The sequence below is a fragment of the Gymnodraco acuticeps genome, unplaced genomic scaffold (genome assembly GCF_902827175.1).
Source record: "Gymnodraco acuticeps unplaced genomic scaffold, fGymAcu1.1, whole genome shotgun sequence".
Lineage (NCBI taxonomy): Eukaryota > Metazoa > Chordata > Actinopteri > Perciformes > Bathydraconidae > Gymnodraco > Gymnodraco acuticeps.
In genome coordinates this window covers 1-121,855 of record NW_022991216.1, presented here as the reverse complement: position 1 = coordinate 121,855, position 121,855 = coordinate 1, and the positions used below count along the sequence as shown (strand labels likewise).

The following is a 121,855-nucleotide window of genomic DNA, read 5'->3' as shown; positions in this document are numbered from 1 at the left end:
CATTGCCTGACCACTGTTATAAGTGTCGCTATACTGCAGACCTAAGAGTCCCTGGAGAGTTTCCATTGTGCCTTAAAACACACGTTTTACTACATCTACAGCACCCACTATCAATTACCAGCCTTTGTGATAACAAAACCAGTGTCTTCTTCTCTATCTGAAGTTTTACTCCCTGTTCCAATCTATTGGTTGTGGCTGTGCCTGTTGCTGTGGTCCTGGATCATAAGTCCTGGATGGATATCCTCGTGGATTCATCTTCCTATTATACACACATGCATTTCCAAACATTTGGTCTACCTATGTTGTAAATGTATTATCTTTTCAATTTACACACGGCATCTATTGCACGTCTGTCCGTCCTGGGAGAGGGATCCCTCCTCTGTTGCTCTCCCTGAGGTTTCTCCCATTTTTCCCTTTAAACTGTGGGTTTTCTCTGGAAGTTTTTCCTTGTACGATGTGAGGGTCTAAGGACAGAGGGTGTCGTATTGTCATACTGATATTCTGTACACACTGTGAAGTCCACTGAGACAAATGTAACATTTGTGATGTTGAGCTATATAAATAAACATTGATTGATTGATTGATTGATTGATTCTACAGTCCCCTCTGCTTTTTTGCAGAACCCTAAAGTGAAACAGCCAGAACATTCAACTTTTTGTAACATTATCCAGCTTTACTCCCTGTCTTGATGCTATTCTTTTCTGTGATACAAGCCAGAGGAATCTGAAATCCTTGCTGATTGGAAACCAATACAACAAAACAAAAACGTTCCGAGTACTCTTGCCTTCTTTACAGCCACAATGACCGATGTTTGAGTGTGTGGATCTGTTCTCTTCTGTGAGTTCAAAGTCAAAACAAATTCCTGCTATGGTGTGTGGCTTCCCCCAGAGAGATGCTCTCTCAGATGTGGTACCATCCTGAAAGATCTCGGCTGAGATAACAGTATGGGTTGTCTTAGAGTCTGGAAAGACAACATACGGACCACATAGAGAGGATATTATGTTGGCCTGCCAAGAGTATAGAACTGATAGCAGAAAGACAATTACCAAAGTCATTTGGAAGTATCTTCTGGGAACAAAGAATGTCTGTATGCCATTTAAAATAATTAATGTTGTAGATATTATGCTATTTGGTGGTATTAGATGAAAAGTAGGGGATTTCTAAAGTCAGCTTCATCCTACCATCTATATCAAATGTCATGATGATTCATTTAATAGTAGTTGACACATTTCCCACAAAGAAAACAAATGTGAATATCAATGTGGCACTACAGCAAACTTCAAAGCATCACCGTAGTCATTATGATCCATCCTCAGGAGATAATGAATGTCTGTACACAATGTTGCAATCAATCCACTAGTTTGATCGACAGGTTGACATAATGATGCTATGTGGCTAAATGATCTTTGATCCATGTGATCCAATCCCTCTCGCCTGATCTTTAAGGAGAAAACCAAACTACTGCATTGTCTTGTTTTTGACTTGATTCAAGATGACACTTATACTGCTCTTCATGACTATGCATGCAAGTTATGTTCTTGTTTTCACCAAAAGCACATGAAGCGGTCTGAGCGGTTTTCTAGAACCACAGAAAAATGAATAAATGCAGGCAGAAAAACAGTCAGCAGGTTCTTAGTATTGATTCCTTTTCCTGCCTCCCCTCTCTCTGCCTCTCTCTGAGCTTGGAAGCACTTGAATACAAAGTTCAGTGAATTGTTCTGGCATAGCAGCTTGTGTGTAATGACTTCTGACAGCAGTGGAGACAAACTGAATGTCTGTCTCTGCATGAGTATTTACAAATCCACTCTCGGGAACCGCATTCCAATTCTGGAAACACTATTATATGCAAGTCGCCATGAACAACCGCATGTACAGGATGCATATCCGGAGGTACTCGTTTGAAATAAATAGAGGACAAGACTGCAAAGGACACTGGCCTCATATTTCCCTGAGAACAATCTTTGGTGTACGAGTACAGAATCAAAGTGATGTATTCAAGTCATTTAAGAGGTACAGATTGGGGGAGAGCAGCTGCCTCCTCCATCATACAGAGCCACTGGCTCCACTGAATCTGGCCGTTGTTCTCGTCTGGATGCCCTCCAATACTGATGGGATTTTGGTCCTGCTAGCATTATGAGCTCCTTCTTGAAAGCACAATGCGATTGAGGCCAGGGTGTGTTCTTTGGTTTGTTGTTGAAAGAAAGCTTTGTACAAGTGTGTGGCTCAACAGAGGGCAAAGTTAGAGATACTAAAATGTAAGTTTCCCCTTTGTGGGAGGAATAAAGTAGTTCTGATTCTGATTCTAAACGTTGCACAAAAGTGGAAAACATGTTTAATCGTCACGTCTACAGCAGTAACAGAGCAGCCATATCTGTCTGTTAGGATCCAGTTTTGGCCTTCACAGTCTGTTCGGATGTCAGGCCCTTTGTAGTTAATGCAGACCCTTGTGCAGTTCACCATTTGGGCATTCTCCAACCTCCACTTTGATGTTGCCGTAAATTGAGTCTGCAGTCGGTTGCTGTGGTATGCCAGCTGGAGGAGGTGGAGGGGGGTGTTCTGGGTTGTTTGGTTAAGAAACTCTTCTGCACTTGTCTTGACTCCTCTCTAATCTCTCTAATTGGAATCAGGGGGTCTGAGGGTCCCCTGAGAGCTGCCAGATCTCTGTGGTCATAGTGTGGTGATGTGACGGGGTCAGAAGAACAGTTATCCCAACGACTGAGGGCTTTTCTTTTCTACTCTTTGTTCTGCTGGCCTCAAGGCCGCAGATCCATTCTGTTTTCACTCCCTGCGGCTTCATGTTTGTTTACAGTGTGTGGTTGTAGTTGTTATTCCTCTTCACACCCTTAAGTGTTATTGTTAGGAAATAGGAAATACCCTTTACCAAAAGGTAAAGTACTAGGTCATTAGGATTTCACACCGCTGCTTGCATTTGCCCTGAGGAGCAGTAAAAAACGGCCAAATGTGTTTTTATTCTTTTTACATAGCTCATGTGAAGGCTTCTGGTTCTTTCCCAGCTCCATATCAGGAAACCATTGGTCTTAAAATTCCAAGCTGTCACGTCTTTATTGGTGTTTGCAAATGTGTATGTGCAGTGCTGTATACTAGCTACACAATAAGGGCTTGCTATGTTTCATGGTGGAAAGAGTAAGACAGGAGCTGCATGTGTTATAACAGCTGTCGTCTCTCCCTGCGGGGAGGCAACACCATGCTAGTGTTTTCCAGAGAATCTGTGCTTTATTATATACAGCTCTCAGTGCGGGATGAGCAATTATTCAAGAATGAGACTACAGCAGTTGAACTATGTATAATGAGAATTATAAACTTTGTAGAAGCATAATTAAAAAGCAAGAGATTAATGGATCATCTATCTACTTTTAACCCAGTACAGTTAGCGGTTTTTGTGGACTTTATACTTCTACCCTTTGCTTTGAATAATAATATTAACATTACAGATTATAGAATAAGATAAGATGTAATACTTTATTAACCCAAGATGCAACATTGACAGGCTACCAAGTTGTATATAAAGTAGTTAAAGTTAGCTCCACCTTTACCAGCTGCAACATGTAAATGATGCACACATTGCAGCAATTATTATAATTCAATACAGACTAAATCAATTTTGCATAATAAATAAATAAATACTCTTCATTGAAAGCATGACTTTTACTTGGGAAGCATTTCTTCACTTTGGTATTTCAACTTTTACTTACATCAAAATCTGAGTAGACTTCCTCCTCTATCACTGTGAAAAATAGCTATAACCCTATAAATATATATTAATCATTTAAATTGTGGGCCTTCAAAAAGTATTTTTCTATGATGATGAGATGATACAAACTAATGTTGCTGAAAGTTTACTCCAGTTCAGCTTCTGCACCGCGCCCGTGTGTGACGACAGAATCACAACAGTAGTTTGGACCAATCAGAGGCGAGGGTTGCAGTACCCTTATCAGCCCATCAGCAGCACAGCCTCATCACAAAGGTCTGCTGCTCAGAGGCTGGATGCGGGTTGGAGAAAAAAAGCGGTGACTTTGGGATAAATTGCGGTACTTTGGAGGAGTTTGGGAAAAAGGTCTGAAAGTGAATCCTAACTTTTCCTCGTCTTTGTCGGTCCTGAACGACATAGTTGTTCCTATGAGTGTGAAACCCGTACGGGACTGGCGAGCACCGGAAACTTTTTCTGAACTCTGAAACTTTTCGATCTTATCATGTTGTGGCCGTCCTTGTTGTTGCTGACTTTGTGGCGTCTCGCTGACTTCAAGTCCCCAACTGTGACATGATATGAAACCATCTGGGTCCTTGTTTTGACGCAGCGTGATGGAACTACAGAAGCCCACATGAAGTCTAACCTTTTTAAGAATCAATCTTCCTGGAAATGGCAAGTCGTGCCATATTGATGGAGCGGACAGCAGTGTTGATATGCAGCGTATTATTCCTAATAATCGGCCTCTGTGTAGGATCTCCTAACCACAGTCGTCGGCTGGTTTGCTGGAAAGCCATCCTGAAGTGCCACGGAGAGACGGAGTGCCATTACGCTTACGACCAGTACCTTTATGCTTGTTCCTCTGTCCTCAGTGGGGACCGCAAGAAGTGTCCAAGCCACTGCATATCCTCTCTGATCCAGCTCAATATGACCCAAGGTGGCCCGGCTCTGGAGGACTGCGACTGCGCCACGGACCCGGTGTGCAGGAGCACCAAACAGGCCATCGAGCCGTGCCTGCCGCGGACCAGCACCGTGGGCTGCACCGAGGCCCGGCGGCAGTGCGAGGGGGACCACTACTGCAGCTCCGCCATGAGGGACTATTTATTCCACTGCAGGAAACTTTTCGGAGGGGAAAGGTGCTCGGAAGACTGCCGCAGAGTGATCTCCAACATGCGCACAATGCCGAAGGCGCAGCAGCTCGACACTTGTGTGTGTGATGGCACGGACAGGAACATTTGCGAGTACATAAAAGTCAGCATGAAAACGTTCTGCTCCGATTCCAGTGATAGGTTCGCGGGAAGCGGATTTTCAGACACTGAGGAAGACTCTGAGGACGATTATATCGACCAGGAGGAATATCTATATGAGGAAAACTCCAGTGCCTCCCCACCTTGTCGGACTGTTCTAAATATCCTGACCACCATTTTGGTTTTGACCAAATTTATCTGAAAAGCAGAAAGTCAGTGGTCTTGCTCAAAATCAGCTCCCTAGAAACTGTCTTTCTCCCCTAAACTAACATTTGGGTATTTTACATTCAACGGTTGAAAGCTGATTTGTAGCATACGTTTATAAAATTCAGGACAGTGTTTATCACTTAGTAGCATTTGGTATGTTTAAGTGACTAAAATGACCATGCTGAAGGAGCCTATTCTGTGTTTATCAGCTATGTAAAGATAAATTGTACAGTATATTGTATAAAACATATTTTTGTCAAGATATTTCTATATGAGTGACAAGAAATTTGCACTGTATGCATAAGTGAGTCCCACTCTTTAACTGCATTATGACCACAGAGGAAGGAAAATAACTGTGCCTGAACGTTTTACTACTGGGTTTATTCATCCTGACCAATTCAGAGGTGTGCTGGGAAAGCAGAGCAATTTTCTTTTACCTGCCTTACAGAGACTTTCTCCACAACCCCTTCATTCGTTTCTGTAAGCCCCTGCAATGTGTTTAAATCCCAGGAAGGGTAATGCTGAAACAAGAAGCTTTTGAGAGTGATACACTTGACCTCGTAAACATGGATGTTTGCTTAAGGTATCAAGTGTTAATTCTTAAAAACTGTTCAAACAGACGAGAGAAAAGGTAGACCCCTCCTCCTGGGGGATTGCAGCCCAAATGGAGCCAAGAAGCTGTTGGCTCAGTTTGTTTGTTTGAAGTCTTCACAAAGACACACTGAGGGAAATAAAATGTCTGTGTTTGGGTGAGTGGAGATGTTAAGTGCCCATTATGAACACACTCCGCTGAATGTACATGCACATTAAATAAAAGAGAGTTTTTAAATAATTCATTTGGATTCTTTGTGGCTCTGTCTTTAACTTTTAATCGTAAGTTTATTTCTCAGTTCATTTGAAAGTGTCAGGTTTAACACATTGATTGTAGGACTGTAAAGGGTAATTTACACTAATCTGTTGTTTTTCTCAGAAAGTTAAGTAACTAAGGTGAATTTAAAGATCACAGTAATAGTTTTACAAAGTTAACATCAGATTTGTTTTACTTTTGTTTTCATTTGACAATTTGTTAGGGTTGGAAAATGTAACTGGGACCAGCCTTTAACACAATTATTCACTAGGTCAGAAACTTTACTTGCTTTTAGCGGCCTTAGCCAAAAACATTCCTCACAAGTCAAAGTCCTTCAGATGTTCTTGATATTTACCCAAGCTTTACTGTCATGCACTATTTAGGTATCAAGTGTTTACCTGCTTTAAAATCTTAAAAATAACCCTAAAGTAGCATGATACATCAACAACAGTTCCAAAGCTAACCATGATCATTTTAAAAAACATTTCTAGACGGTGGTTCCAAAGAAAGATTACTTTTACAAAACAGTGCTGACAGTATAATGGATTTTTTTTAATGATTTCAAGCTACATAGTTTGATGTTCTTTTAAATAAGTGAGAGCAGTGATGGAGTAACCGCCTGTTTACATGCTTGTGACTCCTGTTATGAGTCTGTCAGCTCTCTATACTCACAGCAAAGCCAGCGTCCCCTCCTTCACTTGTGATAATGGGTCTTGAAACTATTGATGGCAGCCATGTTGCTTTTCAAGGAAAAGAGATGGGCCCTCCAGCCCATTTATTGGAAGAGAAGTCGAGTGGCACCTCTATTATGGAGATGAAAAATACACAATGGTGCAGCAGCACAATGCTGGGGCACTTCATTCACTCTGTCACCCTTTTCAGGGAGTGGGGGAGCACGGGGAGACAGCTATCCCAGAGGAGTTATGTGAGAAAGTTCAGCTTTATTGCTCAGTCCAACTCCTGCTGATACATTTGTTTACCAGTTAGTTATCTTACAATTAGATGAAGTCTTCTCCCACTTCTAACATATGCTGCACTCTTTATTATACTATATGACTCAACTGAAAAACACAAGCTATCATCAGGCTTTAAACTGTCTTCATAAAAAACAGACCCAAATAATAAATCCTACTATGGCAGCAATTGTAAGAAAAATACCAACAAAGTGAAGTAGTGCAGGCATTTCGGGGCCTTTTGTTATGAGAAGCAAAAGCTTGACACTGTCACTTTAAGAGAGAAGGCTTCTGCTCCAACCATTAATAATTGTAATGCCTTTTTATCATTGTTGAGGATAATGAACGGATGAGAATCATATGGGGGCCCCAGACCATACTTTGCCCTGAAATGTTTTCAATTAACTTTTGGCACCAAAGGAAATAGGAATGTTGTTTTTTTTTTTCCAATAGCGAAACAGAAAAGAGTCAAATGGGGCCTTTGGTGCAGGGACCAGAACATCATTAAAATTGCCTCATCATAACTCACAGTGATACTTGGCCCGCACCTCCCCTCTACCCCGCCCCAAACCGTCCTCCTCTAGGTTACACCAAGGAAAAACAGGCAGCCCTACTTTGGATAGTTTTTGCAGACAATATGTTCTCTCTGTTGGCCACTGGTGCAATGGGAGTGTTACTCAGTATTTCCCCCTACTACGTCATTTTATTATCACAGTGAATGTACATTAAAATGACTCCAAAAGCTTTTGGGAAGAGAAATTATTTGGGACTACCTTGCAAAACAGAACTTTTTGGGACGTTTTGTCAGTTTCTCTCAACTTGTTATATCACAGACCTTCGTGGAAATAATGGAGTAGTACTGTCATGACCATTGTTGTTGATCTATGATGTTAGTGTTGGATTACTTCATTGTTAGATTTTACTATCATTTTTTGGAAAGGAAAATAATTTAAAACATGTTTGCTTATCCCAGCAAATCAAATGTTTAAATCTTTCTGTTTGTATCTTTTTCAAATCATCATAAAAGTAATATTTAGGTTTCTGTTGGTCGGACAAAACAAAAAATCGTCTCCTTAGTCTTATCGAACTTGTATAAAGCATTTTTTCTTCTATGTTCTTATATAATAAATAATACATTCAATTTATTTAGCGCTTCTCATCTGCCAAGACAAATCCCAAAGCGCTTATTATTATTCTATATCTTATAGAATAAAAGATAAGTCTATTAAAAAAAACCTAACCATTTATTGAAGCTCTATAAGATCTTAACTTAAAAGAAAATACACCCATTTGGCTACTGTCTTGAAACAAGACTAAATTACTTTTTCTGAACAGTGACTACTTTCCCCAAAATATACTGATAGATAAATATCCTGTGGTTTTCTAAATGAACCATTGAAATGTCTATGTGTAAGATGTGATAAACATAGTGTATCAGTGACTTAGTTAGTCACTGACACTGACTCATCAGTATCTAACGTTAGCTCCAAATTAGCCACCATTAGGTCATACTCATACCGTACAAAATCAGACTGTAGCAGTCAAAACTTCGGAGTATATTGGATTTAGCAAGCGTGAGTTGTATTGCTAGTAATCCTTGAAATAAGTGTGTGATTACCAGACTCTTATTTCACACTTTTAAACATGGTGTCATAGGTTACTTGGAGTTCTGTATTGACCGAAAATAAACAAACTTAGCCAAAGTGAAGTGAAAAACCCCAGTGACCCACAATAATTGAAGGCTGGGGGGTGGACTTGAGGCAGGCCGTACCCTGAGTTTAGAAGTGGGAAAGGTGGAGGAGGGGTTGATTTATGATTGAGGTTTAATGGGGGAAGGGAACGGTATGGGAGAGGGGCTGCGCTGGGTTGAATGTCAGGGATTTCGAGCCTCTAAATAATGATGCAAAGAGGGAATATTTAATCAGCCAATCAGATTCTCTATCTGCCATGGCTGCATAGGAGTTGTCAGTTAGTTTCCTCCCCTGATTCCCTCCTGCATCCAAAGGTGGCCTCCTGGTGTAAGGTTTTAGGGAGTGAGCGAAGAAGAGGAGGAGGGGGGAACACAAAACATAGCTGACAAGGAGGCATAACTTCATTTCCACGGTGCTGGGGCAGCTGTGTGGAGTAATCTGCCGTAGCAGCCCTCTAAAACTTCAATGCCTTTAGTGACCCAGGGAAGTGGGGAGGGGGCACCTCCAACTGTGTCCAGGCGTTTAGGAGTGCGAAGGGGCTCCTTTCACACCCTTCTAAGGGCTTTTGTTGAAAAAAGATCCCTTACCACTTCTTCATAGAAAGCAGGGACTATATGTTTATGAGATGAGACAACAATGATTCTCCTTTTGAGAGCTAACCGTGAATTCCTTTTCTGACCAGTTGCAAAGCAAGGAATTTTAGGATTTTTAAAGTTAAAACAATTTCATGTTTTCCCTACATATTTTACCCATTTTAAGATGTTTATAGTTTTCGGGACATTATTTAGAAAATAAGTTGTTCAGATGTTCAAATTCAGATGTGTTTCACCCACTTAATAGAGCAGGTCTATATTTGAATAATAAACTCAAGTATCACAAGTTTCTGACTTTTGAGATCATGTTATCTTTACATTTTCACTTGTTACTCAGTTTCTAGTATGAGGTAATATTAGTAAAAAAGAGAATTGGGCAGTCTATCGATGAAGAGGGGTTCATTATTTTGTGCTAACTGTTCTGTTGAAGGCTGAAGAAAGAACAAAACATTTTAGGCTAAGATAATGGCCCGAGGCTGAGGTGCTGTCCGGAGTGAATGGGGTCTCCCTGGAGCTCAATAAGGTCCCAAAGTTTTACTCCATTATGCTGACATCCTAAAGGCCAGGGGGTGCCACCCCCAATGGTTACCTCTCAAGTATGCATTCATCACCCCCCACCACACACACACACACACACACACACACACACACACACACACACACACACACACACACACACACACACACACACACACACACCACACACACACACACACACACACACACACACACACACACACACACACACTCACAGGCATACCAATTCAGATTTTGCGAGCATATTTCCCTTTTACAGATCTGTGTCCATTCCTATATATTGTGTGAGACAGTCAGCAGTTGCTCAGCAAAGAGTGCTCTGGCAGGAGGATCTCCAGTCATGCCTGCAGTGTTGGAGCTAAAGGACTAAACCCATGAGCAAACATGGATATCAAAGGCTGTTAAGCTAAGCAAATATGACATTCATCCTTTTTGTCCATCATGAGAGCAACTTTACAAGCATGAAAGCCATATCACAATGGTAATGATTTTAATAAACCCTTTTATCAATAGACACTTTATTATCTACACCTGTCCTTTTCTAATATTAAAGATATAGACTCTAGTTCCATCTCCCATTGCTCCCCGGGCGCTGTACAATAGCTGCCCACTGCTCCTGGTACTAGGATGGGTTAAAAGTAGAGAACACAATGTCACTGTGTGTGCTGTGTGCTCTGCATGTGTGACCATTAAAGAGGGTTTCATCCCTCCCAATTCTTCTTCTTCTTCTATCTTAAGTTCTTGCTGTTTTTTTTAGAACTTTAACGATTTGTCCCAGCATAAGTTGACCATATAAATTCCGTTAATTCTAAGCAGATAAGATTCATGTGTTCATAGGCATATGTGAAAGTGCTTTTAGGAACGGTAAATACATAAAAATGCACATATGTTTTGTCATGTTTATGTCCAACACCTTAATCTCTCGTTGTCCTCCGTACGTTTTCTGTCCTCCGTACGTTTTCTGTCCTCCCTGTTTCTACTCATCTGGTTCTCATTTGCAGAGCCTGGAATGTGTTCATGCTTTTAAAGATGAGTTATTAGCCTATTAGTATGTACCTCAGACAAAACTATTATAACTCAACTTATGTGGCGAGACACTGTTGTTTGTAGTCAAATATCCACAACTTTGTTTGGATCTAAATGGACTATAAGACTGACTGATTAATGATTAAATAGGACATGCGCTTTTTGATATGTAGTGTTGGTGAAAATATGTTCCTGGGCTCACAACTTTGACCCAGTTTATCAGTTTGTCCTGCCCTCACTGAGCACAGGCTTGCAACCATCCGCTGCTGTGCTCTGTCTTCTGTCTCCCTGTTCCTGCCTGTTGGCGTCAGCTGAGAGAGGTGTTATAGAGCTTCATCTTGTTATGCACAATGTTGATTATTCTCTCAAAACTAGCTAAATACATGGGTCTAGGGTAAAGATCTTCAGAATTGGTTTGGCAACCGCTATGTCAACTCGTGGCTCAGCACATGTCTTGTGAATTCTCCGGCCGGAGCTCCAAATAAACCATCAGTGTGGACCCAAATGCAGAATCAACAGAAAAAATACCTTTATTTCAAGGTTTTAGGAACAAACAGAACACTAACCCGTGAACACAGTCACAGACAAAACAAGGAACCAACAATGACAGACAGAAAAAACAGAACTTAAATACACACAAGACTAATCAAACGAAACAAGAGACAGGTGAGGAGGGAGGAGAAAACACAGGGGCACAAGCAGGGCACAAGGTGAACACAATCGGGTAATCAGACAGGAGGGAACACAGACAGAAAGAAACAGGCAAGACAGGGGGTGAACACTTATCAAAATAAAACAAGAAACCAAAGACAGAAAAAGACAAGACAAAACAAAACACAGACAGATCGTGACACAGTGTTTGCCATCAAAGTTCCTGCTCTCCCTGGTTGCGTTCCGATAATCCAAAAATCTGCTCCTAAATTCTAACCCTATCGTCTATTCCTTGACCTCTGGGTGAAACGTCACAGGGTTAAGGGATAGTGGATAGGAGAATTCAAAAGGACTTAGGAGAAGAGACCGCGGTACTTTAGAGAATCCGACTGCACTTTCACTATCCGACGTGTTTATGATGCGCCAGCGGACGTCATTTCTGTGGGGAAACTATGGAAACTATGGAAACTACAGTTTTCTATAGCGGACTACAACATGGATGTAGTCAATAAGTCATAAGGGACTACTGTAAACTCATCTAGAGACTCTGCACCGTGCTCTGATGCTGTTGCTTTATGCTTTATGAACGTGGACAACAGAGAAACATATTCTTCATGACCAAAGTTGGAATTGAAATTAAAAAGGAAAGTGAAATGTATGCTCGTCGTCACCCTCTCCCTCCGGTCCACATTAATACAAATGATCCCAATACGTATGATTGTATGAACTATGAAAATATCTTAAAATAAATACAAATGTATTTATTATAAACGTTAGTCCTTAACATCTATCACTGTGTATATCCAGTGGCGGTTCTAGAACATTTTACATGGGGGGGCAAAGGGGGGGCAAGAGGTCATGCCAGGGTGGCATGGGAGGGCGGACAGTACGTGGTATTTTATACTGTATATAACCTATTTATTGTTAATTCATGCCCTAACACAAGTGTTCTTAATGCACAAGAGAAACAAGGTGTTCAGACAAACAATCGGGTGCCCTTTGAGTCCCCCAAGCTTATTCAATAATTTTAAATGAAAGGAAACTACAAAATGTATTTTAAAGCAATTAATTAATATAACAGGTTTTTTTGCATTACAATGTAAAACTAAATATATATTTTGTTTTAAAAAAATTGGTTTTCTTAGTATTAGACAGACATATTTGCATGTCCTCACTAAGCATTATTACATATTAATTGAATATCAAACCAATCAAAATGGCCAATTATCCCAAAATGTTGCTGCTAATATAATCATATGCTTGTCAACTTTAACTGATCAAAAATAAATTCTGAAAAAATACTTTAATTATCTATGAAATTGCAATATTGTCCCTCAGTTTGTTTCAACCTCGTCACGCCATACCATTTACCCTCCTATTAATATAATGGATCAGTCCATGTGTGATCTGCATTGAGGGAATTACATCACAAAAGTGTCAGTTTCTTCTCTTACCTATATTTCAGTTTTTGTATTTTCAGATTAAGATTGACAAACTCAATATTTCAATTTATAATGAAGTACACAAATGACATCACCCATCTCTTCAGAGAGCTACAGGTGACCTTTGCAGCAACATATTTCAATCAATATTTGTCAATACTAAGAGCTGCTAGATTGTGCTGCTGTAATGGAACATGTAAGGAGAATAAGAACATACCATGTGGTCCAGCTGGAGTTTCATCTGCCTCCTGATCCCTGCCTCTGTCCCTCTTTCTGATACTTCATCTTTATTCCTCACATACATTTCTTCTTCTTCACTAATGTCTTCATCTCCTCCTCTTCCTCCTGCTCTGAGCCTCCTGGTCTCTTCATCTCCTCCTCTTCCTCCTGCTCTGACCCTCCTGGTCTCTTCGTCTCTCTTTTCCTTTTCCTCTTTCTGTTCGTCCTGATCACTTCTCATATGTCTTTTTGTTGTTGTTGAATCACTCCTATACTCTGGCCTGCAAGAGTCTACTTGTGAAAAGCACTGGTACAAATGCTTGTATAACTTTACGCGTTAGGGCCATGTAGCCTAGCTAATATGTAGCATATCATATAACATCAGAAAGTATTGATCAAGCGCACACAGGCAGCTGTGTTTGGATCCAGTTTTTACAGTAAAGGATGTATCCTGGTTTCATTGATCTGGCCTCATTGCTGTGATGTGTAGTTTACGTGGATTTAATAGTAGGCTACCGCGCAGTTTAGCAAAGTGATCGATCTCCCAGCTAACGCTGTCTGCGTAGTATTTTGTAACGTAACGCCCCAAACAGCGCCCGTCTGTTAAACGCTATTGATTCAAACGGCAGCGTTTTATTAATATTTAGTTTCAAGCTCTCGTCCTTAGTAAAAACAAAACTAGTGGAAAGGGAAATGCTCCCAGGGGAAGCTGATCCATAGGTGCTGGGACAGCTCGCTCCCTCTCTGCAGCGGTGTGAGCCGCGGTCTGTGTGAACGCCGCTCCGCAGTTTAATGCAGGGCCGTAGCTGTGTTTTTAACGGGCCTAAAATGATATTTAAAATGATTCACTTTTAACTAATGTAATGCTTGTTTTGTTGCTTGAGAAGCTTGTGGAAATAGTGTAGGTTTGTTTTAGTACAGTTTTAGGGAAACAAAAGTTAGGGGGTCAGCTGGGGGGGCAAGGCTCTACAGTGGGGGGGGGCAGCTTCCCCCCCTTGCCCCCCCCGTAGATCCGCCCCTGTGTATATCACCATTCAAACATCTTTTAAAAGTTGAACAAACTCCACACAGCTCAGTAAAGACTGTGAAATGTTGACTTTATTTGATAATTTCAGTAAAAACTAACGTTCATATTTCTCTTTTTGATTATAATACTGATGAACGTTCAAAACAAAGCACTTTGGCAACTTATCACATACGTTTTAAAAATGCTTAATAAGCACCGTAACTTTCATGATATAATTTCTCGGTCATAATCGGTTGTTTCCGTGAACGGCCGACTGTTGTGTGACGCAAATGCTGCGGCTGCAATGCATTGTGGGGCAGCATTTTCTCCTCTCCTTTCGGTAAGGGAGGTCCAGTGGTTCCTAAGCTAAAGGAGGTTATAAAGGAAGTTTGAAACCTCCTTTCCTTTCATTTAGAGAATTGGAACGGCACTTATCATGGCTGCCAGTGAGGGACTTCCGGGTCATTTCACTTGGTTAGGAAGGTTCCTAAGCTAAATGGACTATTGGAACGCAACCCCTGTGTCTCTCTGAGTTTCGTCTCCATTTGTTCAGAAGTTTCCATCACATGTAGCTCTGTAAAAGATCAGAGACTTTTGAATGTAATTATTTGGGGAAAGAATTTAAAATAGTTTACTGTTCGACAATAGAGCAGGTGTGATTCAAATGTACAGTATAGAGCAGAGGACTGTAGTAGCATCTTTAATAGATTATATACGTCACACTTGATATTTGTGTTGTAGCTGTTAACTTTCAGCTTTCAGTCGTACTAAAACATCTGTAGAAGACCTGTGTTAGGTTAATGTAGGTTTCATGGATCTTATTTTCTTCTATTATGTATATATAGTAGGCCTAGTATATATTCACAATTAAATGGTACTCAAAAAACATATAAATCCCAAAACTAAACAGAAAAATCTATCCACATATAAAAAAAAAACATATTATCCATTACTACTGTCAAGATGGCTCTTATCTCCTAACTAAGCATGTTAAGACCAAAATGTATGTTCTCAGCAGTGTTCTTCACTCTTGGTGTCTCCTCTGCACACGGCCACAGGAAGTCCGTCGGTGTTACAGCTGCGTGTCCTGGCCCGCTTCGCCCCGCTACAACTGGACCAGCCGGACCAGCAGGACCAGTTACCTTCCTGATTCACAGCAGGAGCTGCAAAACATTTCCCGGAGGTTTAATGTAATGACCTAAAGGGACATTAAGGCCTTGTTGGTAAGTGTAAGTGTGGTACTGGTTCTGTTTACCCTTACCTGGGGGTTTAGACTTGAAATTCTGGCAGGCCATGCCTTCATACAGGGGGGGGCACAGACAGATACACTTCCCATCCAGCAGAGCAAGAGTGCCTCCATTATGACAAGGCTTACACTTGCACACGTTGTACTCTGCCACGTATTCTGTGGTGGCCTGCTTCAGGTTGGATATCCTGGAGTTAGCATCTGGCATGTCCAATGGAACTAACATATAGATGTTTTCAGGCTGTCAGAAACAACACAAAATGAGCATCACTGAACTTGCCGTGATATACAGAACAGAACATTTTCAAAAGGCATGAAGTCAAGTCAGCGTTATTAAAAGTTATCCTAAGGGCGACACGGATGTCCGCAGAGAATATCCATCCAGTAGCTGTTGAGGATTTTTACTAAAAGCATCAGATGTTGGGCCAATTCATCGAGTAGATGTTGAGATATTTGATAGGATAATTGATACATTTGACGCCATATTGGTGGTGCAAGATTCAAATTCAGAGGAAAGCTAAAATCATCCTCTGGAAAACCAAGAAGTCTGTTAAAAAGTAATCCAATAGCTGCAATAGTATCAGAGTGATGGCCTTACCATCCCTACATTCAGTGGCGACTGGTCATTAGGGGCAGGTGGGGCACAGCCCCACCTAGTGTCAGCAGGAAGTATTACAAATAATGATTACAACTAAATGCAAAAAATAAATAAAAAATTTATAAAATATATTTTAAGATCATGTTTAATCATCTGATTTGTCTGTACATTGCTGTTTTAGTTTGGGCGACAGGGCACGCTTCGTCGTCCGACTAACGAAAACGGACAATTTCGGCCTGGTGTGTCTGGGCCTTTACTCTAGCTGCTAGCTGCTAACTGCCGTGGCCGCCTCGTTATTCGTTAATATCAAATCCATCATAACAATCCAGAACGCGCGGTGCTGTTAAGGCCCTGACACACCAGGCCGAAATCGGTCGTTTTCGTTAGTCGGACGACGAAGCGTGCCCTGTCGCCCAAACTCAATTTGGTGTGTCCCGCACCGCCGGCCGTGACACGCCTTATTTGGCCTTTCATGGCCGACGCACGGCCGATTCAACTTGAATCGGCCGTGCGTTGGCCACAGGTAGTCGGACAAAGAAATCACTCTGATTGGCTGTTCAGCTAGCGAATCAGTGCATGAGAAGCGAAACGGTTGCTTGAGAATGTCTTCCACAAGCAACACTCCAATGGCTGATAGCTCCAGTACTGCACAAAACATGTTTTCGATGGACGAGAGTGAAAATGGAACGCACACGGTATTTGTTGTTTGTTTATATCACGATGTCTGTTCTTCTTCTCTGTCTTCCGATTGTTGCCTCTTTTGAATGACGAATACACACTACCGCCGCCTGCTGGTAAGGAGAGTTATTGCCACTGACGCATGCGCAGTTCGTACGTGCTCGGCTGAAGTCTTTGCGGTGTATTCCAGTGCGACACATCACCAAGACGCAGGAGAACACGCCGACGCAACAGTCGGCTTCGGCGAGTTCTCTGTTGACTGCTTGGTGTGTCGGGGCCTTTACGTGTACGCAAATTGACGTGCTTGTGATGTGAAAGAGCCTTTTGGGGGGCGTGGTTAAATGTGCGCATGCTCTATGAGCGCACATACGGGTACTTCTCAGGCATGCTGGGTAATCTGTGACGTTTCACTCTCTCAAAAGTTGGGCCATTTTGTCATCCATGCGCTAATGAGCAACTCCATGAGCAACTCTCATAGGAATGAATGAGGCCCCGCCTTCCACGCTGTATCCAGTTCTTATTATACATCCATGGGTTCCCTCCACAAAAAAGCAATGAGATTTCTCCATAGGATTTTAGAAAAAAGCTCGAAGTAAGATCTGTGGAAAACGTACCTGTTAGATAAATGCACGTTTTGTTCAGCCGGATAATATCCACATGTCTACCCTACTTTTATAATTTTCGAATCATAAATCTATCGATTAGATTTATGATAGACTTTTGAAACTACAAGAAGATAAGGAGGACTTTTACAAAAAAGTAATAGAGATTTTTGTCCAGAAGGATAGCATGGACTTCATCTTCAAGTCAAGGTAAGACCACAATTTTATTGAATATGGGATCTTACTAAGAGAGAACAATTCAATATTTAAATGATAAAATTACATTTTTTGGGTGTCCTTTTCTTGAACTGTCTGTTTAAAATTAATCGAAGCATCAGACAAAAAAAGCTTTTGAAAATAATATTATATTTTGATTTAGGTCAAAATATAATATTTGTAAACCTGAAGAGTCAGTGCCAGTGCCTCACCAGCCATGAACCTCACTGCAGAAGCTTATATATAGACAGTGTTTCCCCTAGGATGGAGTCATAGCAGCGGTGCTAAGGCACGTGGGCCCAGCATAAGGTGAGTGTGGAGCGCGTGGAATTTTTTAGTGTGTGCACGTGCGAAGTGCGCCCCGTCAATTTGTTTCTGTGTGTCTGCCAGCACAAGAAAGGCTCTTGAGGTCTAGTACCAGGGCCGGTTCTAGCCAATTTGCTGCCCTAGGCGAGATTTTATATATAAAGAATAAATTAAAAATCTCTACAAAAGACAAATACACTACAGAAACGTATTGACATGGAGTAATATACGTCAAAATGGCTTCAAATGTATTCAGTATTGTATGAACATGTTTGAATTGGGGGGTGAACGTCACATCCTCTAGGGGGGTCCAGGGGTATGCGCCCCCGGGAAGATTTTTTTTTAACATTTTAAAGCAAAAAGTAATGTCACTTTAAGCACACATTACTAGAGACCTGATCTAGGTCTAGGTCAACTCTATGTTGAAAAAAAAACACCCATATGAAAAAGATCGGTTTACATTTTAATAATCAAATAAGTATATGAACATAACCAATAACAAATAAATGCAACTTATTTTACTTGTGTTGTTCATTCATATCTTATTTTACCTAGTTAACATTTATTTATGCATATTTTGTATCTCTCCAACTTTAAACGATATTTTTGGTTTACTGTCCTATAGTATATATTGGAATGGTTTCAAACCTGTTTTTATTAATCCTAATAATTATAAAGGAGTGCCTTGGAAATATGTGTTTACATAATTTGTGGTCAAAACGTTTGAGACCCACTGAGATAACTTAAAAACTAAAATTAATCTAAACACTCAGAGAGTCCTTTACCTCACTGAGCCTCTCAGTCCAACACACTCTCACTCCCTAAGCGTCCAGGAGCGACGTTTGGTCAGTGTCCGTGGCGTCCAGTTGTGACGCTCCTAGGCTCCTTCAGCGTCATAAAGGGACGCAAATAGCTTTCAACTGATTGCAATGTATTCCCATCTGCGGCGGGATTTGACGCTCATGGAAGCACGGCATTCGTTTGTGTCGGCTGCCCTTAAAGGCAATGTGAGCGTCCATTGGATAACGGAGAATTGTACACCCGGAAGTAAGTATTCCTCTTACTGTCGATTGATTTTACAGGGATATCTGCACTACTCATCGACTAAAAAACACCAGATTATCCTTGTTAATTACACAACATTGATTGGTTTAAATTGTGTGCAATGCTTTTGTATTTTTCTCCTTCGATTCGGAGAAACAAATATTTTTTCTGAGTAAAGGATGGCAGAAGACACTACACTACCCAGAATCCCCAGCTATCGTTTGGACTACACCATGTGCTCTGTTTGACAAACCCCGTGATAGTCCTCAAGCTCTGTGATTGGAGAGTGTGCTCCGAGGGTTACGCCGATTCTCGAACAGCACTTGAAATGGGATGGAACCACGGCAGACTGTCCAAAACTGGATTTGAACGGGTCCACCGCGTCCCCCCCTCCCCCACCCCGTCCCCAGAACTACACATGCTGGCTATTCTGTTTCGCTACATGTTCTCTATCTATGGCACGTCTCTAATGGGAGTTGTAGTATTAAAATACGTTTTCGTATTTCCCATAATAAGAAGTTGCCAGTATTAAACTGTGTACATCCCTGGAGGTTTAGGGGATAGGAAACACTCAAATTTAAAACATATAATTAATAAATGGGTGAAAATTGCTTGTGCCCATAATGGGCAGCATTAATATATATACACACATGCCAGCTAAGGTCAGAAGAGCTTTATTTAACAGCTGGTCTTATGTTTGTGACCCCTGTTGTTAATTGATAACATTACATTACATTAATTGATAAGCCTGAAACATGCACTTGTCAAGGTTCAGATGCAAATTTTGCAAATATGGCAGTAGCCATCGATCAGCTTAAGATAAGATATACTTTATTGATCCCAAGTTGGAACATTTGCGTTACATCAGCATGTGTAACAGTTGTAAATATGCAGTGGTGTTTATTTGTAAATCATTTAGTATAATCACACAAATTCTGTGTTTTATATTTAACAATTCTGTGTTCTTTATTTATTGATTGTTCAATACCTGACAAGGCCGGAGATGAAATATCTACATACATCTTATAAGAGTATAATACATTATGTATAATATCAGTTAAAATAAGTGCTTCAACATAGTTAACATTGCTGGAGGTATGCACAAATATTGATAGATGTCTTGTAATGCACTATTGAGGAACCTGCGACCCAAGTTTTTCATTCAATGCAGAACTACACCATAGTTGTGTAGGCCTATATGATATGTCAATAAACCTTAGAAAATCTTGAAAGGGATGTGCAAAATAGTCATTATATACAGTCTTTAATTAACTATTAGTAGAGAATAACGAGTAATGAATATACTTTATAGGGATCCTATTAATATCTAATAATAAAAATAATGAAATTCAATAACATGCTTTAACCACTAGGTGTCCCTTTATATCAGCTGTGCACCTTTATGGTGTAAATACAGCCTATCTACCAATTGGATCAAATATAAAAGTCAGCCGAATTAGTGTTGATACTGCAAGGAGACGTATTGTGTGAAAAGAAATGTAAGATGTTGTTTAATGGCTGATATATTTATGATCCACGTCACGTTTTCAGTTCCTCATGTTTGTCTAGAAGTCTTCTCATCAGGGCTCTATAAATACAGAACTACGGCAGATATGTAATATTTAATGCAGCCGAACCGTGTATTACAATGCCGTTATGTGATGACTTTCAAAGAGAAAAGCAAGCACACTCGGAATAAAGTATTTTATTTTTTTTTTTAAATGTTTTCGGTCTGTTTCCGGTATTTGTTAATGACGATGTGCTGTAAGATGTGAGACTGGAATTGCACAGGGGAAAATAACGTAGGCTATCTTTAGATTCCGGATTTTGTTAAACTAATATGTTTGCGCTGTGGACCAACACTATACATTGACGGGGAAGGGGGTATCAATAAAGATAACACCATTAAACAGTTACACAACATAACAGAAATAATATCGATAGCAGCGTCCCTAGCAACCGCGGGGTTATAGCATGCGGTTTAAGTGATCATTATATGATATTCTGTACCCGCAAAAAGCTAAAACAAAGGGCCGGCTGTCACAAAACAGTCATATCTAGAGACCTCAAAAACTACTCTAGCGAGGCCTTTAACCTAGAACTGGAGAGCCTGGACTGGTCAGATGAGCTCAGTGGTACACAAGTTGAAGAAACATGGCTTGGTTTCAAAAACAAATTCTCTGCAATACTCAATGATTTGGCCCCCCTAAGAACAACCAGGGTAAAAAATCGCGCTGAGCCGTGGATGCACTCCGGCATACTGACCGCCATGAAAACCAGAGACAAAAAATGCTCTGAGTTTCATAAAAGTCAGTCAATAGCACGAGCAGTGAATTATAGGCCCACATGACTGAACTAAAAATTGAAAGAAACAGACTAAGAAATGACGTAAACTCCATGATCAAAACTGCCAAAAAGAATTTCATCAATGTCAAAACTAAGGAAAACAAAAATAAACCCCGTGAACTTTGGAAATTACTCAATAACCAGCTTGGCTGCAGTAAAAAACTCAAAACGAGATTTTCTAACTTAAACATAAAGACAGATAACAGGCTCATCACAGACAAACTGGATGTGGCCAAGTACTTGAAATTTTTTTTCACAAACATAGCCACAACTCTTGTAAATAAATTACCCTCCCACTCAGGGCTTTTTGGAGTAGATCACATCATGACCTACTACAAAAACCTAGGGGTACGCAAAGATGATTTCAGTCTAGCAAGGGTAACAACAGCAGAGGTACTCATTAAACTGAGCACCCTCCAACCTAACAAGGCCACTGGCCACCACAATATCCCCTCCAAATTCACACAGCAACCGCCATCTCACCAGTCATAGCTCACATAATTAACCTCTCCATAAAACAGGGAAAAGTATCCAAAGACTTCAAAATTGCAAGAGTAACCCCCCTGCACAAAAAGGGCAGCAAATTGGACCCAGGCAACTACCGCCCTGTTTCTATACTTACCTCCATCTCGAAAGTCATGGAAAAAATAGTATATGAACAGGTCGAAAAGTACCTCGCGGAAAAGAAACTAATCTATGAATTTCAATCTGGCTTTAGAACATCCCACTCCACTGACACATGCCTTCTTTATTTGAGCGACCACATCAAACAAGAGGTGGACGAGGGCAAATACTGCGGCATGGTGATGCTGGACCTACAAAAGGCTTTCGACACTGTCAATCACCCCATTCTGATTGACAAGCTAAAAGCAATTGGTTTTGATAGACTATCGGTGAGCTGGATCCAATCCTACCTGGAGGGGAGAGAACAGATGGTGGAGGTAAACGGTACTCTGTCCCCCCCCCCTCCCAGTGAGCTGTGGTGTTCCACAAGGAAGCATATTAGGTCCGTTACTGTTCCTAATTTATGTAAATGACATGTCATCAGCATGTGACTGCAACTTGTTCCTGTTCGCGGACGACTCAGCCCTGCTGGTCTCTGACAGGAGCAGATTGCAGGTTGAAAAAACCCTCAGCTCCGAGCTCGGCAGAATCTGCACCTGGCTCGCCGATAATAAATTATCATTACACCTGGGTAAAACAGAGTCCATTCTCTTCGGTTCGAAACATAATCTCAGCAAATCCGACGACTTCTCAGTTGCAGTGGGCGACATTATTGTCACAAGTAAGAAGGAAATTACATACCTAGGATCTATTCTTGAGGCAAACCTCTCCTGTGACAAAATGGCATCCAATGTAATAAAAAAAGTCAATCAAAGAACTAGATTCCTATACCGGATCTCCTCTCTGGTAAACAAAAACACCCTGAAAACTCTGGCAGGAGCATTCATTCAAGGGTACTATGACTATGCTTGCACGTCATGGTACCATAGCACCTCCAAGGCGCTAAAAATAAAACTTCAAACATCGCAAAATAAACTGGTCAGACTACTGCTTGACCTTTCATCTAGAACCCACCTCACCTCTGCCCACTTTGACAACCTAGGATGGCTTAGAGTAGACGACAGAGTACAGCTACTTGCAATGGGCCTGGTCTACAAGATCCACTACACCTCTATGGTACCCATGTACATGTCAAAATTCTTCCCAAAGGTCAAGGAATACCATGATCATAACACCAGAGGGAGCTCCACAAATCATGTGAAACCCAGATTTGGCACAAAAAAGGGGGAATACACGTTTCGCAATTATGCCACATCAAGGTGGAACGCTCTTCCCACAACTGTAAAGGAAAGTAAAACTATACTTACCTTCAAAACCTCTCTTAAAGAGCACCTTCGGGGGAGAGCATTGCAAAACTGGCCCCGGTAATGGTACAAATCTCAACCTGTCGTTCAATGGACAGCTTCCCCCCCCCCCATCTATGTATATACTCGCATTTTAGACTCTGTTACTAACTGTATATCTGTAGACTTGGTATGTCTTACATGTCCGGTTAGGATGTATTAGAACGAAATCTAAAATGAAAATTGTAAATAAGCAATCTGTATGTAAAAAACCACCTGTATGTACATTTTAAATAAGCCATCTGTATGTCATATGTCTTAAATGATATGATGAATTGGAAATGGGGGACCCTGATGTAAACAAGACGAAAGTCTTTCTCTGGTCTGCATCCCCTTAACAATTGTATGTTTTGAGCTGTACTGTACTGTACCCAATATACAAGCTGTTAATAAACTTTTCAATCAATCAATCAAAATCACCTTGGTAACAATGAAAACGTCGCGATTTCCTGAAGTAATCTTCGAAATAACTAGCAAACTAAAGATCATGTACATCCACTGCACACATAATCTGAAATAACAACTCATATTTCTCGCATCAAATGACATCAAAACGCATTTTAATGGCCAAACTAACTTTAAAATAGGCATTTTCCACCGAGAATAAAACGAAGTTTGGCCATGTTTTCTTTTTCTGCAGGGAGAAATTTGAAGATCACGTGACATAGACACCAGCCATTGGAATGAATGGTGAAAAAAAATGGGGTTTGTCAAACAGAGCACATGGTGTAGTCCAAACGATAGCTGGGGATTCTGGGTAGTGTAGTGTCTTCTGCCATCCTTTACTCCGAAAAAATATTTGTTTCTCCGAATCGAAGGGGAAAAATACAAAAGCATTGCACACAATTTAAACCAATCAATGTTGTGTAATTAACAAGGATAATCTGGTGTTTATTAGTCGATGAGTAGTGCAGATATCACTGTAAAATCAATCGACAGTAAGAGGAATACTTAGAGGGTGTACAATTCTCCGTTATCCAATGGGAATGGACGCTCACATTGCCTTTAAGGGCAGCCGACACAAACGAATGCCGTGCTTCCATGAGCGTCAAATCCCGCCGCAGATGGGAATACATTGCAATCAGTTGAAAGCTATTTGCGTCCCTTTATGACGCTGAAGGAGCCTAGGAGCGTCACAACTGGACGCCACGGACACTGACCAAACGTCGCTCCTGGACGCTTAGGGAGTGAGAGTGTGTTGCTCAGTCTGACAGGAGAGCTCTCCTCCACCCTGGTTCTAGAAACATCTTGTTCTTATATCCGTTAGCGCAGCTAGCACCAGATTCTAATAACAACAGCGCCGGTACCGGTGCGCCCTCTCTCTCTCCTTCGCTCGCTCCCTCGCACTTTGGCTGTGAGCTGCGGGCGCCTGATAAGTCAACATCCCCCACTTTCATCACTTACAGCGCCCATCGTACAGGGCAAATGAAAAGTGTAACCGGGGTGAAAAGGGTGTTACATTTACTTAATTATGAATGTTGTTACATCAAGGCCGAAAATTAGGATGAGTGCCAACGGTCAAAAATGTTTTTTCCCCTCCCAGAGCTACCAGCGCAGCGCCCCCCAGATATATGCCAACAATTGGCCTTGCCTAGTACACACAGTGGCAATGTCTGAAGATTTTGCAAAAATACACCTTTATTGAACATACAGTTACACAAATACTACAAATCCACATAACAAACAATCAAAAATGAAAAAGGGTCGCCACTTATTATTATTTTAATAAAAAAATAAAAAGTAAAACATTTTTTTAAATTTGTTTTGGGTACCTGGCTGGCGCCCCTTAGCAGTGGCGCTACACCGCTGCTATTTGTAGGGAAACACTGATAGACATATACGTTTTTTGTGCCCCACCACTTTTGTACATAATACAAACGCCACTGCCTACATTGTTATCATAGCATGACATCTTTAATGTTACTGTTACAGCTACACTATGCCAATCAATCTTTCTTAGCGTTTTATGAAATATTCCATTATTTTAGCTGATGCTTTTCTCCCAAGCGTCTTATGATCACATTCAACCATTGTGCGTACTAGCAGAAGAAGTGCAAGAAAGCACACCATGCTCACCTCACTGGTCAGCAGTGCGGGGGCCTCAGCGATGGTTCGGGCCCACTCCTGATACGTAGCAAGATCCATCACTCCCTCCTTATTCAATTTAGCCCTCATACTCACAGCACTTTGTAGAGTGCCACCTTTGACCGATGTCAGTACTCTGTCCACCACTGCTTTTCCGTGAGTTTCAACTGTGTGGCAACAGGGGAACACTTTTAGTGACTTTCACACTCATATATTACCATAAACCCTACTCATACACATCACAATTACTGTGCTCAGTCTACTCACAAGGCTTGGTTTTAGAGGTTAGGTTCAGGCCACGTTTACACAGAGACGAAAACGAACCTTAGTCGATATCCAAAAAGTATTCCGTCCACACGGAATCGGCTCAAGAAACGTGTCCGTCCACACGAGACCGCTGGAGACGCTGTAGTACATATGCCGGGCCTGTAGGTGGTGCTGTACTTCCGCCACAAAATACACCAAAAGCAGCGAAGAAGACCCCCGAGCATGGTTGCCCTTCTGTTTATTCTCCGCGGTGGATTTAGCAACATGTAGTTCATGTAGTTCTCCATGTCCACTTGTTGCTGATGGTTGTGGTAGAGGAGCTGTAGATTTTGCACTAACATCTGTAGCATGGTCAGTAGCGTCTGGAGCACGAAAGCAACCCTGTGATCCGCCATTGTTGTTGGCGAAACACATCAGCAATAACGCGGGTGATGCGGGGGTGAGCAGCAGAGGTGGGGAGAGGCGGGGCTATGGTGCCATCGTTATCAGGAAATGATCGTATAGGCAGGGGTGCACATAACTTGTTCCCCTGGTTCTCAAAGGAGCACCTGGAGATGTTGCTTGGTGCTCATCCTTAAAATGAAATAAACCGTAACTTTTGAGGGGGTCTTGACTTTATTTGCCAGACACACGGCACTGAACACACAGAGGTGAACACAGAACACACATGCAAAGGTGAACACAAGACAACATTAGCACGACCAGTAATCCTACAAGCTGTCATCACTACCCTCCTGACTAGTGCTGCGTACCGGTACGCCGAACCGGTACTGGACTTGTAAAAAGTTTCGGTTCAAGTCCGGTTAAAACCGGAAAGTCGGGAACCGGTACTTAGACTCGCAAAAAAACTAGCATTTACGTATATTCTGGTGTCTGTGGTTATTTAAACATTCCCTGATAAACGTTATTCAGCGTCAATAAATGAGTGCTAAACCCAGTGTGCTCAGTGTACAACGTCACATGTCATTTCACCTTCGATTCACGGTTTGAAAACGTAGCATTTCGCCACATGCTAATGCTAACCGGAAGTGAATAATTTTCAGAATAAAAGTATTAAGTTAATAGTGTGAACTTCCGTTTTTTTCAGAATGAAACTGATTTAAATTAAATAGTGTATTAATTCAAAATTACGCCATATCAACATTGATTTTAATTTCTAACAGTATGTATGTACATCACTATGTATGTAGTATGTACTGTATAATGTACACATGTAGAGTTGTAGAAAATACATGGTGTACAGACAGTACAGTACACTCTGACTGTACAGTCAGTCACTACAGTGTAGCCTATACTGTATAGTAGGTGTGTAACAGTGTAATGCGTATAGTCTACTCTACACCAGAGTCCTGCATCGGGTCGGGTACCCGCGGGTACCTTTTTTGCGGGTCACCCGTCGGGTACCCGCGGGTACCCGACGGGTGACCCGCAAAAAAGGTGATTCGCGGGTGGTATTTTTTCAAACGCTTTTTTCCGGGTTCGGTTCTGGGTAAAACAAAGATGATGCGGGTCGGGTCTCGGGTATTGCATAATAAATATATTAAAATAATAATAAATTAGTTTAATGTTTAAAATCCTCAGACCTCTCCCCCGCGGGACCGCGCATAATCATAACCTCTGCAGCGCATCAATCTGCTGCTGTGCGCGCCACATTCGAAATGGCTGAGGTGAAGCTCTCTAGCGGAGAATACAGCATTTTCAATAACACTTCCTCAAGAGCAAAATCCAACGTCTGGGAGGCTTTTTGTGTCATCCTAGATGGAGAAAATAACCAACATCCCACGCTTTTTGAGACAAATATGCAACTGCGTGTGTTAATAATTGCACGTTTTCACTGCTCATAGGCTATGCGGGTTCGGGTCGGGTTGCGGATCTTGTGCCGACGGGTCGGGTCGGGTTGCGGAACTAATTGGCAATATGTGCGGGTAGCGGGGCGGGTTCGGTATTGCACGTCGCGGGTGCGGGGCGGGAGCGGGTCTTGAAAATCAGACCCGTGCAGGACTCTGCTCTACACTCTACCTTTCAGCAACATTTTAGGGATTTAGGACTGTTTGGTTACTTTAGTTTGGTAAATGAAATAAATGTTTGAACTTTGTAGTAGTTCACTGTAGTTGCTGTCATAAGTCATTTGTAGACTAAGTGGCAAAAAGTGTTTTTTTTACATTTGTACTTTGTAGAGAAATGTAGACACAAGTTGGAAGGGAGCACAATAAACCTGACGAGTTTGAATTTGAGTCGATTATGAGTTAATTTTCAATTGATAATTAGCTCACAATAAGTTCACTTTAGTTACTCACACAACTTGACACAAGCCATGGGTTCAGATCCGGACTTATAAGTCCGGACCTGAACCTGAATGTGAGTCCAGGTACGCAGCACTACTCCTGACTGTTCTCCTCACTGTCTTCCTCTCTGTCAGACATGGTAGCTGATGATGTAGCTACCTACTACTTTCTCTCTGGTTGAGTCTGCGATTAGATGCTTGCATCCACAAGTCAACAGCTGGTTTTGGGTCGAAAGTCTCTGTTGTCATCTTAGAAAAGTGGATGTAATCAAATAAGTATGTGAACATAACCAATAACCTACCATAGCCAATAACAAATGAATGTAACTTATTTTATTTGTGTTGTTCATTCATATCTTATTTTACCTTAATATTTATTTATGCTTTTTTTTTTTTATCTCTCCAGTTTTAAAGGATGTTTTGGGTTACTGTCCTATAGTATACATTGGAATGATTTCAAACGTGTTTATCCCAATAATTATAAAGGAGTGCCTTGGAAATATGTGTTTACATAAATTGTGACCAAACAGTTTGAACTTAGACTAAAGTGAACTATCTAAACACTCAGGAGTCCTTTATCTCACTGAGCTGTAGTTATCAGTTATCTGACTGGAGAGGACTCTCCCTCCACATTATTGTAGAAACATCTTCTTCTAACATCCGTTATAGCAGCTAGCACCAGATTCTAATAACAACAGCGCCGGTACCGGGCGGTGCGCCCTCCCTCTCTCCCACGCTCACTCGCACTTTGGCTGTGAGCTGCGGGCGCCAGATAAGCCAACATCCCCCATTTTCATCACTTACAGCGCCCATCGTACAGGGCAAATTAAACGTGTAACCGGGGTGAAAAGGGTGTTACATTTACTTAATTATGAATATTGTTACATCAAGGCCGAAAATTAGGATGAGCCCCAACGGTCAAAAATGTTTTTTTCCCTTCCAGAACTGCCAGCGCAGCGCCTCCACAGATCTGGCGCCCTAGGCGAACATCTATAACGCCAGTGCTACGGGCCGACCCTGAGTAAATATGCAACTCGCAAATATCTTTCTCTCTCTCCTCTCTCCTCTCTCCTTTCTCCTCTCTCCTCTCTCCTCTCTCCTCCCTTCTCTCTCTTCTCTCTCTCCCTCTCTCAATTTTGGTACGCAAATGCGCCTTTTTTCAAATGACCCGGTGCGCTTTTTTTGGCGGAGGTGCGCATGCGCACCTGCGCACCAGTTATGTGCAGCCCTGCGTAAAGGACTTACACACGGAGCCGTTTGGCCCCCCAGAGCGTTTCGTCCACAGATCTACCCACCTTGAGAGCCGTTATCATTTGAGGGCTCTGTTTCCGCGGTTCCGTTATGGCCTCGTGTGGATGAACCGTCCATACGATAGAGAACTGTGGCGGATACAACCCGTTTCGTCTCCGTGTAAACGTGGCCTCAGATTCTTGCAGGTGTGTTTTAAATACAATTAAGTTATGGCCTTTTTTGCACAAAATTCTCCCAGCTTTTCCTTGCTGAGATTTGTCAGAGGAATACTTCTTAAAGCAGCTAACAAAACAACGATACCCACTCAATTTGCCTATATACACTATTGAAGCTGCATTTAAGCATGGCTGTGTATTTTGTCCTCAGTGCAGTGTAGTCCCACTACCAAGGAATTATTTTATGGTCAGTATTGACAGGAGGAATGATTGAAGATACAAATCTCAATGTACAGGACAGGTGAGTATCGTCTTGTATTAAGATATTTTTTCACAAATCCTTTAAATAATAGATTTCTTATCAGTATGATCAGGTAAAACGGGGAAAGCTGACCTTGGTCTTTGTTCGTTACGTCATCACACTCGTTGTCTTTCACGTGTCCCTCAACCTCTCCCCCAAAGTCTGCGGTGATGCCCAATTTGATGCATTCCTGAATCTTTCTCTCTGTCAGATCTGCAAGAATTATGAAGTATTTAGGATGAATGCTTATTACTTTTTAACATTGTGCAAGAATACATTTGGTTTGAGTAGAGACACATACTTCTGGCCTGTATGGTGTCCTGGTTGAGAACATAGATCAACTCATATTCACCGCCTGTCTTCCCATTTTTGGTGTAGTGAGTACCATAGTCCTCCAGGAAGGCAAAATAAATACCCTTCTCATACAGCAAAGGCAAATATTTGATATGCTCCAGGAATTCATTGGCCGTTTTCAGTTCACGGGAGCGCATCCTGTAGGTGCTCAGCTGGACTGTGCCCTTCACCCGCATGAAGCTCTGGTTCTGTGTGTGCAGGAGAAACGCATTAATTAATACACATGGGATCTATTTGAGATGGGTTACACAATAGTGTCTTTTTTTTTACCTTGATGATGGAGATCTCTGAGACATCCTTTATCATTTTTTTCTTCTCGTACTCATACTCTAAACCCACTTTTGATGATGTGCTCTTTGACATGGAGGCCTCAGATGGGCTGAATTTGAAAGAAAGTCCGGCATCAACTTTAGAACTCATCTCTTTCAGCATTTCCTTCAGGAGGCTGTGTGTGTTTTCATAAATCTCTCTCGAAGATGTTTCTTCCACTAAAGTCTGGAAAACAGGGAGACAACATTTTATGAGTGCAGAATTATCAAATTGTCTCTGTCAGCACGTACATGTTGGACAAAATCAGGGTAAAGTAGGTGAACCGGTTTGGGCTAACCTGATAGTTGAGCACACCGACATTCCAGGGAACTCTATCCTGCTTCCCAGAGTTGGGATTCCTCACTCGATCACACCTCCCGTTGAAGTAATCGTTGTTGAACGGGTTCATGCGAGGATCTGCACCCAGGATGTTAATTCTGGTGCATGGACACAGTTCATGCTTACAAAAGTTTGAGGTGTAGAGTTGAGTGTACTAGGACACATGATCTATTACTTGCATTCAACTGAATAGTTTTAAGTTTGTCACACTATTGTGACAAACTGTCACACTATTGTTTATCTATTATTTACTTGCAAAGCACTTTTTTGTTGAAAACAACTAGAAAAAATAAGAAAGCATCTCCACTGAATAATACTTTGTAATAGGAGTCCCGTATTGTCACAATAAATGGGCCGATATAATGTAATATCAGTGTTCTTCCCTGCAGTAACAATGCCTTAATTTAGCTTTCATATTACTGTATATTCACTCTGATTGCAACTGAAATGTCTTTTTAATAACTCTTACCCATATCCTGCTGTCCTGCCTTGCTCATTACTGTCCAGAACGGATGATCCACACGGTCTGTGCACAGGATCACAGTCCTCATCTGATCCATCCTCACAGTCATAGTCCCCGTTGCACATTAATCTCTTCTTGATGCAAGTTCCTGTGTTGATAGGCATGTTATAGGCATTTAAAATAAATAGAGGTATTGTTTAGAGGTGAGTAAAAAGCAGCTGCAGTACCTGACTCGCAGCGGAACTCAGAGTCGGAGCAGTTGGAGGGTGGGGGCAGCTCACAGGCAGCGTCTGTTACACAGGCCTCTCTGTCCCCCAGGGACCCCTGGCAGGACTCTCCCCCAAACTGACCGAACACTTCCACACCTCGAGCCCTCCTCTGAGGGGCACACATTGTGTGAATGAAGTTGTGAAAAACGTTTTTAAAAAATGTTCAGGCACTTTGCCAAAACAGGGCACAGAAAACACACACAATTCAGGATGTCTTACCAATGCAACTATTTAGTTAATAGGAAAAAGTCAGTACATTATTTAATTATGTTAGTTAAAGTTGTACATTTTACAGCCACTGCTTTTTATGAAATATGTTTTTTGGGTAAAACTGATGTCAGGAAATGAAATACTGATTTTAACTCAACTTTGACCATGTAGTTACTGGAATTTGGCTATTATGCAATACAGGCACTCACATGCCAGCTAGAACAATATTGTCATTAGACTCAGTTGAATGTGGAGTTTTGTGGTCTCTGACACTTTTAACGGACTCACTCTGGTTTTCATGCAGGTATCACAAGGACTCCACTCTGACCAGCGGCTCCAAACACAATTCACTGCTGGTGGATCAGGAAGATCCGCTCCCCTGAAATACACATATTCAGTGGTGCAACATTTAGCCTTGTACCCAATCTTAAGGTGATACAAATTAAATCCTTCAAATGAAAATCATGAAATAAGAATATACATACATTCCTTCTCCCAGAAGTGTTAGAGTCAGACAGAGGCTACAGAAGCCCAGCTGCAGAGCAGTCCTCATGATGAACCTATGAAGAGACAAATGGTGTCGTGAGTCTGTCCCTGATGAGTCTTTAAAGCTATCGCTCTGTCAATGATTATTCAACTGCAAAAGGGCCAAGTTGAAGTCAATAGTTTGGATTTCATGTTGACTCATTGCTCGGAAACTCCAAAAAGCAGAGTTGAAATGTTTGTTTAGGTTGAATCATCATCCAGTCTTAGTTCTTCACACTGTATGCAAAGCCCCAAAAAACATGATAATCAGAAGAAACTATGATTAATTTCTTCTAATTTCTGCAAAACTGTTATTTAACTGTTGACTGTTCCTTTAGTTATGTGCTGATCAATTAAACCATACCATAATTTACCAACAAAACATAAGAATACACACTCTACAAAACTGACTATAACTCATAAGTATTGCGAAATTGTATGTTGAAGTTTATGTTTCTTGTTTACTATGATTTTAAAATACCATTCCCCTATTAGCAAGAGTAGCTGAAAAACAATATGACTGAAAATATTAAGCTTTCTCATAGCATTACATATTTTTTGAGATAATTATTGAAACATTTCACAAGGTATAAATGAAAAAAAATGGCTCATGCTTTTACTATTTCAATGAGTGATTCAGCGGCAAATAACTATGCTTCATATTCCTTTCTTAGTCTTAAATGTACACTGCAAATAGTGAAGCATAGTCAATGCAATACATGGCAGTACACATGTGTAAAGATGTGTTTATAGAATGTAAATACATATAATGATGTCCCTTTTCGTGCAGGCACACGGTTTATACAAAAGGCCAAAGGTCATTTCAATTTTTGCAGTCATTGGAGACAATCTGTTATTTTCTGTGTTTTCAGGATTATGCAATCATTCGGGCAGATTCGTAGCAAAGCAGAGCAAATATTTGAAGGAGCCGTTTTGGCTGGACTTTCAGTGCACATTTAGGTCAACATGTGATATTGGGAAACTATCAAAACCAACCGCCTACACACTCCCTGTAACTGCACTGATCCAAGTTGTTATGAAAACTGACACAGATTCTGAAGTGCAGCCCTTTGTCCACAAGGTGGCAACATCGAACAGAGAACAGCAGTTTGTAGTACTGTGTGTTCATGACAAGTGACAACCACACACTGTTTGTGTACAGGGCTATGTAACACACTAATATAAGGACTTTAAGAATTTACATAAATAAATAGTCGCGCTGATACCTTTCTCTGGCAAGTCAACACTGTTTTCTTAAATACATATACTAAAACCGAACCTTGCACAATGCACAGGAAGTTTTAAACTGTTGCACATAATGATCTGTCATGTGATCTGCTGGCTTCTGCTGAGTCTGCAGTACTTTGTTCTTCAAAAGGAGGGAGTGCAGTGTGTTTAAATTACAAAAAAGGGAAAACCAAACACTTCTAAGTGTACACAAATGAAAACAATAGTGAATATACAGATTGACTCATTAGGAATAGGATCAAATTAGCTAATGTATCATAATCATGTGAATCATTACTCATGAACACAGAAGTTTAACAGTGAAAAATCCTTTGTTTTTATCCATTAGAGAGAATAAAACAGATTTGTAAGTCCTTAGTATTCAGCATGGTGATTTTGTATTTTCTGCTGACTTAAATAAACACTGGGACTCTTCCCTGATCTCTCCAAAGTCAACCTGGGGGCTGCCCTGTGCCGGTTCTTTCCGTGTATCTGCAGGCAGAGCTGGGGTAGTCGAGGGGCTATGTGGTCACGGCCCGCTGGAGAGGCACAAATATGTGCTGAGGTCACCACTTTTACGATGTTCGGCAGTTTCCTCCCAGCTCTCTCAGGAAACCAGAGGGTAGGTAAGGTGCTTGGCCAATATTTCTCCTGACTAGAAAGACTTCCTGTTATTTAGGGGGGAGGAAGGTTGGAACTGTGTGGATTGGAAACACTGTGGAACAGCCTCGCTTTACTGTAATTCACACATTTTGTGGACTTTGTCATCTTGTGAGACAGAATATAATGACGCATTGCCACTTGTCTTACTGCTTTATGTTGTTATTTTTAGACTGAAATGGTCAAGAGTAGTGAAGGCAGTTGGGAGTTCAAAGAACAGAGTTGGACAGAGAGGATACAATCTAAGACTACCTCAATTATGGACTGGAGATAAGTGGCTATCTTAGGTTCTGGTTGTGGTGGCAGCCGGTTCCAGCATTCACGCCCTAAATGCTGGATGTTTGGATTGTGGCCTTCCTGTAATAAACTGAGGAAAAGGACACTTCCCATTTGATAGTCTCTGTCAGCATTCTATCATAAAAATAACTAATGTGCATGTGCTGACTTGTGCCCTCCGTAGTATGTTTCTAGAAAAAGGGTCTCATTCTGTTTCCTTACCTATCAAGTTTTACATCCAACATGTCGTCCTGTATGCAGCTGTGTGGCTGCGTTGGGTGTGCCACTGATCAAAACAAACATGAATCATTTTCAGCAGAACAGGGAATTCATCATTTTAACCCAACGTCATCAGACAGTGATGCTGGATCAAAGAGGCACGTCATTGACGAGAAAAAGGATGACCACCTCACAATCTTGAGAAGTCACGTGAATATGAAGCTTTCCCTGGTTTATTATGTTTTTATTATGGACACAATATATATATATATATATGTATATATATATATATATATATTTATTTAAAGGCATAAAGCACAATATAACATTTTAAATGTCAGCTATTATGTCTGGGGTTCGGCAATTCTAAACAAAACTCAGATGATATTAAATGTTTAATAAGAGGTTATGAAAAAAGTTCATTCCAGTGGTCTGACTGAGGGGAAAAGAGACTGCTCAGTTATCTGCCTTCTGAGGAGCTCATCTCCTGAAAACCGCCTGTCAGCAGAACACAGGATACAAGGCAGGAAGGACGTCCTTCCTCTGTCCCTTTCTCTGTCATTTCTCAGCATCCATCGTACAACATACATTTTACTGTAAATATTTTTAACATAAGACAATATAATTTGAATTTTTTTGCTTAATAAATTGCATTTTCTGCAGTTTTTGTGGTGCCAGAACTTCATATAAAACCTACTTTAGTGTGATAGATTTAAGTACATTCAGATGTAATGTATACATCTGTCTGTTCTCATGTTGTGACTGATATCATGTTTCAGTCTTTAACGCATAATCAAGTTTATAAAATAATTGCTAATTTTAACAAGTTATTTATTTGCTTTCCTTGAAAAAAATGAAATCTCCAATAGTGAGCCCCCTAACACCCAAAAGGGGATGCAGTGAAGTCAGGTTGGTAATATTCAATTGAAGACGTTAAACTGTAAGCAGCAAGATAACTTCCAGATGTTTCTACCACTTTCACTAATCAGACTAATTAGGACACTTTTTATTTGGCTCCTCACTCACCTTGGGAAATTACGGGAAAAATACCAAACCAACCAAATCTTTGTATTATAAAGGATTCTGCTGCTATTTATGATTTATATTATACAATGTTGTAAATGTAACACTATAAAAAGGTCAATTTTATTTTATTTTGTATTAAATGTACTCATCCTTTTAGTGTCTGACCCTACTGCTGATGTGTTATAGTGTGTGAAGAAATGTCTTAAATAATGTAAGAATGAATACTGGTTCTCTGACGCTGCTCCAATGGATTAGAATAGGAAAAACGTTTTCTCAGTTTTTAATCAATATTCTCCAGCATGCTGTCAACAGTAACATTATCACAAACCAATAATGCCAATAGCTCAGCTTTTATTGAGCTGCAGTGAAACCGACACCAGCTGTGGGATGTTTAAGTGGTGTTCAATTACCATAAGTCATGTTAAAGTTGCCTGATAATTGCATTATAAGTTCTTGTTAGGTGACGGTTCACCATAAACATGTATTTACAGAAGTGAAACCTACTACCAGTACACAGGAAAAAGCCACATTGACATCCCTACACATATTAATGCTGATCGCAGTGCTTATATATGTTGGTGAATCCTTTTCCAATAATTTGTTTCCATCTTTTAGGATTTTCTTTTGAAGAAGCTAGAGCGCTTTGTCTTTTTAATTGAGGCTATCCCTGTTTGTACTAACAACCCAGTACTTCTCTTATTTATGCTAAACAAACATACATTAATGCCTCTGCAAACAGTGCACAAAGCACTTCCTGTGTGACTTTCCTGGGAATGTCATAACTGGCACTCAGTGCTTAGAACAGCAAACATAAAAACTGTCATTATACAGCCTAATCACTGCATGGTATCGAAAAGCAAAATAGGCATTTATACTGAGGAAGTTGATGACCCATTTTCAACCATATAACTACAGTTATGCACTAACACTGCATGGCAGAGGAAATATAGTGCCTGCTCGTTTAGAAAATGTGCTGTGTTAGCAAAAGAAGAGTATCCCCTCTGGTTTGGACTTCCCCTCACTCCTTAAACGTTTAATAATATGATGTTTAGTGCACGAATGGCTTAAAATTAGTGAGAATTTTACATTTTAAACTGATGCAACGCTTAAGTCAACTTCCAAAACAGCTGTTGGGTATCAAGAACAGCCTTGATTACCATATTTCACATTTCATACAACACCGAAAGATTTAAAACAATAACTCTGCCTAATTTACAGATCTATAAGACTACATTAGCATAAATATGGATTAATGTTTCTCACCAACTTAAATGTTCAAAGTTAAAAGTGTTGTATGTACCCTCCTTTAACATTAAACTCATAGCTGTTTTTGGTCTCCACCAGCTCCTCAGGAAAATATCTGGCTCTTTAGCGTCTGAATTATCCACTATGTTCACCAGCAGTCATTAAATGTTCTGACTGATGTTTGGTGCCAAGCATGATACCATACAGAGTGTTTTTAGGGCTTACTGCTTAAATGAGAACAGTAACAGTGACAAAACAGGAACATTAGAGTCGCAGGCCCTAAAACCAAAACAATAAGCTAAAGGAAGCTTACAGCTAATGTTCTGTATCAAGCAATTCCTTGTCAAAAAATGTCATGGGCTCAGTATTGTCATACAAATGTGTTTCAAAATGCCCACCAGTATTGCAGTGCCCAAAAAAAACAGACAAGCCTGCCTGAATGTTCCCTCCCACCATCACTCACCTCTGATGTGTTGGAGTGAACAGCTCTAATTGTGCTTTGAACAGCTGGTCAACACGACATCTATTCTCATAGCCAGCACACTGGACCCAATCCACAGAAGACACCACAGCACACATCCAGCACACCACCATGCTGTTTATTGACGACAGCAAGTTCAACACCAGATCTCCCAAAGCTTGACACAAATCTCAATGACAACTGTGTGTGCATCTGGGTCCTGACTTTCTGACTGGAACACTTTTGGAAGAAACAAAGGGGTTACATCCCCCTTAATGTCAATGTGTGTAAAGCTTTGAGTACCTTGGTGTCATCACAGAGAGCCATAATAAAACGTGTATCCCCTTAAATAATAAGGAATTTCTACTATTGCAGGGAGCATCAGTAAAGACATTCACAAATGATTGTCAGGTTCCACCTACTTATCATGGTGCTTTGAGTTCTTTTAACTAAACATATAGTGTAAAAATGTAATTTAAGGACCTACTGTCTGTAAATGTTATAATGCACGTAGGGTTCGGGCTCGGTAATACTCTCTCTGACTTGGGTCAGGTTTGGACAGAAATGTGCAGCCCACTATGCAGGCTCTGCAAGAATAAGGCTAGGATAATCATAAAGGACTCCAGGATCATGTTGAAAAGAAGGTTCCTGACCAGCAGAGGCTCAGGAAGAACCAGGCCCCGAGGATCCTAAATGAGACATCTGCCCCTCCCCCCTGAGGAATTACAGTTTACTGGAATTATAAAATAAAATTTGACAAAAAAGTATGATTGATGTATCTGTAATAATTGTTGTTGCTTCAACATTGTCAAATATTTTCAACATATTTATATTTTTCTAAGAAGGAACCTAATGTGTTTAAAGCTGCAGGCACTAGACTTTTAAATACGCGATGCAAGCACGACAGCATTGTTTAAAAGTGTGTTTTACAAAAAAAGCAAAGGAAATCAGATTTATTTTCTTATGACACAACATCTTTCACGACCCGCTCGCTGTGAGGCCATATGACCGGTGGAGAAATCCTCCTCCACGTGAAGAGCCCGCCCCCCCCGGCCAGTTGAAATGTGCAGACAGTTAGGTCTGTCAGTCAGTGAAGGGTTAAACTGGGAGTTTGCAGCAGTCTCTCCTTTCTGTCCACGGCATTTAGCGGAAAACATCTGACTCTTTTCCGAAAGCTGTGTTTGGCTTTTACTCATTTTGGAGCCGGAGCCGCGGAGGCATTACGGGACAAAAGTCAGTGTTTCGACAGCAGGATTGTAACATCTCATTGCGCGCTTTCAAACAGGTAGGTCTCTGTGCTGGTAACATTTTCCATCCATGCATTAATTAAGGAATCCAGCAAAGAACTAGAGGTAGTCATTTTGAAGTAGCTACATAAATGTTTCCATTTGATTTCGCCTTTAAAAGCCACACGTATAACGGGTTGCAGCTTTGTGCGGATTGCTCTGTCTCAAACAAACATTACATCAATTAACTGTAGCCTACTTTCCTACACATCTCTGCGGGAGGTAAAACTTAATTCCATGTTTTCATTTGGACTCGTTTCATTTCCTGTCCCAACTGCTGGGATAACAAACCATTTCAAATCTCTTTTCTGCAAGTTTTCTTTCCAGGAGAGTCTTGTAGCAGCATCCTGTTAACAAACATTTCCTTGTTTAAACTTGAGCCATTAGGAAACCATGATGTTCAAAACCTTTTTAATTGCATCTCTTGTCTACATAAATATAGTCCAAGCTATATCGTAGTTTAAGTGCAAAACAACTTAAATTTAGTATGAAAGTGTTTGCATGGCCTTTGTGTCCAAAGTGGGCCTGTGGTATTTCACCATCTCATTCACTTGCAGACTGAGTCATTCCCTGATTTCCTCCAGATGTGCAGTAGTTTACGTTTCCTGACGGCTAAGGATTGTGACATGTCTGCCCTTACACTGCAGTTATTCTGCTGACAAATATGAATTTTCACTTGTGTAAATTCTGTGGCTAAATGTTATTTGTTTCGGGACAGTGGTGGATTCTATAAAAAGCTTTTTTGTCTTCCCCTTCATCTGGTAATATGCTGGCTACCTTTTTGAGGAAGTTGTTAAAAGTAATCCTTTAACTTAAATCTGCAATGAATAGCTGACATTTCACTTTTTTTACTAGCCTTTCTTCCAGGTAGTGGGACTCTGACACCACTAGAAGTGCAATCATGTGTCACACTTGTGTGTAAACTGAGCATCAACAAGTGTTTAGGCTTATGTCTTGTTTTAATACACTTACCCACATATCGGCAAGAATCTGTGCGGTTGCAGGAATGTCACCATGACAAACAAAACAGAAAAGGGCTTATTTTCTTTGTCTGTCTCAAATTCAAATATGGTACTGGTGGAGGAAATTAAGTTTATTGTTTTACAGCAGCACTGTACAGTAGCTCTTATGATAAAACCTTCATTTGAACGGCAATCAAGCTCATTCTTAAAATAATGCACTGTATTTTAAATCCGATTTATCTTACTAAATATCTGTATACTCTCAGACTCTGATATGGTCAGATGTGATTCATAGAGCCAACAGTTGGAACTTGACCTCAGCAATCCCATCAGTTATCCTATCTTTATGGCTCTCATTTCCTTTTTGAATCAAATACATTTACTGGCCTGATCGATTTCATCATGAACAGTCCCTCTGGACTGGACTGTGGTTTTGAATGTTCTCACAATATGAAAACTGATCCCACAGGTGCATTTTTGCTTGTTGTCATATGGGACTAATTTCTCCCTGATTCCACATCATCTATAAGTGTAGGTTTTATAGATGACTTTGAAATGCTGTGGTTAAGTGATCATTCCAAAGGCTATTGCAACTGCAATTTCTGTTTATAGTTGCTTAGCTGGGCATCACAAGATCTTTTGCTCTGTTAGCGCAAGATTAACCACAGGTAATTGCTCAACCTTTGCCCACCACCAACCTTTGGCCCGTCCTACAGTGCTCCCATCTTCTTTACTCTCAGTGCAGGCAGTGGAGCGTCCGGTGCCGGTCTTAAGGGTACGTATATATGTCCCTGCAGAGCCATGTTTGCCTCGCTTGTATTCTACTTGATGTGCCGAATGCATGTGAATGTTTGCACTCTGCTGGGCTTGTTTGATTTAACAGAATCCGTCCCACATAACATAGTTGAGGATATATAGGTGAATCTCAGCTGCTGTGGTGTCCGCTGCAGTCCTCTGTGATGTTGTTTTTGCCTCATGTGACATTGCCTTGTGTTTCCGGCACAGTGAGTGCCAAGGTATTCATGATTCTTCAGTGTGTTGGCAGATACATTAATGATGTTATTGTTGATTATCAGTACACATGAATACGACTAGCATGTTGCTTCTTGTCATAGTTTCACATCATGCTTATTTGATGGCATTTGTATGGGTCTGACAACAACTCGCATCATGTGACAGTATTACAAAATGCGTCTTTCTTTGTCCTAGTTACGCGTCCTTAAAAAGCTTCCCTAAACAAATGTACCGATGGATGGCAGGAGAACAATATTTGTAGAGAGGTGACTGTTTTCTGGATCTTTTTTATCTTTAGGATAATGCGCTCTTTTTACGGGGCTGAACAACTCACACAGCATGTGTAAAGGTTAAAGTGTGTTTTCTGTGATCTCGTCCTATGATGTTGTATAGGTCATGGGTCTGCTTTGCCTCTCTCCTTGAAGGGTGTCTCTGTGGTTGTAAATGTTTACTGTGGATTGTTAACATATTTGATTGTTTATGATGTGCCAAACATCTTTTCAGCAGCTACCTACAAACCTTTAGCAGTAACAAAGTATGTTCACTCATCCTTTTATGTTTCTCAACAGTATTTTGACCAGAATAAGTGCATATTGACCTTTATCTCCTTCTCCTTTTTTTTCTGTGTGTGGGTGCTAGGACTCTCTGTTTGGTTGACCTCGCTGCCCCTGAATCAGGAGCTGCTGCCTGCTTTACTCCCGACCTTCCTCTTGTCCAGTGAGGCTCTCTCCACACCATGTCTGCTGAGGTGGAGACCGCGCCGGTTCCTGCCGATCCGAGCGTCGTCGCTCCAACGACCCTCAACACTCCTCCCACCTCCCCATCAATAGCCACATCCAAAGTCCCATTCAAGAAAGAGAAGAAGAAAGGTGAGTGATTTAAAAACACACTTTGAGATTATTGTGCTGTGATCAAGACATCCATTTGACTGTTCAATGTTCTTGATGTTTTTCGCAGCCACAGAAAAGACAGATGAATACCTGCTGGGCAGGTTTCAGGGGGATGGGGTGAGGTACAAGGCTAAGCTGATTGGAGTCGATGATGTCTCAGAAGCCCGAGGAGACAAGATGAGCCAGGACTCCATGATGAAACTTAAGGTACAAAAAGGACTGAGCCCTGCTATTTATAACATTAATGGAGTATTTAGTGGATGGTGTTTTTAAAGCTGGTGATTTAAATGTCATCTGCGGTCGGTATCATGAACAGACATTGGTTGTTTATGACAAAAGATAGAACATCTGAATAGTTTGTATTGTTTATTTGATACTAGGGTATGGCAGTAGCTGCTCGGTCCCAAGGCAAACACAAACAGAGGATCTGGGTCAACATTTCCATGTCGGGCATCAAGATCATCGATGAGAAATCGGGAGTAAGTCTCCTTCCTTTACAGTGACATCACATGGTTTATTAGATTGTGTTGCTAATAAAGCATTTGTCCTCATAAGGTGATTGAACATGAGCACATGGTAAACAGGATCTCCTTCATCGCCAGAGATGTCACAGATAACAGGGCATTTGGATATGTGTGTGGAGCAGAAGGGCAGCATCAGTTTTTTGCCATAAAGACTGCACAACAGGTAACATTTGCAAATAAACAGATACGCAAACTCAAGCATTGACATTCGCTTTGTGAAGGTAACAAAAACTACCAAGACAGATGTGCAACAATGGCAATGTGTTTCTGTCCCCTTACAGGCAGAGCCCCTGGTCATTGACCTGAAAGATCTCTTCCAGGTCATCTTCAACCTGCGGAAGAAAGAGGCAGAGGCCTCACAGAAGGTAACTGAAGCAATTTTAAAACTGGAAAAATATATATGTTTCCTTTCAAAAGTTGGACTGTGAGACCTTGTTCTTTCTGAGAGAAACCTATTTTAATGTGGCCATTAGGGAAGGGTATACAGTACACTGTAAAACCTCCTGAATGTCAACACTGCCTCTCTGTGTTCTTTCAATGAATCGCATCTTCAGACATTCCATTGAAATTATGTGAAATGACACACGCCTCACTGAATTACGAAAATAAGTATAATCATTAACAGTCTACCTCTTGTTTACAGGGGGAAAATGGCAGCGCTGTAGTTGAGGTAAGCACTTGGAAGCGCTTGTTTTCCCCAAATGATTTCTCTAACTCCTGCCTTAACCTTTTGCTTTTCTGTCCTTCTTTTAGAATGGAAGTGATGCCTTGCTAGGTGTAGATGGTGGAGTAAAAACTGCTCAAGTAAGTTTGTCCGCTCCTGTTTTTTGTTAAGTGCTTAACATTAAATAGCATAACTCTGATTTATAGTAGCTGGATAGATACTGTATGTTTCTGTTTCTCTTTGACTTCCAGCCAGTGGAGCAGTTTGACCTTTTTGGAGACATGTCGACCCCTCCAGACATCCAGGCTCCAAATGTAAGTGTGGTGCCATAAAATGTTCCCTTTAGCTGGGCAACATAGTGGAATTATGCTTAGGAAATGAAGTGCAGCTGGGCATTTCCACTATTATACTTTCAGTGTATACTTTTCAGGCACCTTAAAGCTGGGGTAGGTAAGTTTGAGAAACCGGCTCGAGATACACTTTTTGTTATATTCCATGGAATGCTCTTAACATCCCGATAGCAATGAATATCTGAAGTGCTTTGACAAAAAATCCATAAAATTCCATCATCTGTGAAAGCTGTAATACTGTAAAAAGCACGAACAATCATCTGAGCCGGCCCGGCTAATGTAACTGGATGGCCTTCCAACTGTGCACAAACTTATCTCGTGCCCTCATTGGTCATGTGCACGTTCGTGTGTGTTGGAGGAGGGGCTCTGTGAGGAAGTTGCAGATTTCTTCCGGCTGTGTATTTTCAAATTCTAGCGCACTCGAGCTGGTTTCTCCAAAATTACCTACCCCACCTTTAATGTTGACGGTAGGCCCTTGAAAACTTGTATTCAATTTTTTCTTTTCTATGGTAAGATTTGTTTTTAAACCAGGTACAGATGCATTCATAGAATAACGTTTGCTACATGCTGCCTCATGTAGAAACAACTAAATATGGTTCCATTCAATAACCTCAGCACTTTCCAGATCATTCCATTTGTGTAAACTCAATTCTAAAAAGGCCACACTTTTGTTTAATCACCAGTTGTATCAGATTTGACAGTTCATGATGATCTTTTAAGAATTGAGTTTAACTTCTTGTACCAATCTCATTGTTGTTCATCAAACCTCTAAAGCTGCTACAAATAGAATCTATTTAGAAGACATGTGTGTGTCACCTGGATTCTTCTAAGGGTAATACTTCTGGGAAAATTCACAAGCCCAGTTTCAGGTCATGGAGTTAGTGCTGACTTCAACCTTGCTGATGACAAAGGCAAGTTAGCAATTAGTCAATTTTTCCAATTGGACTTTGCTTTACCGTGACATTTATTTTCATTTTGAGGTAAATATTCTACAGGTAGCAGCTTTAAATTGTCTTTTCACACCATGTGATTCATTTTTCATTTTGTTAACACATGTGTTTTTCTCCTTCTGCAGAACTGATTCATAATTCTCTTTTTTTTCTGCCCCTCTCATGTTAACCAGGAATCTAATGATATGCTCTTGCTGGACTTTTCTGCTGAAGTTGACAGCAATCAGAATTGCATAAAGGGACCGTCCTTTGTAACTTCCTATGCCCCTGACCATAGGGCATCTCCCCAAACAGAGAATCCCTTTTCCTCAACATTTGGCTACTTTCCAACCCCAGACAGTGACCCTTTCAGAGATGACCCGCTTTCTAAATCACCCCCTTGGTCAGAACCCCATAACTCACAGATCTCCCCCCCCACCAGTAATCACCTAAACAGCACTGCTGGCAACACTTGCACAACAATTATTAACAGTGGTTTGAATGGAGACCCCAAACACCTCAGTCAGCAGATAAATGGGTTATCCAGTAAAACCATGATCCTCGCTCTCAGTAACGGACAGTGGCCACTAGGGGGCAAAATAACTCAGAGCAACACAATCACCATGATGGACGAATCTGGAACAGTTCTCTCAACCAAAAACCCTTTTTTTGACTCATCATTAAACACTTCCCCTGTCTCTAATGACATAACTCCTCCCCCACAACCCCCATTGGCTCATAGCAAGGATTCAGTTGTCATAAGTCCGCCTCCGCAGAGCTCTAAGGCTGGACGAGGTCGAAGGAGTGCAAAGGTGAAATTCCATAGCTAGATGAATCATGCTAGATTTGCATGTGTGATGCCTTAAATGGGCTGAATGCACAGGTTGCTAACACATCCCTTTCTTGGGTTATGCACTGGTGTCTGACAGGATATGACAGGATGCTTTTGTTTGGATAAGGTTATGGGTTCCTGGTTGGATCCACTCTGTCTTCGTGCATGCACTGGTGGTCACATGCTTCTCTAACTGGCTTGCATAAATGACACTTTGACTGTGCTGCTGAACAATCCACTTTTACCTTTTGTCATTTCTACTCTAAATCTATTTTCTAACATTCATGCATCAGTGATAAACGCAGTGGTAAGTGGAAAAGCATGTGTCGTATCAATGTTCAGGTAATGTAGTACTTTCGACTACATAATTGCAGTAAACAATTGGTTCAACTTTTGTTTAAACCTAATTTCTACTATACTGTTTATCTTGTGAGTTATCATGTCAATGAGGTGAAATGAAACTTTTTAAATGTATAAAGTATATAATACTATTTTATAACTTTCTTGAATAGTCCACAGCAGGCGATCTGTTTGGAGCAGAGCTATTTGCTGCCCCTGCTCAATCTGAAGCACCCCCCGCCTCAGGGGACTATTTCAACAGCACGCCCGCCAACTCCTACCCCTCCTCCATAGCTGCTCTGGGTAATACACAAAAGGGAGACATTGTGTTTGATTCAGATATACAGTATTTTTTTAGGCTTTACACTCCCTTCCCTTTTTAAACTTTGAAATCCCTTTTTCTTTATATCCAGGGAATCTTCAGTTAGGTCCTCCAGCTATCACAAGCGTCCCTGCTGCAGGCATGTGGGGAGCCCCCGCCGCTGCACCGTCCATGTTCCCCATGCCAGGAGCTCCAGGGCAGAGGCCCAACTATCCACAGCCCTCTGCCTTCGGTGGCCTACCCATTCCCCCCACAGCCTGGGGCCAGCAGATGCCCCCTCAGTTCAGCGCTGCACCCTTATCCCCGCCTCACCTCAGCTGGGGCCAGCCTCCACCAGGTGCTCCAGGTTGGGGTCAGCCCGCCATGACCAATCCTTTCCAGCCTGGCCAGTTCCCTGGAATGGGTGACCAGCAGGGTCCGGCACGCCCCCCTCCTAGGCCACCTGTTAAGGAAGCCCCTCCAAAGGTAGAGAACAGTGCCTTCACATCTCTGGACCCCCTTGGAGATAGAGAGAAGAAGAGTGGAAAGGACATGTTCAAGGACTTCCAGATCGCCAAGCCCCCTGCCATCCCAGCGAGGAAAGGAGACCTAGTGTCAAACGCTGCTCCCCCCCCAGGCAGCAACGAAGCCGGGGCATTCGATCAGTACTTTAACAATAAAGTGGGCCTGCCGCAGGATAATGCTGATCATGATGATTTTGATATCAATCAAATGTCAGCCGTTGTAAATGGTAAATCACCTACAATTTTGGAAGTTGACTATGTGTGAGATTTGTCACTAATAGTGTCCTTGTAATGTGTCTGTTGTTAGATGTTTCTAAACCAGCTCCTGTGCCAGCTGCAGCTCAAAGCTTTAACCCCGGCCTGCTAGATGCCGCCTTCTCTTCTGCTCCCATTGCAAATAATTCAACCCCAGCCCAGGGACCCAAACATGACATGTTTGATCAAGCATTTGGGGCCCCCGATTCGAGTGTGTTTGGAGGGCCGCCTGTAGCCATGGTACATAGTTTTACACAGACGCAACATTTACACAGTGTGTCTTTTCCAGACTCTCAGTAATGAATTTGAATTCCTGTTCTCTATTTGACAGCAGCCTGCTGTGCTGAACTCTGGATCAACAGCAGATTTTGGGGATCCTTTTGGAAATCCCTTTGCTTGACCATAACTTTGTCTATAAGTAAGTTTGCATTTATGATTGATTATTACTAAATGTATTTAATCTAAAGGGGATACATATTATCTTCACAGTTTTTTCTTCTCTCTGCCCTTACAGTTAAAATGGAGCTAATGGAGATCTTCACGTCAAATAAAATATTTGGGACAAGCTGCTACAACGTGCGCAAGACAATCCAAATGATGAGCGTTTCTAACTCTTGTCCCGAGCCCACCCTTCCTTTACACCTCAACCTCTGATGGTGTTGTTTTTACTATCCAATCAGTAGTTCCCCTTATTTGTAAAGACCACTGATTGAAAAATATAAATGTTTTGTCCTGATCTGCTGAAGATAGAAATGTATTGTATGAAAAAAAAGCACGTCCAAAGAGTTTCACTGCTGATGCTGTCTGTATTAAAGAAATAAAATAATTCAATAATTAGTTGTTCATTGACTTTTTCAGACTGAGTTAGTGAAGTAATGTTGGAAACCACTTAAGGTTCAACAGACCTAGATCATAGGCTTTGTCGATCACTGAAGTTCCATATTATTAAATAAAATACATATGGATCAGGGTGTACCAAGAAGTCAGTCAAGTCGCTTCAGCTGATTCAAAATGCTGCAGCTCGTGTACTAACCAGAGTTAGGAAAAGGGACCACATTACTCCTGTTCTGGCTGCCTTACACTGGCTCCCTATAGAACACAGGATAGAATTTAAAATTCTTCTTCTCGCCTACAAAGCCCTTAATGGGCAGGCGCCATCTTACCTTAAAGAACTCATACCCTACTGTCCTACTAGGGCATTGCGTTCTAAGAATGCAGGGTTGTTGGTTGTTCCTAGAGTCTCTAAAAGTACAATGGGAGCCAGAGCCTTTTCTTATCAAGCTCCACATTTGTGGAATCAGCTTCCAGTTTGTGTTCGGGCGGCAGACACCCTATCCGTTTTTAAGAGTGCGCTTAAGACCTTCCTTTTTGATAAAGCTTATAGTTAGGGCTGATTAGATTCAGCCCCTAGTTTTGCTGATATAGGCTTAGTTTGTCGGGGGACATCTTACTTCTTCCTTCTCTCTGTCTATACCTGTGTACTCTCATGTTCCGATTAACCCAGCTTCCCCAAATGTCTTTCTTTTTGGTGTCTATATACGCCGGGATCCGGAGTCATGGATGATCCTGCGCTCCTCTGTCCTGGATCGCGAGCCCTGGATCTTGAGTCGTGGCTGTGGTCCTGGATCATAGGTCCTGGATGGATATCCTCGTGGATTCATCTTCCTATTATACACACATGCATTTCCAAACATTTGGACTACCTATTTTGCAAATGTATTATCTTTTCAATTTACACACGGCATCTATTGCACGTCTGTCCGTCCTGGGAGAGGGATCCCTCCTCTGTTGCTCTCCCTGAGGTTTCTCCCATTTTTCCCTTTAAACTGTGGGTTTTCTTCGGAAGTTTTTACTTGTACGATGTGAGGGTCTAAGGACAGAGGGTGTCGTATTGTCATACTGATATTTTGTACAAACTGTAAAGTCCACTGAGACAAATGTAACATTTGTGATATTGGGCTATATAAATAAACATTGATTGATTGATTGATGGATATATACAGAAATATGTTAAATAGCCGCCTTATGGGTTGTATAAATTGAAACAAGAAAAATTCAGATTGTAAAAAAACAACTCATTTGGAAATGCTCTTTATTAAAGCTATGCAATCTAAATTGTGCTAAAGTTAAAGTACTACAAAAGAGGGAATGTATTTTTTTTTAAGAGCACATTTTATCTAGAAAGTATCTTTCTGACATTTTAACAAAATGTAAATTAAGTTAGAATAAAATGGAAAACTATAACAAAACACAATCAATGATCTCTCCAGTGGTAGCCTCAAATATGAAATATAAGTTTTGTGTAAAATAACCAACACCAAAAGCTGCTTACATATTTATCAGAATTAACAACCTCCTAATTTGAAATGTAGTCACATTTGATTGTTAATTCTTCTGCACTTCTCAAGCAAAAAACACGTGATTTGTTAGGGTTATTTTTGGATTGGTACATTGTTGCTTTTGCTTTAAAAATATTGTAATTAGTTATAATATACTGAGTAATATATTACAGATAATGTTTTCAAAGCCTTCAAAGAGTTTCATAGCATTGCTGCTGAGTCTTTAAGAAAATCCATGCAAAAACAACCTCACGCTCTTGCCTCAGCCAGTCGTTTTGCAGCGAGCTGACCACATTTCCCACAACCCCCTTCCCTCACGAAAATATCGCGTCATGAAAAACATGGCGGATTAGTTTGTGCATGGGGTCCGCTACCAGCTAGCTATCTTCGATAAATGTAAGCCTATTTCTCCCAGCAAATGAGATATTTTTGAACGGGTAAGTTATTTCAAGGTCATTTAATTATTTTTGACGTAACTCAATATAAATGTAACTGCCTCAGCTTTAAAATATGAAGAATACTATACGACGGTCCAAGTGAGGAGGACCCGCTTACTAAAAGTGTTGTCAAGCGAGTTTTAGTCCAGCTTTGTGCACTTTTCGCATTGTCTTCGCATTATTGTCTCGTTGTAATACTTCTTGACTGAGTTTAGGTTGTGTTAACGTATTCACACTGCTGGGGCGTATTTCCTTGTGATTATCTTTACAAACTGTCAACGTCACTAGTCCTGTCCGCTGATAGAATAGCTGAGGCTTGCAGAAAGCTGCATGTATTCTCGCTATTGCTCCTGCATAAGTGCTAACGTAAGGTAACAGTACATTGTCACACTATGTACTCTGTCGCACTATGTACTCATGCTTAAATAAATGCAAGCTAATCCTCATCAAAACAATAGTCTGTAGTCATAATATCTTAAAATAATACTCGGAAAGAAAGTGTATATTGTATGCAGAAGTCAGTATTTCAATTGTATCTAGATGATGTAGTGTATTAGACACGTATACACAACAGTACATCTTGTACAAGGCAAAATGATAATTGTGAAAGTAATTCTGTGTTACCACAAAGTGTGTTTTATTCTGTAGTGTAAATCCCTTGAAAGTTAAATGTAATCTTTCAGAAAAGTTGTTATTAAAACAAACTACTATTACTTTTTACATGCGTTTGAAAAATATGGCAGCAGTGGTAAAGTGAATAGGTTAAAACATGAAGAAATGTTTGCAAACATTATTGGTATTGATTTAGTGATCTGAATGTGGTGAAATGAGCAGTTACACTTGTGCTGATAAGATATTAGGGGACGTGTCTTACGGGCCGTCCACACAGCAGCTTTGACCACATCTTGAAAATCCTGGAGCTGGGCGTGTCTGACAGATTGAGGATTTCGCGACCAACAACCAATCACATGAATATCACATGAATATCCCGCCCCCGAGATACAAAGCAAAACAACCCGGTTCTTCTACACTATTGTCAAATAGGAAGGGCTATGATGAACATTTTTTTTTTTTAACATTTTGAACATTTATGAGATTAATGTTTATGGTGCTATTTTATGCTACATTCCATGCGGGCTAATGATACTGTCTATGCTTGCTAGCAACGAAGTAAACTAGCAACGAAGTAAACTGGATATAAAATCCCCAAACAAGCGAAAACCTACCAGTTTCACCCACTGTCTCTGGCACCTCCCTCCATGCCTGGTTCCTCCGGTTTGTATCCCGGTAAATAGTCTGGTCGTAAAGAACCGGGTGATTTGCTACCGTAATTTCTCGTTTGGAATATGAGGAAATGAACTGCGGTCTGGTTCTCCCTGCTTATAGCGGTTTGATTGGCTAGAGCTTGAACTGTCAGCCTCAAAAGTTGAACATTGTTCAACTTTGGAATCCTGAACATCCTGGAAATCCTGGAAATCTTCGCCTCGCCCCCCCACAATGCAATTCGGCGACAAGCAAGGGAAAGTGACGTCATCCCCATTCAAAGTCAATGGGCGGAGACGCGCTGGAAGCGGTGGACAAATCGCCAAAAGCTGCTGTGTGGACGGGCCGTTATAAGGACTGAGCACATGATAAGGCTAAATGTTTTCCACTCCTTATTTGCACTTTTAAGGGTTTTGTTGCAGGAATACCAATGCAGCTTTGACTTCCTGTGTGTTTTCAGGTCAAAATGTTCCGTCGGTCAAGATTTAGTATCCGGCCCAATGTTGGTGCTACAGGAAAAACAGCATCAACACCTCAGGAATCCCCTTCAGCAAGTCAGGAGACCAGTGAGACCCCTAACGACGTTGGTGAGAGCTCCACTGCTACTGCTGTTACAGATAACAAGCCTGCTGTGACCCCATCAGAAACACCTACAGTCCCAGGGTGAGTGATAAGAATGACATTGCTCGTCTAATGTTTTTGTCATCTACAAATAATAACTATTGTTGTTTCTTTATAGGGATGGTATTGACCAACATGTGGAAGGTACCAGCTCCTCAGCAGCCCTCCAGAGAAGGAAGCGGTTTTCCATCAAGCCTAAAGTGGCCCCAGGCCGCCCCTCTATTGCTGCTCGGAAAACAAGAACCCCTGTCAAGTCAGCCTCTGAAACCCCTGTTTCAGACCATGACAAGCCAAATACGTCCAGCCAAACTGGGACTGCATCAGCCCCTCAGAGACTGCAGTCCCCAAGGCGACGGAGACCTTCAGAAGAGAGCAAGCAGCAAATAATTCAACCCAAACCAACCACCATCCTTTCAGAGCCTTCAGTTATACCTACAGCTGAGGACTCTACAGAAAATAAATCTTTGCTGGCGAACACTGGCAAAGAATTTGAAAACATTTCAGCCAGTCAAGGAAATGAAGCTTCTTTCCGTCTCCCGGATAAAGTGCCCCTCTCTCTACCAGACAAAGAAGCTATTGCAATATCAGAGAAAGCCAGGACTCTAATGTCATCTAAGAGTAGGCTGTCACTGTCAACACCAGCGTTCTCCCTGAGTCGCCTCCTGAATGACCCTTCAGACTTACAGAGGCTTGCAAAGGCCCAAAAACTCAGAGACCTGCTCAGAGAGGAGATGCACAAAGAAAAGGTAAACTCAGATTATTCAGTAAGTATCGTTCTCCTCATTTTCTTCACTTTCTTAGTTTTAGTTACATACTTATTACTATTGTACAGTTCGACTTGTATGTTGATTTGGTTTATTATCTGATGTTGCAGAAAACTAAGAGATCTAAGAAAAGGGAAAAGGAATTTGACTTAGATCCTGCCAAAATGACCATGAGGGACCTTATCCGTTATCTACCACAGTCCAACCCCATGACGTAAGTGTCTTCTCTGCTTTACTCAACCTTGTGTAACATGTAATCCATGCATCCTCTCTATTGATTATCCTTTATCTTTCTTCACATGAAGGCTGTTTCTGGTTCCTTGTCCTGTGTGACCATCATTTGCAATTTTTCCAGATCTAGTTTGGAAGAGTCAGTTGTAGAGAATGAGACTGTGGTCCCACCTTCTCCAGGAGGACAAAAGTAAGTTAAACCCATCATCTTTATCAAATGTATTTCCTTTTTTTCTAATGATGTTGGACATGTGATCATACACATACACCTACATACAGTGTATACATACATACATACATACATACATACATACATTCTTAACGTCCTTATTTTGATCAACACAATTACAAAAACATATATGCTTCTTCTGTCCTGTTTTCTTGAAAATCATTGAAATACATCATGGTCTTTACAAAAGTGGAAATTGAGAATATATTTTAAACTCAGATGAGTTTAATTAGTGCAAGAGCCATTCAATGCGAAAGTGTGTTTTTGTTTTATTAGAAACCCAATGATACATGCACATTGTATAATTCTGATATGTTTTATATCAAACTAAAACACTTGATGTGTGGACATTTTTAGACAGTAGTTTGCATTCCATACATTTTCCCTGTGTCTGATGTTTGCGATGTATCGCTGCAGCGTCCCAGAGAAAGTGCAGGAACCCGAGTTCGTCCCAAAAATGCCAAGCCAGTGTGAGGAGGAAGCAGAGGCGGATGAGGAGGAAGAGGAGGAGGAGGAGGATGATGATGCTGATGCTGTGATGGTTCCTCGGGTCAAAGTTGCAGAGGACGGCACACTGATCATTGATGAAGAGAGGTTGGTAGACTTCTACAGGACATATCATTATCTATCTACTGCATTCTCTCAGTTATTGTAGACTCAACAGTTTCATTACTTTAAGAGTTGAACTGTCCAACATTGTCAACAAATGCATCCTTATAGAGATAATGCAGATGCAGGAATCTATTGTGGTCTTAATCATAACCTCTCAACTTGTGTCTCAGCTTGACCGTGGAAGTCCAGAGAGCCAAAGGGCCAAATCCAGCAAATGAGCGAGACCCCGTCTTTGAGCGTGGCTCCACTACAACTTACTCAAGCTTCAGGAAAGGGACCTACTGCAAACCCTGGTCCAGCGAAGGTAGGAAGATATGGATAATAGAGAAGTAAACAAGAATGGGAATTCTTTTTTTACAGCACACATTTATTAATGCCTTAAAGAGCCTGTGACAGCATCCCAACAACTGTTGTGCAATGAAATATTGGGCTACTAGTAATCTCGAACCGTCAGTTTAAAAAAGAAAAAGCGATACCGTTCCGTTAAATATCAATAATTTCGAACATCGCGGGGAAATTCCTTCGACTCATTTTGAAGTTTTGGGGGAAGCCGGAAGTGACGTCAATGCGGGAACGCTTCACTGTGCGGCGAGAGAGCCAAACACGGACAAAGTGTGTTGTCATGCGTAGAAATTGTGAATTACTGAGTTTAGGCACGTTAATAACGTTTTAATGAAGTTGACTACAGTATATTCATATTTGTCAGTGCTTTCATGTCAATTCGGCGAACATAAACATACATGATCGTGGTGAAGATGATGATTACATTAGGATTAAAAATCGGTAGTGAGAGCTGCTGAATTTCCTCCCGTAGGATGTGATATAAAAACAAATCGATTATTTTTGTAGTTGTAAACTCAAGTGGATGAAACTACATTTATTAGTGCTTTCATGTCAATTCGGCGAACATATGATAGATTAAATGATCGTGAGGATGATGATTAAAAATCGTTTGTTTGTGCCGGTCTGCATTTCCCGATGAGAAAACAAACCGATGCTTTTTGTAGTTGTAGTACACCAACATGGATTAAACGTGTGGTTTTTTTACCACAATGTTGGGGAAATTAATGGATAAAATGCACGGATTATTATTATTATTATTCCCACTCCGATCGGGACACTAGGTCCACCGTTTCCCCGCAGCGAGGCTCCCCCCGTTGACAGTTTACGTGGGCTGGGTGCAGTGGCGGACTGGCCATTGATTGATTGAAAAGTTTATTAACAGCTTGTATATTGGGTACAGTACAGTACAGCTCAAAACATACAATTGTTAAGGGGATGCAGACCAGAGAAAGACTTTCGTCTTGTTTACATCAGGGTCCCCCATTTCCAATCCCGATGGGCCGGTACCGAAGTGGGCCGGTCGGATAAGTCACTAGCACATCCCCCATAGGCGGCGCGTGAGGCTCAGGTTTGGGAAGGCTAAATAACTTTTTTTACCTGACGCTGCCCGCCTCCAGCGTCTATAGAAAAGAGATCAACTCAGTGAAAGCACCGCCTGCTGACCAATCAGAGCTCAGTGTGCAGAGTTTAAATCTCTCAAGTCATATTACAGGATAAAGGAAATATAGTTTAAACTGCCGTATGCAGAGAAGACGCCGACGTGTCGCACTTATCATTCATATTACATCATCAATCAGATAATCGATCATATAATATCTAGTGCTGTCAAAATTATCGCGTTAACGGCGGTAATTAATTTTTTGAATTAATTGCGTTAAAATATTTAACGCATTTAACGCATGTGCAGAATGGCCCGCCCCATACCAGTGGCAGCGCCAGGGTATGGCTGGGGTAGGCTACACCCATACCAAGAAATGGCTTAGCCCCACCATGAAAAATGATGTTAAAGTAAGCAAAATAAAGTCTGCCAACTCACGCGGAGTAAATTGCACAGACAGCAGTTAGTAAGATTGATTTCAGTATCCACGGTTTTGAAAACTTTTATCACGTAGTGATCGTCTTCTCAATAGAACATCTTTGATAACGGCGTGGTGTTGTTGCAGGAAGTCTCGACGGAGAATACTTTTGCTGTAGTACGGGGTGCACATAACTAGGGATGGGTATCGTTTGAAATGTATCGATTCCGATTTCGATTCCGGTTCTGCTTATCGATTCCGGTTCTTATCGATTCCCCGTTTCGATTCCAAAATTGTAAAAATAAAGAGGTCAAACGTTTAGATAACAAAAATATATTTATTCTTAAAAGCTTTAACTGAAATTGTTACTAAAAAATATACATGCAATACAAATGTATTGCACAATAGCTGTGCTTTATTTTAACTGAGCTATGCCTGTGGCAAGCTATTAACAGGCATTACACTTTGCCTTTTCTTTTTCTTTTTTAGTGTAGTGGAGCCTCACTTCAGAGTGTTTACCGCGACCTATCTTTGGTGTTATGAAGTGACTGAGCTCGTGAAATGTCTACGGGAGGGCGGGGGAGCATCGCTGCGGGGCAACTGTGGACCTCTGTCGCCTGTCAGCGCAATTTATATGATGCCGTTTAAAAAAATGAAGGGCGGTGCCAGCCGTCAGCGTACCGAGCCGGCCGTCAACGGCCCGCTGACGACCGGCCGTTCTGTGATTCTCCAGGTCCGCCCTGTATTCCACCGGGTCACCGCAGCACCGCGGTGCAGACGGACCCGCTGGAATACAGGGTCTACCGCGTTTAGGAACCGTTAAGCAGAACCGAAATTGTGTATTTTGTATGGGTACCCGGTACCCGGCATTTTCTTATCGGTTCCCAACCCTACACATAACTGGTACGCAGGTTATGTGTGTAATCTGAAATGCGTACCGTCACTTGTGTCACAAAGCGCATTTGCGTACCGACGTACTTGTGAAGCTTTTCCAGAAGGCGGTTAGATCACCGGACGACAGAGTCGGTCTCCGTGTGCACAGACAGGGCTGCTGTTAACGTCGGTCTGTACAACGGAATTGTGCCAAAACTACGCCAACCGGCTGCGGAGGGAGACTCACCCCCCCCCCTTCACTGGAGAACTGCGCTAAAACAGCTGATCACAACGTTCACACTCTGTGGTCACGAAGTACTCCACTAGCGCCCCCCCCCCCCCCCCCCTCTGTCGACTTTCCTGAAGTACTCCCCCGTTGATAGAAATCAACACGTAATGAATTCAGACCCCACGGTTTGATGATTGATAGGTGTGTGGGTTGTCTTTCATTTTGACACGCAGAAAAATGTTATAATAAACATAGATACTGTATGTTAAATGGATATATCCGCCTTCTTTCATTTATCTTTCCATTCCCACAACAATATACATAAAGAAATGGCATATTTTGGACATAGTTCGAATGGTGATTAATCATGATTAATTAATTTTTAAGCTGTGATTAATCTGATTAACATTTTTAATCGTTTGACAGCCCTAATAATATCATAATATATCATATATTTCCTTATCTGAGTCAGCTTCTCCAGCCGTATCTGGCCGTGCAACACTTACAGTGTCACATACTGTATGCAGAAGTATTATTTTTAGCAACACATTATGTTGACGAAACACTCAAGTCAAATGTAATTAAAGTCAGATCCACTCGTGTCTTAGACGTGAACGCGCTCTCAGCTGGAGAGAGAAAACCTGGCTTGATTTACCGAGTTGATAACCAGCGTCGTAGGACCGCTTAGCGAGATCTCGTTTGTTAGTTTGTTGTTGTTAGTTTGTTTGTTACTCAAACATATCCAGGGTCTGTTGAACTGGCTTCGTAGTACAGGGCACAGGTGGCGAGCAGCGCTAATGTCAAAGACACAGACATTGCATTATATTTGTATTTTACCAGGATGCAGTGACACAAATATTTACATTTACTATCTACAGCACCCGCCGCCCCTGACATCCCCCACTCCCCCCGTTGACAATTTACTAGCGGTACCGAAGTGGGCCGGTCGAGAGTCCCGGGATGATTTTTAGTCCCATTCCACCACTGGCTACATGACCGTATGATCGCCCATATTGACGCACCTAATAAACCTCTAATAGATACAACATAAACCGATCCTTCAGCCTAGGGCTGTGCGATTATGGCAAAAATCATAATCACGATTATTTGGTCAATAATTGATATCACGATTATTTTGACGATTATTCATTGACCATTTATTGAACTTTAAAACAAATAATATTTTACCAATAAACAAGATCAATAAATATGTTGGAGCGCACTTCCAAAACCATACTAAACATATATTATTAATATGATAAAAAAAAAAAAATTAGACCAAAATAAATGAAATCAAACATGTTGCAGTGCACTGTCACAACCTACTGAAAACTCCTTAACATATAGCCAACATTTTGGTAAAACATATTCAACATATTCCACTCAGTTAAACGTTGAAGGCTGGCCAACCGTCATGGTCCAGAAGTAACAGGAAATAAATGTTGAACTACAATTTAAGACCAAATAAAAATGTTTAGGCCACCATGGCAAATGCTGGTAGGGCTGCTCATGTCATCTCTTCAAGATTTTTTGCAAGAAACACCAGCCTGTTTACATGGTCTGGTTTCAGAGATGAGCGCAGGCAGGTGACGATATTGCCACCTGTACTGAAGACCCTCTCTGAAGAGGAACTTGTGGCAATGCTGCCACATATGACACAGGACAAAGAAAAGACTCTGAACCCTTTCTTTGCCATTATATTAAAATAGTGTTGCTACAAAAGTATAAATTAGGCTTACTAATAAGACAACTCAGATCTGAAGCTACACAGGAATCTGCTGCAGCAACAGTGTAATAAAAAAGACAACATTAATAGAATCAAACCCATTTTTTGTTGCATTTTATTAGAGTATAAAAAGAAATGCCTTTAAAATAGGATGCAAGCAACACTAGTTTCTGAACTGATAGACTATAATCAATTTAAACAGAACAGATCTTAATGTTTGCATTCTTATACCATTTTGTACAATAATTATCATGAATAAATTCAAACAAACTAAAACTTACAGCAGATTAATAACGGTATCTAAATTGAGTTTTTATTATATCAAAAACCTGTTGAAATGCTGCTGTTATTTTTACTGTCCCACAAAAGCGCGTCGCAGCCTCCAGGAAAGCTTCTTTCATAACTTCGCCGTCTTCGAAAGACTTCATGTGTTTCGCAAGAACGTGACTGACGCGATAAGATGCTCTGGTAGCAGCCTTGCTCTTGTTGTTGGGCCTGGTGAAAATGGACTGCTGTGCATTTAGCTGTCCTTTCAGGCCCCTCCCCTTTTGGAGCGTAGGGCAGAATCAGGAGGGAATTCCGTCTCGTAGCGTTTGTGCACTGTTTTGAAATGCCGCTCCTAAATGACCCTTCTTCGATAAAGCCACGCTCGCATTGCAGATGAGACAGATGGACTTTGAATTGGAATAGATACAAAAATAATCATCCTCCCACTCGGAGTGAAAATTATATATTTTGGGCTTTTTTGCTTCTGCCATAATTGCGGTCTTGTGTGTGTGCGGAATGTCACTCCTGTTGACCATCCATGCTGTTGACACGGACAACGTCAGCGAACTAGTGCACTGCTCACCAGCCACGCCCGGACACATGGGGTGAGGCCGGCCAATCACAAAGCTTTGATGCGTTCAAGTGCATTATTCTGGCACGGGAACATTATGTTACAGGACATTAACGATAAAACAGAATATTGTTGTTCTATTTTTAGACACATCTCGCGATCGACTGGGAATCTCCCCGCGACCCTTCTTTTTAACTAGTTGCTGCTCTTGTTCTGACATCTTCGCTTGCGCTGAACACTCACAACACATGTCACTCCTACGTGGCCGAGTGGGCTTTCAGGGAGGGGCGAAAGCGCACCCAGCAAAATAATCGTATTTTGTCAATTATGCTGTTTTCCTAATCGTCGCAAGCCATAATCGTAATCGCGATTAAAATACGATTAATTGCACAGCCCTACTTCAGCCTCATATGAGCTCTCAGACACGTTCAAAATTAAACTGTCATCGCTGTCTGAGCTTGCTGCTGTGTGCGCCATCGTGCGTTTACATGCAGATGCTGGGATCCTGAACGGTGCAGCTGGAGCGCTGTGCCCGCAATGACGTCACACATAATTTGGCGGGACTTGAAGAATCCCCGAGAAGATCCAGAAAATGGTCAACATTGAAGGGCAGATTAATAGTTATCAAAGTACAAATATCCAAAATCAGTTCAGTAACGGTTTTCAAGGGGACAATATTTACTCAAATTGATGGGTTTGGATGATGGGGGAAACTCGTGTCACAGGCTCTTTAATGTCATGAATGTTTGCTGTTTTCCAACAGAGACAGACATGTTCTTCCTGGCAATCAGTATGGTGGGAACAGACTTTTCCATGATTTGCCAGCTGTTTCCTCTGAGAGCACGATCAGAGATAAAGGTTAGTGATAATAACAGCTATGCATATGTTTATAAAACTTCATGTATAGAAGCAAAGCACTGCTCATTACTCTTTTATAAAATGTTGTTTGTGTTAATTGCATTGATTTTAAACTTTCAGAACAAATTTAAAAAAGAAGAGCGAGAGAATTCCTGGAGGATTGACAAAGCTTTCAGTAAGTATTCAGTAAGACAATACTAATAATATCATATTGAATTACTATCGTTCTCAATGTGCAATATCTGCATTTATTTCAATGTAATATTTACTGCCACACTTTTGCAGGAGAAAGGCGCAAACTGGACATTGAGTATTTTTCTAAACTCTTAGAAAAGATACTAGAAGTTCATAAAAACAGGAAGAAACTGAAGGCAATGGCTGAGAAGAAACCTCCAAAGGAGCGCAAGAAAAGAGAAAAGGGTCATTATACTTGTTTTCCTTTTTCAATAGGGAGTTTGGTGTTATATCCCCATAACGTTTTTTGTTTTTTTACAAGACATTATCTGGGCTTCATTTTTCACTTTTGGTCCTTTGTTTGTCTCAATTTAACAATCATCTGTTTCCTCTACAGGCCGGAAAAAAGCTGGGAAGAAGCTGAGTGTTGTGGAGGAGGAAGATGAGGAAGAGCAGAAGGAAAATCCTGATTTGGAGAAAGAGGGAGAGAAGGAGAATGAGGACCTCTGTAATGAGGCGGGAACCACTGCTGTTAAGTCTAAGAAAAAACGCAAAATAAAGAATACCTCGACTGAGGAACCAAAGGACAAGAAAAACAAAACGGATAAAAAGAGCAATGAACAAGGTCCATGTCATTATTTTATAAGAATGGTGTTGATGAAACTTGTGGATATATATTGTTGTATCGGCACAGAAATTGAAATGTTTATTTTTCTTTCATATGCTCAGATGAGGCCTTTATACCTGGAGACAAAGAGGCAGCACTTCCTGAGGACTGTCAAAAATCAGACATGTAATGCAACTTAAAATATTGTTTCAAATAGAGTATTCTGCATCTTCAGTTGGCATTCAAATCCATGTTTTGCCCTAATATTCAGGTCTGAAAAGACTGAGGGAGCCAAGGATGGCACGATCAAGCCTGCCAAACTTTCCCGAGGCAGAGCACCAAAACCACTGCTGCCGTTGGGCCGGAAGAGGGTTAAAAAGCCCCCACCTCCCTCCACCAAGACCAACGATGATGCATCAGATAAAGGAGAGGAGAGTGTGATTGATGGAGTATCCACAGAGCAGGTTGTTATATTTTCCTTTTCATCTGAGAGTCATCAGATATTTCTTCATACTGTGACTTTGGCTCACTGAAAGTTATGCTAACCTTTTTAGGTAAAAAAAGATACATCACCTTCAAGGCAAGACCAAAATAGTAAGTCAGCCAATAATGATCATTCCTCTGAAGAGGAGGAAGCAACCGCTCAACCTCCAAAACCTACCAGGTACAATATCTCTGCTGTATTTTCAGATTTCTTACATTGTATGCAGAAACAACATAATATACAATATAATAAAAACATAAGCAGCTCATCAGTGTGTAATTGCATTTGATAGGTATGGAAGAGTGCCTAAACCCACCAAGCCCTTGAATTACTCTGCCAAAGAGGCTGCACCCGCCTCTGCATCCGAAACCAGTCCTGCCTCACCAGATGCGTCCACTGCTTCTGCTGCCAGGCCTAAACCCAAATCCACAGCCAAGAGGGGAAGATCATCAAAGCAGCAATCATCCCAAGAGTCCAAAAAGCCTAAATTAGTCACCCTCAGGGCTTCTCAGTCAGAATACAGTGATGAGGAGGATGAAAAGCAGCGAGAGGAAGAAGAGTTGGAGGAGGAGGAGGAGCACGCTGCATGCAGTCCAAGTAGGGACAGCTCTGCCCCCGTATTTGTGCCTGCCATTCTGCGCTCCCCACATCCTGTCATCTCAGAAGTGGAAGAGACAATGGAGGAGGTATGAAAAACGGTTTACTATCATGTCTTGCACAGATGCACCCCCTATTAATTTAGTTTCATACATAACTAGCATCTTTGTGTTTTTCTTTATGTATGGTTTTTCATTCCATAATTCAAACCCTCCAATCTGACTCCCCCATCCCACATATAGCTTGATATCTTGGCCACTATGCCTGATGTGTTGGGCATCTCCCAAAATGCACTCTGCCCTGATGACTCTTGCGAGTGGGCACAAAAAGAAACAGGCACAGCTGAACCCTGCGAACATCAGCTGGACCTGCTTGTTGTAAGTGTCTTATAACTCAAATGTGATGCCAGTGAAATTAAATCATTATCCTGAGATGCACTTATAATTCTAACATCTAATCTTAAAACACGTCATTTGAATCGATCAACATAATTTGATTAGTTATTAAGGGTCAACCTTGATTAAATGCAACCTCATTATATTTGAAAATCTCCTTTTTTTATTATTGTATTTATGTTACACACATACAATACAACTTGGAGGCCTGGATCAAACACTTTTGTTGGCATCAAAGTTAGTTTTGGTACATTTTTCAATGAAAAAGCAAGACATTCAAGTTGCAACTATGTTGCGTGAAGTCTATGTTGCAAAAGCTGGATCACCTCAACGAAATATGTTGGTGTCCAGATGTAATCAATTGACAGAGATGATGTAGACTGACAAAGAAGTGTAACTGGGGCTATTATAATACATGTTTTCATATACATCACATCCTTTCACAACTAGTCAGGCTTATTTGGAAAGCTTTTGATGTGACTGACAACTCTTTTGTCTCCCTTGCAGGATGTTATTGACTTCCTTTCTATAGACCATGCAGAAGGTAGGTTGAAGAGGTATTCTGAGTAGTTCCCAGTGGCAAACATTAATATTTTATATTAAGAAGTCTAATTCTCATACATGTGTTGGTGCTCTTTTTTGTTTAAGTATCTGAGGACGAGAGCTACAATGAGGCTGCTCAAACCCTGTTGACCATTGGGAACCTGGCTCACCTCTCACAGTCAGCACAGAATCAAATAGCCATAGAAGATCAATTAACAGGTAAGAGACAAAGCAGACATGAGGTTCTTTATATTGCATTCCATTAAGATTAAATCACAATAATTTAAAATGTGCCACAATGTTTAATTACAGGGACAACATCAGACAGTGTGAATGAAACCAGCGAACAGCTAGAAGAAGAGGTTGCAACAAAGATTGATGCAGAAAAGGAAAACCGTGCCACTCCTGTTATGTCTGCAACTTCTCTTAATGAAGTCACAGAAACGTCCGAAACTGTTACCATAGTGGAGCTACAAAACATTATTGACAATAATGACATCCCCATTCTTGAATCCAGTGATCAGAGGACAGGTTCTGATATGGATCCTACCTCTCAATTGACCTCAAAGACAGATTCTCCACCGACCAGGAGAGCACGATTATCCAAGGTGAAACCAAAACCTAACCTAGGCCAAGCTTCAAGGACTGCTCAGTCAAAATCACAACCGGTGACATCAACAGTAAGGGCAGCTGAAGAAAGCCCATCGGCGGCTCCTGACCTTTCTCAAGCCCCTTGTCCTAGTCCTGCTTTGGATATGAAACCGTCAGTAGATTTAGCCTCTACTCCTACTCTCACAGAAGAACTCTCAGGTGTATCAGGTGCAACAACATCACATCGGCGTGCCTCAGAAAACAAGGACATCTCTGAAGCCCAGTTTGAAATCAGAAGGGAACCAGACACGAGAGACACAAGGCCAACAGATGAAGATATGATGTCTCATGTTGGGACATCTGAGATGAGTTGTAATAATCCACTGACATCTGACACCGTTGTCGCTGAAATGCAGATTGGACAAGGATCAAACGGCGACCATCCTGCTTCATGTGTTAAACCTTTGGAAGAGTTACCTGTCAGTGAGAAAGAAAAAGGTGAGGTCAAATCTACAACTCAAACAAGGAAAAGTCGATTCCAGAAAATCAAACCCAATCCCAACCTAACACAGACATCAAGGTCCATACATTCTAAAGCTCAAACCTCAAAAGACACCTTAGAGAAAGACTCAGACTCAACTCCAGTTAGCAAATTCCATGAAAAAACAATAGCAGAGCCAACTTTCACCACCTCAACTGAAAAACAAAGTCAAAGTGATGTTCCTCATGTTCCAGAGTTGACAGATGAAGTTCTGATGTCAGATGTGAAATCTGAGAGTAGATGTAATAATCCACTGAAATCTAAAGCAGCAGCCACAGACTTGCAGCTTGGACAAGGGTCCATCAAAGGCTCTGTCCAAGAGAGCAAAGACCATCCTGCTACATGTGTGACACCTGTTGAAAAGTTACCTGTCGGTGAGAAAGAAGGGAGTGAAGTCAGATCTACAAGTCAGGCAAGGAAAAGTCGATTCCAGAAAATCAAACCCAATCTCAACCTAGCACAGACATCAAGGACTGTACGTTCTAAAGCCCAAACTTCAAAAGACAACGTAGAGAAAGACTCGGACTTGACTCCAACTACCAGATTCCATGAAATAGCAGAGGTTGAAGCGGAGCCAACTTGCACCGCCTCTCCTTCTGAAAAACCAAGTCACAGTCCTGGCCCTTCTTCAGACTGTAGACCATCATTGGATTTTGGGATAACTCTTACTCCCAAAGAGGAACTGTCAGGTATATCAGGTGCAACTACATCACAGCAGAGTGCCTCAGAAAACCTGAACCTCTCTGAAGCTCAGTTTGAAAGCAGAAGGGAACTGGACACCAGAGACGTAAGGCCAACATCGCAGTCAACAAATGAAGTACTAATGTCTCATGTTTTGACAACTGAGAGTAGTTTTAATAATCCACTGACATCTGACGCAGTTGTCGCTGAACTGCAGATTGGACAAGGATCAAACTTAGACTCTGTCAAAGAGAGCAATGACCATCCTGCTTCATGTGTTACAATTTTGGAAGAGTTACCTGTCAGTGAGAAAGAAAAAGGTGAGGTCAAATCTACAACTCAGACAAGGAAAAGTCGATTCAAGAAAATCAAACCCAATCCCAACCTAACACAGACACCAAGGTCCATACATTCTAAAGCTCAAACCTCAAAAGACACCTTAGAGAAAGACTCAGACTCAACTCCAGTTAGCAAATTCCATGAAAAAACAATAGCAGAGCCAACTTTCACCACCTCAACTGAAAAACAAAGTCAAAGTGATGTTCCTCATGTTCCAAAGTTGACAGATGAAGTTCTGATGTCAGATGTGAAATCTGAGAGTAGATGTAATAATCCACTGAAATCTAAAGCAGCAGCCACAGACTTGCAGCTTGGACAAGGGTCCATCAAAGGCTCTGTCCAAGAGAGCAAAGACCATCCTGCTACATGTGTGACACCTGTTGAAAAGTTACCTGTCGGTGAGAAAGAAGGGAGTGAAGTCAAATCTACAAGTCAGGCAAGGAAAAGTCGATTCCAGAAAATCAAACCCAATCTCAACCTAGCACAGACATCAAGGACTGTACGTTCTAAAGCCCAAACTTCAAAAGACAACGTAGAGAAAGACTCGGACTTGACTCCAACTACCAGATTCCATGAAAAAATAATAGCAGAGGTTGAAGCGGAGCCAACTTGCACCGCCTCTCCTTCTGAAAAACCAAGTCACAGTCCTGGCCCTTCTTCAGACTGTAGACCATCATTGGATTTTGGGATAACTCTTAAACCTACAGAGGAACTGTCTACAACTGAGGAGAAAGAGACAGACCTTGAAGTTGTATCAGGCTCAACAACAACACAACAGAGTGCCTCAGAAACCCAGAACCTCTCTGAGGCCCAGTTTGAACGCAGTAGGGGACAGAAAACCAGAGACACAAAGCCTGCATCTGAGTCAACTGAAGAATCTGCTTCATCTGTTACACCAGTAATAGAGTTACCTGTCAGTCAGAAAGAAGCGAGTGAAGTCAAATCTTCTTGTAAGACTATTAGAATATGTTTACATCAAGTCAAACCCAAATCCAACTTATCACAGATGTCGAGAACTGCGCATTCAAAGCCTCAAGTCACTAAAGACCCATACCTACCCATGCCTCAGGCAGAGACATGCTCCAGCCCAACTTCAAGACCTAATTTACCTGAAAAGACAACAGCAGAGGCACAGCCATCTTGCAGTACCATCCCTTCTGAACAACCTAGCCATAGCACTGCGTCAGTATCAGTACAATCATTGGAATTAGACTCCACTCCTAAAACCATAGAACAAAACAAAAATGTTGCATGTGAGCTAGAGTCAAGCTCAGAGGGCTCTGAACAAAGTGTTTCACAAAGAAGGCAGCGCTTTCCAAAGGTCAAACCCAATTTAGGATCATCTCTTAGAACTACACGCTCAAAACTGCAGTCAAATGATATCTGTAAACCAGCAGAGCAGTGTCATATGGAAACCTCTTTAACCACAGAACAACAGCCTTCTGATAATAATGACGCAGGACCTGGTTCGCAAAGTGAGTGCAAACAGGACATGTTCTTTAAAGCTACAAAGACAATTACACAACCAACAGATGGCCCAACAACAGTTTCCGATGTCCAGTCTTCAGGAGATGGGTCAACAGAGTCCCAAATTGTCTCCATGCAATCTACTAATACATACTCCACACCAGATCCAAAAGAAAGCACTCAGGAGCCACCTACAGAAAATGACCCTGAGGCACCAAGTCAAGATGCAGTTCAACAATCTTCTGAAACCAATGAAACAAGTGTCAAAAGGTAAGAAATTAATCATATCCCGGAATATTCAACTACTGTTGTCATGTTGCATTGACACGCTTTTGTTTTACATTAAATATTAAGGAATGATTTGTTTTTCTCGTAATAAAAGTTGTTTTCCAATTGCAGCCCTGATGATAAACGGCCAGAGCCAACAGACTCTCCCTCTGGAAAAGCTCCCCCGACTCGTAGAGGCCGACTTATTAAACCCAAACCCACCCTGGGACACAGCAGACGGCCTCCACAACACGTCAAGAATACACAACAAGCAGAAGCAGGTTTGACCTCATTTAGCTTTTCAAACTACTGCAATCTATCACCCTACAGTTTCTTTGTTTAACACCTATGGTGGTTATTTTCAGCAGATGTTGGTATTCTCTCAGAAGGTGGGGATGATTCAGTTTGCCCCAAACTTGTGACTGAACTCCTACCTGACATCCAGAAACCAGTAGAGGGCGCCATTGATCAAAGTAGTAACACAATTCTCTCTCCAAAAGATGCTGATACTTCACTGCGAAGCTCAACAAAAGTAATTGAACAACTGAGTCAACATGAACCCCTTGTAGAGGTTTCTGGATTGTCTACTGGTTGCACGACAGGTACTCAGGTGAGATAATGATATGCATGAAATGTTGTATTTTGAGCACTATGATTGCAGTATATTTTTGCGTTGAAATTCCTTATTGATAGTTGACCGTGCTTATGACATGGAGCAATATATATATTTTTTACAATGTGTCTCTGAACCCAGTTTATATTTTATGGCAGTGAATCCCAATAATAGTCGCTTGTACCTCAGGTGGTACTTCTGCATTTGGTAAATTATGTATAAAAAGATTGTAGAATATATCAAATTATTTGAAAAAACAAAATTGTTTATTATACTAAAAAAATATTCTGTGTTTTTTTTTTTTAAAGAACCAAAAGGAAATTATTTTATCAGCTGTAACAACTGATCACTAGATGTTGCATTTGAGAATGCAATACAAATAGTAGCTATAAAGCAGTTACCTAAAAGTTAATGGTTAAATAGTCCAGCCATTCGATCGCTGTACATCAACAATACAACTATTACACAAAATCATATCGCATACCTTTGAATGAGGTTGGTCAAGTACCTCTGATTAAAAGATGAATCCTTGATTGGTTCTCTCTGCTTTCACATTTCCAGGATGCATCAACATCAAGTGCAGGAGGGACCCAAGGTCATCCCAGCTTCACAACATTTCCAGACAGTACGTTGGTTGATATTGTAATGTTTATTAATTACAGTACATGCATCATGGTGGTGGCTAGCACTTCTCTCACTCTCCCTCTCAGTGATGTTGCCTCAGGATCCTTCTGATCCAGATGAACCGTTCTTCATCCTCTCTCTGACCGAGATCCCAGTCAGCTCATCTGGGGAGGGGGTGGACAGTGTGTCTGAGCCCCTCCCTTCTCTTCCTGTAACAGATGCTCCAATAGAGCAACAGAGGTTAGTGCCTGCTGTTTTATCAGATGGTCATTTCTCTCATGCAGGCGTAGATGTGACTCTGTTTGATGTGTGATTCTACAACTGTCCTCCCTCCTCATCAGTGTTCCTGGAGAGAGTTTGGCAACAGCAGAAGAGCAGCCTTCACCTAATGTCACTGTGCCTGTGCCCATGGAGGACAGTAATGAGACAGGCGTCATACATGTGAAAGACCCAGATGATGTAAGTGAAGTTGCAAGGAACCACTTGTAGCCAAAATGTGATGAAATGTCTGTATGTGTCACACTTTTTATTTTCTCACACACACCAGGGTTCAACTGAGGGGAATCAAGTGGACCCACATGGTAGGGTGATTGCCTTATTCTGTTATTTATTTAAACTAATGGCAAATGTATTTCTGATAGTAAATGTGGATTATTCGTGTTTATGGGAACAGAGAGAACTACAGTTCATCCATCTACAGTACAAGAGACTGGACAGAATAAAGATGAGACTGAAATTCCCCCGACAAAGGAAAGACAAACAGGCACTAGAAGAAAAGGTATGTGTTACTTTAATACTTACTTATAACATGCACTATCCTCATATTGGGCACATGTTGTTTCATTGTGTACCCCATTCTCTTAGAAATGGCCAAACCGCAGGTGAAGCCCAAAATGACAAAGAGGAAACAAACCAGCAAGACTGCCGCTGCTAAGAAAGCTGAGTCCCTCCCCATCCAAACAGACACCACGGAGCAGTTAGAGCTTCCTGGGCCTTCTGTGCAGCCAGAGGCTTCTGACGACACTGAGCCACAGAGAGGAAGGGCTGATCATGTAGAAGTGGAAAAGGAGACTCTGACTGATGTTGTGGACCCTGAGGGCACCAGCTCAGGAGCAAAAACGACACGGACTAGTAGTCGGAATAGGTGAGGAAAAACGGTTTTAAGAAAAATCCTTTGTTGAGATCTGGATAAGTCCTCCAGTTTTCATGTTGGTATATATCAATTGTACTTGAATGCGACTTAATTTCTCTTCCCCATTAACTTTCAGAAAAGCAAAGGATTCTGACCCTGGCAAAGCAGCTTCTAAGAGCCCTAAGGTGAAAACTCCTCGTGCAAAAGGAAAAAAATCAACCCCGGCAGCTGTAGCCTCAACACCATGTGAAGTCACCCCAAAACCCGGTCCGAAACCGGGGCAACATGCTTCAGAGCACAGCCGACTACGCTCAGAGCAAACTCCTAGCACTTCCCTTTGTCCAGCTGAGGTAAGGATGACAGAGGTGGATAGGGAACCATCTTGATTCAGTTCATTTTTTAACTCACCGATTTATCGTTTTTCTTTCAGGGTTCAACTTCTCAGCCAAGTGAATATATGGAGAGCAGCTCTCTAGAGGAGGAGCCCACCAGTGTGTCTCAGTACTTCCTAAGTGACATTTTTACAGATGCTGAGTCCCTCCCCATCCAAACAGACACCACGGAGCAGTTGGAGCTTCCTGGGCCTTCTGTGCAGCCAGAGGCTTCTGACGACACTGAGCCACAGAGAGGAAGGGCTGATCATGTAGAAGTGGAAAAGGAGACTCTAACTGATGTTGTGGACCCTGAGGGCACCAGCTCAGGAGCAAAAACTACACGGACTAGTAGTCGGAATAGGTGACGAAAAACGGTTTTAAGAAAAATCCTTTGTTGAGATCTGGATAAGTCCTCCAGTTTTCATGTTGGTATACAGTGGGGCAAAAAAGTATTTAGTCAGCCACCAATTGTGCAAGTTCTCCCACTTAAAAAGATTAGAGAGGCCTGTAATTTTCATCCTAGGTACACTTCAACTATGAGAGACAGAATGGGGGGAAAGAATCCAGGAAATCACATTGTAGGATTTTTAATGAATTAATTGGTAAATTCCTCGATTTAAAATAAGTATTTGGTCACCTACAAACAAACAAGATTTCTGGCTCTCACAGACCTGTAACTTCTTCTTTAAGAGCCTCCTCTGTCCTCCACTTGTTAACTGTATTAATGGCACTTGTTTGAACTCGTTATCAGTATAAAAGACACCTGTCCAAACCTCAAACAGTCACACTCCAAACTCCACTATGGCCAAGACCAAAGAGCTGTCAAAGGACACCAGAAACAAAATGGTAGACCTGCACCAGGCTGGGAAGACTGAATCGGCAATAGGTAAGCAGCTTGGTGTGAAGAAATCAACTGTGGGAGCAATTATTAGAAAATGGAAGACATACAAGACCACTGATAATCTCCCTCGATCTGGGGCTCCACACAAGATCTCACCCCGTGGGGTCAAAATGATCACAAGAACGGTGAGCAAAAATCCCAGAACCACACGGGGGGACCTAGTCAATGACCTGCAGAGAGCTGGGACCAAAGTAACAAAGGCTACCATCAGTAACACACTACGCCGCCAGGGACTCAAATCCTGCAGTGCCAGACGTGTCCCCCTGCTTAAGCCAGTACATGTCCAGGCCCGTCTGAAGTTTGCTAGAGAGCATTTAGATGATCCAGAAGAGGATTGGGAGAATGTCATATGGTCAGATGAAACCAAAATAGAACTTTTTGGTAAAAACTCAACTAGACGTGTTTGGAGGAGAAAGAATGCTGAGTTGCATCCAAAGAACACCATACCTACTGTGAAACATGGGGGTGGAAACATCGTGCTTTGGGGCTGTTTTTCTGCAAAGGGACCAGGACGACTGATCCGTGTAAAGGAAAGAATGAATGGGGCCATGTATCGTGAGATTTTGGGTGACAACCTCCTTCCATCAGCAAGGGCATTGAAGATTAAACGTGGCTGGGTCTTTCAGCATGACAATGATCCCAAACACACCGCCCGGGCAACGAAGGAGTGGCTTCGTAAGAAGCATTTCAAGGTCCTGGAGTGGCCTAGCCAGTCTCCAGATCTCAACCCCATAGAAAATCTTTGGAGGGAGTTGAAAGTCTGTGTTGCCCAGCGACAGCCCCAAAACATCACTGCTCTAGAGGAGATCTGCATGGAGGAATGGGCCAAAATACCAGCAACAGTGTGTGAAAACCTTGTGAAGACTTACAGAAAACGTTTGACCTCTGTCATTGCCAACAAAGGGTATATAACAAAGTATTGAGATGAACTTTTGTTATTGACCAAATACTTATTTTCCACCATAATTTGCAAATAAATTCTTTAAAAATCAGACAATGTAATTTTCTGGATTTTTTTTTTCTTTCTCATTTTGTCTCTCATAGTTGAGGTATACCTAGGATGAAAATTACAGGCCTCTCATCTTTTTAAGTGGGAGAACTTGAACAATTGGTGGCTGACTAAATACTTTTTTGCCCCACTGTATATCAATTGTACTTGAATGCGACTTAATTTCTCTTTCCCATTTAACTTTCAGAAAAGCAAAGGATTCTGACCCTGGCAAAGCAGCTTCTAAGAGCCCTAAGGTGAAAACTCCTCGTGCAAAAGGAAAAAAATCGACCCCGGCAGCTGTAGCCTCAACACCATGTGAAGTCACCCCAAAACCCGGTCCGAAACCGGGGCAACATGCTTCAGAGCACAGCCGACTACGCTCAGAGCAAACTCCAGCTGAGGTAAGGATGACAGAGGTGGATAGGGAACCATCTTGATTCAGTTAATTTTTTAACTCACCGATTTATCATTTTTCTTTCAGGTTTCAACTTCTCAGCCAAGAATATATGAATATATGGAGGAGGAGCCCACCAGTGTGTCTCAGTACTTCCTAAGTGACATTTTTACAGATGCTGAAGAGGGGTGACAGCTGTGAAGAGTCTGGGAAAGAGGAGGAACCCACTGGTGGTTTGCTCTTTTTACATTTCTGATGTGTTAAGTTATAGATTAATTTATAACTAAGTGTTTTTTGTTGCTTTTGCTGTCAGTTATAATTAAATTAAGATATATTTGCTATACTTACACAAGCACTTTGAATATGTACAGTTGTTTCAATTGACTGAAAATTATTTTTAAAAAGCCAGTATCAAATAATGAATATTACATTGTACAAATTAATAACTCAAACACCGGTAAATCACTTGTTTCATTTAATGAGGATTTTTACAATAATCCATTATGTTTCACGCCTCAGATACCTTTTTTTAGTTACCTGGGAAAATGTAAATATTGTACACTGGCTTTTTTGATTGTTCTTTTTCATATCTGTTCCATGAAAAAACCCGGATTACTTGACATCATGTATATATGTACATATTGCAAATGTTAATTCATCTTTTTGTATTTGACAAAAAACAATGTCTTAAAATGTGCTTTTCCATTTCGAAAACTGAATTTCCTTTTTAAATGGCTTCATTTTATCCTGCAAACACACCCCATGTAAAGTTAAGGTAGTCAACTTGTATTTAAAATAAGCTCTCATTGAGACATTTTGTTGTACTGTACATAATGTTGTTCAGTTCAATGTTAAAGAGGTCCTTGTAGAGATTCAAAGCATTCTTTGTATTATGTTTGATACTTGAAACAAAGGCACATCATGTGTTATTATGTTTTATAAGTTCATTAAAATAACACATGGAATTCTGTAAGGTCTGAATAAAATGTATTCTTCCAGCACCGCTTCATTTAGTCTTTCATCTAAGATTCTGGTTTGCTAAAACATTTTTAATGTTGATGGAACTCATTTTAGATTTTCTTACAGATTCATACAAGCTCTAGAAACTAAAAGTACTGTTTGTTTATGTAAATAGCACATTTGTAAGATACTGTTAATGTTCAGTGGGTATGGTATACTATTATGATTGCAAATGAAGCTAGTCATTGTTGCATGTGATACAGCTGACTTAAAAAAAATAGAAACCTAAGGATTGATACTAATCCCTCATGCTGCAACCTCTTGTAGTGGCTTAAGACTGTTGATCTCCCTGTTGAGTAACTGCTCTGTCCACAGGTCCACTGTGGGACTCAGCCAGCTGTGAGATTAGTCCCCCACTCACTGTACTGCCTGCTGACCGGAGCGCACCTCTGAGGCTCTGCACAGAGGGAACATGAGCGATAACATCCAGGTTAGTTGGGGGAAATGATTATTTTGTATTTTATGCATTGATGATTCATACATCAAAGGAATTTACATAAGGTTTTCACAGGAATGTTTGTATGATTGTTTCTTTATTATTCAGGATATATATATCATTTTATTTTACATGTTAATATCTTGCAATTAACTATTTGTTTATGATTTTTACTTTAACATGTTTCATTAATCATTGCCAGTTTAATACATAGCCTATTATATTGTTGATCACAATGAATCCTGTCATCATTAGGCTCCAGTGTGCCCTTTCTATTATTTGATGGTATTTAAATATGGTACAAACAAACCTTGTAATGTTATTCAGGGTCAGTTGAGTGAACAACAGGTTAGGGAGGCGTGTTGTGCAGTGGGTTGTGCGTTGGTGTTGGGATCAGGGGTCACAGGTTCAAACCCCACTGCAGTCAGCATGTCGTTGTGTCCCTGAGACACTTCACCCCAAATTGCTCCTGTGGGGATTGCCCACAGTATTGAGTATGCAAGTCGCTTTGGATAAAAGCGTCTAACATGTAATGTTAAGTAAACATTCAGGACCACAACCAAATCACTACTCATGCACATGGCTTAGCCTCAGAAAACATGGCTGAAGTATGCAGCAGCCTTCTGATCCCTCAAGCTGTACCTCACCCCCAACAGAGCTTGGTAATGCACAGTAAACCTCAAAAGAATGCCCAGTTACAATGGGTTACAGTCATGATGTCTATTGTGAAACTAAAATCCCTGCTGAGGCTGTTTATTATACCAATAATGGCAACATGTGTATGATGTAACTGAGTTGTTATTCCAGAGGACCTTAATGTATTCAAGTGTTTGTCAAGTTGGGGGTCCAGTTACCCCTTTCTCATTACTTCACCCCTGGTAACGGCACCCTTGCTCGGACAACAATCTTTGAACTCTGCTTTAACTTTGATTTGTGTACACACCTGGGAAGTTTCCTGTCTGCATCTGGAACAGTTGTAACTGTATCAGGGTGAGAAAATATGTCTATAGAAAGACAGACAGACAGAAATAAGATCACCTGGCAACAGACTCAAAACCGCCTAGGTGGTGTTTCCTGCTACACTATGTCTGGCCTGTGTGTCGCGGCTGGTAATAAATCTAGCAAAATCACATATAGCTGCAACATAATGTACAACTTGTATTGTTCACAACTTAATATATGTTAGTGTCATCTTGCCAACATTGCTGTGTGCCTCTCTCACTTGGTTTTGTCATAAAACAAAGCGACAGGTGTGTTGTTGACATCAGAATTAAAGCTGACTTCAGACATGGGTGTGGTCCAAACCAAGGGAAACAGAACTTGGGGGTTTGAAAGAGGGGAAGTTGTTTTCAAGGTCTACTGAAGTTCTACAAGTTAACAGTTTTCTTATAGTGTAAATACAATGAAAAATCCTTCATCATTACCACAACACATTATTATGTCAACAACGTAAAACAACCAGCATTCTCAACAAGAAACCTCTCATAAAAAATATTCTTTGAAAATATGATATTGTGGATTATCAATACAGTATTTCGTCAAGGAATTCCATTACTACATCAGGACATTTCTTCCATCGCTCTATACACTATTGCTTGTGTTACCTATCAAAGAAAATATGTCATCTGGTGTGACAAACAAACACAAAGGTAACATTGTTCCAACAACAGACACCTTGTCATATCCTTAATAGAGTTTAGCCCTGAAAGGTTCCAGCTGGACTTCATCCAGAGATTATGTGATGCACTCATTTCTCCCTGTCGCCCCAAGAGTCTTATAAAACCCTTTTACCAGAAAGATCAGAAGGTTGTAAGTGACAAGGACAATAACAAAAAATGACTAAGCCTTTATATAATGGTTCGGTTGTCATTTTTAGAATTGTAGATTACCAACAGTGAAATTCAAAATGATTACTCACAGTGTCTCACATAGCGATACATCAAATAACAAGATAAGCCAGGGGGCCCGATATGAATGTGAACCAAAATCATGTAAAATCTGCCAAAAAGCTATCAAGACATTTGATTTAAAACAACATGATGCATTAGAGGAAAAAGTCCAAGGGTTCAACCATTACGATACATTGCTTGGAAATCATTAAAAAAAAATCCCCAAACGGTCTGTTAGCTGTTGAGCTAATGAAATGGATGACAAATCAGAGGTAGTAATCAGGCTTTATTCTCTGTGGACTATGACGTACAAAGTGTTGTGGCTTTCCTTCCACTTCAGATTCAGGTCCAAACCTAGCATGGCTAATAATTCAATGAAATTATCTTTTGAATGATTGATCCTTTTAATCATGGATCATTCCTACCAAGCACTTTTAGCTGTATGTCTTTCCAGTCAAAGGAATATGAATATTCATCAACATGATTCAAAGAATATTCTGTTTCCCACTCATCTTGAACAGGAAGGAGAGGTGCTGAGGCAGATTGAGAGGGAGGTGCGGATGCGGGAGGGGGCCAGTAAGCTGCTGGCAGCGTGTTCCAGGAGAGAGCAGGCCCTGGAGGCCTCCAAGAGCCTGCTGACCTGCAGCGCCCGCATCCTGGCCTTGCTCAGCCAGCTGCAGAGGATGAGGAAGGCTCAGATCCTGCAGAGAGTGGGACACAGGTTAGATGTGTTGAATGCATGGGTAAAAAGAAAGATCATAGAGCTGTTATCAATGGAGAGGGACCAAAGAATGTTGCAGTTTAGAGTGGAGGCAAGGCTATGTTGTGGACTAACAATCCTCCTACAAGCCACTAGAGGTCAGGCAAGGCAAGGCAAGTTTATTTATATAGCACCTTTCAATACAAAGCAATTCAAAAGGCTTGACAAAACAAAAAAATAATAAGATCATAAAGAAATAGTGCACCGGAAACACGTTATGAAATGGCCATTTAAAACAGTCATTAAAAAGATAAAATAATAAAATAAACATAGAACAAGCTTAAAAATAAATAACACAGGTATAAAATAGATTTAAAAAAGTTACAGTGCAGTGTGAGATATGAATAGTTCAATTAAAATTGGCAAAAACAAAGTCTTCAGCCTGGATTTAAAAGTAGTCAGTTACAGCGGACCTGCAGGTTTCTGGGAGTGTGTTCCAGATATTTGGAGCATCATAACTGATCGCTGCTTCTCCATGTTCAGTTCTGACTCTGGGGACAGAAAGGTAACTTTTAAAAACCCCTTAAGGTCATTTTGTGTAGGGCTCATCTGGAATGACCTTGTACATGGTGCTAAAATAAATGCTAAAATACTTATTCATACAATAAAAAAGGTGAGTAACAATTTAATGTGATATAATCAAATAAATGATGATATTCAGTGATCTCTTTAAAGGACTCAAGCCTATTTCAGCACTTCATGTATAGGGTTGGTTTCTTTGAGAATACATTTGAAGTTGGCCCTAAAAACACATGGCATTGGTTACTATTGGGTTTTTGTCCCCATCTCTCAACAAATTTGTTCAGATGTGTGGGTTTACTTGGTGTGTTGTGTTGATAGTGCATTTGTGCATGTCACATGTACTATATGTAATGAGGGACAAACGAGAATTTGAAACATGTAATTTCACATTAATTACACTGCGTTGCAGACATGTGGATTCAACTCAATGGTATTTTTCTTAAGGCTGTCATTGGTGCTGTTGTTTATTGGAATCCTTCAGTGTCCCAGTACAGACTGTACTTAGACATCAGGGTTTATGTACGTATGTTATGATGATCTGCTTGTTTTACTACAGGCCCTCTGAAGAGGCTGTGCCAAGTTTGGGAAAAGTATCCCTTTCAGGTGAGGGTTCACAAAATACATAGACCCAAATTCATAAAGATACCTGAACCTAGCTTTTATATTTTACTTTAAAAAAATCTGCCCCCTGTAGACCTGCGTGTCCCGCTGATGTGGAAAGACTCAGAGTACTTCAAGAACAAAGGAGGTGAGAAAGGATGTTGTGAACTGACTGCACTTATGTGAATGAATAACGTTTGTTTGCATGCATAAAGTTTCATGGTTCACTTGCCAGATATAATTTTGTTAAAAGTTTATATAAGTGCAAGTGAAAGACAGCAATTATTGCCCAACCTTTCTGGTATCTACGGAGCCCCTAAAGTCCTGAAAGGGAATCTTTTTTAAACTTGTCTAATTTGCAATCTTGATATGTATCAGAAACATTACCTTACAGGACTTTAGTGGTTCCTGGTGTTTCTTTAATGTTGTGCAAACAATGTATCATAAAAAGATACAAAATATCACCTTACAGCAGGGGTGTCCAAACTATGGCATTGGGGCAAAATGCGGCCCGCGGGCCATTTTGAATCAGCCCTCAGCAAATTCAAAAAGTATAATGACATATGGCCCACAAATGAAACTTGTGCTTTTCTTATATTGTACTAATTAAATATATATGTAAAAATATATGACACAGTAGTATTCACTTGTTAATAAGCCCACTTTTAAAATAAATTCTGTCAATTCACAGAAAACCTTTTCTAACACATCTTAGCTGATAAAAAAAAGCCCAATAACTTATTTAAATAACAAGTTTGAAATAGACCTTTCATATTTCCCCTTATTATAATCACCCTGAGGCTTCTATTTTAACCTGTTAAGCCCTGATCCTGTTTTTCAGGTCTCAGGCTCGAAAATGACATTCCCAGAACAAATGACTATATCTTCCCTTCTAAAAGGGGTAAATTAATAATCCTTTTTCTCAAAGCATGGTTACATCTGTGAGTTGAATGTAGATGTGTCAGAATCAATATAGATGTTTTTATTTTAAAGTAAATTCAGATTGAACACAGTAAAAAAATGTAAATTATAGTGTCCGTCCAAAAGAAAAAAATTACTTTTGAATGATGGGATAGTAGACTAAAAGCTTTTGGAATCAAAAATATAACATATAATAAGTACCCTGTATCAAGATTGATGCAAAACAAGCAGAGACGTGCACACATAGACTCTAGGTAGTGCTTGAGCACCTGCCCGTTTTGCCCTCTTGACAGCAATGTGCCCTTTTGAACGTTTTTTTTTTTTTTGTATGGTAACATCGATCAATTCTGGATTAAAAGCTTCTAATATATACAACAATGCCCCAAATGCGCGTTGTAATTTTGTCAGACATCCCCACACGTGCCCCGCGGCACTCCCATACGTGCTCTGGCTGCAGCCCCTCCCTTCCCTGCTCTCAACGTGAACGCGCAGCGCGCAGAGCTGACAGTCAGACAGGCCACGGCGGGTGTGTGGTGCAGCAGCACGCAGCAACACGATTAAAAGTGCCCTAGTGACGACCAAGTAAGTAACCACCAGGTAACAAATACAACGAGTGTATTGTTTAATCCCCTAAATCAGATGCCAAACTAAACTATACAGGGTTCGTACGGTCATTGAAAACCTGGAAAAGTCATGGAAATTCAAAATGCAAATTCCAGGCCCTGGAAAAGTTATGGAAAACAATATTTTTCCCAAAGTTTTGAAAAAGTCATGGAAATGTAACAAGTTGCGTCAAATATAATTTACATTTAATCTAATCGCCGAAATAATCTGCGGTCGCGAGCTGTTATGTGCCATCATGACGCGCATGGTGTTCTTTTTTAATATATGAAGCGCGAGCTGTGTGCTCGAGTCTTCCTGCCTGTCGGGCCGGCTGAACTCTGCTGCTCCGGGATGAGGGTCAGCTACATTATCTACGGTGTGTTCGTTAACTGTGCGGAGTCACTGTGGCACAGACTGAGCCGCTGGTGAACAGCGGTTAGAACGGGCCGTTCAGGTGTTCAGAGCAGAGCGGCAGAGCGTGATGTGAACTGAAAAGTTGTTCTGTCGCAATATCATTGTCACTATCTGCTAACGTTAGCTTTAGCCTTCGTTTTCTAATAGTTTTTTTCATAGGCTATAAACAGAGGTGGTATAAGTATAGAGATTGTAGGCTACTAGAGTAAAAGTAGAAGTATACTCAGATCTTGTACTTTAGTAGAAGTACTCAGATCTTGTACTTAATAAAAGTAGAAGTACTCAGATCTTGTACTTGAGTAAAAGTAGAAGTACCAGAGTGTAGGAATACTCTGTTACAGTAAAAATCCTGCATTCAAAATGTTCCTCAAGTGAAAGTAGAAAAGTATTATAAAAATACTAAGAGGCATGAAAATACATTTTCAAAATGCTCAACAGTGCTGCCAAAATTATAAACTGACTGCTACACAATTAAAATAAATGCTTTTATATATTTCTATTAGATGTAACTCTTTGGCGTTTCTGTTATTATTACCTGCTGCTTTAGTTGCTCTGACTGCTAAAATCCTCTGTTATTCCTAATTTTAAAGCCGATATTCCGTGGGGTCGGGGGGCTCGGATCCTTGTCACCTTTTTCATACCTGATGAGTTTGCATCCCTGACTACAGTTGCTTTAGCGTGTAGAAGCTAGTAAGCCTACTATTTGATTTGTTTTAGATAGGCATCTGCATCAGACAGCATATGGTTATTGAAATAAATATATATGCAATTATGACATACAAGATGTGCCTTTAATACATCTCACACTGCTAAGGCAGCCGGCGGTTCCACCAGGGGCGTCAATCCCGGGGGGGGGGGGGGGGGGATTTCGTCCCCCTCTTAATTTCAGATTGGACCCCCCCAAGTCATTTAGAATAATACAAATAAATGTTAAAATAATAAATGTTTTGATAATAAATCAGTAAAATCAGGCAAAAATAAGAATTAAATAACATAACCCTAACCTAACCCTAACCCTAAAACCGAAATAAAGTAACCAAAAACCGAAAAGAAACTAACAAAATCCGCCATTATCCGGCAAATTTTTGCGCACAATTTCGGAGCGCACAATTTCGGCGCGACCGCCACGACGACTCAGAAGGTGCCCTTTTTTTTCTCTTGAGCACCTGCCCCTATAAATGTCTGTGCACGCCACTGAAAACAAGTGACATTTGACCTTTTTAGAGAGATTTAGAAAAGAACACCTACTGGGGTCATTTGGGTGCATTTTCCATATCTCTGGCCCCCCTCGGTCGATTTTGATGATTGACATCTCTTTTTAACCGTTAGAGCCAATAGAATCGAAGGGAATTTCCTAAAATCCATCTAAACCAACACTCTCTCTCTCCCTGATAGTCCAATAGCGACGCTTGGTCAGGGTCCCGTGGCATCCATTTGTGACGCGCAGAGGCTCCTTCAGCTTCATAAACGGACGCAAAGAGCTTTCAACTGATTGCAATGTATTCCCATCGGCGGCGGTATTTGACGCTCATGGAAGCACCGCATCCATTTATGTCGGCAGCTCTTCAAGGCAATGTGAGCGTCCATTCCCATTGGATAACGGAGAATTGTACACCCGGAATTAAGTATTCTCCTTACTGTCGATTGATTTGACAGTGATATCTCCACTACTCATCAACTCAAAAACACCAGATTATCCTTGTTAATTAAACAACATTGATAGGTTTAAATTGTGTACAATGCTTTTGTGTTTGTCCCCTTCAATTCTGAGAAACAACTTGTTTTCTCTGAAATGTGGAGCGCCAAAGAGACTACACTACCCACAATCCCCAGCTATTGTTGTGATGACGCCTGTCCGCTTTAACAAACCCTGTGATTAATCTTCAAGCTCTGGGATTGGATGTTGGAGTGGCAGGAGAGTATTGGCGGAGAGTTGTAACTGCAACGCCAAAAAGTTCACTAAACAAATCAATACAAAAGTTTTATTTTGAGTTACTATTTTCGAGTTAGCATTTTAGTGTAAGCAGTCTATAAAAAGCTTTACTATAATAGAAAGTGATCATGCGGTGTGCTTCTTCTGTTGCTCTGCTATAGAAAATAAGCTTGTCTGTGCGAGATCAGGGATGGGAGTTTCGTGAAAGCAGGGTTTAAGAACTTGCGAAAGGCAGGGGAAACATTTAGGGAGCATGAGAAGTCCCATCAACACACAGGCCGTGAACAAATTGGCAGCATTAAAACGAACACAGATGAATGCGCTGCTCTCACAAGCTGTTGCTCAAGACCAAATGACTGCATATGACGTTATTATACAGGACCCTCCCTATGGGGCCTCACCTCGCGCATGGGGCCTCATTTTGCGGAGGGAGCCTCATCTGAAGCGCAAACGTGGCGCACCTACAGTCACAGTGTAAGCGCCACAGTTTCGCCGCTGCGAGGCTCCACTAGCACACAGCAAATTCGCCAGTGTGAAAATCCTGGTGTTACATTAAACATGATTAACACTGCCTGTTGTTAACACACTATATAGTACAGGGTTGGATCATGGTGTTATAACTAGGGCTGTCAAACGATTACAATTTTTAATCAGATTAATCACAGCTTAAAAATTAATTAATCATGATTAATCACCATTCGAACTATGTCCAAAATATGCCATTTCTTTATGTATATTGTTGTGGGAATGGAAAGATAAATGAAAGAAGGCAGATATATCCATTTAACATACAGTATCTATGTTTATTATAACATTTTTCTGCCTGTCAAAATGAAAGACAGCCCACACACCTATCAATCATCATACCGTGGGGTCTGAATTCATTACGTGTTGATCTATCAACGGGGGAGTACTTCAGGAAAGTCGACGGGGGGGGGGGCTAGTGGAGTACTTCGTGACCACAGTGTGAACGTTGTGATCAGCTGTTTTAGCGCAGTTCTCCAGTGAAGGGGGGGGAGTCTCCCTCCGCAGCCGGTTGGCGTAGTTTTGGCACAATTCCGTTGTACAGACCGGCGTTAACAGCAGCCCTGTCTGTGCACACGGAGACCGACTCTGTCGTCCGGTGATCTAACCGCCTTCTGAAAAAGCTTCACAAGTACGTCGGTACGCAAATGCGCTTTGTGACACAAGTGACGGTACGCATTTCAGATTACGCACATAACCTGCGTACCAGTTAGGTGCACCTCTGTACTACAGCAAAAGTATTATCCGTCGGGACTTCCTGCAACAACACCACGCCGTTATCAAAGATGTTCTATTGAGAAGACGATCACTACGTGACAAAAGTTTTCAAAACCGTTTCTGGTCTTCGGTATTTCCAGACAAGTGGCTACCGAAATCAATCTTACTAACTGCTGTCTGTGCAATTCCGCGCGAGTTGGCAAACTTTATTTTGCTTACTTTAACATAATTTGTCATGGTGGGGCTAAGCCATTTCTTGGTATGGGTGTAGCCTACCCCAGCCATACCCTGGCGCTGCCACTGGTGGGATGTATGGGGCGGGCCATTCTGCACATGCGTTAAATATTTTAACGCAATTAATTCAAAAAATTAATTACCGCCGTTAACGCGATAATTTTGACAGCATTAGTTATAACCTATGGTTATAACATATTTAACGACGGATAGTGTGTTCTCTCAATCCGGGTACTTTTACGTGATGTGCGTGAAATTATTTCGATCTCCGCCATCTTTTTGATGCAACCAGACCGCAGTCCGTGACGGTAAGTTATCGCTACGTTTCATAATTTGTTCCCCAGATAGCTTACATTGATTTTGCTTAAAAATACAGTTGTGTGTGGTAGGTAGCGTAATTGTAAATGTATTGTTTTCATTACTAGCTTGCTAATTATTACTATTTGACTGTCATGACCAGGTGCAGGTGCACAGACCATACAGTCAATGCTTGCTTGCTAAACTAACGGCCCGTCCACACAGCGGCGTGCGTTGAAGCTTCCAACGCTTTTGCCCATTCACTTTGAATGGAATGACGTCACTTTTAGCCGAACTGCATTTTGGGAAGCGACGCGGAGCGTTGCTGGCATTGCTCGCTTCAAAAGTTGAGCAATGTTCAACTTTTGACGCCTCGGCAGAAGCGTCAGCCAATCGAATCCTATGACAGTACAAGCTCTAGCCAATCAAACCGCTGCTTGTGTGTTAGGGGCGGGAGATTCATGTGATTGGTTGTTGGTCGAGTGTCAGACACGCCCGCCGGCAAGCGTCAACGCACGCCGCTGTGTGGACGGGCCGTAACTGTCGAATTAAACATGGATGTCGAATTAACGTTAGAGTAACATAATATGTAATCATTACGAATGTGAAGATAAACTTCTGTTGTTGCAATGTTGAGGTAGAATGAAGGAGTCTGGAACCGTCGTTAGCCAAAGCACTGAGAGTTTTATTGAACACAGTACATTAATACGGCCGGGGAGATCACTTAGTTTCACACTGTCCCGTGCTCCACCATCATGTTCTCTGCCCCAGAATAGACCCAACACGCATCAACATGAGGAGAGGCGGGCTAACAGAAGCCCACGTTTACCTAATCAATAGCAAAATGGGAGACAATAATCTCCTTGTCTCAAAGAGATGCAGCCAGGTCTCAACCCTCCCCCACGGATATAGGAGAAGCGTTTGACCTGTGACCTCAACTTACAGAGGAGTCTTTGAGTGATACTGCAAGCAGATGTTTGCAGTATCACAGATTCTAAGAAACTATAAGAAGCTCTATAAACAGATCAGATTAAAATATTCTCTTACAGATTCACTCTTTTTATCAATCTATTGATAACCAATTAACATTAGTCTAAGAATATTTCAGTCAATACTTAAATCAATAAGCGTCTTCAGAGTTGGGTGGGCTCAGATACATTCATTACATTAAAAAGTAGAACAAGATTGAAAACACTTCAATCACCATGATTGAACACAGTCAATCATAATAAAATCATCTCTCTTCAGTGCTTGGCATCTTTTGTCAAAAGGCACAATAATAAACACATGGGATACAAAATATTATAGCAAAATATATGTTTCAAAAATAAGATCTTTTATCATTTATCACTCAGTTAATCTCATTCATCAAACACAAATTCTAAATCAGCTTACATCTCAAAGATTTACTTTAAGGCAATTACTTATTAAAAACACAATTAGAATTTAGGATTATAAGAAATCAATTGAGGTATAATTTAGGATTATGAGAAATCCAATTGAGGTATAAATCAGAATCATGAGAGATCCAGCTAAGGTTCCTAGTTTAAGGTATACATTCACAGTGATGAATCGATCAATCTGTAATCTGTAAAGTTACAGTGTCCTCAATCTTTAACATTACTTTACGTTTACTTCATTACGCTTTATTCAAGAGTAAGGCACTTAGTAATACATTTATTTCATTCAAATACATTTGTTCAAAATCTGAAAATGAAAATCAGACATTTTATTTGTATCACAACCTGCAAAGGAAAAATCAGACATTTGTCCTTTAATCCAGTGTATCAACTGTAATCAATTATCAAAACATCTGTTCTTTATTCAGAATATCAACTTTAAACAACATCTCAATCGCTGAATGGAGGTACCCACGGGTCGGAGATCACGATGGAGACCCAGGGGTCCGGAAGCTCGGCATTGTACATTAATATTGTGTCCTTTACAGTCGAATGCCCAACTAGCCTTTGTGGGGCCTGGAGGGCAGTCTTGGCAACCCTTCGTATGGCTAATTTAACCACAGTGATCAAACAGATCACTAGGATCAGCACAACCAAGATAAACACTGAAACAGTAACAACAAATTTAACCAGCCCCGCTCCCCAAGATCCAAAAGTTCCACTTAATTCCCCAAATGTAAACCCATGAGTTTCATGCAATTCTTTTATTCCCCTGGCAGTATCATGAGCCATGTCCATAACTTCAGGTGTGGCATCAGATATGAAAGAACAGCATTCACTTCCTATCACCTTGCATGTTCCTCTTTGGGCAGCTAAGAGGAGGTCAAGCGCCATACGATTCTGTAGTGCTACTGTCCTAACTTCCTGCAATTCTTTGTGTTCAGCTAACATCGCTGTGTTGGATACATTTAAATGGTGTTCTACAACTTTAGACAATGCGACAATTTCCTGCTGAGTAACATAAATACCGTACCAAGGCAAGAATAGGCTAGCTATCTGTTGTCCTTGTGTAATAGACCTGCTGTTCCTGTGTAGAGAGGGAAGTATTGCTGCAATCTCAGTAGCCTCTACTTTACGGATTAAAGGGATTAGGTAGGCTAGATAACAGGTACCATAAAAAACATCATATGGCACACAGCCATAGGCCCGGTCCCCACAAACTAAGTAAACTCTCTGTGGGAGGGGAATTCTGGCTATATGTACTCTCACTATGGCGTTACAGTCGCTGTGTCCCACATCAGGAGAGGTGTGAGATCCTATTGCATTCTGGAAGCAGATGGACACATTATTCCATTCATGCACAACAATTGGGGGAACATATACTGAGCAGTCACGTGTAGGGGGCTTGCCTAAGGGTATTGGCTGCGTACAGTCATGTATTTTAACCTCAACGGAGTCCACTGTTCTAGAGCCAAACCAGGGCACAACTGTTACCAAAGCTTCAACTAACAAAGCGGGTGTGTGTGGTTGCATTGTACATGTTGGACTTGTAAAGTTAGCCGAACAATTAGTTTGAGCTAGAGCTAACCGGAATCTATATTCAAAAGCTAGGTTAACGTATTTCTTCATATATATTAGTTTTAGAAACATCAAACGTTTGAAACCGTCAGGCAGGTAATCTTTATTTACTGTATCAACAATGAGAGACTAAGCCCTTGTACTGTAAAGGTTTTTCAGAGTCTATGGGGTAGGAAGGAGTATAACAATCCTCAGCCTCATCGCTAATTCTAGATGCTATGTCATTCCAGTTTACTAAACCGTAATCAGCTTTTGTGAAAGGAATTGGGCTAAACATGGGAGAATGCATTGATTCTGGCATATTTTGGCACAACCAACAGTTGCTAACATTACGTTCATGTGCGTAGTCTAACATTAAACTTACTGCAGAATTAGTTTTAGTTTGTTTAAAAGGAGTAATTAAGGCCTTTTTTTTAAGAATCTACCTCGCCTCCTGATTGTTTAAGTGGAGTAGATGGAACATTTGTTTTGCTATTTGGTCCAGTAAATGTGCATGCAGTATCACCTAGATTGGGAACGCGGTAATCTGGCTTCCGCACTGTACATTTTACCTCATTCCTTATCAGTGTCTCGAACTGTTCTACCGTGCTACACCACAGTTCTGGGGGCATTTCTTCGATGGTGTTAAGAGCCATCCTTACCCCCTCTGGTGCGAACCTGAACCAAGAGTACTGGCTTTTTGGATATATCTCCCATGTTGGGTAAACTGAGGACACAGGAAACACAATAATACAGTTAGATGAGTCACATATTGAACTTGGGCAGTTAAAGGCAATAGTCTCTGACTTATGATCAGGGAGGGAGACAATCCTCCTTATTCTCCCTCCTTTTCTCTCTCTTTGTGTCTCTTGCACCATACTGAATGTCTGTGTGGTGTTTGGATACAACCTGTCCTTGTCGCTAGGCACTTCTTTGCCCGTTGGTGTTGTTTTGCCCTCAGGGTCTGGACCCTGAGTGGTCAAGTCGTCTGCGCTCTTAGATAAGAGCACCTTATTTTCTCCCTCAGACGGGCGAGGTCCCTCGCCACCTGTCGTTGGGATTTTCACAGCTTCATCTAGCAGGGCGTTCTTGGCCAGGTACAGTAAACCCAGAATGACGATGATGATGACTGCCTTCACACGCCAGCATCCGGTAGAGGAGAGAGACGACATCTTGAAGCGTGAATCCACTCCGCTCTACCTTGTACTCTCAGGGCTGTTCTGGTCACTATTAATACCTGGAAAGGACCTTTATACCTGGGAGACAAAGAATCTTTTTCAAGCGATTTGATTAGTACATTATCACCAATCTGAAAAGGGTGGGTGGGCTCCTCACCAGGCTGGGGGAGCCTGTCAGCCACCTGCCTGTGAAACTTTCTCAACATGTCAGTTAGATATTTGACATAGTTAGTCATGTAATCCTCTGTCCACAAAAGAGTGAGTCTGTGGGGCATTACTGGGGGACTAGATCCTGTGAACATTGGCCTTCCCATCAATACTTCGTGTGGGCTGAGCCCTGTCGTTGCATTTGGTGAGTTTCTGATTGAGCACAGAACTAGCGGCAGCGCGTCTACCCATTTTAGTCCTGTGGTCAACATTGTTTTAGTGAGTTTTTCCTTTATAGTCAAGTTCATTCTCTCAACCTGACCTGAGCTCTGTGGATGATAGGGAACATGCAATTGCCATTTGAACCCTAACACTGTAGCTAGACTCTGGGTTATCTTAGAAATGAATGCTGGACCTCTGTCACTGTTAATCCCTGCTGGAACACCAAATCTAGGGACAACATCTTTGAGAAGACACTTTACAACTGTTCTGGCGTCTTCTTTTCTGGTAGGGTAGGCCTCTACCCATTTGGAGAACTGGCACACTATTACCAAAAGATATTTGAATCCTTGGCATGGTGGCATGTGCGAAAAGTCAATTTGCATATTTACAAAGGGCCCCGAGGGGGGCGGTAAATGTTCATGCTGAACTGGACCTTTTCTTCTTCTTGTCTGCTGGCATATCATGCATCTATCTACAAGGGTCTGTGTAGCTAGTGTAATGCCTGGAGCAAACCATTGTGACTTTATAATCCCATTCATCCCTCCTTTTCCTACATGTGATTTGCCATGTTCAACATGTGCCAAAACATGGAGGAATGAACGGGGACAGACCATCCGGCCGTCTGGGTGGAGCCACAAGCTGGACTCAGCGTCAAGTGTACGACCTCGTCTTAGCCATAAATCTTTCTCCCTAATATCAGCGCGGGCTTGCATGTCCGCGACATCATTAAAGGAAGGCAAACAAATGGTTTCTGCGGGTTGTGTCGAGGGGCATTGGAGCACCATAGAAGAGGAGGAAACTGCTGCTTGTTTAGCCGCGGTGTCGGCTAACGCATTTCCACACGAAATAGGATCATTAGAATTTGTGTGAGCAGCACATTTAACTACTGCTAGCTGTGCAGGGAGCAGGATAGTGTCTAATAGCTCAGCTACTAACGCATGATGTTGAATAGGCTTACCAGCCGATGTTAAGAAACCGCGCATTTTCCACAAGACACCAAAATCATGGCACACACCAAATGCATACCTGGAGTCTGTGAAAATGGTTGCAACTCTACCTTGAGCCAAAATACATGCCCTGAGCAGAGCATACAACTCTGCAGGCTGAGCTGACGTGCCATTTGGCAAGGCCCGGCTTTCTAAAACTTCCCAGTCATTCACAACAGCGTAGCCTGCTAAGTGTACTGTGTCAGACGGCCTGCTCGCAGACCCGTCTGTGTATAGAATCATATCTGAATTAGGGATAGGAGTTTGCAACATATCAGCTCTGGGGGAGGAAGACATGTCAATCGTTGTGACGCAGTCATGTGTTATTTCAAAATCTGGAATTGGCACCAGTGTAGCTGGGTTTAGGGGGGGGGGGACGTTTAAGAGTGATGTGTGGACTTGAAAGAATTACCGCTTCATAACCAGATCGCCTTGCTGCCGTCATATGCTGAGTAGCAGAGGTGTTCAGAATATGCAAAACTGCATGTGGGACATGTACTACACAGTCACTGGCCAGTACAATGGGAGAGGATTGTTTTACAACTATCGCAACTGCGACCACAGCCCGCAGGCATGAAGGCATACCCAGCACCACAGGGGAGAGTCGAGATGAGTAGTATGCAACAGGCCGGAAATTAGAGCCATGCTTCTGCACCAAGATGCCCGTTGCAAAGCCCCCCTTCTCATGGACGTGCAGGTGAAACGGCTGATGGTAATCAGGTAGACCCAGGGCGGGAGCCGATGTGAGGGCTCGCTTTAAGTCCTGAAAGGCAGTGTGCATGTCCTCAGACCATTGAACAATGTTAGGGGAAGCCTGCAGAGTGGCAGCACGCAGGACAGAATCCATCGCAGCATACTCAAAAATCCAGTGTCTGCAATAATTTGCCATGCCCAAGAAGGGAAGCATGTCCTTCTTTGTGCGAGGTGGTGGTACTTTGTTCAACAGACAAATCCTTGCTGGCGAGAGGAGACGGTGTCCATCCCTCAGAATGTGACCCAAATACGTGACCTCAGTCTGGCAGTATTGCAACTTGGCCAGGGATGCTCTGTGTCCGCATTCAGAAAGTCTTTTCATGAGCAGAATGGAGTCGATGCGACAGGCGTCTTTATTGGGAGAAGCTAACAACAGGTCATCTGCGTACTGAAGCAAGGTACTACCTCCTGTCAGGACCAAAGTGTCCAGATCTCTCCTCACAGCTGCTGCATACACTGTCGGAGATTCAACAAACCCCTGTGGGAGGCGCGTGTATGTGATTTGTTTACCTTTAAAAGTAAATGCAAACAGATACTGGCTGTCTGGATGCAGAGGAACAGAGAAAAATGCTGAACATAAATCAATCACTGTGTAGTACTTAGAGTCTGGGGGCAGAGAAGCTAAGATCGAATTAGTGTCCGGCACTATAGGAGCTGTCGGAACGACAATAGCATTAATAGCTTGCAAATCTTGGACAAAGCGCCACTCATCAGGGCGATTGTGTTTAGGTATGGGTAGAATTGGAGTATTACAGGGACTAGTTGTGTAAATTAACACGCCCTGATCAAGCAAAGATTGGATGACTCCTTCAATCCCCAAAATGGCTCTATGGGGCAAATTGTACTGTCTGATAGCTGGCAATCTGGCGTTGGCTTTAAGTGTTACTCGATGTGGAGGCGCTGAGGCAACAAAACCAACATGGTTCTTGTGTTTTGCCCATAATGTAGCCGGGACTTCTGAAAAATCTGAGGGGGGGGCCATACTCTGTGGGGGGGTTGGTTGTAAATGAAGGAAGGGGCTTTGGGGAAGAGCAATTGGCTCCGCGAGACGAAGCAGGAAATGCTCCCCTCCAAAGTTAATTACGTTGTGTGTGTGTGTGTGTGTGTGTGTGTGTGTGTGTGTGTGTGTGTGTGTGTGTGTGTGTGTGTGTGTGTGTGTGTGTGTGTGTGTGTGTGTGTGTGTGTGTGTGTGTGTGTGTGTGTGTGTGTGTGTGTGTGTGTGTGTGTGTGTTGTGTGTGGGTGTGTGTGTGTGGTGTGTGTGTGTGTGTGATGGTGTGTGGTGTGTGTGTGTGGTGTGTGTGTGTGTGTGGTGTGTGTGTGTGTGTGTGTGTGGTGTGTGTGTGTGTGTGTTGTGTGTGTGTGTGTGTTTGTGTGTGTGTGTGTGTGTGTGTTGTGGTGTGGAAAGTGAGGCTTCCCAGCTGGGCTGGCAGCGGGCTGCCATGGCCCCCACCCTCCTTTGGGTTACTGCCGGGCGTAACAGCCACCGTTATGTAGGGGAGGGTTTCTTCAACATGGAGAACCTGCTGGGTGTTGTGAGGTCTGATGGGTAAAGCACATCCTTGTCGGGAAATGACACAAATATTGTTCACTTGTCAACCGATCTGATTTGTTTGCAAAAACCTCTTACTGATTGCGCGTAGTCATCTGACGGATTAAAAGCTGCTGTGCAAGTACATTCAACACAGGTCGCAATAAGAGACATTAAAGACGCACAAACCGGAGAAATGCTAGCAATCTTCTGAATCCCTGTTGTGGAGAAAACAGAAATCATATTGAAATCTGGAAATGACCAACAATACAGGTTGTCTCGCGATGATTGAATGAATTGGACTGCCTGATAGACCTTACTGTCAGGAATTGTCAAAAACAATCCGTCTGAAGTGCAATGTATTGTTGCCTGTAATTTACATAGTAAGTCCCTGCCCATTAAATTAATAGGACTTCCATCTGAAATAATGAAAGAGGGTTGCACGTTTGATCCATTAATTGAAACATTAGTCGTCTCTGAAATGGGTTCGGACATAGAAATTCCCGCAACACCGATAGTTGTGACAAATGTATTGGTTGCTTCACACACTTTCTCCTTAGTACGCACGGCAGACAAGGTGGCTCCGCTGTCAATCAAAATATCTACAGCCGTACCACTAAAATCAACGGGCATAATCGGATCTTCACGCGGGTTATTGGAAAGGCGAATTCTTGCTGCTTGAATGGGGAAATGCTGTGAATCTGATCCTATATCTTCCTGGCACCCCTATCTTCTATTAAATCCACTTTGTTGAGCGTTCTGCTCCTGCTGAGTTTGTCTGTCATACCGTGGAGGCTGCATTAATGCCAGATGTCCGGACTGCTGGGGAAGGGTAGGGGGAAGTGCGGGCTGGGAAAAGGGGGGCTGGGTGAGGGGGGGCTGTGTGTGCTGCTGGACCCCCGCAAACATGACATGGCATCAACTTTTTGGGATTTTTGTTCTGCTGCTGTCTGCTCTTATTATGATAATCCTGTGATCTCCCCTGATTTTGATACTGCTGTGTGTGGTTTTGTCCCTGAGTTTGATAAGCCTGGGTGTTTTGAGGAAATTGTTGAAGCAGTTGTGAAATTCTGGGGGTAAGGAACATTTGGCTCCTATGCAGGGCACGCATTGTGGCGATAGTCATTTTCCAAGATTTAATTTGCCAATCGGGAGTCGACATCATGTAGGCCTGAGCTGTCTCTGGGATTAAATTATGTAACAAATCATTACCCTCTCTTTTAATTCCCGCATTATTGTCCCATACTGTCATGAAACGCTGGATAAATTCTGGGACATTTTCTGCTGGGTCTTGTACACAAGCCGTCACTTGGGAGAAATCTGTGTGAGTTTTAGCGCATGCTCTGTCTCGCGTCTGTGTCGTGGGCCAGTCCCCTGCGGCTGTACACTCAGGAAATTTAAACTCGTCTCTGCACGTGGGCCAATCTGCTTTGTATGTTAAGATTATCAGCTGTTTAACATCATGAACCAAACAGTTATAAACTGAACAAACATTAGTCAACCATGACAGATACTCATCTGGACTTTTAGTGGGACTGGGAGCGTGGTTAGTGACATCAATGACCTCAGCGGGTGTCCAGTGTTTGCAAACTGGAACATCTCCTATCAGAATTTTCGGGGCGGTCACACTTTCTTCAGAATTATTATCCTGAGATGTTTGCATTGTCGTGTACATTTTACGCTGGACATGTTTTGGAAAACTGCTGCCGTACGGCGAACCTGGGTAATCTTGTAAAAGGAGTGGCGGAGTGCGAGGAGTGGGGGTCAGTAACGGACTGCCATGTGAAACATTCCCCTCCCCCGCTGCTGCACTCTGCTCGGCGTGTGCCGATTCTAATTCTCTATATTGTTCTGTCTGATATCTCAACCCATTTTTATTCATGATAGCTGCAGCTGTCATTAACAGATCATCATCGGAGTTTCTCGCAACGGGATTTGAGAGTTCTGTCGCGGGAATTATTTTCGTACAGAGAGATACAGCCTGCTTTCCGTCCAACAGCCCTGCGTCTGTCAAAGTACAAATGAGCTGAGATGGGGTTGGAGTTTTGCCACTTCTTTTAATCCAATCATAAAATACTGATTTTGCAATGTCTGGAACATTCTCACCGTGTCTTTCCCTGAATCTGGACATGTTTTCTGATCTTACATCAAAAGCAGCCTCTAGGCTAAGCAAATGACAACTTTTTGCACATTGAGAGACTTTATCAATCAGCGCCTTGAGCTCAATGGAGCCTCGCTCGCTGCCAACAGATTTAGCATTCTTCCTTTCCTCATAACCCCTTTTCTCTGCTATAGTCATCCAAGCTTTCACACATTCTGTCATGTATTTCTGATCCCATGAAAAATTTGAATTATTTTCCACCAGTTTAAATGCTTGCCACAACACGGCCATATCAAAACTACCTGTCAGAGGCCAATCAAATTGAATCAATCCTTTCTGATTAATCTGTTGTGAGTGTTCGCAAAGTAACGATGTAAACGGCATAACTTTAGACCAATCCAAAGTTCTTCCGACAATTCCAGACGGCATGTTTGGAGAAAACAAATGCGTGTAGTGGTTTTCTGCAATCGGGTTTTTTTTTAAGTGTCTTTGTGTGTGAAATGGTTTTCCTCTTACCAACTGAATCGTTTGTGGAGGCAGTATTACCCATGTTTAACGGTTAGTACAATAAAACAAACACTGCAATTAGACAAACAAACATGTACTCGCAACAAAATCAGCGCCCTGGCCAAAAAAATCATCCAGTTTAATTTAGTCCGAAATTACGGAAACGTCAACGGGAGCACTGAAATATCTGTTTAATATGGGCTCTTCTCAGCCATATTTACTAGTAATCTGTTGATGAGCAATAAACTACCTTATTCTCAATCAAAACCACTATGCAAATGTAGTGGTAAAACTGCTCAACCGACCGAGAGCAGAGATTTTTTAATTAATTCAGTACTTTTTTTTTTTTTTAAACAACATCCAATTCAATAATCCGTTAGTTTATTAAACACAGTGTGAATGTAATATTCTGCCACGACCCTTCCCATTTAATAGCTACATTTAGTTCTTGAGCTTATGGTGTGATTAACAGAAAATACAAGTCTGTGTTCTTAAACATTCCTCGTGTGCCGTTCACCGCAGGGGGGAGGGGAATTCGCCCTCCCTCGTGCAGGCTTGAGCAGACACCCGAAAACGGATTGGTCTGATTTTACCCGTTGAAATCTCCAGAATTCGGCAATTTGTTTCAATTACAAATCCTCACATTGTTTTTTTTTAAACAGAGGTTCCACCTTGCTGATGCTTTCCTTAAGGTCTCTCCGAATATTTGCAGTGTGTGATTGTCCAGTAATTTAATTCTAGAAAACACACACAGCGGAAATCGTTAAAAGTCGATGTTCTGAGGTTATTTATTAGCCCCAAATATTCTTATTGTTTTATACATGAGCTGTGCTTGCTTTTGTTGGCACTTGCCCCAGCAGCAATCACAGGAAAAACCGGCCAGGATAGAATCCCCTAGACACCGATTCCTCAGGTTATGATTAAGCCTTCAAATGTACAGAGTGAAGAGACCAAAACAAATTGCACTCGCGCAGTTTCACAAGTAATTTTGATACCGTCAATCACAGTCTGGTAAGGCAGTTGTTCAAATAGATTTGAAAAAAAGCACTTACCAGTCTTCTGAAGAAATCTCGGTATCCTGTTCGTAGACGCCAATTGTGAAGATAAACTTCTGTTGTTGCAATGTTGAGGTAGAATGAAGGAGTCTGGAACCGTCGTTAGCCAAAGCACTGAGAGTTTTATTGAACACAGTACATTAATACGGCCGGGGAGATCACTTAGTTTCACACTGTCCCGTGCTCCACCATCATGTTCTCTGCCCCAGAATAGACCCAACACGCATCAACATGAGGAGAGGTGGGCTAACAGAAGCCCACGTTTACCTAATCAATAGCAAAATGGGAGACAATAATCTCCTTGTCTCAAAGAGATGCAGCCAGGTCTCAACCCTCTCCCACGGATATAGGAGAAGCGTTTGACCTGTGACCTCAACTTACAGAGGAGTCTTTGAGTGATACTGCAAGCAGATGTTTGCAGTATCACAGATTCTAAGAAACTATAAGAAGCTCTATAAACAGATCAGATTAAAATATTCTCTTACAACGAAGACCAATGTATTGCACATGTCTATCGTTAGTTCGACAGCGAGCTAACAAGCTCTAGTGTCCGTAAAAAAGTTGTTCGATAATTGCCGCCTTTTACTTTTCTAGCATGTTCTCCGTCAAGTCTCCGTCTAACGGCCCGTCCACACAGCGGCGTGCGTTGACGCTTGGAGGTGGGCGTATCTGAAGCTTGGGGATCAAGAACCAATCACATGTATCTCCCGCCCCCGACATACAAAGCAATAGCAATGTTAAAACGAAGTAAACTGGATATAAAATCCCCAAACAGGCGAAAACCTACCAGTTTCACCCACTGTCTCTGCCTCCTCCCTCCATGCCTCGCTCCTCCGGTTTGTATCCCGGTAGATGAACAGAGACTGATCATACAGCACCGGGTGATTCACTACCGCTATAATGAATTTTCCCTCCATTTTTTGGAATATGAGGAAATGACCTGCGTAGTCTCTCCCAGCATACACGCGGTTTGATTAGCTAGCGCTTGTACTGACAGATTTGCATAAACGGGATTTCATTGGCTGACGCTTCTGCCGAGGCGCCAAAAGTTGAACATTGCTCAACTTTTGAAGCCAGCAACGCCAGCAACGCTCCACGCCGCTTCCCAAAATGCAGTTCGGCTAAAAGTGACGTCACCCCATTCAAAGTGAATGGGCAGAAGCGTTGGAAGCTTCAATGCACGCCGCTGTGTGGACGGGCCGAGCAGAAGCAGAATGTGAGTGCATGTTCAATATGTCATGTACACCATTGTTTTACATTTTAGTGACGTCTGTCCATCCGTTTGTTATAGCTTTGCATGAAAGTGTCATGTATGTATAGGTTAAGTGTGGATGAAGTTGGTGCAATTGTATTTCTACATAAATTGAGTTCATTAAGTTTATATGTTCTAAAACTAAGTCTCTTAGACTTAAATGAATGAAATGTTGAAAATGACTGTTTTTGCTCTGCAGGAGAATCCCTCAGCGACTGACCAAAGAGAAGTATGCACTGGGGATTGTTACCCTGTTTCCCTCGCTCAAAGATCCACATGGGAAGACAGGATATGTGAGTTATTCTTGATTATGATCAAAGTAGACTGTTTTAGATGGCTTACATGGTTCCTTGAATGCTATGGGATTTCTATAACATACCACTGCATTTAAGAATTCCTGTAGTTGTATACATAGGGTAGTTTAATTCATTCGGGCGGCTGTGGCTCAGGCGGTAGAGCGGATTGTCCAATGACTGCAGGGTTGGTGGTTTGAATCCCGGCTCCTCCTGTCCACATATCAAAGTGTCCTTAGGCAAGACACTGAACCCCGAATTGCTCCCAATGAGCAGGCCTGCACCTTGCATGGCAGCTGCCACCATTGGTTATGTGAATGTTTGTGTCAATGGGTGAATTGACAATTTTATCCAAAGCACTATATATATACAGTAAGTCCAGTCCATTTACCATTCCTCTTATGTCCTTTTCGGTCAGGAGCATTTTTATGACGGTCAGAAAGGAGGTGGGTCCTTTCACTATTCCCGCGGCTGCTGGACAATATTACATTGGTAATATTTTATTACTCCTACTTTTGCTTATTATGAATGTTGTTTATTAGTAAATCTATTTTGATAGACGTTTTAAGCCACCTTCAGTTAAATGGAGATGATCTACACCTGTGAAATTGGCATTAGTAGTAAATTGTAAGCCTGATGGTTGTTCTTGCGTTTGTGCTGTATGTGTTTTAGATTCTCCAAGACTTCAGTCTCCTCTTTGGGTCAGAAACTCCATCCAAACTACTGGAAAAGTGGCCAACCTCCTTCAAAGCAAAGGTCATCCAACAGGCAGAAATGCTGACTTCCACACCCTTGCTGAAGCGCTTGTTGTTGTCTGCCAAGAACCAAAGGGCTGATGAACCATCACTGGAATCACCAGGTATGGTTTTAGGAACTGCATTGTCATATCATGTCATATTGTACATTGTCTATGTGAGGCTGGAGGCCACACAGTTGGAGAATGCCAGGGTACAGTGGGTTTGGAAAGTATTCAGGCCACTTCACTTTTTCCATACTTTATTGTGTTGTGAGACTTAATGTCTTGTATTTTGCTTGTACATGTACTATGAACTATTGGACATTATACAGATGGGTAAAAAAAAGCAAATTGATCATTGTTCTCTTTTCTTACAGAGTGGGACAGTGATATGGCATCCATCCTCCTCCTTCTGCACCTCCTGTCACCCCAGCCTGCGGGAAGGAAGAAAACCCGGAAGATCAGTGTAGCTCAGGCCATTGACCATCTGGTCATATTTCACAAGGTATGTGGCAGGTTTAAGAATGTTAGATCTAGCCACCAGAACTACTACAGAGAGCTGTCACTATGATAAAGTAGGACTAGGCTAGTGCAAATATAAACTATTCCTAAAAACACACTCAAATATTACACACACATGCGCATAGTTAGCCATGTAAAATGAAAATGTTGCTTGCCTTCAGTCCTGTAGGAGTCTGGATGAGCACCTTCAGAGCCATATCGACACGAGCCAGCCATATCTTCTTGCTTCAGGGACCAGCAAGGAGGCCATCGGCAACTTCTTTAATCTGATCGACAAGAAGCTCATCCCCTGTGAGGCTACCACTTCCTTAGCAGCAATTGATGAACTTTTTAAGCTTCACTTTGTCTTAGGCACTAGCTATGATCCAGCACTCAAAAGCATGTACACATTTCTGCAAGCAACTGTCTATAACATACATTTTGTTTTGTTTTACTGAAGCACTGGGTGTGAGTGTGGTCCAAAAATGTTGTTTGTTGCCTGGCACGGCAGGCAACAAACAACCTTTTTGGACCTCAACTGCCACAGAGGGTTATTTATATACATTTTTGCTGTTGAACAATATTGAATGTTGGTTGAATTGAGTATTGGGAGAATTTGTCAGTCTTAAGAGACATGGAAAGTTTATTTGTTGAGCATCTTCATGCCTTTTAATGTTGTTAAGCAGGATAGTCTTTCAGTCATCAAACCTGATGCACTTCAATTTCATAAGCCTTTTGATCTGCAGATGTCTGCAAGTGCCAATGACACCATTTTGTTATGTTGTCTTAGACAGCTATGTGCTGTAATTTGTATTTCTCCCTCTGGCATTTTTTTTTCTTGTACTGAAACACGGGTGTGCCAATGAATTGAATATTGGGAGAATTTGTCAGTCTTACTCTTAAGACTGACAAATTCTCCCAATATTCAATTCAGTTCAACATGCCACCATTCAAATAAAGCACTTGTCATATGCTGATATCTGGAATGATGTATTGGTCATTGTAACTTTTAACACCAGTTTGTTGTACATCATAATACCAATACATGACATTTGACACTAGATTAGTGTTCATTTTGAACTCCCAGAGGGTTGAGGCTAATGCAAAATGCAACACCAGTATAATGTGCATTCAACACTATTAGTGTACATGTTTAACTCTCAAAGGTGTTAGATGGAAGAAGATGTATCACTACTGTAGTGTTACTCTACACCAGGACAGTGTAACATTCAACACTATTAGTGTACATGTTTAACTCTCAAAGGTGTTAGATGGAAGAAGATGTATCGCTACTGTAGTGTTACTCTACACCAGGACAGTGTACAATTGCAACACTATTAGTGTACATGTTTAACTCTTAAAGGTGTTAGATGGGAGAAGATGTATCACTACTGTAGTTGTATTCTACACCAGGACAATGTAAAATTGAAGCTGCAGCCAACACTGTTACGGCCCGTCCACACTACAGCTTCAAAAAAAGCTTGGAGCTGGGCGTGTCTGAAGCTTGGGGATTTTATTCGAGCAACGCGACCAACAACCAATCACATGAATCTCCCGCCCCCGACATACAAAGCAAAAAACCCCGGGGATTTTATGCGAGCAATATATATATATATAAACTGTCTCTGCCATCTCCCTCCATGATTGGTTCTTCCGGTTTGTATCCCGGTAGGTGAAGAGGGTCTGGTCATACAAAACCGGGTGATTCGCTACGGAGATAATTAGTTTCTCCTCCATCTTTTTTTGAAATATAGAAATGAACGGCGGGATATCTCTCCCAGCCTAGACGCGGTTTGATTGGCTAGGGCTTTAGCTGTCAGATTTTCAGAAACGGGATTTGATTGGCTGGCGCTGGCTACTCCGGCGTCTCCGGCGTCAGAAGTTGAACATTGTTCAACTTCTGACACCGGAGACGCCGGAGACGGACCGCTATGCTACCTACAATTCAGTTCGGTGAAAAGCGAGGCAACGTGACGTCACCCCATTCAAAGTGAATGGGCAGACGTGTTGGAAACCGTTTTTGAAGCTGTCGAAGCTGTAGTGTGGACGGGCCGTTAGTGTTGGTATAGTAACACTATGATAGTGTTATATTGTCAACACTTTGGAAAGTGTTAATTTAACACTTTGCTGGTGGTTTCAATATAAACTCTTTCATAGTGTTAAAATTAACTACATGGGTGTTGAATTTTAGATTTTAAATTTGCTGTGCACCCGCACCCCCAACTCTGACTGACTTCCCGCGTCCCTGTCTTTTTCTGTATGTGTCCCTCGGTGAAAAAGTTTGGACACCCCTGCCTTACAGGATTTTAGGGGCTAATAACTATATATTTAAACCTTAATAATTAGCTGTTTTTATACTCTTACTTGCAGAGCTCCAGCGCTGTGCTGTTTTCTGTCTGCTACAGTGTGGCACAGAGATTCATGACACAGATGTGGTGATGGTTGATAGGACTTTGACTGACATCTGTTTTGAAGACACTATCATATTGTAAGTGTTGTTTCTTAGAGGTTCAGTTTTATTCAAATCCAGCTTAAAATACATTTAATTTGTCCCTCTATAAATGTGTGTGAGCAGCCACGAAGCAGGTCCCGGGTTCCAGCTCCGTGTTGAGCTGTACAGCAGTTCTGCTGTGGAGGACTTCTCCCCCGGGGCTCTAGGACCCAGGAGATCGAGCCGCCTGGGGGGGTCTGTGGGACGCTCCTCTGGGAAAAAGATCCGTGCTGCGTTTGAGTCTGCAGCTGTTTGTGGAGCAAATGTAGGAGCTGGAAGTGTGTCACCACCTTTATCCCCTGACCTTTCCACACTGTGAGGATGACAATTCTCCCTAAACACACATTCAAAGTGTCAATTTGAGTTTGCTCATTGCGTTCTGTCCTAAGGGGGCCCAAGTTTAACCTGCTGGCTCACGCAACACTGACTCTTGAGCATGTCCAGGAAGGTTTCAAGACCCATGATTTGTCACTAGCAGCAACAGGTGAGAAGTCGTCCCCACCTTCTTCTTGTTTCCTCTCCTGTCCCCCCATCTCTGTTCCCCTTACGGTACGTCCACACGTATGAAGGTAGATATGGTGCAACATGCGAGAGCGTGTAAAACCTGATGTGAGCACTTGCAGAAAAATAATCTGAGCTTGTGTGCATACATTTACACTTGTATACAATATCCACGTAACTGTGAACCAAATTTACACTTGTATAAAATATCCACGTCACTGTGAACCAAATTTGAAGTCACAGAAGAAAAAAAAAAGTTTTGTAGCTTGTAGAAAAAAAATGAACTTAGTGATGAAATGTTCACTTGCAGAAAAATACATATTTTTTAAATATATTTTCCATTACAACTGCAACTTGGTTATTACAACCTCTCAAATCAGTCATTACAACTTGACGAATCTGCTCTGTGGCAGTATAAATCGACGAATCTGCGGTCTTGACTTTTGCTACACTTCTTGCGATAAATGTGTCGCAAAAGTAATTTTCACCTGTAGATGTGGGGGAGGGAGGGGGGTTGGAGCGAAGGGGAGGAGCTATCAGAACAACGAGGCTCGGTTTAGTCACAGTCACAGCCATAGTCACGTCGAACCGAATGACTGCGGGGCTAACGGTCCGTGTCGCTACCAGTCCGCTGACATGGCGCGTCAATCAACGGTAAGTTTTTCCCATTACTTGCCCAGTATTACTTTGAATATTATTATTGTGATTGAGGATTAAATCCGCTTTGAAGACTACCGTTTTATATCATGCAGTTTAGCGGCAAAATAACGTCAGTTAGCCAGCTAACGCTAGCTTTGTTGAGTTTATGCTAGCTAAACAAGTAGTGGTTGTAGTCTACAGCAGTAATTCATATTAGCCTACTGCTTTGGCACTAACGGTTGATAACCGTTTATGAAATTAAAACCAATTGAACTGTACTGAAATAATGGCAAGTTTTATAATTATCTTGGGCTCCTGCTGTGTTTTTAAAGCCTTTGTAAATTATCCATGCTATTTTCTATTTAGAACGAAGACTTCAGAATCGTAAAACCCCTTAATGTGTGTTTGGCTCTATGAAACCTGATGTACTTATATGATTCTGTTTTCTTCAAGGTTGTGTCTTCCTGGTCGAATGTACTTATTGTAAGTCGCTTTGGATAAAAGCGTCAGCTAAATGCAATGTAATGTAATGTAATGTATGCCAGTGGCGAACCGTCAGGGCCTTCAAGGTATTCAGAGAATACCCTGATAACTCAGATAAAAAAAAGACATTTATCGATTTAATTATATAAATACAATTTAATAAAATATAATAAAATGTAAATACATTTTATAAATGAGAATCGTATCGGTGTTGTTGATCTGTAATAAACAGTGTTACGTGGATTTGTGTGGATTTGTTTGTCCTTCTCGGACCTTGCACTACTCATTTTAGAAAATAAATGCAACCAATCAGATCTGTTTCTGCGTCTGTGGGTATTCTGTATCCTTGATAGAAGGCCCTGGTCGTTGAACTGAATAAGAGCGAACACTCTGATTGACAGTTTGATCAACCAATCATATATTGATTTGTAGCCAATGGGCGTATTCTTTCGGAGTTTCTCACGGTGCAGGGTATGCTAGAAGGCCCGTTAGTTCTGACAGGTGCGAGACGTATGTGCGAGACACAGGATATAGATGGGACGTAATAATTCATTTTCTGTTTTATTCGTTTTAACGTTGACATGGCAAGAGGTGAAGAAGATGTTGTGGCGGAATTATTGTCGGTTCCTTTTTCAAGACGACAATTCCCTGAAAAGACGGACATTGTAAAAAAAGGGCGCCCAACGCCTGAAAATCTGGAGCTGAATCAAGTTGCTAAAGGTTATGTTCGCCATTTCCAGGCTAGCAACTGGGAAAGATACCCGTGGCTCACGGGCTCAGTTAGTCACAAAAGGCTCTACTGCTGGGAGTGCTTGCTTTTTGGGACCGAAAAGGGGGCATGGAATTGGAAAGGCTACGATAATCTGAGCTGTTTAACCAAGGCTGCACAAAAACACCAAAACACAGCAGGGCATCTTAAGGCAATGGTCACCATGAAGACTTTTGGAGACACAAGGATTGATCTACAGCTGGACGAACAGAGACGTAGAGAAACGATCATTCACAACGAAAAGGTGAACAAAAATCGGGATATTTTGAAACGTCTGATCCACTGTGTGATTTTCCTTGGGAAACAGGAGTTACCTTTCAGGGGCCATCATGAGAGCAGAGAATCAGCCAATCGAGGTAATTACCTGGAGCTGCTTACATTCATAGCAGAATATGATCCAGACTTGCACTACCATTTGTCCACTTCTAAGGTGTTCATTGGAACCTCGAGTCAAATACAGAACGACTTGATAAGTGCTGTGGCCGAAGTGATGGGTGAGACCATCAAAGAAGAAATAAGTAAAGCACCCTTCGTAGCTTTAATGCTGGATGAAACAACAGATGTCAGCAATGCTGCACAGTTGTCGTTTGTTCTTCGGTTTGTAACAGACAGTGGCGTAAAAGAGAGGTTCGTCAAATTTGAGGATGTGACAGGGAAGAAACGGGCAGAGGATGTAGCAGCCATGGCCCTTGGTTTCTTGGAGGAACATGGATGCATGGGCAAACTTGTAGCCCAGTGCTATGACGGTGCTGCCGTTATGGCATCGGGGCTGAACGGAGTCCAAGCCAAGGTCAAGGAAAAGATCCCACAGGCACTTTTCATACACTGTTATGCACATGCCCTTAATTTGGTTTTATCTCAAGGTGTAGTTAAAATTAAAGAATGCAGAATTTTCTTTTCACACCTTTCTGACCTGGCTGCGTTCTTTTCTAGATCGCCAAAACGAACGCAGCTGCTTGATGAAGTATGCCAGAAGCGACTGCCACGAGTGGCACCAACAAGGTGGAATTTTGCATCAAGATTGGTGTGCACTGTCTTTGAAGAGAAGGATGCTCTTAAGGATCTGTTTGACTACATAGTTGAACACCACGAGGAATTTGATGATGCTGCCATTCTCAGTGCTGATGGCTACCTATCAAACCTGGGCAACTTTGAATTTGGATTTTTCCTTTCAACTTTTAACGAGATATTTGCGCATGCAGATGTGCTCTTCGACATCTTACAGAACAAGTCATTCGACATGCAGTTTTGTCTGACAAGGGTGGAAGAGTTTTGCATTTGCATTGAAGGGCAGAGGGATCGTTTTGATCAAATATATGATGAGACTGTGCAGGACACCGGCCTGCCAACTGGACGGAGAGCCCACGGAGATTCTCGCTCACACTACAAGAAGCTGAACAATGGCATTCTTCAGAACATTTTAAATCAGGTGCAAAATCGGTTTAAAGATCACGAAAAACTGTCATTCCTTTCTCTTCTGGACCCTCAACAGTTCACCAGCTTTAACAGCAACTTCCCTGAAACTGCATTCGCAAGCCTCACAGAGAGCTACGGGCCGCACTTTGACTTGTCTCGGCTGAAAACAGAACTGTCTGTGATGTATTGTATGACAGATTTTCAGGGAAAGAACCCATCTGACCTCCTTTTCTTTTTCCAACGAAAATAACTTTGTGACAGAATGCATCAGCTATATGCACTGATATGTCTGGTTGTAACGATCCCCGTCACCACTGCATCTGTGGAAAGGATATTTTCCGCCCTCAAACGGATAAAAACATATGCCCGAAACAGAACAGGACAATCCTGACTCTCTGCATTAGCTTCCATGGCAATTGAAAGGCAACTTCTTTTGGATCTGAAAAGCAGTGATCAGCTTTATGACCGGGTGATCGGAAAATTCATCCAAAAGGACAGGAGGATGGATTTCGTCTTTAAGTGAGGACCATTGGTGAGTGAGACTACTTTTTATTTGCTGGTTATGCATCTCGTTGAGCTGGTTGAATTTTGTTTCCACACACTTTTTGATGAATGGTTCGTTAATGTCTGTCTTGAGTGTAGTACGCGTTGTTGTGCATTTAAATCTGACAAGAGCGGCTGCTGCTGCCGCGTGCGTGCGTGGGGGGGCGTTTGTGTCTACAGAAGGTCCAGTTGTGATAGACACGCTTCGCCACTGGTTTATGCAATGTGCTAAATTAAACTCTGGAATCAAGCAAATATTAATATGTTGGCATGACATTATTTATATTTTGCCATCACTTAATTATACGTTTAATACATTTAAGTCAAGCTAAGGTACATGGGATGGTAGCTAGTTAGTACTTTTACCTGTGATGCCTCCCCCAAACAGCATCATAACCAGACTGTATCATTAAAACTACAAGTACCAGTTCTAGATCCTTGACTTTAGACAAACAATTCAAGAGACAAAATGTATTTAAAGACCAATCTTTATTTGAAGGTGCCTCTTAACCTGAGATATTAGTTATACAGTAATAGTATTGACAATCTAAAAAAACTGAGCAACTCAACTGTCAACTTTATATTTCTTATTGTCTAAAGCATTTATTATTTTCATTTTCCCAATCTCATATTCAGTGTGGACGGATTGAGACAGCCTGGTGTCCAGAGAGCTGCAGAAACTTCAGGGAGAAACCTCCGTGTGATGGACGTCCTGTCTGTTGGTTTGGAGAGGACTGAGGGTCTTTCCTCAGCGAGGAGGACCAGGCCTGATGGAGGAGCCCATGCTGGTTATAGCTGATACCACCTGCACAGGCCTAGTCTGTCACTTTATTTGACTAAATGGGTTTACTTATACATTTAATAGGTTTACACCTTCTGTCCATATGTGCTTTTTATTTAAAACATTTTTGATTAACTTTTGGTTCACATTTCAATAAATTGTATTTGTATTTGCACTCCTTTTGTCCATTATTCTTACTGAAAATGTTAGATTACACATTCACATCTGACTGAAGATTGGCCCCATTTATTTGTGACGTTGCAAACTCTGCAGTACAAGGCACAAGTGATGTGAAGCTCATAAAGTGAGGCAAATAGAAATAATCAGCTGATGGAGTGTAGATGTGGAAATAGATGCATCCCATCAGCTGACTATGTTTTTCGCCACACTTTATAAGCCTGACTATAACCACCCCTTCTCTGAGGTGCAGGCAGCGTCACAAACAAATGATGGTCCTGGTAGACTACAAAAATATTCGGTGTACAGATCTTTGTTTTCACAATAAAAGTAGTTTCTTAGTGAATGTCCTGTACTGGTCTTAAAATCTCATAACATCAGCTTTTAATGTTCCTCTTGGATGTTCTTCTTGACCCTCAGAGAAGGAGAAAATGTTGTGTCTTTCAGGCATGTCCTTTCCTAACAAAAATGACAGGAAACATAAAACATATTATTGCAGAACAAGTGTGTTATTTATGAAAGCGGTGTGTTTGTGTGTTTAGGGGCTGTAGATATAATTATTTTGTAATTGTAATGTTTTTTTTTTATTTCAACAGTGAGCTACAAAGACAATCAGATTATGAATGAACAGTATGAAGTTCATCAACATTGAAATATATTTTATTATCAAAATAATATTTAACTGTTACAAACGTAGTGCAACTGTAGAAGCTTGCTCTGTTGTCTCACTGAAAGAATAACTTTTACCACGTTTTTACAGACAATATTGAGAGATAAATAGTAGCAGTTATCTCTGTGTTAAATATCTTTGCCTTCAATACATTACATTAGAAAGCTGACAAAGTCATATTGCTTGTTAACAATAACATCTAAATGTAACCTTTTGCATGGAAAAAACCCTCAACTTCACTGATGTGTAGGTGATCTAGTATTTAGTATTGTTTAATGGAATATATATCAGTGTATTAAAGTCAATATTTCATTTATTTAAACCAATATCTTTCTTGATTCTTTGTACAGTATGAAAAAAGAGTATTTGTACCTGAGCTGAAGTTCACTGCTGTGAGGAGTACAGTTCTGTCTCTCACTCTCTGGTCCAGCCTGTCTGCATCACCTGGACACCTTAAAGGGAGGGAATGCTCATGACACGCATTTTTAAATAATTATCATCCGATAAAACAGACCAGTCTCTGCCAGTCTTTTTTTTTAATCCGATGACGTTATCAGTGATTTTAAACTGATTAATTACCGAAATAACATCAACCCTGTGGGCGGCGCCATTTTGACGAGTCACATGACTTATTTTACCGGAAGTGACGTGAACTATGCGTTAGGTGTCGAGGGCAAATTGACGGATGTGCTTTGTTCATGTTGTTTACTCTAGTTACTCTCTCAATTCTATAGAAATATGCCTCATTGTATCGCGAAACATTGCCACAATTCGGATAGGAACAATCCACGGAATGCTCGGTTCCATCTATTGCCAACGGGCAGAGTCGGGAGTAACGCGTTACAAACTAACGCGTTACTGTAATAATTAGGGATGCACGATATTGGTTTTTGAAACCGATACCGATAACTTCCTGCTTCTCAAGACCGATACCGATAACCGTTAATAAAAAAAAAATTACGCCACTAATTATTTTAACGCGATTAACGCATGTGTATTTTTTTTCCTCGGCCGCCCCGTAGTTTCAGAGCGCATCGAGTTTAAAATACCATCTACAAGCTGATGCTGACAGCCCCGCTCCTGCCGCCCGCTTGTGGCAGACCACACTTCCACGCTCACCGGCAGGCACCGACTGGCCATCTGGAGGACCGGGAGGGTGTGTGTATGTGTGGCCCGAGCGAGCGAGAGAGAGACCTTACGTGCATTGTTGTTGTTAGCATCTGGTGCTAGCTAGCTGCGCTAACGGATATGGAGCTGTTTACATGAAAACAGAGGAGCGACATTTCGCCACAACTGCGCCGAGCACTTGACTTTATGCAGGAAGCCAGACAGTGGGACATTGTACGAAAAGTCAGCACACTCAGCACGGATAGTGCGCAACATGATTGCAGCGTCCAGGCAGCTCCGGTTCGAGCATATGCCTTGAGTTGCACATAGCTCCAACGCCCATACCACCGACGACATGTTTGTTTACTGTCCTGGCTTCACGGCCGCACACCATTTACGTCACAGCCAGGCATGAGTTAGGGAGTGCTGGATTTGTGAAGAACTCCCCTCTTCCTAAACCACTAATACCACAGTACTGGCAAAACGGGAGGAGCCGAGTGAAAAACAAGCGCCCCTCATCCCAATCCACCCAAGACCGCAGATTCGTCGATTTATACTGCCACAGAGCAGATTCGTCAAGTTGTAATGACTGATTTGAGAGGTTGTAATAACCAAGTTGCAGTTGTAATGGAAAATATATTTTAAAAATATGTATTGTTCTGTACGGAAGAGGATTAGGGCTACATAAAAAAATTTTTTGTGAGGATTTGAAAAAAATATTATTATTTTTTGTTCTGAGAAAAAAGTCAGAATTCTGACTTTAATCTCAGAATTCTGACTTTAATCTCAGAATTCTGACTTTTTTCTCAGAAAAAAAAAAAATTTTTTTTTTGGGAGAAAAAAAGTCAGAATTCTGACTTTAATCTCAGAATTCTGACTTTTTTCTCGGAAAAAAAAATATTTTTTTTTTGGGAGAAAAAAAGTCAGAATTCTGACTTTAATCTCAGAATTCTGACTTTTTTCTCGGGAAAAAAAAAATATTTTTTTTTTGGGAGAAAAAAAGTCAGAATTCTGACTTTAATCTCAGAATTCTGACTTTAATCTCAGAATTCTGACTTTTTTCTCAGAACAAAAAAAAAAAAAATTATTTGGGAGAAAAAAGTCAGAAATACCGGTAACTGTCGAACCAGCTTCACTGCGATTTACACATTGCAGTAGGCAACAATGGAGGACGTGAGTGAATTTCTGCGCGCCAGAGGGGTCCAAGAGGAAACCATATTGCAAATGGAAGAACAAAAGGTGAGTTATAAATATATAAGTGTGTTTTGGGCGTTCGTAAAAACAACGAAAAGGCGTTAGAATATGAAATGCAGACATTGATGAGCTAGCAGCAAGTGCATGAGTTTATATGCTATGGCTCCCCCCCATCTAATTCAGTAAATAATGGTTTAGTTCGTTGACACGCAAGTTTGTGCTTGCCAGGCAACAGCCTGGTGGTTTTCATGTTTCTGTAGAGAAGATTTCATTAAGTGTGTTTAACAAGGCAGCTAGCAGCTAGCTGACAATCAGAAGGCTATTAACCATCAAAATGATCAACATCTCAAACATCATCTCGTCTAGAATGGAGTAAGACAGTTGTGGTTGTGGCCCACAACCACAACTGTCTTACTCCATTCTAGACTTGTTTCATAAAATGCGTATTTTTTTACAATATATATATATATATATTAGGGCCGGGACTCGATTAAAAAAATTAATCTAATTAATTAGAGGCTTTGTAATTAATTAATCGAAATTAATCGCATTTTTAATCGCATATAAATATTTGACCTAAGAACAGTGAGAAGCAATTTTTTTCACATGGATTTTAGTATACCATTAGGCGCATTCACACCGCAGTACTTTTCCCACAAAGGTTCATGAGAACTTAGTTCATGAGAACAAATTAAGCCGCTGACGTCACTTCTTCTTCTTCTGCTTTGGGTTTACTGGCAGGCAGCAAACCACTTCACGGCGTATACTGCCGCCCAAAGTCCCCGGCCGGAAGTCCCCGGAGTTGGGGACTGGCTTCAGTAGAAGCTGCTGGGAGTCCCAGCAGCCTTCCGAGTAAATCGCCAGAACGCCGACACCTCCTCATCTCCACCGCTCCCATGTTTTATTTTGTGTTGCCATAAGTTAGTCTCTCTGCGTTTCTGCGCTGGGCTAATGCTAATAATGCTAATGCGAGGATAATAAAATGGCGGCTTCACCAAACTTTTTGGGAGTTTTACGGGGCGTGGTTTGCAATCCGCCCAGCCAATCAGAAATATAGATATTTTCTCACAAGAGAGCCGTACGAAAGTCCCTGCTCTCTAGCAGGGACTTTCGTACGGCTCTCTTGTGAGAAAATTGCGGATTGCAAACTACGGACTGCTCTCTAGCAGGGACTTTCGTGGGGGTAAAAAGGTTCTCATGAACTAATTTTAGTACCGGCTCTTTTTGGTGTGAACGCGATAAAAGAGGCTAACGTCCACGCTAGCTTCCACGCTAGCTGCTATATGTTTTGCATTGAGGTGATACTTGAGGCTTGATGTGCTGCGGTGATATGCGAATTCCTTTTTGCATAATTTGCACACAACCGTGCTCTTATCGACGCTTCCATCCGTCCGTTTTTTAAAACAACATTTCCCACTGTTGTTCACCGTGGTTTGTTGTTGTCTGAAGTCATGAACGTTAGTTGGTGCTCCAGTATAATCGGTACGCCTGAAACTCATCCAGTGAGAAACGTTCCGCGGTGCAAAAATAAGTGCGATTAAAATGCGTTAATTTTTTTAACGCGTTAATTTTTGTGTAATTAATTAATCTTAATTAACGCGTTAAAGTCCCGGCCCTAATATATATATATATATATATATATATATATATATATATGCCTATATATACGCATTTTATGAAACAAGTTAGTGAGGTTAACAGTAAGAATGTTTAACACTTTCTGGCTTTAAATTAAAGGTAGGATTTGTGTTCCTGCATATAAAGTGTTCCTGATAAATAAGATCCGTACTCCGTAATGGACACTTTTACTGAGCATATACTGTGTAAAATAGGAAGAAGAGTCTTAACCTTACAATATTTAAACAATATATTTTCTTTTCTTTTTTGCAGATTAAAAGCAACGTTATTGTCTGATGTACAATTCAACTGCCATATTACAACCCCTCCTACGAATACCAAATTGTCCTCTTTATATTCTGCATTACATCAGTTTGCTGCGCTGCTCACAACAATGCCTGCAGAGCCAGATTTGGATGACTTAATTAAACTATACTTCAGACTTTCCCTAAGTAACAAAGAAATACTTGCTATTTTGGCACACACTAATCACATTGTAATTAGTGTCCGAACATTAAAGAGAATTTGTAAAAGACTTAACCTGTTCAGGAGGAAGAACCAGTCTGACTTGGAGGAAGTGCTAGCTTTTGTACAGCATGAGATCATGACTAATGGACAGATGCAGGGATACCGTTGGCTTCATCTCCGTGCAATTCAACAGGGCCTTGTTGTGTCACAAGATAGCATAAGACGCATCATCAAACTGGTTGATCCACAAGGTGTGGAATTAAGACGAGCCCACCGCTTGAGAAGACGTCAGTACAGATGCAGAGGGCCAAATGCACTTTGGCACATGGATGGTTATGATAAACTAAAGCCCTATGGCATTGCCATCAACGGCTGTATAGATGGTTTTAGCCGCTATGTGTTATGGATGGAAGCCTATATCACAAACAGTGATCCTAAAGTAGTTGCAAGTTACTTTATCAAAACAGTTTCAGGTATAGGTGGATGTCCAGAGAGGATTCGTGCAGACAGGGGCACGGAAAATGTTTCTGTTGAAGAAATGCAGATGTTTTTGCGAAGGAACCACCCAGACAGTTTTGCTGGGGAGAGAAGTTTCCTTTATGGAAGAAGCACAGCAAACCAGCGCATTGAAGGATGGTGGGGTATACTCCGCAAACAGAGTGCGCAGTTCTGGATGAACCTGTTCCAAACTCTCCAGGAAGATGGCCACTTCACAGGAGACTTTTTGGACAAAAGTCTTATCCAATTCTGTTACCTTAATCTTGTTCAGGTAAAATATTTTATTTATTTCTGAGATTAGTCATTAATAAAAGTAGTATTAGTAATAATAATATTATAATTCACTATGTTCGTGGACATTGCAGCAACCTCAGCCTCCATCTAGACAGGTAGAAGTTATGTCCGAAAGCTTCTTAAGACATGTCGTCTACATTTACTGTGCTTTTTTTCTATGCAGGATGAACTTGATGAAGTGGTCAACACCTGGAATTCCCACAAAATCAGACCAAGATCAACTGATGACACAGCATCTGGTCGGCCAGTGATTATGTACTCATTCCCAGAGTTGCACAGTGCTGAGGATAGACTCAAACCTATTGCCATGGAGGAGGTCAATTTGTGTATGTTAGAGTGTACTCCCAAAGGCCAGTTTCCGTGCGATGAAACTGTTTTTGAACTGTGTTGTCTACTCATGGCGGAAAACGGATGGGATGATCCAGCAGATCCATTTGCTGCAGCTGATCTATACATCCTGTTACGAGATGAAATACGACGACAAGTATTTGATTAATGGTACATGTAGCGTACATGTCATTATGCAAAACACAAAATACTGTTCAGGACAAAACTGACCTTAAAAAATAAGTAATTATTTAGTCAAAAATGTATCAATAAAAATCATAGTCAATGGTATTTCATGTATTCCTTAAATGTTTGTCTCTCAACACTATTTTCATTTTTCTTTACAGCTTTTCAACAGTTTTTTTTTAATGGTAGCCTACTGTATGTATGGGCCAAATCTTTGTTACATGTTTCTACATTGTATACACAAATAATGTACCATGTGTTACACAATGGTAACAACTGATTGCTAATTTTCACTCAGTTGCCAGATTGTTTCATGTGCGCTCTAAAAACAGTAAGGGACCAGTCATTAATATTGCCATGTAGTTTGCTGCAACTGAGAAGGCCTTGCTTACACTGGACAAACTTCCTCCTTTAAGAAAGGATAACAACGCCATTCGCTGACATAACAAACCTGCTAGTGCCATTTATTGGTGAATACAAACATCACTTTAGAATGACTTATTGATTGCCACATGCATACAATAATGAACATGTTAATTTTTCAGTATAACTCCATTGTTTTTACTAAAAATGTCTGATCACATTCTTGCAAAAGTGTAAGCACAAATTGAATGATTTAAGCAATAGATACATCGTTCACACCTTTTTGCATAACACATTAATTAAATGGATCAGATTGTCTTTATGCAGTAACACATTTTATTTATTTCAATTACTTATATTTCAAAATGTGGTTACATTTATGTATTCTCGGAACTCAATGAAACAATTTAGCCGTAATAACTTGAGGTGAACAGACTTTGGGAAGCTTGGTTGTGAGTTCATACTAATAGGAGCACATTTGATCCAATGCTGATACAATGAGTATGTCAGTGCAGTATTCATCATATGTTCTCAGTATTGATATACATCAGTCTTTTACCTGTATCACCATAACATTACAACCTAGTGTTGGCAAAAATAAACAATTAACTTTATTAAGACAATAAAGGATACCATTTCTAGACAATTAAATACACATTTGTAAAAAAGGCATCAAGAACTCAAAGCATAGATAAACAGAATGGTAGTGTTCTTAATGAATTTTCAATTATTTTATCATTGTTTTTAATGCCACATGACTAATTAAATTCTCACATTAGTGTCAAATATGAATTACTATAAGATATTTTAGAGAAGTCTTGGAACAACTATTGTAAAGCTTATTTATTCAATCACTTTATACCCATAAGAATAGGAAACTTTATCAACATTCAATTGAAGCCCTGCATACAAATGTGGTGTAAGAAAATACATTTGATTCACAATGTAACCTTAACTTACATTTCAATGTTAAAAGTAACATTTAACAAAACATGAGAATTCCGCACAAGGATGACCGGAAAATTACAGCCCTTTTGCTTTGCTTTTTTTTTTTAATTATTGGTTGATCCACAAGATGTGAAATATAGAAACGGAACAAATATCTGCCTGTAATGTGCCAGTGCAATAACAATTATTAAAGTATCCAAAAATAAAAGATAGGTTTTGTTGCACACAACAATGCCTGCAAAACAGATGTTGAGACTTAATACAATTTACCTTCAGAATGTCTTTCAGTATCAAAGCAATACTTGCAATCTTAGTAAAAAGCAAACAATTGTAATCATAACTTCTCATAACTGAGATAACTGGTAGAAGACTAGTTCAGTCTGTTTATATGCACATCTGAGAGGTGTGTGTGTGTGTGTGTGTGTGTGTGTGTGTGTGTGTGTGTGTGTGTGTGTGTGTGTGTGTGTGTGTGTGTGTATAGGGAAAGTGTGTATGTGTATCTACTTGTTTAGAAGAACCAACCAGTCCACCACTTGAAACTTTAACAAGACATTTGGAATCAAGGCAATGTGACACCTGAGGAAACATTTGATCATACAACATTTTAAGCATTATTTTAAGATTATGTCTTAATTACTTTTTACACTAGTATAAAATATGTTCTAAATAAACAAGATGTGAAATATAGAAACGGAACAAATATCTTAAAAATAATGCTTAAAATGTTGTATGATCAAATGTTTCCTCAGGTGTCACATTGCCTTGATTCCAAATGTCTTGTTAAAGTTTCAAGTGGTGGACTGGTTGGTTCTTCTAAACAAGTAGACACACACACACACACACACACACACACACACACACACACACACACACACACACACACACACACACACACACACACACACACACACACCTCTCAGATGTGCATATAAACAGACTGAACTAGTCTTCTACCAGTTATCTTAGTTATGAGAAGTTATGATTACAATTGTTTGCTTTTTACTAAGATTGCAAGTATTGCTTTGATACTGAAAGACATTCTGAAGGTAAATTGTATTAAGTCTCAACATCTGTTTTGCAGGCATTGTTGTGTGCAACAAAACCTATCTTTTATTTTTGGATACTTTAATAATTGTTATTGCACTGGCACATGTCTTAATTACTTTTTACACTAGTATAAAATATGTTCTAAATAAACAAGTATGCTTTGAACAAGGCACTTGCTTTGCAACTTTATATTCCAGTCAATGGTCAGATAAGGGGTTAGTTACACATTCATGCTTTTACACAAGTTATTCACCTGGGTAAGTGGCATATCATTTTACAATTTACACAAAAAGTAAGAGGGAGCAAACAGTACATTGTATTTTACAACTGTCTGTTTCCATATAAGAACAATGAAGCATGCCACTGTTCTTGTTTGAATCCTTAAACATCTTAGCAGTATTAAAAGGTCTTGAATTACATGAACAAATTACATTTCTGTCAAGTCAGGTTTGTGTTCTGCAACTGGAGAATAATAGTCAATATGCAAGTTTGTTGTAGTTTGTGAACACACCACCAAGTTTGTGTAGTGAAAGATGGGCTCCCTTCTGGCCAGCTGGACTTCTCTATAACTATTAAAGGTCCTGGTGAAGTGCTTCCCAAATATACAGTATAGCACACCATTACTTGCAATTCTGCACAACTACTTCGAACATGAAAAACTCTTAACAGTTTGGATTGGTTTGGTTATTGTTGTTGGAGTCTAAACAATGTCCATAACCCACACATTGCTCTCAAGAACTGCATTGAATTCTGAACGGAAATCTGGGAAGTTCTCATAGCTGTCAGCTATGTGCAGAATATTCCCACATGTGTGTGCAATCGGTCTTCTTGTGAACTCTGTCATTTTCTCAAATCCCACGTAGATGCTGTCTGTCACAATGAGATCAGATCCTGTGCAGAACCGTAGAAACTTCTGAAGTTTACTCTCATCTAGCTCTCTGATGAATCTTTTCAGATGATTTGCTACCTCTTTTTGGTTTGTAGTCAAATCAACATCAAATTTCAGTAGTTTGCAGACTTTTTTTGTGGTGGGTTGCAGGTCAGACAACAACTTAGTCAGTGCCTCTGGACTGAGGTTGAGATGTTGATGGTTAATCTCCCTCCAGCAGTCAATAACGAACATTGGTTTTTGGACCATCTCTTTGTGGGCAATTTCTTCAATTATTTTAGGAAGATTCTCTGCGCTGACTTCCTTCTACAGCCATAGCTGTCGAGAACCTCCAAAAGGTCATCAGTGTCAACTGCAGTGAAATCAGTCAGCGCTTGCATCAAAACTTCACGTTCTTGGCTGCTCACAAATTGCATAAAATATGCTTTGAGGTCACTGTACACATTATCAAACAGCACCTGTTCAAGGAAAGGCAGTGAAAGTTTGTTTGGGAAATATTCACAATCTTGGTAACCTTTCAAAAGGATTCTTCCAATTGCCTTCCATGTTTCAGCAGGAAAATCATGGCGAATGTAGGGCACTTTAACTGTTGTCCCAAGTGTGCATCTCTCATAGAATTCTTGCCAGAAGCAGCTGAGAACATCCCTCAGTACCCCAGAACCACTGCCTGCTTCTTCCTTGTTATCTGGGAGAATGCGCCTCACATTCAATGATTTGTTTAAAATCTCTGCATCAGAAAAGGCAGTAATCATGTCAGCTAGGGTGTTTGCATGATGTACAGTGATTGTTAGTTGTTTCTCTGCCTCAAGTGGACTGGCGGGGACAGGAACATTCTCAAATATGAGTGTGTCTTCTTCATCTTCCTCGATGCCGAAATGAGGACCAAAGGTGATTTCAGGATCACTAGAAATGTTTAGTGATCGCTGTATGTCGTCCAAAACAATAATGACATCTGTGTAGTCGTCATTTTCACCCGAGACAAGATTAAACTCAGAAGTCTCTTCAACTGTGTCGCTGTCAGCGTTTGCAGAAGGTTTTCGCTTTGTGGCAATGTAAAATCGCAACATTGTCATTTGCACAGTTTCGTACATTGTGCTAATTGAAGGGCATGTTTCAGCTGTAAGGCAGTTTTGTTTAAAATCCCACACCTCAAAGTCGAACTCTGATTCAGGTCCTTTAGGTGATATTCCATCAGGAAAAAATAGTGTCTTTCCTGTTTCAAGGATTTCATTCAAACCAGCATTAGTTGATAGTTTAATTTTTCTAGTGCCACCTCCTTGTTTTGCCCTTACTTGTTTGGTTGTGTTAGTGTCATTGTGAATCCAGCCTATTTCAATATTTCTTGTGGCTTTCAGCTTCTTTGTCTGTGTTTTTCTTGTTTCTGTACCTGATGCGTTTCCTTGAGAACTTTCCGATCTCACTGTCATTTTTTCCCTCAGTCTTTCATAAAGGCCTTTTTTTCGCTTTGATGTGGGCCTTTTACTTCTACAATGATTAAAGATGGCTATTCGGTCTCCGTAGGAGGGGATGTATTTTTGAAGAGTGGCATCATCCATAAGACCAATGACGTCGCTGTCAATCTGCAAAGAAGAAAGAAAAGAAAACACAATGAAGTTTGTGCACATTGTATAACTATTGTCAACCCTTGTACATCGTTATATATAGATATATACTATTTTGCCATTTCGCAGACCAAATCAGTCCTGTTCATAATACAAAACATTCATTAATTTTCAGAATATTAACCCTTAAAAAGCCAGTTTTTGCCATGATGGTACTGTTGTCACTTTATTAGAAAAAAACAGAAACTACTAGTTTCCCTGGTTACCCTAAAGTTTATAACCTTCACATAAGTATAACCCTTAAAAGTGTTTTTAAAGTGGATTATTACAGCCGGAGACTCGCAACGGCGGTGGACTTTCACAGCACCGCTGCAACCGGACCTGCCGGAGCCACCAGAGCCTCGCAACGGCGGGTGTTTGCGGCGGCGGATGCGGTACCGGCGCTGTGATGAAAGTCCACGGCCCACCTATGCCAGAGCCAGCGGCCCACCAACGGCAGCTTTCAGTAACGTTAACGTTAGAGACTGACATGATACGCAGCGATACTAGATACAATTACCAACACTGTCCTGCTGTTTTAATCTCCTTCAGACAGTACAGCAGGATTCATATTCATATGCTGATAATTCTGTGATTGTGGGATACAAGGACAATGGCCCAAACCCCTGTGGTAACAATGCTACAGTACCGAGAGGGGTTTTACTGGGCGAATTTTGGGAATATAATTAGCAACTGCCTCCTTGCGTTGTACTTTGACCACTGATCTCTAAACTGTTACAGGCAAAAATAATTTGAAGTAATGATGGCAAACAAAAAGAAGTTTGGGCGATATGTATTTCCCATGGTTTTTCCCCGCCAGGCTGGTGAGCGGTAGCTGTCAGGCTCTCAGCTAGCTGCTAGCTGCCTTGTTAAACACACTTAATGAAATCTTCTCTACAGAAACATGAAAACCACCAGGCTGTTGCTCTTGGTTAGTCGCCACTGTTCCAACAAGCACAAACTTGCGTGTCAACGAACTAAACCATTATTTACTGAATTAGATGGGGGGAGCCATAGCATATAAGCTAATGCACTTGCTGCTAGCTCATCAATGTCTGCATTTCATATTCTAACGCCTTTCGTTGTTTTTACGAACGCCCAAAACACACTTATATATTTATAACTCACCTTTTGTTCTTCCATTTGCAATATGGTTTCCTCTTGGACCCCTCTGGCGCGCAGAAATTCACTCACGTCCTCCATTGTTGCCTACTGCAATGTGTAAATCGCAGTGAAGCTGGTTCGACAGTTACCGGTATTTCTGACTTTTTTCTCCCAAATAATTTAAGTCAGAATTCTGAGATTAAAGTCAGAATTCGGACTTTTTTTCTCCCAAAAAAAAAATATTTTTTTTCCCCGAGAAAAAAGTCAGAATTCTGAGATTAAAGTCAGAATTCTGAGATTAAAGTCAGAATTCTGAGATTAAAGTCAGAATTCTGACTTTTTTCTCAGAACAAAAAATAATAATATTTTTTTCAAATCCTCACAAAAATTTTTTTTATGTGGCCCTAATCCTCTTCCGTAGTTCTGCAAGTGAACATTTCATCACTAAATTCATTTTTTTTCTACAAGCTACAAAACTTTTTTTTTTCTTCTGTGACTTCAAATTTGGTTCACAGTGACGTGGATATTTTATACAAGTGTAAATTTGGTTCACAGATACGTGGATATTTTATACAAGTGTACATGTATGCATACAAGCTCAGATTTTTTTCTGCAAGTGCTCACATCAGGTTTTACACGCTCTCGCATTTTGCACCATATCTACCTTCATACACACAGCAGCTTTTCAAAAATCTTGAAAATTCTTGGAGCTGGGCGGGTCTGAAAGCTTGGGGATTTTTTGCGAGCAACGCGACCAACAACCAATCACATGAATCTCCCGCCCCCGACATACAAAGCAAAAAAACCCGGGGATTTTATGCGAGCAATATATATATATACAGTATATATATATAAACTCCCCAAACAGGCGAAAACCTACCAGTTTCACCCACTGTCTCTGCCACCTCCCTCCATGCCTGGTTCCTCCGGTTTGTGCTGCTGTGTGGACGTACCGTTACTCCTCAAGTTCATCTCTGTTTCCAGAGGATGATCCATTCTGGTTGCCTCTGTACGGCAGTATGTGTTGCCGCCTGGTTGCTCAGCCTCTGTGCATGATTCAGCCAATCATAAGTGGCCAACTCAAGTATAAGGTGATTTAATTTTCATAGTGTCATTCTTTTAATATGATATCACTTTAATATCCACTGTATAAAATCACTTTCTGATCTTTCAGCTTGGAGAAGACCTTAATTGCTGGGGAAATGGCTTTAGTGTCCTCAGGGGGCAAAATCTTCTCTGCTATCAGAGTCAAGAAGACATGGAGTCTGAGGACAAGCCATCACTTGAAATCCCCATCACTCAGGTTGGTTCTTAATGAACAATTCTAATGAACATATAGATGGATTTATTTATCGTTGTATCCATATTAATTACAATAAAATGCAATGAGTGCCCTGGTGAATAAATGAAAAACATCCTAGAAGAGAAAACCATGCTGGTGAGACTTCAGAAATGTAAATATGTTGTAGAATGGTTTATATCTGTCTAAAACAAATTATATTGTTTATGACAAAAATGTCAGTTAATCCCAAAATAAATAATACCCAATACTAAAATCATAATTCAAATATCGAGACAGTTTACCACTTTTACATGTACACCTTGTTACACACAACAACAATAATGATGTACTTCTACTCTATTCTAATACATGTATCTGACAGCTGCAGTCAGAAGTTACATTTCAGAGTAAGATGAACATAAACTACAACACAGGCCAAAGAAACGTCTACTTGTTGACATGTTTTAGATGTTTATCAGTTGAGAGAAAACAATCAAATGCTGAGGAAACGGCATATTACAAAATGCCATCTCTACGAACAAATTCCAAACTTCACTGCATCACAACAAAAGGTGTTCATCTGTGGAATAACTGTAATGATGAGCTGAAATACTGTGCTACTTTATCTAAACTGAAAAGACTATTCAGACACAATCCCGAGTGGTTATGAGCAGGACCGGTGATTTCCTGCTTGTTATTTCTTGCCGTTGATGGTTTTGGTTAACCTTTAAAGATTGTTTTTTTTGTACAAAGGGATGATTTGTTTAAAACAACAAATCAAATATCACGGATGACGATGAACTGGACTTTTTATTTTCATGAACAATGTATGCTAGAGGGAGTAGGACCAGAAAAAAAATGTTAAGCTCCTTATTATCCCTTTTGAACATGAAGGAAACTATTAGAGCATTTATTTTGACACCTTGTAAAGTCTTTTATGTTTTGCTTCTCTTTATTGTTATTTTTTTATTTTGTTTGTTTGGTTTTGTTTTTAACTAAGGGTTGTGACCTTTCGGGCGGGGGCCTGTGCCCTTAGGGTGATAAACAATGGATTAGAAAACGGTATATAAAAAGTAAAATAGTCATATCATCTGAAAAACACCTTTAGTTCTTAACCATCAACTTTCAATCACAATTCAAATGAGCATCCAAACAGTTTATTGGAAAATGATTGAGTGTTTGTGTTTTTCTGTCAGGATACTGTCGTCTGTGTGTCAGAGAGAGATCCGGACCTTTGCCAGACTGTAAACATCATCTCATGGCATCAAGGAGAAGAAGTAACCTTCAGGCTGACCCCTCCCTCTCCTGAAGACACGCAGCGCTGGACCGAGACCATCTGGCAGCACATCTACAACCTGAGTGAGGATGAACAAAGCATAACCTGTAGCCCTGTCTCCAACACTTACCTGAACTAGGTGTGAACTAAGGAAGAATGAATTGTCTGCCGACAGCATTTCTTAGAAAGAGCTTGGTCACACTGAGTTGGATTTATACTAATAATAATACATTGTATTTGTATAGCACACTTTGAAAACAAAGTCATCTAAAGGTGCTTCCCAATTCAATGAGTTAAAAATGATCTAAGAAACATATTTTAAATAAGCAGGACATACAAAACGATGGTGCTTAGTTTAAAAACAGAGCACACAAGGTATTAAAAAGGTGATCCGGTGGATTACAGGGAGCCAGTGGATTGAGAGACTTGCATCAGATGAAACGCCTAGGTATAATGACTTTGTTTATATCCAACTTCATCTCAACCTGAGATGTTGCTTTCACATGTTGTCCTGTGCTTGGTTTATGGACTTTTTCCCGCAACATTTTGCGGAAATATTATAAAGATAATATTAAAACTTTTGTTGCAAATGTTGTGTTTCCTTTACACAAAGCCAGACTAGGAGTTTGTAGGCATTCAGATATGAGTTTGGTATCTATCTTCTCTTATGATATTAGGCAAGCAACTGAATCTGCAATTTCCATCAGACTATGGATTTCAGATGTGTGGACTCATTTAATATACTGTATATGTTCTTTGAAATAAGTAACCTTAGCCTGTTAAGCCGAGAGGCCCCTAATCCGGGGCCTGCGGGGTGTTTTTCACGAAACTGTGTCTCCTAATATTCAAAAACGTATGAATGTGTCATACCAATTTAACGGGAAGAAACTCAGCTAACTGACGATACGAACTATTTTTACCGAAACAAAACACAAGTCTCACAAGAAGCGTCCAAATGAGAACATTCAGAACACAGCACCAACCAACATTTGCTATTTGCTCCCGAGTCAGGGCTCTGCATCTGATACCGCTCCGTCCAACGGTGACAATACAGCATCACCATTTATAACATTTTAAACATAACGATTACGTATTTCAGGCATATCAGGCATATCAGGTGCACAAAGAGCATGCATTCAAATAAAGAAGAACATTTATTTTTAAGAAAAATACCATACATTTTATAATTAGACGCTATTTCATTGTATAATGTGCTGAAGATATCTTATCAGAGGTCAACAATAATCTCCTTGGTTTAAAATGTTTAAGTTGAGAAACTAGCAAATGTGATTGAGAAGGCCGACTGTCAGACATTTGAATGGTACAGTAGGTCATACATTTTCCTTGAACAAACAACTTGCAATAATAAATTATGGCTGTGCAAATTCTAGCATTTCTTTGTCTCAGTTATGTTAGAGGAAGTAGGTCAAATATTGAATGTTTATTTTCATTTGCAGTTACCTTAATAACCTAATGTTTTGAGCTTGGTTTGTTTTTCTTAGGGTGTGTCTCAGGTGTGTCTGTATACCTATCATTTGACTTTATAAATAAATGTCCTTCCTTGTGCAATTATAACACCATGACGGATCACGCCCAGTTGTTAAATATTTGTACTTTTACTCTTTTACTACTTTTTTCATCCTGCAAAAAAGAGATCTCTGGTTGGCCATCTTTATTGACCATTTTTGGAGGATTTGTTTTAGATTTGTATATGTTTGCAGGGCTCATTCAGGCTCACAGTTGTTAATGTAGTCAATAAAAATGTACTTGAACAAATACAAGTAATTGCTCAATTAGATCGGCAGTATCTGTATTTGCAGACTGACACATGGATTGTCTAAAGCTGCCTGGTATGTGGTACAACAGGTGTAGCATTGTCTCTATGGTATGTTTGGTTTGATTTTCTAATCTTGAAAGTACATTGATGATAGGATTTGACAGCTAGATTACAGAGAGACAGAAATTGATAATCAAATAACTGGCAGAAGCTTTACCATTATCACTCTTTAAGATCACTGCATCTGCTTTTTGCTGGCAGGCCAATGGAAACAGTGTTGTCATCACCTCATGAAGATTGAAACGCAAGGCTCAAAGAAAGCCATTCCAGCAAGGCAGGGATCGCTATACCATGAAATAGGTAATGTAACACAATGCATCACATAGTCACATGCCTCTAATGATGTCAATCAACAGACGCCTGCCTTCAGTATCCAAGGCAGCTTATCATTTGGTTAAAAAAAGGTTTTACGTTTAATTTCAATCTATTGAAGCAATTCGTTTTCATTTCTTTCTCCACAAACATATATTTGCAGTGACTTGAATTTCACCGGAGTTGTGTAATTAAAAAAGGTCTACTTTTACCTGTGTTGAAGTTACATAAAAAATGTCAGGGAAACCTCTAAATAAATGTTCATATTAAGGATTCGATGGGTAAAGAGTGATATCCTCATTCAACAGAATTCCCCTGAATCATCACAAATGACCCCTTAGAAGAAGAGTGTGACATTGAGTGTATGTCCTCGGTTTTGTGATTAGGGTTTCTCTAAAAGCATAGATAGCCAGATCATAAGCATGCTTCCAGTCAGTAGCTACAAGAAGTGCAGATACAGTGACGGAACATTTGTGAAAGGAGTTGACTTGGATGGAAACCCCCTTCATTGAGAAGGGGTGGAGAGGCCAATTTAGAATGTTGTTACCAAATAATCCTACTTATTGTGCCTTATTTAAATACAATACTGAATCAAATTTTAAAGCAGCAGCTACTGATTTCTATGATGCCACTTGGGAGAATCTCAGAACACTTTTTTTTACATCCAGCAGGCAACATTTACATCAATTTAGAGTGGTGATCGTGTCTAAAGCAGAGACGGTAAAGTACAATAATGTGAATGACGTTAGCTCCTCAGATCTGGGAGGAAATGCAGAATTGGCTGACCGCAATTTGTTATTTTATCATACTGAGCTACCACATGCACATACTAGTAACGACATGATCCATTGTCCATTCAAAATGGAGGGCAATAGCAACAACTTATACTCAAGAGTCTGCTAATTGGTATATGGAATAGCAGAAGAATGCAATCATGTATTTGTGTCAAAGGAGCTACAACATACATCACATGAGTTGAGCAGATTGGCATGACCCACTCCTGCCGTTGGCATTCTGACAGCATAATGAGACATGTAATCCCTCATTTGTACCGTTGTGTCTTCATCTGCAGACAGCCCTGAAAGTAGACAAACAGGCCTGAGCAAATGGCATCATGTAAAAGAGATAAATAATACAGCCCAGCAATGAACTCAGACAACGAGCCAGACACTGTCAACGTGAATATCTGCTGACAAAAACATCCGTCACCACAGAATAACGCATCTTTAAGAGCAACCAAGTGGAACATGTGTCAGCACCTGTGTGTGTGTTGTTTGAACAACGATATGTTTAAAAGTATTCCAACTATTGATGTACTGCGAGAAAACAAACTAACAAGGAAGGAAAGACAATATAAGGAAAGAAGGTGCCTCCAAATTCCCCTTCAACATGTTTCTATTCTCAAAGGGAAATGTTTAAAAGTGATAGAGTTTGATATATTTAGAGCAGAACAATAATAACGACTCCTTCCTCTTCCTTTTCAGTGACGC

The 121,855-nt window shown here is 41.1% G+C and overlaps 6 protein-coding genes across 15 annotated transcripts; 5 read left to right on the top strand and 1 right to left on the bottom strand.

The window, feature by feature from the left end:
• The first annotated feature begins 3,959 nt into the window (after positions 1-3,959).
• Positions 3,960-5,996, top strand: gas1b (growth arrest-specific 1b). The gene has a single exon (XM_034238787.1). It carries the CDS (start codon positions 4,379-4,381, stop codon positions 5,153-5,155), a length of 777 nt encoding a protein of 258 aa, XP_034094678.1. The 5' UTR covers positions 3,960-4,378; the 3' UTR covers positions 5,156-5,996.
• Positions 5,997-14,809: 8,813 nt separating this feature from the next.
• On the bottom strand, positions 14,810-31,908 carry c9 (complement component 9). The gene is made up of 11 exons (XM_034238988.1): positions 31,841-31,908; positions 31,644-31,734; positions 31,104-31,254; positions 30,883-31,024; positions 30,373-30,511; positions 30,036-30,260; positions 29,713-29,953; positions 29,505-29,624; positions 25,145-25,320; positions 15,387-15,612; positions 14,810-15,288 (listed from the first exon to the last, which is right to left on the bottom strand). The coding sequence occupies exons 1-11, from the start codon at positions 31,906-31,908 to the stop codon at positions 15,137-15,139; spliced, it is 1,731 nt and encodes a 576-aa protein (XP_034094879.1). The 3' UTR covers positions 14,810-15,136.
• Positions 31,909-38,026: 6,118 nt separating this feature from the next.
• On the top strand, positions 38,027-46,700 carry dab2 (DAB adaptor protein 2). Of its 5 annotated transcripts, XM_034238993.1 has the most exons (16): positions 38,063-38,278; positions 40,760-40,790; positions 40,895-41,124; positions 41,213-41,352; positions 41,526-41,624; positions 41,701-41,832; positions 41,951-42,034; positions 42,313-42,339; positions 42,423-42,473; positions 42,585-42,647; positions 43,807-44,424; positions 44,957-45,086; positions 45,197-45,835; positions 45,916-46,103; positions 46,195-46,281; positions 46,378-46,700. In XM_034238993.1, the coding sequence occupies exons 3-15, from the start codon at positions 40,992-40,994 to the stop codon at positions 46,261-46,263; spliced, it is 2,373 nt and encodes a 790-aa protein (XP_034094884.1). In that variant the 5' UTR covers positions 38,063-38,278; positions 40,760-40,790; positions 40,895-40,991; the 3' UTR covers positions 46,264-46,281; positions 46,378-46,700. The 5 variants fall into 5 exon arrangements, with proteins under 5 accessions (XP_034094885.1, XP_034094881.1, XP_034094886.1 ...); XM_034238994.1 differs by lacking the exon at positions 40,760-40,790 and having other exon boundaries at positions 38,027-38,278; positions 46,198-46,281; XM_034238990.1 differs by lacking the exon at positions 40,760-40,790 and having other exon boundaries at positions 38,027-38,278.
• Positions 46,701-48,528: 1,828 nt separating this feature from the next.
• On the top strand, positions 48,529-71,455 carry LOC117561402 (transcription factor TFIIIB component B'' homolog). 5 transcript variants are annotated; one of them, XM_034238792.1, is made up of 32 exons: positions 48,529-48,639; positions 50,363-50,565; positions 50,642-51,269; positions 51,398-51,501; positions 51,643-51,708; positions 52,165-52,341; positions 52,530-52,663; positions 58,648-58,742; positions 58,863-58,917; positions 59,028-59,162; positions 59,314-59,541; positions 59,646-59,709; positions 59,795-59,987; positions 60,078-60,187; positions 60,300-60,693; positions 60,847-60,981; positions 61,507-61,543; positions 61,648-61,761; positions 61,855-63,217; positions 63,830-65,431; positions 65,561-65,709; positions 65,929-66,038; positions 66,603-66,666; positions 66,752-66,905; positions 67,007-67,124; positions 67,213-67,246; positions 67,339-67,443; positions 67,530-67,809; positions 67,934-68,147; positions 68,228-68,532; positions 70,269-70,464; positions 70,545-71,455. In XM_034238792.1, the coding sequence occupies exons 2-32, from the start codon at positions 50,369-50,371 to the stop codon at positions 70,647-70,649; spliced, it is 7,665 nt and encodes a 2,554-aa protein (XP_034094683.1). In that variant the 5' UTR covers positions 48,529-48,639; positions 50,363-50,368; the 3' UTR covers positions 70,650-71,455. The 5 variants fall into 5 exon arrangements, with proteins under 5 accessions (XP_034094683.1, XP_034094686.1, XP_034094682.1 ...); XM_034238795.1 differs by having other exon boundaries at positions 50,642-51,287; positions 64,262-65,431; XM_034238791.1 differs by having other exon boundaries at positions 50,642-51,287.
• Positions 71,456-71,752: 297 nt separating this feature from the next.
• On the top strand, positions 71,753-120,353 carry LOC117561401 (rhotekin-like; the record flags this gene model as incomplete). The annotated part of the gene is given in 11 exon segments (XM_034238790.1): positions 71,753-71,907; positions 74,324-74,523; positions 75,641-75,687; positions 75,779-75,832; positions 97,916-98,033; positions 98,121-98,351; positions 98,426-98,520; positions 116,643-116,749; positions 116,833-116,961; positions 118,137-118,299; positions 120,255-120,353. Coding segments are annotated over 11 exon segments (1,261 nt in total), but the record flags the coding sequence as incomplete, so codon positions are not given.
• Positions 106,194-110,749, top strand: LOC117561399. 2 transcript variants are annotated; one of them, XM_034238789.1, is made up of 3 exons: positions 106,194-106,361; positions 108,207-109,170; positions 109,357-110,749. In XM_034238789.1, exons 2-3 carry the CDS (start codon positions 108,328-108,330, stop codon positions 109,687-109,689), a joined length of 1,176 nt encoding a protein of 391 aa, XP_034094680.1. In that variant the 5' UTR covers positions 106,194-106,361; positions 108,207-108,327; the 3' UTR covers positions 109,690-110,749. The 2 variants fall into 2 exon arrangements, with proteins under 2 accessions (XP_034094680.1, XP_034094679.1); XM_034238788.1 differs by lacking the exon at positions 106,194-106,361 and having other exon boundaries at positions 107,963-109,170.
• Positions 120,354-121,855: the final 1,502 nt, after the last annotated feature.

Bases quoted from the DNA above. Each gene is read 5' to 3' on its own strand.
- gas1b (XM_034238787.1), top strand. From the start codon at position 4,379: ATGGCAAGTCGTGCCATATTGATGGAGCGGACAGCAGTGTTGATATGC.
- c9 (XM_034238988.1), bottom strand. From the start codon at position 31,908: ATGAGGACTGCTCTGCAGCTGGGCTTCTGTAGCCTCTGTCTGACTCTA. The intron at 31,025-31,103 runs GTACTGCAGCTG...CTATCAACACAG, and splicing joins TGAGTTCCGCTGCGAGTCAG to GAACTTGCATCAAGAAGAGA. The intron at 29,954-30,035 runs GTAAAAAAAAAG...CTGCACACACAG, and splicing joins CAGAGATCTCCATCATCAAG to AACCAGAGCTTCATGCGGGT.
- dab2 (XM_034238990.1), top strand. From the start codon at position 40,992: ATGTCTGCTGAGGTGGAGACCGCGCCGGTTCCTGCCGATCCGAGCGTC. The intron at 45,836-45,915 runs GTAAATCACCTA...GTCTGTTGTTAG, and splicing joins AATGTCAGCCGTTGTAAATG to ATGTTTCTAAACCAGCTCCT. The intron at 46,104-46,194 runs GTACATAGTTTT...TCTATTTGACAG, and splicing joins GAGGGCCGCCTGTAGCCATG to CAGCCTGCTGTGCTGAACTC.
- LOC117561402 (XM_034238791.1), top strand. From the start codon at position 50,369: ATGTTCCGTCGGTCAAGATTTAGTATCCGGCCCAATGTTGGTGCTACA. The intron at 51,502-51,642 runs GTAAGTGTCTTC...CAATTTTTCCAG, and splicing joins CCACAGTCCAACCCCATGAC to ATCTAGTTTGGAAGAGTCAG. The intron at 58,918-59,027 runs GTAAGTATTCAG...ACACTTTTGCAG, and splicing joins GAGGATTGACAAAGCTTTCA to GAGAAAGGCGCAAACTGGAC.
- LOC117561399 (XM_034238788.1), top strand. From the start codon at position 108,112: ATGGACACTTTTACTGAGCATATACTGTGTAAAATAGGAAGAAGAGTC. The intron at 109,171-109,356 runs GTAAAATATTTT...TTTTCTATGCAG, and splicing joins GTTACCTTAATCTTGTTCAG to GATGAACTTGATGAAGTGGT.